Source organism: Syzygium oleosum, unplaced genomic scaffold, assembly GCF_021117445.2.
Source record: "Syzygium oleosum isolate NSW1041296 unplaced genomic scaffold, Sole_v2.1 Sole_v2.41, whole genome shotgun sequence".
NCBI lineage: Eukaryota > Viridiplantae > Streptophyta > Magnoliopsida > Myrtales > Myrtaceae > Syzygium > Syzygium oleosum.
In genome coordinates, this window is record NW_026607525.1 from 590,676 (window position 1) to 733,751 (window position 143,076).

Below are 143,076 nucleotides of genomic sequence, written 5' to 3' on the forward strand. Positions count from 1 at the left end.
ACAAAGTACAAAGCAAATCCAAAAGCACTAGCACCACTACTGATTACATGCCTTTTCAAATTACAACAATTTGAAGACCCAGTTACAACGATGGAGGCAACCACTCCCTGTGACAGAATCGAGCCTCACCGCCCACCCCTCCAGCTTACTCAACTCAAAAAGGAATGGAGGAATGCAAATGCAATAATAACTACTACTCGGCACGACAATTAATAAGCACAAATCCATCCTTGATACTCACTCTCCCTCAGCAAAATGTACATTCAAATTCAAAGTAAACCTGGAGAACAATTGGTCACCTCAATAAGCACAAAGCATCAGAAACCAAACACAAGAAGCTCTACCTGCTGACCAAATGGTGCACCACCATATGCAACAGCAACCTTCACAACAGTTTGATATGCAAACTTCTTCGCCTCCTCATATATCTGCACGGTCAAAAACCACACAACACCCCAAAGAGAACACAAACTCATCGTAAATTCCGGCATAATCATGGGCCGATACAATGTCAAGCAAACCATTCTTGTTCTGCATCATTCTCAAAGATATCTAACGTACAATAATTCAACCCGTCACAATGCCTACGCCATGCAACAGTAATACAACTCGTTCTTCTTCGTTTTTTCCCCCCACAAGGCACAACCAAAGCAAGAGATGGCTCTTACCTGACAAGCCAGCTCCCTCGTCGGAGACAGAACAAGGCCCGAGGGACACGCGCATCTTCTCGACGACGGGTGCCTCTCCCTCGTCACGCCGTCGCTCAAGACCCCAAAGACCATCGGCAAGCAATACGCGGCCGTCTTGCCGGACCCGGTCTGGGCGCACGCCATGAGGTCGCGCCCGGCGACGGCTATCGGGATCGCGTGGCGCTGTATCGGCGTCGGCTTCGCGTACTTGCAACGCCTGATGTTCAGGCTCAGAGCCTCCCCCAAATCGATCTCCTCGAACGTGCCCGCCGCCGGCGGCACCTCGGACCCGCTGGCTTCCACCGGCACGTTCTCGTACGCGTCGAAGTTGATGGCCTCGCCGCCGCCATCGCCGCTCTCCTCGGTAACCCCGAGGTCGCGGAACTCGGCAGCCGGTTCGGACGCGTCGTCGAAACGCCTCTCGGGGCTAGCGTCCCGGCGCACCTCGAACCGTCGTCCGGCGAAGCGACCTCCGCCGCCGCCGCCGCCGCCGCCCCAGTAGCCACGGCTCCGGCCACGGCCGCGGCCGCTGGCGGGCCTGGCGTCGTCGAAGGCGCCGAATCGGGGGCGATACCGAGCCGGAGCCGGCCCGGCGCCGGGGCCGAAGTACCCGTCGTCCCGCCTGACGTGGGGAGGGGCGTAGAAGGGCCGGCTGGGGCGGCCGGGCCGGTGGGGAGCCGAAGACTCGCCGAACGGCTCGTTCCACGCCATCTTCGCGAGGCTCTCTATCTCTCTCTCTCTCTAGCTTTTTCGCTTGCAGCGTAAGTTTCCCGCAGCAGGGAGGAAGGAACAGACCGGAGCGCAAAGAAGGGAAGCGAAAAACCCTAAGAGAACGAAACAGAACCTCCGACGATGCGGGCGCGAAATGGCGCTTGGCTCGTCCGACGCCGCCGCAAGAAATGTAGAGAGAGGGAGGGGGGGGGAGGGCAATGCGGGTGTGTATATAGAGGGAGGAAATGGGAGGGAGACGATTGGTGGGTCTCCCTCTCGCGTACGTGATCTCCTCGAGATCGAGAGAGAGGGAGAGAGAGAGAGAGGGAGGATCAATGGCGGAGTGCTACGTCGCGCGACGTCGAGCTTTGCAGCTAAGAAAACCTTCTCAGAGAAATCACACAGTAGAGATAGAGAGAGAGAGAGAGAGTGTGTATGACGGAGACATGCGCTTTTTCGCGCACTCTCTGTTTCGTCAGGAGAAAATGTCACAGACAGTCTTCAAACTTTAATTTAATATATAATTTAATTTCTAAACTTTTAATTTATTTAATATAATTTTTAAATTTTAATTTAATATTTAATATGATTCTTAAATTTTCAATTTATTCAATGTGATTCTTGAACATTTAGTACATATTCAATTTAGTTCCTAAACTTTATAAAAATATTCAAGGACTACACTGAACATTTTATAAAATTTAGAAACTAAATTGAATATGTATCAAAAGTTTAGGGACCATATTGAGAAAGACTATATTAAACAAATTAAAAATTTAGAAATTAAATTATATTTTTAATCAAAGTTCAAAAATTATTTCTGTCGTTATTCTTCAAACTTTAATTCAATATGTAATTTAATTTCTGAACTTTTAATTTATTCAATATAATTTTTAAATTTTAATTTAATATTTAATATGATTCCTAAATTTTCAATTTATTCAATATGATTCTTAAACATTTAGTACATATTCAATTTAGTTCCTAAACTTTATAAAAATATTCAAAAATTACACTGAATATTTTATAAAATTCAGAAACTAAATTAAATATATACAAAAAATTTAGGGACCATATTGAAAAAGACTATATTAAATAAATTAAAATTTTAAAAATTAAATTATATATTTAATCAAAGTTCGAAAATTATTTCTGTCGTTATCTCTTTTATTTAATGCGGGGCAGGGATGCGGGACGTGGAGCCACAACGACCTTCTTCCGCACCGAATTGACCGAATTACCCCTCCTCCTCTTCCTCTTCCTCTTCCTCCTCATTTGTCAATGCTAAAGCGCCGGGGATCCTCGTACATGAATAATTACACCGACGTACGAAACTCCCTAAAGTTTTAATTTTCATTTTTTTTTTTTCAGTTTATGACGTTTTTTTTAAAGCCGGAACATAATTTTTTTTATTTTTTATTACACTTCGATGTCCGTCAAAAGTTAAGGCCCCGAAAAGATAAAGTTTTTGTCGTAACTCCCCTCCTCCTCCGAAACTTTGATGCCCCCCCGCCCCCGCCTTCTTTAGTCCCCCTTGACGCCTTGCTTTGCACGCAAGGAACATCGCGGTACGAGGTTACGCTCCTATAAATGATTCGGAAAAGTATTTTTTTATATAAATAATTATTTACATCGCTTAGAAAAATGAATTAATAGAAAATTATAATGTCATCATTTACGTAAATATGTTGTTGAGTCATAAATTGTTGCTGATGACGAAAACATTTTTCATTAACTGATTATTTTGTAAGCGGTACAAGCGATCAGTTTTAGGAAGCGATGGATGATTTGGAAAACAGTGTTCCTGAAAATAGTCGCGTGCACCGCTTATGAAATAAATGAACGGGAAATATTTCTCTCATTCACGTAAATGTTTAGACGTAGATTATTGCCAATAATGAAATCATTTTTCATCGACTAATTATTTCAAGAGATGCAAGAGTATCTTTTTAAGGAAAATGTTCTCCGAATCGTTCGTTTTCCATCAAAACAAACGGAGCTCAAGAGGCGACTAATCTTATAAAACACAGCTCTTCCTCAAAGGCTACGTGTAGTACGAAAAGGGAAACGAAGAAAGCGTTTGATACTTTTCTTATGTTTGGTTTGCCACATTCGAAAGGCATGGAATTTATTCCTTTTGCGTTCGGAAAGAAATTGCACATTTGACAGTAATCGGAACTCACATCGAACTCGAATTCACTCCCCCGACGAGCCATCCCGTCACCGCCGTCCCCGTTCCGAAAAAAAGCTTCTTTGTTTTTTTTTGGGTTGCTCTTACAAGACAAGGTCTACTTTCCAAAAAATTTCATTTATTTGGGAGTCTCTTGTTTGATTACTATTGATAAAGATTGGATGCTGGTAAAGCCCAAGAAACATGAATCGAAAGAGATTCTCAGGCCTACAAAGCCACGACACTAGTGGGCCTCATGAAGGGCTAGTGATATCGGACACGGCCCGTTCGAGCGACGCGAGGTAAAACATCAACGGCGGAGAGAAATTTCGAGTATGACATGACACGCCCGATTTTTTATATGTTGACGTGAATGGACACGTTTTCATCTCAGTTCAATTATTTGGCAAGTAGAGTCATAATTAAGATGCTCCGAATAGATAGGAATTGCCAATCGATTATGGCACGAGAACACGAATCGCTAGCCTTCCAAGACAATTGGTGGGTCTAAGTACCTTTTCCACCCTCTGATTGTTAATTGGTGGTCTTCCGAATGGACTGCAGTGGCCCAATTTAGAAAGTTATAGACTTGGCAATAAAAGTTAGGGTTAATACCACGAAAAATCTTAAACTGTTACACTTGTGACACATTTACCTCAAACTATTTTTTTGACCATAAAAAATCCCAAACTGGTACACCTGTGACAATTTTACCCCGAACATACCACAAAAAACCCAAAACTTGTACACATGTGACAATTTTAGCCCAACTAATTTTTAATATTATTTTTATATTTTTTTGAATTTTTTCTTTTTTCTTTTCTTTTTTTTTTCTTCACTTCAACCTCTAGCCAGGTCGCCTGACCAGCGACCGGCCTGTAAGCTGAAGCCTAAGAAGGGCCGCCTCGGCACCGCCGGGCGAGGGCCGCCCCTGCTCGACTCGGCAGGTGGTGACCCTCGCCGGATCTAGCGAGGGCGGCCTCGCCCGACCTCGAGGCAAGGGCCGTCCTCGCCCGCCTGTGCCAGCTAGGGTCGCTCGCCCGACGCCGGCGAGTGGCGCCGCCCGACGCAGCGAGGGTCGCCTCGCCCGACGCAGCGAGGGTCGCTCGCCCGACGCAGCGAGGGTCGCTCTTGCCCGGGCGGCGAGGACGCCCCTCGCCCTCGCCAAATCCGGCGAGGCGCCCTCGCCCGAGCCGGGCGAGGATTGCCCTTGCCCGGGCGGGTGAGACCCGCCTCGCTCGACGCCGGCGAGGGCGGCCCTCGCCCGACGCAGCGAGGGTCGCCTCACGGATCTCGGGCGAGGACGGCCTCGCCGACGCCGGCGAGGGCGGCCCTCGCCGGCTTCCGCCTCTGGCCAGTCGCCGGCGGTCCGGGGTTGAAGATAAAGAAAAAATAAATAAAAGGAAAAAAAATAAATAAAATAAATAAAAATTCGAAAAAAATAATATTAAATTTTTAATTCAGGGTAAAATTGTCACATATGTACGGTTTGGGGTTTTTTGTGGTAAATTCGAGTAAAATTGTCACATGATGTACCGGTTTGGGGTTTTTGATGGTCAAAAAATAGTTCAGGTAAAATTGTCACAGTGTCGCATTTGGGGTTTTTATGGTCAAAAAAAAATAGTTTGGGGTAAATGTGTCACAAGTATACCAGTTTAGGATTTTTCGTGGTATTAACCCTAAAAGCTACTAATGTCGAATCATGGATGCAATTTAAGGTTTGTATGGATTGCCTTTTTTGCTTTTTACATTTTTATTTAATCAAAATCTTAAGGTCTATGCATTTTCGTGCTTTTCTTTTAATATAAGAAATACTTGAAAGTCACTAAACGCAAATGTTCACACATAAATTTAAATATAAATCTTTTCATAATTTTTTGAAATAAGAGTAACATTTTACTATGACCTTATTGATAATTATCATGTCGGGTCACGAGCCCGTATAAATTCTTTAGATTGTTTGAGCAATTAAGCGTTTGATTTGGATGTATCGTGTGTCCATATCACATTGTCTTTCGGGGGGCACGCTTGCCACTTTATAGGTGGAAACCTCATATGATGTACGCAAAAAGGAGGCAGTTTATGCGTATTCATGAGGTTTAGTCGAGTTGAAAGATTCAGGTGTTTTATACTAGAAAGAAGAAAAAGAAACTAGTAGCCGCTCATATTGTCGGCTTTTGCTTCCTCTTCCATAAACATTTCAAAATATGTAGTGTTTAGGAAGTAGAGACCGGGAGATGTGTCCCAATATATTTTGCTCAGTTCATTTCAATAGTTCTATTCGTGTCTTGTAATATATACGGAATCGTCAGACGGCTAACAAGACATCGATAACCCACCCATGCTCACTCGGGAAATCAGGCTCGCTCCGCACGGATCTGGACATTCGGTCAGAAAGTCTAATCCGACCCGATCAAACACGAACCAAGACCCACCCATTCCAAAAACTACTAATGTCCATGATCAGACCCGAGAAATGAAGTTACCCCCAAACCCGAGGTCCCAACACAACACCGTCCCGGTTCTGTCCGCGATCGAATCTAGTTTCTCCATATCTCCTCATCTACGAGGGAATTTTTTCCGTTTTTACCTTCCACCTGAACCTCGTTACTTGTCGGGCTTCACACGTTAATCTCAAAGGTCAAACTCATGTAGCATCGTGGCCAAAATTTGACTTCTCTGAAGGAGCAATTTGAGAGGAGATGATGAAGAGCATTATCTTGTTGACCGAGTCAAAGTGCACGTCCTTTTCATTACCAAAGTATAGTATTTATTTCCCCATCGTTAGGTGACGATCGTATCAGGAAGCGGGGACAGGAAAGCAGGAGAAAAAATACTAAAAGAATGGATGGCGATCTTGGCGTGGGTCCCCGGATTCGTCCATCGTTGTTTTGGTAGGTGTAATAGATTTGCGGCTACGTTTGGTTCCGACACGGGGAACAAAAGGCATTCCAATCGTTATTCATTAAAAAGGGTTAGGCCCGTTTGCCAAGTTGCCAAATAATAATAATTTATATTTTTTTGTTCTCAAAATCAATTTTAGAATACAAATTCGTTTGATTAATTTTTTGTTCCCGGAAATAAATTTGCCAAAATTTATTTTCAAAATCAGTTTTGGAACAGAATCAAGAAACAGAAAAAAGTAGCTTCTTGTTTTCAGAATTAGTTTTGGAACAAAATCAAGAATCAAGAAATTTTTATTTTTATTTTTCTTCTTCTTCTTCTTCTTGGCCTGTGGCCGGCGAGGACTGGACCCTCCCCGCCTGGGCGAGGGCGGCTCACGGTCTGGGCGAGGGCTGCCCTCGCCCACGCCCTCGCCGACCTTGGCCTATGGCCAGTCGTCGGCACCGGCGACCAGCCATGGTCAAGGAAAGGGAAGGGGAAGAAAAAAAAAGAAAAAAAAGAAAGAAATATTAAAAAATTCAAAATATTATAAAAATATTATTAATAAAAAGAAATTTTGTGCAATTATCAAATGCATTTCTATTCTTTTTCTATTTCAAGAATAGAAATTTTGGGCACTTACCAAACACCTTCAAATACTTAGAAATTATTTCCGAGCACGGAATAAAAAAGAATTATTTCTGAGCAGAATCAGCTTTCGGGAATATAATGATTGCCAAACGGACCCTGATACTGCCACAAAAAATCCAAATTGGTACGCCTGTATCACACTTACTTATGTCATAAAATCCTGAAATCAATATATTAGTATCACATTAACCCCAAACTAGTTTTTGTATAATAAAAAATCCAAAATTGGTATACTTGTGCTACATTTATCCCAAACCGGTGCACCATAAGATTTTTAACCACAAAAATTACTTTGGAATAAATGTGGCAAATAATTACTTTTGGATTTATGTAGCATGGGGTACCTCAATGTGACATGAATATACCAGCTTGTGAGTTTTTATGATATAAAGATTAGTTTATGGTAAATACGGTATATGTGTACCGGTTTGAGATTTTTTGTGGTATTAACCCTTCATAGGATCGGTACCGATTTCAGATGTATTACGAACTGTTGATCTCATCTTTTTTTGTCTCCCTCCCTCTTGCTTCCGCAACAAGGGCCCATTCGGATAGATTTTTCTCTCGTCTAAATTTCATGGCGGATGCACTTTAACTTTTTTTATTTATAATTCGAAACATTCAATATATAAATATCGACAAGTAAATTCACGCATAACTCGTTCATTGTTTTTTAGAAATTTGAATAGTATTTTATTTTGTAAAAATACAAACAGACACGTATCAAATTGTAATCTCAATGCTAGAAAGAAATTATACACAAACAAGTCAGTCGTAAATGTACTTTGGATCGATAAAAATGATATTTTTAAAATTAGAAATAAGAGTCAAAATCATCGATACATACGATCGAATATACATTAGCAAGGAGACTAAACGAAGTCATCTCCGACAAAAAAAAAAAAAAACAACAACGCACGAAGGTTTCGTCTTAAACGACGAGGGGCGGGCAAACAAACGAAGTAGTCACTCAATTCCACATTCTATCTTTATGATCGATGATGCTCACTAGGACCCATGCCATATATCTTATGCTTTAAAGAGCATAAGAATCTTCGGATGGCCTCCTTAATTACGAATCAACAAAGGTCATGTGCGACGAAGTTATGATATATAGTTTTTTTCAATGCGGTCCATGAACTTTAACTCAATATACAATACCATCCTCGAACTTTTGATTTATTCGATGCGGTCCTTGAATTTTCAGTACATATTCAAATTCGCCTTTGGACCATATGGAAATGTTCATTGTTGTTTATGAACTCAAATTAGTGGAATGATAACATTGGTTATGTCTGAGGATTAGTCTGAACATTTACTAAAAATTTAGGGATCATATTAAATAAATTAAAAATTTAGGAACGATATTGCACATTGAGATAAAGTGCGTGAATCATATTGAACAAATTGAAAATTTAAGAACCGAAATGTAAAGCAAGAAGAGAGTATTCCCACCGCTTGTGGAAGACAAAGATAAGAGGGAATTGGAAGTGCCGGACGTGCCGGGTATCGACACGTTAAAACGAGGAACACATCCGTGATCCCCGTTTCATGAAATCGGGAATCGCCCGTTGGGTCCCCGGAATCAGTCCCCGTACTCAATCATTTCGCTGCAGCGAACGTACGAACCACGCGCCTGCCTGCCTGCCTGCCTGTCGTCTTCCCTTTCCCCCATTTTTTCAACCATTTTGACCTTTCAAAATCCCCCCCTCGGAAATCCCAAAGCCGAACATCGAAGCCACGAGCTCGAAGGATCTCCAGAGCACGAGCAAGCAGCAGCAGCAGCGATCGCCGATGGGAGCCGCCCACATCTGGAACGCCACGGAGGTCGCCGGGGAAGCCGGCGGTGGCGGCGGCGGCGGCGCTATTCCCTCCTCGCCGCTCGCCGTCGACACCTCCCTCTCCCTCCCCGAGATGTCCCCTCGCGTCGTGTGCGTCCTCCGCTCGGCTTCCTCGCATTTCCGTCGCTCGTCGCGATTTCGTTAGCCTCTTGGGGTCTGGTCTCGGAGGAATCGGAGGCTTTCTCCCTTCCGATCCTCCGACTCCGATTGCGTGCGGTTTTGCTTCTTCGCCGTTTCGGCCGAGCTGATGTCTTTGTCGCGCGAGATTCGGTTCTCTCGGGACTTGGACGCGCGTTTCTGCTCGTTTGTTTCTCTGTTTTTCTTTTTTTCGCGAGCTTGAGGTTGCGTTGATTTGCTTTTTGAGCAGGGAGCTGTGCAAGGATTTGTTCGCGGAGTGGTCGAAGCTCGACGATTCTCGTTTCGCCGTGGAGACCGTGTCCGGCGGCATCACGAATCTATGTGAGTTTCTAAACATCAGCTGTGGTGTGGTAATGAGTCGTGTGCATCGATGATTCCCTGTTAGTGTGTATGTTGCGATCATCGGCGAGGTTTGCTGGTAGGGATGGATGATTAGCCGTGACTGGTTTTTGAGTTTATCCTAGTCGGGGTCCTTATTGAGGATTTGGTGCAGTGTTGAAGGTGTCGGTGAAAGAGGAAAGCGGAAATGTGGAATCTGTTACTGTCAGATTATACGGGCCTAACACCGAGGATGTCATTGATCGCGCAAGAGAACTCCACGTGAGTCTTTATTCCGAATAACTATGTAGTATGTTAACAATTTGTGGGTCGATCATTTCCTTCTTCCTTGCGTTCTAGTCGACTGGACTTGTTTCCCTGAGTGCTTTAATAGAGAATTCTGTAATCTTTCCTTTAGTTAAGTTTTTTCCTTCTTGATCTCTTTGGGATTCATAAGGTTCTTAGCTGACATAAATGGAAAATGTTGAAGTTGGCATCTGTTACAGCAATACATCTTTAAAGTTTTCCAAGGGAGACAGTTGGATGCACCTCTCCCGAATCCAGACACATTGTAATCGTGCAAATGCAAGCCGATAGAATCTAGAGCCGAAACTAGTCGGGATAGTGTCAAAAGGACTTATATGGTTTGAGGGATCCATTTCGTTATTTCTATTGTGGTTACAATAACTAGTCTAAGAAATGTGATGATTATGATGCTAACCTGTGAGAGCAATGTAGATGAATGGATCACATACAATTCCTTGAATTACTCACACACGTAATTATTGCTAGACAAACTCAGAACTCCTTCCACAGTGATTTGGCACATTCGTTACCATTTTGTCTGTAGGACTGCTATGACGAACGCCCCAGTTTCTTCAACAGACTTGGAAAAAGTAAAATGCTTCTAATACTTATGGTGCTCAGTTACTTCTGTGTGTAATGACGGCCTTCAATGCTGTACTCTGCTTAATAATTGCTTAACGGATTTGTTTTAGGCTATCAAGTACCTTTCGGCTGCAGGATTTGGTGCGAAGTTGCTTGCAGTTTTTGGGAATGGCATGGTTCAGTCATTTATAAATGCTCGTACACTCACTCCAGAAGGTATGAATTTATCATTCAGCATACTAGAGAATTCCAGATGATGTTGTGGATTTCAGAGAGTTGCTCTAGAAAGTAACGGTCCATATGAAATGGTCACAGTTCCACAGGTCTAAAGTGGTTTCAAAATCCCACTGACCATCTTTCGAAATAAGGCCTTTGGAAGGGGATAGTGATCTTGGATATATACCTGTCAGTGTCAGCTCTTCAGACTAACATGAGAAAGTTTGTTGTTTTCTGGTCCAGTCTTTCAAATTTGTTTGTTCGCCTAATTTTCTTCTTTTCCTGAGTTGGGGTCTTTGTTGTAGCCACTATGAAAACTAATTCAATTGTTAAATCTGTTTGACTTTGGATATCACAACTTTATGTGAGTTTTTGTGCCGATTCTTTTGAACTTGTAGTTATAGGATCGTTTTCTTAAAATAGACTTTTCAAAACCTGTATATCCTGGCAATAATATATGAGCTCCCATGAAGTCTGATAACATATTAATAATGAGTTCCCATGACTTATGACTTGTTGCTCGACATCATGTTCAATTGTTTATTTTCCACCTCATGCAACAGATATGAGAAAACCAAAGCTGGCAGCTGAAATTGCTAAGCAGCTGCACAAATTCCATCAAGTGGAAATTCCAGGTTGTAAAGAACCTCAACTGTGGAATGATATATTCAAGTTTTTCGAGAAAGGTTATTCCTCTTTAGCAGATCACTTTCTCTTTTCTTCATCACTTCATGGAAAAGTTATTTCACTGTTGCACTCCGTCAAATGTTTCTTTTTAACAAGATGCTTTTAACTTATTGTTTCTTTTGAGTCATGTTTGTGCCACCTTTTCTGATGTAGCATGTGATCTCAAGTTTGATGATAATGAAAAGCAAAGGAAGTACGAAACAATATCTTTTAAGGAAATTCATGATGAACTTCTTGAGCTAAAGGTAAATTCCTCTCTTAAGGAGTTTTTCTAAATATCCCAACTCTTACATGATATATGCTGTGGGATAACTACTACATCAATAACGTCTGAAACATATATTTTCATTCAAGCTCTTTTCAAATTGTCCATTTGGTACGCCAAAAAGTATGCCTGAAATTATTAACTGCTTAATACTGCAATGAGTATATGATGTACGACTTGCTGAGAGGTCTTAGCATGTCATGTCATGAGTTTCTCACTGGCTTTCACATAATATCATGCAGTTTGTGCTAGGATGTGAGGTACTCTAATGCTCCAGAATCGTCTCCTGAGTTACTAACAATTTCTTGTCTTTTTTATGCTTTTAGGGAAGGTTGCCTTTAAGAGCAAAAATTAGTATTCCCTGGTGTTCATAAGTGTTAAATCAATTTTATCCTCAATGATCAGTACATTATATATATATATAAAACAGACTCTTGTGCTCTTATGTGATGAAATCTGCTGCTTGATGGTGGAAACAGGAATTAACCGGCCTTCTTAATGCTCCTGTGGTATTTGCTCACAATGACTTGCTCTGTGGCAATTTAATGCTCAATGATGAGGAAGGTACACATTGTTGCTTGGGGTGATAAATTCTATTTTTCATTCTTTCATCTCTGTTCTTGACTGGCATGAACCGAACAGTTGTTGTCAGAAACATTTAGTTTTTCCTCCTCCTATTCCAATATATCTTTTGTTTGCGTCATGTTCTCTTGATCTAACTCGGACTCCATGAGCAATGAGCATGCCCAAGTAGACTGGTCACATTGAGACACGCGCATGACATTCTCGCTGGTGGCTTTTACTTTCTTACACTTAATTTTTCTTTCTTTTCATACATTGTATTAACTTTTCTGGTTATTTCTGCTCACTTTTCAGGGAAACTCCACTTCATTGATTTTGAGTATGGGTCATATAATTACAGAGGGTATGACATAGGAAATCACTTCAATGAATATGCAGGCTATGAATGCAACTACAGTTTGTATGTTCCTCAACTTATGCCTTTCCATGTCATAACAATTGTATGAGTTGATGTTATGTGACTTATGTTCTTGGTAATCAAACTTTGACATTTTGCAGGTACCCAAGTAAAGATGAACAGTATCATTTCTTTGGGCACTATCTGATGCCAGACAAACCGCAGGAGGTATCTCAGGATGAACTCATGCATTTCATTTTTTACCATTTCCAGTAACCACAATCATGCTTATGATTTGTAGAGGGACTGGTGTGACAATCTCGAATTATGTTGATTATCTTCATTTGGAAGTAACTACTTTCCAGTTGTGGGCGTAATCCCATGTTAGAACCAGAAAAATAAAATAAATGAAATGCCGGGGGGAGCTTGTGTACTCGGTCATCTGGCTGATGGTGTTGTATACATGTCATGTTGCCGATGCTTCATATCCAATTACTCTCTAATGTGCTTTAAGTCAACTCTCAATTTGATGATCTATGTTACCCTTTATTGCCATACTGTTTCTCTATGGTGCAGCGTCTGTCTCCTGTTATTGACGCAGATTCTTCTGGGTACATATGTATTTTCATGAGATGGAGCCTATAGCATACGGCATTTTATTGCTTACTTATTCAAATACTCAATTTGTCATAGCGTCATAGTAGGTTTTCATTTATTCACTGTTCCTGCTCGATTGTTCCGTAGTCTAATGCCGCTGCTATAGAATTTGAAATCGGCTGTTTACTTTACCTGTCAGATCCTCATTCCACTATCACAATCTCAAAGTTGAAATACTGCGCTTCTTTCTTGATAGGTGTCTGATAAAGATCTCGAAGCTCTGTACATCGAGACCAACACATACATGTTGGCAGCACACCTATTTTGGGCATTATGGGGATTAATCCAGGTACTACCGACTATTCTCATGTACTGAAATCATCATCGACGTTGTGCATCGCCTCTCAAGTATGCTCACATAAGAGCTGATGATCCTACAGGCAAAGACGTCGCCCATCGATTTTGATTACATGGAATATTACTTTCTGCGGTATAACGAATTCAAGAGGCAGAAGCAGAGTTCCATCTCATTGGCCAGAAGCTACCTTATGGGATCTTGAGCCGTGGGGGTGTTTGTTTGTACACCCACACCTAGCCGTCTGTAGAAGCTTTTGGATAGATTTTTCCACATTTAGGACTCGTACCGTAATGCTGGAAAACTAGAGATACACACTCTGGAAGAAATTGCTAGAAATCTTGGGACGCGGTGTCGTGCATAGTTGTAGCCTTGTTGTTGTGCCTTATTCGTTCCCTATTCTTTTTTCGCTTATAAAGATGTCAGATGTTCAAACTCAACACCTTGAAGCATAAATAGCGATTTACTCTCTTTTGTTCCCCTTTCTTTTGAATTGCCTCGTCGTTAAATGTTTCTGCAAGCTGCAATTGAAAACGTTTTGCTATGGACTTCTGATGAATTTAAAAGAACATGATAAAACCCCGGCAAAAGCAGTTTGTGGAGGAGTGTTACTGCATTAAACTTAGAACCAGCAAACCTCGCTTCGGGAACTACGGAATAAATACATCAAGCAGCATCAAGCAGAAACAATCTTCTCAAATGTATCACGAAGTACGGATCTGGGGAACCATGCCGGATTAAAAGTCTTGTATTGCCAATCGAAAAACAAATAAACATGGAAGGCACTCCAAAAGATTGAACAGCCGAGACAGGATCTCTCGGGACATCGCGATAATCACCTAGAAGTATTGGCAAAGATCAAAAGTCACTTGATTCGACGAATCGGTTACTGGCTATTTTTACTCAGGTAACCTGACACCTGGGTTTCCTGTATATCACAAATGCAGGAAGACGACGAGGACAAGGCAGTCCACAAGCCACGGAGGCCAAGAGAGCAAGCAGGTGCAAATTCTGTTCCTAGACTTTTTAAGGCTCTGTTTGCTTATTCAACGGATAAGAGAGAGGGTAGACGTCTCCAGAATGCCCTTCATGAACCATATCGGACTTACTTTTGACGATCAGGTCAAACCAGTTCACAGCATATTTAATATAACCAGTGTTGAATAGGGAACATAAACAAGGTCTACAAAAGCAAAACCCGAAAGTCAAACAAGCTAACTACAGATGAGCTTTTCATCACTTGATCCCCGTCCTCTACCCAAAGCCAGCCATGTATCTTCCAAAATTTCTTTTCCAAGCCCCGAAAGGTAAAACATCCACGTATATATATAGCGACTCTAAAGTGGGACATTTGAGCTTCAATTTGGAGTGCACATCCATTTAACATCGTCAAATCCGATTTTGACAAGCTTTTGGCCTCATCTGGACGCAGTTCCATATAGCCAAGGCAAGAAATTTCCGAAAATACATAACCATGGAACTGAGTTTAGCGTACAGTTTCTAGGCTTGAAGAACCTGGCAGTGAACAATGTGACTCTTCAGGCGGTTCCTCCCCGCGAGGTTAGACCAGAGATTCGTGACCATGGTCCTTAATTGGCTTTTTCCTGCTATAGTTTCCCACAAATGTTCAGCAGTTGCACCCCTGCCACCGTCAGATTTTGAAACATCAACGACAGAAATGCTCATGTTGTTTCTGATGACGCACAGTTTCCCATTGAGAGGAACGAGTGCAGCCGCCTCTAGAGCCTGGGAATTTCCCAAATGCATCTTACTGTCAATGTGCTTACTCCAAGAATCTGTCACTTCATCGTAAACCCTCAATTTGCATCCGTCCTTGCAATCCAAAGCATAGAGGTGCCCATTAAAGGAGACACTGGGGTTTCTCCAGCCGGCGACCATTCCATCGTACACTGGGAACCAGCTATCCGTATCTGGTTGGTAGACCTCGCTAAGAACCTGCCGGTGTGACCCGAGCCCCTTCAGATACCACTTTCCCTCGTAAACGACGCCAATGAAGGGCACCATGGCCGTGCTCATCTCTGAAATGAAGGACCAACGGTTTCTGTTGGGATCATATACCTCTGCAGACCTCATTGTACGGTGAACACCCTCGTTCTCACCACCAGCTACGTACAAGCAGTTGTTTATGACACATGAACCAAAGAAATGCCGTCTCCGAAGCATGTCGGGGGCACGGTGCCATTTATTTGTCCTCGCACTATAAAAAACCACTCGTCTCATTGAGCCTTTCAGTGGGTCTTTGCCACCGAATAAGTAAAGGTGGCACCCACTTAGGACGGCACATCCGAAACCTAGGGCTTCCGAGTATTCCTTCGGCACTGGAGGGAGAGGCTGCCAGAGCTGATATATGGGATCAAAAGCATGCCAAGAGATCTTCCCATCTCGGTCTCTCTTGATTACGTATACCCATTCTTCTGCGATTCCGAGGCTCTTACGCAAGGAGTAAAAGAAGTTACCCGAAAGAAGCTTGTACCATTTTTTGCAGACTAGGCGGAGCTTACAGTGTTCCACTCGTGGCACCCTAATGAGACACGCGATGGCAAGGTCATCGGGTAGGCCTGGAAGTAGAGGGGATTGATTCCGGCTTCTATCTCCTCGTGCGGGCTTGTTCCTTGTTGGATGAATGGATGGTTTGATGTCGGGCTGGAGACAGAGCTTTGTTCCAGGTACGTACTTTTTGGCCCCAGCAACAGTTTTGAGGCTCGTATCAACTCTACATAGACACGCTGTCGAATCAACCTGAAGACATGCAGGTGAATAGTCATTAACATTTTTCAGCCACTCTTAAGTTATAGGACAGAAGTTCTAGATCATTTGTCTATATGCATTATTAAATGTACACAACACCCAAAACCAATATGCATAATCTACTATATCAAATTAAGATCGAGTTATTGGAAAAGATGATAGACATGACATTCCCACAGTTTCTCGAGAGAAGAACCAGAAGCAACTCTTCTGGAATAACCCTTTCCAAATTCTTGTAAAACTGTTAAATGACCGTCCAACATATGCAATATATTACCATGTAACCTAACTTTATTCTGTCACCAACATTTATCAGGAAGCAGTAGCATAGTAATAGTCACCCTCTGAAGGGAGAAAATTGGGCATCTTTCAAAGAGAAGAAAGACTAGAGCTCCTAAAAGATGATGCCAGAGCCCCGCAAAAATGTGACTCCTTTCTAAATTGTGGTGACGAAGAATATCAGGATCAGATTTAGGAACTATCTCCAAGACAACTTGAAGTTGCTAGATTTACATGAAAATTAATGAACTTCCATTTCGACATAAGTTTCCATCAACAACCAAACTAGGCAAGAAAACAGCATAATCTCCAAGACAAGTTGGACAACATAGAAGCCCTTCACCAAGTCAACAATTTCGATTTAGTTTTCCAAGGACATTCCAGTCAACAGCAGCAGACTGCACCCTCTACACATGAGAATCACATTACAATAATTGCATTGAAATTCACAATCCAACATCTTGAACAACTCCAAGGGCTCAAGTAGCTTCACTCGTTGAACTGCTGAAGCAACAAGAGACAGAGAGCTTGCAATGAAGCTCCCACAAAAATGAGAAAGGGGAGTTGCTACATCTTGCAAAACAGCCCCAAAATGCATCAAACTGTTTGAAGTATGCATGAATTTGTGTTGATACAATTAACAAAGAAACGATTATGCTTAAAGCGTGACCAAAATATAGCAGAGAGAACAATGAAAATAAGAACAAAAGACTTACCAAAGGAGGTTGGATCACCCTATCCATATCTCTTCTCATGATTTAAAACCCCCTACACCAGAAACTCTCACAATCTTCCTCCAATCTCAAACTCCTTCTTCACAGTCTATATTCAAACAGAGAGCACAAGGGCAATTGCGTTGAAATCAGGTAACCAAGAAACTGACCTTCCACCATTCCCCCAATTCCACATTTGTCTCCAAGTAAAATAAAAGAAGATCAAGACCTTTGAGATCGACGTCGTTGACCTTCTAGACCACCAAAAAGGCTCCTAATTTTTCCAACACCAACCCTGTAAACATGAAGACCAAGAAACCAACCAAAAGCTCTCACGGAATCCACGCTCCCTGCAGACGCGGAACACGCCAACCGCCGGTCACCAAAAGCCGAGTAAAGAGACAGCGACTAAACCCACCTCCAAGACCGCGAGCCCAGAAGGAAATGCTCCACAATGGTTCAAGCGGAAACCACCAAACCGACGAAACCCACAAATCTTATCTTCACAAGAGAAGGGAAAAGAGGAGAAAGAAAGAAAACCCAGAAACCGGAATTGGGAGACAGCAAGAAAATGGGGGGGTGCAAAGAGAAAAGCAGAGAAAGTGAGGGAAAGAGACCCCTTTCACCATTAAAATCCCCTCTCTAGTGGAGTTGAGGGCCCATCACACACATCCCCCCTCAAACGGCACAACCTACCAAGCAGAAGAGGGCAAATTTCTTTTCAAGAAAACGGAGGAAAAAAGAGACGAGGGGAGCAAACCTAAACCACTACACACAGAGATAGAAAGAGAGAGAGAGAAAGAGGGAAGGAGAAAGGGAAGGGACACTTGGGTTGGTGGTTCATTGGACAAATGATGAGGAGCAGATCGCAGGTGTGGATGGCAAGATTAGCTTTGGTTGTGTTTGAGGGGGGGAAGGAAGTGGAGGAAACTCGAAAAACAAAAGTGGAAAAAAGAGACGAAGTCAAACGTCAAAACTGCAGCAGATTCCACTTTCTCCGTCTTCCTTCTTTTCATATTAATTTGTGATGTAGAAAAGAGCGAAAAAAGAGTGAATAAGGGTATGTTTAGTAACGTTTCTGTTTCTTTGTTTTTCGTTTTTTTGTTCCTCGGAACAGAAAAAGAATAAATCCGTTTAGTAAAAAAATCTATTTTTTTGTTTAAAACAAAAAGTGTTTTGAAATAGATTTGGAGCAACGAAAAGCAAAAAATATGCTTCTTGTTTCTGGAACAAGAAAAAAGAAACGATTTTTTTTCTAGAATTCTCAAAAAATAAGAAACAATCCATCGGCCGCAACCCGCCCACCGCTACCTCTCGCCGTCCTTCGCCGCCACCTACCGCCCGCCTTCCGCCGCCCGGGCTACACGGCAGCTGCCGCGGCCGCCTCCCGCTTGCCATTGGCCGCCTCTTGTCGTCGACCACTATTCTCCGCGCTCGACGCTTGTCGCCACCCGCCACGGCCGCGTCCTCCACCGTGCCGCCGTGCTCCATCGCCCGACACCGCCGCCACACTGCGGGCCGGCGCCTCCCGCCAACCACCCGACGCCGGCGATCACCCACCACCGGTCGCCGTCCTCCACCACCGCCGGCCACCCACCACCGGACGCCATCCTCCGCCGCCGGCTATTGTGCTCCATCGCCCGACGCCGGCCACCACCCGGCGCTGGCTGCCCTCGGCCGCTAGCCACCTCCCGCCTCTGGCCACCCGAGGCCGGCGGTCACCCACCATCGGCCGCCATCCTTCACCACCGACCGCCGTGCTTCATCGACCGACGATGGCCACCCTCCGCCACCAGCCACCTCCCGCCGTCGCCCCTCGCTGCCGTCACCGCCGCCCGACACCACCGTGCTCCGCCGCTGAACGCCGTGCTCCACTGCCTCCCACCGCCAGCCGCCATCCTCTGCTACCGCCGACCACCGTCCTCCGCCCCCCACCGCCACCCGCCGTCCTCCGCCGGTAGCCCAGAAGGGAGAAACTCGTTCATGGAATATAAATGGATCATTCGCGCTCTAAACGCGTTTCTATTCTTTTTCTATTCCAGGAATAGAAATTTTATGCAATTACTAAACGCTATTTTTTGCTCAGAAACTGTTCCAAGAAATAGAAATAGAAAAAACTATTTCTGATCAAAAATTGTTTCTGGGAACAGAAACGTTGCTATGCAGACCCTAAAGCTCCGGTTCAACTGCGGTGAATTCCCAATTTTGCCACTCCTAGTTGTCCTTTGCTTCGCTTTTACCCTCCCTGAAGATTGCTTTTCATCTCAATTTACACCCTTCTAGTTCCTATACGGAGATCACGGTGATCCATGAATTTTAATTCAATGTATAATGTGATCCATGAATTTTTATTACATATTCAATTTATTTCTTGGACTAAATGAAAATATTCAATATTGTCCCTGATCTTGAATGAATAGAAGGACTATATTAAACTTTTTCATATAGTTCGGGGAGTACATTGAATAAATTACAAGTTCATGGACCACATTGAATATTAAGCTAAAGTTCAAGGACCATGTTGAACAAATAAAAAATTTAAAGACTACATTATACATTTGGCCAAAGTTCAAGAACCATTTGTGTCATTATCCCTTTTATAGACGTGTGGATTGCTGAGCCCTTCAAGTCGTCGGCCAAAGGGAGTTTTTGAGAAAGAAATTAATCAGGTGAACAATTAAATAGTAGGGGAAAATATGGTAAAAACCAAACCTCTCTAACTAGAGGCATATGTCATGTTTAAGTTTGAAAAGACAAGAAGTGAAAAGTAATCAATTTAAGGTTTTCGAGATATCGATTTAAGATTGAATTGAACTCTCTTTCGCGAGCTACCGTTGCACCTCGTGTTGATTGGAGCCATCATTCATATCAATTAAGGGTGCGAGTATAACCCCGAGTTAATGCCTGGTGTAGTAAGCTCCGATGCTCTATTTAGCCAAATTAAAAGAGCTTTTTTGTTCGCATCGAAACGAGTGAATTTTTATCATTCTCAAAGGTAGATTTTACTCCAATTTTCTGCTTTTACTCACTCTTGTTTTCCTTTTTGCCTCGTTTTACCTTCGGAGCAATTCCTGTTCCTTCGATTTTACACCATTGAGTTGTCATTTCAGCATATTAAGCAGTTTGCATAGACCCTTCACATATTCGAAAGTTGCAACACCTCGAAACCAGGCGAGACAGCTTCCTAGAAATCTACTATCGACTATTGCAATGGTGGAGATATTGCGGATGTAAGGTGTCTACTAAATACCTTTATAGAAAGCCAGAATGCTCGTTTTTCACGGTTCCGTTATAAAATTATACCAAATAGGCTCTAGGACTTGACTCGGGTTATCGAGCATCCTTAATTGTAATTTTACTGCTCAAAACTCCTCCAACATATATTAGTGAGTAAAATAGCTGGTCTAACCTACATTTCACTAACCAAGAAGAGTCTTTCGACTATGTCTTCAAGCAACTGTCAATCAAGTTAGGTCTGACTGGTCAAATTAAAAATGATGGGCAATTCAACTCAAGGTTATTTAATTTGAAATGAACACATCAATGGGCACTCGAAGCATTCGAGAGAACCCAATTTCGTGAATTTAGATTAATAAATTTTTTTTTTAAATCAGGAGATAATGCGAGGCAGTATTGGACTATCTAATTTATTCCTATCTCTTTCTAATATGTCTTGACCCACGACCGCATGAAAAGTAAGACATTACTTCTGTTCAATCCCATAAAAAAAAACACAAGGGTTATTTTCGTAATTTTGCCAGTCACTGTTTGATCATCGCTAATCTGGGATTAGTGGGGGAGCTCTGTGGGACTTCTTTGTGAAATCAATTGCAGTGATTGGACTATGATAACCACCTGCCCATCCCATCAATTGCTTTCTCCCTTTTCTTCTTTGTTCCTCGAATATTTATTGATTTAATCATCACATCAAAGTTCATTTGAATATTATCCTATTGTAGTAGTGTTGTTGCCATATTCTTATTTTATTATATAGTACAAGGAATATCAGCTCATGACGCAACGTTTTGTCTAGGGAAGTTGGGTAAAACCCATCACGAGCTTGTATCATTTCGGTAGACAAAAGGGTTGACCTCAACCACCTATTAGGTTTGCAACTTCGATGAAAAATTTAGAGTGTGAATGATAACCATTCTGTTTTTGTATTTTTCTGTTCCTGGGTACAGGTTTAGAACAGAAATCCGTATGACAACGTAATTTCATTTTTCTATTTCTGAGACAAATTTTTAGCTCAGTAATAAATTTGGAACAAAAATGAGAGGTAAAAATTTTATACCTTTCTCTTTGTGGAATAGAAACAAAAATAACAATTATTCTTAGAATAGAAATTTTGTGTCGTTATCAAACGCTACTTTCTGCTTAGAAATTCATCTAGGAAATAGAAAATAGAAAAATCTATTTCTGGCAAGAGATTGTTCCCGAGAACAGAATGGTTATCTTTTGCGTCCTTAATTGTCCGAGCGAAGTAACATATGTAGGTTGATCTCGGAATTGAATAATGTTACGCTAATAAATGAATAGAACCGATGAGAATTTAATTTTCACGAAAATCTTTATATTATGAAGGTTAGTAATATGAAATTATGTGGATGGATAGGATGGCTCGAACTAGAATGTACATAGTTATGTGTTTTTTTATTGACATGGAATAGATGTTGGCAAATGAGGATGGGGGGTAAATCTCTAATTGGACCATGAATTAGTCATGTAATTTGGCACCTCCGGTGAGCATCAAACCTTTAAGTAGGGTGATGTATGATTTTTTGAAAAATTCATTTGTTTATTATGTCCATGGTTATTTACAAGCATAGACACCGTAATATACAAGAGTAATTCTTGTTTGTCCAGCATCGACACCACCATCGACATTGATGGTGGCACAAGTGTTGTGTTCGCTACTCTCGTACCACCACTACCTACTGATTGCGTGATTATCGCAATGTCTCAATCTCTTCAAGTGACCACCACCACAGTGGCAACACTTCTCGCTTGTTTCTTGCCCTCTCTACCATCAACCATTATGACCATGGCGGTGGTGGTCATTGTTGTCAATGATAGCAATATGTGACGACGGTGGCTACAATATTTAGAAACGGCTTTTTTTTTCTTTTACAGTAACTTATTTGAATTTTTTCTTTCTTTTCTTTCACTCCTAACCTAAGTAATTGAACATTTAATTGATTGGATATAACCGCATCTTGTCGTTATATACAGTATTTTCTCGAAAACAAGATAGAATATAAGCAATTAGGAGGAGTTCTTATCCTCCTCCATCAAATCCTACCCTAACCCCTCTCTTAACATAAGAGATGGAAACCCAAAAATAAATTAGTGGGTCATTAACTTTTTTTAAGTATAAGGTGGAAATTGGCAAGCCACTCAAGTCTCCATCTTCGTGATGGTGAAGTTCCCTGGTATGAAGTCAATGGAGAAAAGTATAAGCTAGATTTCTAATGCACGTGTGTCATACTTTGAGACCAAGAAAATAGAAGAAAATTGCTTTGTTTTACAACAAAATGGTGAAGAAGCACAATTCTACTCTCAATTTATTCATTCAATGATTTATTTATTACAATTTCGGCTCCAATCAAGCGAAATTCAAGCAGAAATTACGTGAGATATTATTGCAAATTAGGGTTTCTTTGCATGCATTGGCTTGTCTGCATGTCCAATGTGAGATTTTTTCTTTCTTTTGTCCCGCAAAATAAGTCGCCCGCGGTGTACGGTGCTCGAGCGGTGACCTCCTGTCTATATTCTTTTGGATTCTTCTGATTTTCCTTCGAGTCATTGCTCGTTCTACTTCTATAATTGCAAAATAATTGCAAATGAGGCCAATTTATATGAGGTAATCCGAAATTGACCCGACAACAACTATTCTTGACTGCAATTTTAGGGCTGACCATACAAACAAATAAATGTGGCAAGTAAATTATATTCAAGATTGCCGTTATTAGAGACAGATTGTTCATGATAATTAACAACGAAAAGGGATGTTTAAATATTTTTCTATCACGTATGCGTAATTCGGGTATTAGATACCTCACTTATGTGATTAAAGACGCTTAATTTCCATCTGTACACAAGTTTTACGAAGGAAAACAAATAATATTAAGAAGGGCAAGATCAATCCATTTGGCTAATTGTTGTTCTATTCTCTAGCAATTTTGCTTAACTCCGTAGGTTTACTCAGCTAAACAAACGCATGTGAGGAGCCATGTCAATTGAGAGCACCCATGAAAATGCCATTTATCCTCTCCAAAGCAACTTGCATTTATAGTTGGGAAATTATTACATAAACTTGAAACTTGATTTTCGGGATCAAGTTAAACCTGATGAAATTATAGTGAGATCCGCATAATTACAATAAGACACATGATATGGTTGTGTTCCTCGCGGAGCTTTATTCTTTCTTTTTTTTTTTATGCTAGAAATGACAATGGAAAGGAAGACAAATTCCAAGGTTTAACCAAATATTAATTAAATATATTTATCAAACTATATAGAAAAAGACATAGATGTACCATGCATGATCTCTTGCTTAACAAATTTGGTCAATCTCCCACATATGTTGTAAGTTTTTTTTGTACTTAGTTCAGTCTCTGTCATCAAAGCGGCCGAATAAAATGGTTTTTCTAAGGGTGTGCTTGTTCATCGAATGTATTTTTTCGGGAACTGATTTGATTGGTTATTGGTGTTTGGAATACGAAAAATGAATGGTAATTACGAAAGCATTTTCCATCGATGAAATCTTGTTGGTATAAAAGCCAGAAAATGATTTGGCATGCTTAAAAAAGAGGAAAGTGTTTTTCGAGCAATAAGAACTGAGACTAGTGTTAATCTAAATCATTTTCCTCTATTCATAAGTTTTTTGCCGAATAAACACACTCTGAATCAAAGGAAATTAAATTAGCTTACAAGGTGACTTAAGCTTCATTTCTTTGGCCCTCTCTTCACCATTCCTCTCGTATTGTAGTTTTCACCTGTAGAGATCAAAAAGACTAAAGAGCCTCGAGTCCTTTGATTTTGTTCTTGACGTGTTTGTGGGTTCTAAATGAGTAATTTTCTGAATCGGTAAATTCTAATCCATAAAAAACCTAAAAAAAGGAAAAAAAATCTAAAAAAGAAGAAGAAAGAAAATAGGCCAAAGTGGATGCCGCTCTGCAATTACTCTTGACATGGAGATCTCAGGAAATTGAATTGGTCAGCCGTGATTCATTCCACTGTTGATGCCGACTCAAACGAGATTTTTATATATATATATATATATATATATATTTCTATGCATATATTTAATCACTTATTTATATTTGCTATGGGACAGAGATCGTACTACTTTCTTGAACTTTCTCCTTTTTTTTTTTTTCTATCTTATCCTTAAAATACATGTGTAAGGATGTAGAGTCTAGTAATATACAAGAGATCCTTGTTTGTCTAGGATTGACACTACCGTCGACATTGATGTTGGCACCAGTGTTGCGGTTGCCGCTCTCATTCAACCATTACGTAGTGTAGTATATAGTTGCGTGATTATCACGATGTCTTGATCTCCTCGAGTGACCATCACCACAGTAGTAATACTTCTCGCTTGTCTCTCACCCTCTCTACCATCGACGATCGTGACCAAAGTGGTGGTGCTTGCTATCGTCAATGATAGGAATAGGTGGCGACAGTGGCTACAATTTATAGAAATAATTTTTTTGCAGTAACTTATTTGATTTTTTTTTTTCACTCATAACCTAGGTGCATCGAACATTCAATGAATTGGATATGACCATATCTCTCCTCGTTATATCCAATATTTTCCTAAAAACAATATAGAATACAAGCAACTAGAAGGAGAGTTCTTATCCTATTTCATCGTACCCTACCCTAATCCTTCTCTTAACATATGAGGTGAAAACACAAAAATAAGTTTGTGGGTCATTAATTTTTTTTAAGTATAAGGTGGAAATTGGCAAGCCATTTAAATCTCCATATTCGTGATTGTGAAGTTCCTTGGCATGAAGTCAATGGAGAAAAGTATAAGCTAGATTTCTAATGCGCGTGGGTCAGACTCAGAGACCAAGAAAATAGAAATGGAAAAAACAATTCTTTTTTTATCTCACAACAAAATTGCAGAGAAGCACAATTCAACTTTCAGTTTATTTATTCATTGATTTATTTATTACAGTTTTAGCTCCAATCAAGCGAAATTCAAGCAGAAATTCGTGAGATATTATGACAAATTAGGGTTTCTTTGCATGCATTGGCTTGTCTGCATGTCCAATGTGAGATTTTTCCTTTCTTTTGTCCCCCAAAATAAGTCGCCCCCCGTGTACGGTGCTCGAGCGGTGACCTCCTGTCTCCATTCTTTTGGATTCTTCTAATTTTCCTTCGAGTCATCACTGGTTCTACTTCTATAATTGTAAAATAATTGCAAATGAGGCCAATTTATATGAGGTAATCCGAAATTGACCCGACAACAACTATTCTTGACTGCAATTTTAGGGCTGACCATACAAACAAATAAATGTGGCAAGTAAATTATATTCCAGATTGCCGTTATTAGAGACAAATTGTTCATGATAATTAACGATGAAAAGGGATGTTTAAATATTTTTCTATCATGGATACGTAATTCGGGTATAAGATACCTCATTTATGTGATTAAATACGCTTAATTTCCATATGTATACAAGTTTTTAGAAGGCAAACAAGTAAAATTAAGAAGGGCAAGATCAATTTAATTGGCTAATAGTTGTTCTATTCTCTAGCAATTTTGCTTAACTCCATCGGTTTACTCAGCTAAACAAACGCATGTGAGGAGCCATGTCAATCGAGAGCACCCATGACAATGCTATTTATCCTCTCCAAAGCAGCTCCTATTTATTGATCGGTAAATTATTTTTCAAACTTGAAACTCAATTTTTACGATCAAGTTAAACCTAATTAAATTATATTGATATCTACATAATTACAAGAAAACGCTTGTCTTGGGTGGGGCTCATTTCACAAAATTGTTTTGGCTAAAACATGCCGATTTTAAGTTGATTGAACAATTTTAACCAATTCGCATAATTTTTTATAAAAAAAAGAATGTGAAAATAATCCCACTCTTTAATGATTTTGGGCAAAAATTGAAATAAAATCATTTCAGACAGAGGTTTTGTTTGTTTCGCGAAAAATAAATGATATTCTCTAAGTTCAAAGTAATTAGAAGACCATTGATGAAAGTAGTTAATTAGCTTACAAGATAAGTCATGTTCGGTTTGTTTCACAAAAAATGAATGATTTGAAAAATATTTTCTTAAAAATGTTTGTTTGTATTGCTTGAAATAATTAATTAATGAACATATTTTCATTGTCGATAATAATTTATGTTTAAATATTTTCATGTACGATGAAAATATTTTTCATTTATTAATTTTTGTAAGCAATATAAGTAATTATTTTTAAATTATTTATTTTTTGCGAAATAACGCACCTTAAATTTTATATTTTTTGCTCACTTCACCATTCCTCTTACGTTGTAGTTTTCACCAGTACAAATCGAAGGCCGAAGGGACCTGAGTGCTTTGACCTTGTCCTCGACGTGTTAGTGGGTTTTGAATGAATAATTTTCTGAATCAGTCACTTCTAATCCACAAAAAACCAAAAATATGAAAAAAAAAAAAAATAAAAACAGAAAGATATAGGACAAAGTTGATGCCGCTCTGCATTTACTCTTGAAATGGATAGCAGGAAATTGAATTGGTCAGCTGTGATTCATTACACTGTTGATGCCGACTCAAACAAGATTTCCTGACACACATATATGTATGTACATTTATATTTATTTATATAGCAGGCCGGCATCCTTGTCAGAAATTGCCAGCTAGAATTAGTCAGAAGAACTACATCGTCAAAATGCTTAGTACTAAATTAGCTAAATTGAAAAGTTTATGTCTAAATTGGTATTCGTATAATAGGTTTAGGACTTTTTCGATAACTATCCCGAGTGTAATATAAGCAGGGAGGTAACGAAATTAATTGCGAAATGAATGAAGGGGCGGAACAAATTTTAAAAAGCCAATTTATGAGTCCGGTAAATGCCGGTTTTTGCGGCAGAAAATATTTCCTCAGATGCATAATTTTTTGCTGGGTTGCATCTATGTGGCGGCTATTTTCGTGGAGAAAGTACCAAAACCTTTTCTTGCAATGTCGAGAAGACCATTCTTGCAATTAGAGACAAAAAACTTTTAGGAGACAATGTTATAATGTATTTCGATGGATATGTCTGGCAATTAGCATGCCAAGGAAAAATCATTGTGACTCTATGAGCAACCTCTAGCAATTAATGAACTTGCATTTTATAGATGTCTGCATATAAATAGAATGCATTAAATACTTGTCACGATAAAGTTTGCTATCGGCACCAACTATTTTTTTCCTTTAAAGTCAATCACATGACCGACCAAAAAAAAAAAAAGAGAAAAAGTCAATCACATGCAGTAGATGAAAATGTAGATTTAATGTAGGAAGCGGGAAAATGACCTCCTTGATCTGTTATATCTATTTTTTGTGTTCCTGCTTGAATGTACTCATTTTCCAAAACGAGAAAATAACACAAATGGTTCATGAATTTTGACTCAAGTGTAATATGATCCATGAATTTTTAATTTGTTTAATGTGATCCATTGACATTTATTGCATATTCAATTTAGTCACTGAAAATGTTCAAAGTTGTCGCTGAACTTGAATTAATTGAATGACAAAATTGAATATTTTATATAGTTTAGGGACTAAATTGAATATGTACCAAAAGTTGAGGGTCTACATTAAACAAACTAAAAGCTCATGGAGTACATTACACAATAGGTTAAAGTTCAGGGATCACATCGCACATTGGATGAAGGTTGAAGAACCATTTATGTCATTATCCCTTACGAAATTAATAAAGAACATTGTCCAAAAAGTTTTAAATCTATTCTAATTCAGTCCTAAACCTTTAAATTGTTACTAATTGAGTTCTAAATATTTTGACAATATGTCAATTGAATCAATCCAGCCAATTTTGATCGGAAATTGCTGACATGGACGTTGAGCTGTCCTACATGGTACGGTCGACGACGGCCAAAGTTGACATGGACATTTTTTAATAATATACATTGATTTTTTTCTATTTTTTTTTTTTGGAGTTGCCGACCACAATGAGGGCGTCACGAGTCGTCACCCTTGCCCAGACCTGGCGAGGGCCACGACGGCCTGGGAGAGGGTCGCAATGCCCTCGCCTGCCAAATCGAGAATTGAATTGGCACAATTAAAAGGTTTATGATTCAATTGGCATGATTAAAATGTTTAGAAATTGAATTGACAAAAGTGCAATATGTTTAGGACTTTCTAGATAATTTTCCCAAAATTGATACTGATGTTTGGAAATATTGATTTGTCTCACTAATGATCCTCAAATTTTATTTTAGAAAGTAATATGTCGTAGTGCTTGGGAGAAAAATGAGAAATTGATCCTTTTTAAGGTCTACCAAGAGCGTCCTTCTAGAAAAGGATATTCACTATTAAGTCGGCAACATATTCAATTAGAGAAGGATGTTCACAGCATGATTCACGGCCCGCATGAGGATTGACCCTTGAATCCAATGCCGCCGGCGCTGCACTACCATTCGCCGCTAGGATTACCCTGCCAGAACCACACATTAGAAAGATCGGGCAAATTCAGAGACCAAACGTTTGTAATTTCCCTTTACCCCTTCAGTCTTCAGTCCCCGAAATCTCAATTGCATGCAGCGTTATGAAAACTGGAATAATTAATCGGGTGTCGGTCTTGTCTCTGCTCCATTTTTCTAGCCCTTTTTTTAACCCCCCCCCCCTTTCAACCTCGTTCCATTAAGCAATCTAATGACGCTCGTTTTTTAAAAAGGGTTAATACCACGAAAAACCCTAAACTAATACACTTGTGATAGATTTACCCAAATTATTTTTTTGACCACAAAAAACTCCAAACTGGTACATCTGTGACAATTTTACCCCGAACTATTTTTTTGGCCATAAAAAATCCCAAACTGGTACACCTGTGATAATTTTACCCCGAACTAATATTTTAATAATATTTTTTTAATTTTTTTTTGTTTTTCTTTCTTTTCTCTTTCCTTTCCTTTTCTTTTTTTTTTCTTCATCTACTTTATTTTCAACCTCTGGCTGGTTGCCGGTCCGTCGATCGGCCAGAGGCGGGGGCCGACGAGGTCGGCCTTGCCCCACCCCGGGCGAGGTTCGACCTCGCCAGTTGCCGGCGAGGGGTCGTCCTCGCTATTGCTGGCATGGCGAGGCTCGACCCCACAGGCAATTGGCGAGGTTAGCCTCGCCCAGAAGCAGCGAGGTTGAGCCTCGCCAGCGACGGCAAGGACAACCCCTCGCCAGGGGTGGGGCAAGGTCGACCTCGCCAGTTGCCGGTGAGGGGTCGTCCTCGCCATCGCTGGCGAGGCTCAACCTCGCCGCTTCTGGCCGAGGCCAACCTCGCCAGTTGTCGGCGGGGCCGAGCCTCGCCAGCGACGGCGAGGACGACCCCTCGCCGACAACTAGCGAGGTCGAACCTCACCCAGGGTGGGGCGAGGCCGACGTTGCCGGCCAGAGGTTGAAGATAAAGAAAATGAAGAAAACAAAAAGAAAAGGAAAGGAAAAAGAAAAGAAAAGAAAAACTAAAAAAATAAAAAAAAATTTGAAAAAATAATATTAAAAATTTAATTCGGGGTAAAATTGTCACAGGTGTACCAGTTTGGGGTTTTTGGTGGTCAAAAAAATAGTTCGAGATAAAATTGTCACGGATGTACCAGTTTGGGATTTTTTGTGGTCAAAAAAATAGTTTGGGCTAAATCTGTCACCAGTGTACCAGTTTAGGGTTTTTCGTGGTATTAACCCTTTTTAAAACCACTAATCAAGTATCACAATTGTCTTTGGTTATTCTTTCGGTTGAAGAACCCGATGGCTTTCTACCGCGCGACATTCACGATTGTACTATCGTAACGTTTTTTTAAACTAGAAGTGATCCCGGCGAGACGACTCGTTGGGCTCACCTGGGCCCGGTCAATTCGAAGGTGAGAATGAGTAGGCCTGGACAAGTAATGACCTTCTTCAACCTGGCTAGCCAAGGCCAGATCAATCTTTCTATTCAAAACTTCGTAGTTTCGTTTTTTTTCCCATCCATTAGGTCTCCCATAAAAGATGGACAAGGATAAAAACGTGCAAAACACACAAGCTTAGGGACTCAGCTTGATGTCAGACTTTCTATCCATCCATTATTTTGGAGAAAATTACAAGCACTGTCAAACTTTGACGACGACTTCCATCTTTCCCAATTTCTTAAAGGACAGGCGCCTCCTAGGAGTGCATGGAAATCACCCTAACTCTAGATTTTCTATTATAGGAGGGGGACCAACGCGCCACGAAAAAGAGGGATGAACCTAGAAAAGAAGAAAGATCAGCAATTGATTACCATCGATCGAAATGGGATCGGTGCTTTTTGACCAGCTATAAACGTGTTCTCTTTTGGGAACTTTTCGAGAGAGACGGCAAATCACGACCAAGAGGCCACAGCGTTGCTTGCATGCCTTCTTTGTGCAATGATAAATGTTCTCCAGTTGGTGTAGCTCTTGCTGTATTCCCAAGACTTCCATGTTTTTCAGCCTTGAATTCCTCTTTTTAGGAAGAATCTGCATCATGCAACTCATTGCCAGTCTAACGTGATGCGCAGTACATGAGAAACCATACATTCTTTTCGGGACTCATTCTACTAGACAGGAACGAAACCCTCGTATCAAGAAGGGATAATGACACAAATGGTCTCTGAACTTTATTCTATTGCACAACGTGGTCCTTGAATTTTTAATTTATTCAATATGTTCCATGAATTTTAATCCAATGTGCAATATGGTCCTTAAACTTTTAATTTGTTCAATGTGGTCCTTGAACTTTTGGTATATGTTCAATGTAGTCCCTGAACTATATGAAAATGTTCAATGTTGTCCTTTCATTAATTCAAAATCAGGGACATAATTGAATATTTTCATATAGTTCAGGACTACATTGAACATGTACCATAAGTTTAGGGATAATATTAAACAAATTAAAGGTTTAAGGATCACATTGCGCACTAGGTTAAAAATCAAGGACCTTATTGAACAAATTAAAAGTTCGGGGATCACATTGCACATTTGGCCAAAGTTCAGGGATCACTCGTGTTATTTTTCCTATCAAGAAATAATGAAATATACGCCAAGTCTCGCGCAAAACCAATTGTTCCCATAGGAAGACGGCGAGGTCTACGTCGTATTTGATATGAAATATGATTCCGAGAAGTTATTCTGTAGACTTCCATTAGAATTAAACTAGTCTCATACGAAAGAAGGTGGGAAACGAATCGGGTCGCGCAAAAGAGAAAAAATAACACAAGGTTTCGCGTATTTTTCGTAGCAGAACGAGCATCTTCAAGGGTACGATGTACGTAGATGCGCATGCATGCACGTCAGTGAATAATTAAGAACCTGCCTGTGAAGCATATCGGTCTCTCCCTGTTATCTGCTGGTGTGCAATATAGCTGTGACCGTGATTCATTTGTCAGTAACAATGCTGATTGAGTGATTTTGAAGCAACGTATTTCGTGTCCGCAACACAATCATTTTACTACCAAGTTGTCCCCCCCAAAGCCCGTCAATGAAAATCCGCCAACGTGGAACCAACGTGGTATGGATAATATCACTCGTGGTTGTTGTGTTGCCCGCGTACACCTTTTCTCTTCTCTGTTTTTGCATCTCCAGGTCCATATATATACCCTCCAACCATGGCCTAAACTCTAATATGTTCTCTCTAGCTTACAATCTCTCTCCACATTCCTAAATTCATCGCAAAATTTAAGCTGTTGAAGCTTTTTCGCGTTTCAGGTTTTCGAGTTCTTGAAGTTTTTAGTTTGCATTGTCGTCCCAGAGAAGGGGGAAGGAGAGATGTTTAAGGAAAGGATCATTGAGAAGAACCCTCTGCATTTGAAGTGCTTGAATCACATATCGATGCAGTGCCGATCGGTGGAAGAGTCCATCGACTTCTATTGTAACGTCCTCGGTTTTGCTCCCATCCAAAGGCCCGGTTGCTTCGACTTCGACGGCGCTTGGTACGTATGGTGATATCGATGTAATAAGAAAGTAGTTGCATTGTCTTTGAAACAAGGGATGAATGAGAAGTGAAGAGAGCAAGTATCTTCCTTGTGATAACATTGTTGCCTTGATAGGGTTTAGGATGTGGTCACTGATATTTTCTTTTCTCCTGTTCAACTTGTAAAATGCAGGCTATTCAATTACGGAATCGGCATTCATCTGATCAAATCTGAGGACCCAGATGGAATGCCGAAAGTCGAACAAATCAATCCCAAAGACAGGCACATCTCTTTCCAGGTCGTCTACCTTTTTATCCTTTGAATTTGGAGTATCGCAGACATTGCTAGTTATCTAGCTTGTTCAAATCATGGATAATCAACTAACCTGTGAAAATGTACATTTCATGACCAACAACGGGAAGGCATTTGCGATATCATTATCTTTACATCCAAAGTTTTCAGCAACTAAAAATGAAACGGTAATGTCGATATATCGAAATTCTTACTAGTGTTTTTCATTAGCAGTGCGAAAGCATGGAAACGGTGGAGAAGAAGCTGAGGGAGATGAAGATAGGGTACGTGAACGGCCGAGTGGTGGAAGGCGGCGTCGCCGTCGATCAACTCTTCTTCCACGACCCCAACGGTTCTATGATCGAGGTCTGTAACTGCGAGAACATCCCGGTGGTCGTGCTCGACAATGGCGGAGACGCCATTCGAGGGTCCTCGATAGCGAACAGCAATAACGGGGTGGAGCGAGACCGACAGTACAAGTTTGTCAAGCAGCGTCAGCCGCAGATACATCGAACCGTGTGCGACACCATATGAAATGAATTGGGCTAACGATTTTCATGCATGACAGTGAAGAAGAAGAAGAAGAAGAAGCAAGATGGAGAGATTCAGAATTTGTTGTTTTGTCGAGCATTCGTTCAATCATTTTTGTATGTGTATGCTTTTGGTTTTTGAACTTTTGTTGCTTTCGGACTCGAGTTCGATGTGCATCCAAATTTCATTTTTTGATCAATAATATGCATCAAATTCTCTAAGAAGAAAAAGCGCTTCTCATTCCGCCAAAGTTTGTTCGAGATCTCAAATGCAATATCATAACCCAAGGGCTTCTCGAAAGTTGGTGAAAAGATTAAGAGTATTACACACTTCAGGAAGTTGAATTCTCAAGTTCAAAACCTACTCGGCGCAATCACTTGGGTTGGGATGAGGATAAAAATAAATAAATAAATAAATCGTAAGGATGATGTTACCGTTCCGTACGTTACAAAAGAATAATTTTTTTTCGGTATCTGTAAATTTCTGAAAGTGTTAGTAAATGTTAGAATCTAGTTGGTAAAAAATTGACGATCACCTGATTTCCTATGACTTGTTGATAACATATTGACAGCTTTATGAAATTACAAACTTCTTTTTTATCTTTTAAAAACTTTCATTTGTCTTTCTTATCAATGCCTTATATTTGCCAACTCTTATATAAATTTATTAATTTTTATTTGAGCGACTTACCGACTTTTTTCTAATTAAATGTACATTCAATTGTTGAAGCCCATCATATACATGACATATTATGATGACTCTATCTAAGGTAGATGATTAAGGGGAACCGATTAGCGGGTGACCTGCACCATATTCGCGACATATATGACATGCTTTGGCCTAAACATTTCAATGAATCCCGAATAGTCCGATCTCAATGGATGGTTGAAAACCTTTTAACTGTTTGTTGTTACGACACTTTTTGTTCAAGAATTACGATGGAATGTGTTCATCCACCGCACGTTACGGCGGTGCATCGGTTCTCTCGATGGATCCTAGAAACCCCCCGCTCTGTTGCGATCTTGTTCATTAATAAACCTTTAAGTAAGCAAAGCATTGAAGAGTAGGACGAACAATTTGGACGACAACTTGGACGGTAAGACAATCAACCAAGTACAGCAGGAGCTATCAAACAGCTGATGAATTAGATTGATACAAACCATGGGCTGAGGTTGATGTCACGAAAACGACTCGTACTTAAAAGAGAGACACCAATGATTACATAGACGACGACAACACCAGATGCTTTGTTTTTGGACCTTTCTCGGGTTCTGGTCGATTGTTTAGGTTGGTAGCATCGCCTCCCGCTTTCTTGTTGATTAATTAAAAATTGGTATGTTTAATGACCATATTGCTAAGTTACCATTTGGTTGGGTTTTGAATCGAATGTCGTCAACTCTTTGGAAAAAATTATCTAAAAAGTCTTAAATTTATTGTATTTTTACCAATTCAGTTTTAAACTTTTCAATAGTACAAATTAAGTTTTAAACTTTTTAAAAATTTATCAATGTAGTCCATTTAGCTAATTTTGACTGAAAATCGTTGACATGGACACCAGCTATCTTACGTGATATTGATCGGTGCCGACGTTGATATATTTTAAATATTTTTTGAATTTTGAATTTATTTTTTCTTTTCTTTCCTCCTTCCTTCGCTGGTCGCCTAGTCTCATTAATGACCGGCGATCGGCCAAAGGCTACGATTGGAGAGGGTTGCTCTTGTCGGCCTCAAGTGAGGTCACCCTTGTCGGGATTTGGTGAGGGACGATCTCGTCGGCTCGCCTTCGCCAAATCCAGCGAGGTTGAGCCTCGTCAGAAGCTAGCAAGGGTCGCCCTCGTTGAACGCCAGCGAGGGTGAGCGCAACCTTGCTTAAGGCCGACGAGGGTCGCCCTCGCTGGTCGTAGCCTTTGGCCGATAACTAGCTATCGCTGAGGCTGGGTGACTGATCTAGGACGAAGGAGAAAAAAAAAGAAAAAGAATAAATATAAATAAAAATTCAAAAAATATTAAAATTAATGAAATTTGTTCACGTTAGCGTCGACCAATGCCACATAGGATGGCCAGCATTCACGTCAGTGATTTCTAGCTAAAATTGGCCAGATAGATTACATTTGTAAATTTTTAAAATGTTTATGATTGAAATGGCAAAAGTGCTAGAGGTTTAAAATTTTTTTGAACAATTTTCCCCGACTCTTTGTCATCGATGGGAGCGCCAGAATTCTCTCTTGACTAAATCTTGATTTCTCCGACATAATGATGGTAAATTATTTTCATTTCTTCCTATGCATGGACTAACAAGAATTATGGATTTCTGCAGGACATGAAACAGAATATTTTCCCTTTTCAAACTAAACTTAAACTGATTCTGGAGCTTGATTCAAGTATTCATGCTTGTCCATAAGTACCAATAAATTGCAGAAAATTAACAACAAATATCGAAAAATCATCCTCAAATTCTCAAATTACTTGCCGATTATAAGAGAGACCGAGAACTAATATGTCATGCAAAAAGACTGCTCTAGCAACCATGATGGCTGCTATTTTGCATGACGATATTCTTTAAGTTCGATTATATCGCGATTTTTTGAATTCTTTTCCTGAAAAGCGTACTCCTTTAGACGGTTCGACAAGATTTGTTAAGATCATTATAGGAATGAAAAACGTTAGGAAGATTTCACCAGCGAATGCGATAGACAGACGAAGAACACCTGCAACTCGTGGAACTCAAGATGGTTGTTGAAGTGCAATGAAAAACATCAATATAGACAAATATTCAGCTGGTCCGAGAGCTAAACCTAGACATCTCTCATGTCTTTGCGTGTCACAAAGCCTTAATGCTTTCCTCTAGATGCCTCAAGCTTATGTCCTAAGGAACTCAAGCACACTCTTAGCAAGAACTACTGATGTGGAGATTCAAGAAATGCTTACCTATATCTGGTTCAGAACCTTTGCATAGTAATTCTACGATTTGCGCTTCTTGTTTCTCGAGTTCGACTGATGGGCAGTGCCCGGCTTGCCAAAGATGCCACAGAGTCCGCAGCGGGAGACTCTCGGGGACGGCGGGTCCGGCGGTGATGGCGACTCGACCTTGATGGCATGGCAGGGCTGTCCGCTGTCGGATTGGCTCCGGTGCACCGTGTCGATCGATCCGGTGCTCTGGGATGGCCGTAGCTCCCTGTGGCGGTCAGCTTTCCGGTTGGCTTGCTGTTGGTTAGACCTCGTTTGGTTCGAGGGATCTCCTGACAAGAACTTGTCATCCCACACCAGGCCCGACGATCCTTGTCTCCTGAATGATTTTGCAGACCTTTGCAAACCAACCATCCCTGCGTTCGTGTGTACGGATGTGTGAGGTTCAGAGCAATATTTAGGGAGAGGATTTGGGGTCAAACTATGGTGGTTTTGTATTTTTCTTGTAACGCATGCACATAGATGATATAAACAAAGTGACAAATGAAGAACACGGGGGATGATGATAAACTTGGAATAGACCTGCGAGACTTTGAACGCGTTAAACTAATCCCTGTGTTTGATGATGGTCACTCACCCCATTTGACAATACATTAATAGCAAAATGCTTATATGATGTTTAAGATTGCGCAATCAAAACCCTGTCTTTTCTTTTATTGGGCGGGTAAGATCTTTTCCATGTCTCCGGCGGTGAGATGATATCATAGATCATCATTCGTTTTGCGAAATTAAATGATTATTTAGAAAAGAGGATTTTCCCCCTCTTATCTGACTTTTGGCATGTTATATAATACGATTAATCTTATGAGAGGCCTCGCCAAATCAAATAATTCTTTTACATAGATGAAGATATGAAATCACGATTGATATAAAAAAGGTTTGAAATCATTGAAAGTTTCATAAAATTGCACAACCGATCCATTGACTTAAGACCCAATTTGTATAAAATCTTTAAAAATAACACACTTATCTATAATGACTGGCTAGTTGGAGATGGAGTGAGTCTCAAGTGCTGCCTACATATGAATTCCGTCATCCGATAGCAAAATTTGTGACATGCGACATGATTTGTACCTCAAATTGTTTCTAACTCAAAATTACAAGTCCTGACATGAAGGACCCGGACCACATAATTTTTTTCCGTTTTTTTTTTTTTTTTACTTCTATAAATAACCTAATATCACTAGCTCCTCTTGGGGGTTTCGATCACCTAAGATTTTCTCGGATCTCTATCTCTCTTTTCTATTTCAATTTCTTAAATGATCTATGTGCACTAGATAGGCTCTGTTTTATTAAGTCTTAAGAAAGCTAAGAACAAGAACTAAAGAGCTTTTGTCAGGCATTTGTTGCCAGTCACATCACTGGCTGAGATCACAATGGTAATATTCCGCAGATTCTCTACTAGGCAGTTCGTATCCGGACAAAACAATTGAATGGTTCTTTAGCCTTTTCTCTTTCCTGGAATGTGGACTGCATGTTCTGACTTGAGCAAAGCACACGAGCAAAATCTACCAATGGGAAATAGCTTTTGACATTCCCAGCTCTGACCCGATCAATTCGATCAAGAATTTAGCACCAGTGACGTCTGGAGATAGACAGAAACCATCGGTCTCGCATCGATCTATTGAAGATATACTACTCTAAAAATAAGGTTTTGGTGTAATTTTCTCTCTTTTTCTCGAACGGCCTTCAGATACTCATATAGATTATATAAGTTGGACGATTCCCTGAACAATCCCCTCACAGTGAAATTCTTATTTGAACTTAGCACACTTACACTGGCAAAGCAATATAGCCAGCAAAGGAAGTCGGACATCGATATATGTCCTGTCAATATGAGTAAGCTCAATAGGTGTATGTAACCTAGAGGCAAATTCTATACGGAGACGAGACAATTCATAGCACATAAGCAATTCCAGGTAAGCGCTGCATGCAAGATCCGGTAAATAACCGAGTTGAGCTGCTGAATGCTTCACCTAAAGACCATTTTCCCAACTTCACCTACCAAAAAAAAGTAAAAGGGTTCTCATTCATCTTCCACGGCAACCTCGGAATCACAGGAATGCACAGAACATCTAGTACAACCAACGCAATACCGTCAATGTTCTAATTCCTGTTTCTTATGAAAGAGAACCATTCAAAAGACAGAAAGAATAGTAGGGATCATGCTCGGCATGCAAAAAGACACCTCAAGATTTTCATCTTGTTCCATCAAGCGATTGTAATTTTTTCTTTTATTCTTTTTCAAAATGACCATTATTTCTATGTTACATCTCTGAATTGACATTTCCTTTGTCCTTAAGAAGTTCACTCAGAGGTTTAGGCCCCTGGAAATCTGCTGCCAACTTTTTACCAGAACACCCACCTGACCGAAACCAAACCTCTTTAGCTCTCCTCTTATCTTCTTTGATCTGTGCAAGAGTCTTGGGACCGGTAAAAGAAGCAGCGTCCACAGCAGATTGCCGCCACCCTGAAAGTGGTTTTCTTGAAGCTTTGGTTGTATGAGACCTCCATTTAGGCAGCCTTTTCTCCTTATAGTGAGCCCTAAACTTATCCATTTCTCGGTGCCTGAGCCAACCATGCCTTTTAAAGCCATCAAGAAACTTTTCTTTGTCTCGAAATGATTCGACGGCATTCTTCCCCACTAATGCTAATCTTCCATGCATCCTCCGACCCAGCACAAGCCTTTCCTGTCTATGAACACCCAGATGAAATGAGCCATGCCTTCTCGGTAAACGGGAAAATGAATCAATTGTATTGTTTTTCCTTAAGGGGCTCCAGAGATCCAAATCATGGTGGTCATCATGTCTGAGTTCCATATGCGGCATCTCTCTTTCACGTAAGAACACAACATCTGAGGCAGTCTCCCTAAACCGAACAGATAAACTTTGGGCATCATTAGAACTACGGTCAATATGCGAGTCATTGTCAGAATCATACGTTTCATATTCACATGAATTTTCTGCATCAGGGTACATGGGCTCATGCTCAGCTGAAACATCCGAATCATAGTCAGAGACATGGCCATCGAAATGCCTATACTGTGGATCAAGTTCCAGGAAACACTTTTGATTACCCTGGATGGCCAAGCTCTTGGATCCACCATTCACTAGGACAGGCGATTCCCAATATCCCTCTCTCACAACATGGTCTTCCACTTGTTCCTCTGAACCATGACCAGGGTCCCTATGCGACCTACTTTGAGTAAGACCTTCTGCAGTAAGCATATATTCAGACCCAGTTTCAGCATCTTCTTCACAATCAGACATGGAAACCTGAGGAGAGTCATTCAGCTGTACACCATCTTGAATCAATACATTTTGTTTATCTTCCTTATATAGACAACTCAAATTCCCTGCCGTTGGCGAAGATCCGGACAAGTTGGGATGTTCCTCCAGCGGTGCTGATGCAAAATCATCGCCATCAGTAATCTTCCATTCTGACGGTGTTAATTTTGTCATTTTAGATTCTTTATGTGAAGATAAATCGGTATCATGTCCATCCCCAGTAAATGCCTTCCTGTCTAAGGACAGAGCGTTGATTACTTCCAATGTTTCTTTTGAAGATACCGCAGCACATCTACCAGAGCCAGATCCATGAGAATAGGTACAACTGTCACCTTTGTTGCAGAACCCATTATAATAAAAGTAACAAGGAGTGCTGATCTTATTTGCAGGTGCCATATGTAACTCAGATGATACTTCATCATGTGTATCCAGTGGCTGCAAAAGCATCGACAACCAACAAGATAAGTGACAGTACTAAGTCAAGTACTACAAGCAGGTTAGGAAAACTTCCTTTAAGTCAACATCAAAACATAATACAAGTTTACGACAGAACTGCAAGGAAAAAGGAAAGAAAGCCATTCATATGTTTAAGATAGCATATAATTAGTGGAGTTAACATATGATACTGAAGCACATGATTTATTATGGATTTCTAATTCTCAAATATTACAGAAGCAGCAGCCAAAAATACAACATTAGGTACGATACTACTCCCCAATGTTCAATTGAGCCAATACCTAAAGAACTCCTTTACTTTCTTCCACAAGTAACATAAGAATTTGGGAAACATATAATTTGCCATCTCAATTTGAATTCTGTATCAGTTTGGTCCGTGTAGTTATCGTGGATCATTTCCTCTGTTATGGTTTTATAACCAAATCTAACGATTTGGATTTGGCCTGACCATTTACCTGAGTTTGATAAGGCCATATAGGGTATGGTTGACAGATACGAACACGTAAATGTGTTAACCAGTCTAACTCTCTGTTGTTACCTAAAGAAGATAAAATGACAGAAAAGATAGCACGACTACCCTAGAGTTCTGAAAAGCATCTGTTCACCTGTGATCGCCCACTTATGACAAACTCTTTCTAATGAATCATAGCATCCATCAGAAGGCGGACCTCAGAATGTATTTATCGCAAGTACCTCCCCCTTCACTTCCACAATAGTATAGCAGATGACAAAACGATATCACAAATTTCATAGAGCTAAACTCAAGTTATAAAATTGCGCAAAATCGTATTGTTAACTAGGAATTGCCAAGAATTTTCCAGCATAATAACTTAGAAAGGGACGACGACCGTTCCTTAGAAGAAATAAACCGAAAGAAAAACGAGCTTACAGGATGCCTGAATCCACAAGTGGGGTTAAGACAGTTTCCAGCTAACCAATACCAGCAATCCGTTGGGTTCAGCCTCGCGATTTCATTATGACGGTACTCGCAATCAAGCCCCTGAAAAACGGAAAGCAACATTACGTTACTACCGGAAACCGACTCACAGAAAACAAAGCCAATCTCTCAGGCAGCAAACGTGAAGAAGGTGACAACCACACCACTCGAAACCGGAGTCCGATCTTCTAATGACTACGGCACGATAACAACACCGACTCGCTGAGAAGACGAGCGACTCGGCAAGAAGCACTACCACACAAAACACGACGGCGCCATCCACTCCGACTCCAACATCAACCACTCAATTCACGCAAAAGAAACCTCCAGAAGCAAGCGCATCGACAGCGCAGGCTCTCGCCGGCATAGCAACGGCATCCGAAGCAAGGAAAAGACGAAGGCCAAAAGCCTCGCGTCGATCGGGAGGTAGGGCGGGAGAACCGCGAGCACACGGCGCCACACAATGCGATCGACGCGGGAAATGGCGGCGGGGGGGGGGGGGCGATCGGCTCGCGCCGGACTAACCTTCTTGCAGGTAAGAGGCGAGGCCAGGAAGAAGACGCAGTCGGTGCTCCGCTTCTGCGCCTCGTCGCTCATTCTGGAAAGGAGGAGGAAGAAAAGAAACCGGGAATCGGCCGAGAGCCGGCCGGCCGGCGACTGCGCCGGCGGACGTCGACGGAACCTCGACGGCGGTGGCGGTGTTACCTTCTGATCAGAGAACTTCCATGGAGGAATGGGTGGCGGTGACGACGATGACGGGAGAAGAGAGAGGGAGGGAGGGCGGCAGTTCGGTCGCGCTGATCATCGAACGAACTGAATGGACGTTTTCGCTTTCTCTCGGTTTTTATTATTGGTTTTCTTTTTATTTTTTTTGTAGCAATGGGGGCATTTTTGTAATTTCGGTTTTGTGTTTTCATTTTTCGTTTTTTGGTTATATTTTCTCTTTCCAGGTCCAACATTGCAAATTTGCAAATGAACGAAGGTTTATCATTTTCTCAATCTTATGATCAATGGTCTAAATTGGTCGGTGTGCATGGTTATTGTTGACATCAAAAAGTGACCGAATCTTTGTAATCGATATATGGCGCTGATCTAGATGAGTATAAAGCTCGATGTCAAGTACGATTTAGCTATCTATGAGTTATCGATAATGGAAATACTGATGATTTATCGATGATCGCCGTATAAAGTTGTCGACATGCGATGATGATTGGTCAGCGATTATCACTCGAGAAATCCGACTAAGTGATGGACACGAGAAATGAAGAAAGAGAACAAATTTTAGATACGGTTTAACGGTTATGTTCAATGGCACTTAAGAAGTCGCCACCGCCTGTGGATAAGGTCAACGATCATGGGTCCTAATGTTATGAAAATGTTGTCGTAACTGTCAATTAGAATACGTGCTTTGTAGTAGACTAAATAAAAGTAAGGGTGCGTATTGAAGAGAGGCAAGATCATCAACAAAAAAATTATGTATTTTCTCAATTTTAGTTTGTCAATATATATATCGGTTCCTAGTCTCAATACTATAAAAATTTAGTTGTTCTCGATCCTTGTTACGCAATTCAAATCCCGTTCGCATCGCTAAATGTACGTGATTTAACTAAATGTAGTTTTAAAGCGCCGCATGAAATAAATTATCATTATTAAGATTACCGATCATTAAGTAACTCATCTTGAAAAGATTTTGTATTTAGAGAAAGGCGAAGAACGCCTCTCCTTTTTCCTTTGGTCATTAATCAACAAATAAAGCACTTTTTGAAGTTCCTTTTGAACCGGTCGTCACCACATCATTAGATACGAATTGCAGCATAGTAAGAGTTATCATACATTTGACACACGCCAGACCAATGCCACGGACAGATCAAGACCTTGTGAAATCGACCAACGATTCGGGAATTCGAAATCGGGACCGAGAGGGCTTCCATCAGAAAATTACGCAATTCGGCTTCTTCTCCGGATTGCCTAAAAAAGAGGAAGGCATACACATAACATGATCCAGTGTCCATGCTGCCTTAATGAATTATGGCTGGGATGCTCAGTGTAGCTGTCAATGCAAAAGGAGCAGCAACATAGCAAATATGGGCAAAAAGAAGGAAGGAAAAACCAACGAACGTCATGTTTTGGACCACATACAACCCTGAACACTGCGGAGAAGCGGAAAGACCGAACAAAAAGCAACTATTATCCTTCGAATTTCATCATAAGGAATTAACCTACGAAACCCCTGAATGTACTTGAGAAATTCAAGAAACATTAAAAAAAACCTAGTCACCTTTATGCTCCTTAACCTTCATAAAAGATATTAATTTGAGCAGCAAGAACGAATGAGAATTCTAAACGACAAGAGCAACTAAGGACAAAAGGAACGGAGACTGTTTCGCATAAGAGACATGATTATCTAGACCCAGTTCGATATTACAACCACTCAGATCATAGAAAAGTTGAGGCATGCTAAACTCCTCATAAAAGATGGAAGAGTCATGTATCTTCCATAGGCATGATATGACTGATTCTACTACCTAAGCACCAAGCAGTATATACCGAAAGCTTCTGTCCTTATTTAAGCATGCATCATATCATTACCACATTTGCACCCAAAAACTGAAGTCGACTAAAAATTTCGTCAATATCTTTACATGGATTGAAATGCATCATGTACCTCTGTCAGAAAAATTTACACTCCGGAAGCACAGTCAAAGTGTGTGCTTCATTTTATTTCATCAGTTGCCATAAATGTGCATTTTTGTGAAGGGAAACCCTGCTTCCTAAAATCAGCAGAAGCTGTCACCATGAGACATTTAGTATTTCCCGTGCAGATGATATCCAATCTCATGTTCAGTCTATACTAGGGGGATTTATTAATTGCGCATTATCTTCTTGCACATAGAGCTTGATTGAGATGCAAAATTGTGACGAGCACTAGAACTTGTACACCATCTGCTCAGTATAACCAAGTTCCTTCAGTATCCCGGTGAGCTGAAAACAGAAAACATTAGCAGAAAAATTATGAATGGAAGTAAATAAAAATCCTATAACATGAGGAAATGGGAGATAGTGCTGTTACCTCGCCTTGTGAACGGTCTTTGGCCTTATCTCCAGAAATATGTTTCATCATTCCAGGAGGACCACAGACCTGATATAGTACAATCAGATCAGTAAAAAACTAAACTCTCTCTACCCATCTTATCAGCAGATAATGACAAAATCAGGACAAATTGGCTAGACTATTTATCTACTGAATGTACAGATAACCCATTTCCTAGCTAGAGGTCAATCTATAGAGAAATTTACATGTGGCAACCCTAGGTGAACAAAACATGTAAAGGATAGGTAAGTAGCTGCCTAAGTACTTGAATTAAGACAGATGTTCCCATAATCAGAGAGTCCAAGAACAGAAAAGCATTAGATAGCCAATCTAATCCATATCTAAGCTCACATACACAACACTCCCATCAACTCATGCAGAAAAAAAAATGGAGAGAATACTTTGATGGCATGAGTATGAGACTGGTTTTAGCAAACTCAGGTCAAACATATGATCTTGTTTCAATTCCATTCACACTTGATCTTAACAATTGTCATGGTGCAATGTTGAAGACAAAGTGTATCCAGCTGATTGCCTAATGCTGTTAAATGAAAATTTCACAAACAGCAGGTCCTAATAAAAACAACCAAGTAAATTTCAAACTACGCCACATTCAAACACTTGGCTAGTATGTCATTAGCAATTCAAACACTGGTATGGTAATCCAAAGATCATCATATTTGTTGTGGGTGCATGTGTGTGTTGTGTCGCTAGGTGCCTCAAATAATTAAAATTCTATGTGGAGAGCTGCAGTTGGGCACATGTTTGGCTTTGTAAAAAGTTGGACTTGAGATGGTAAACTGAACACTTACAAGTATAAGACCGTCCTCACTTGGAGCTGGCAAGCCCTTGAGGACCATATCCTTTGATATGTAGCCTTTACCTCCCTTCCAATTCTTTGAAGGATTATCCACCGTATAGAATATCTAAAATTAGTCACAAGAGGAAAGAGACAACTTATGAGTGGTTAAAAAGGAGTTGCAGAATAAAGTAGCAATGACAGCATCACACTAAAATAAGTTGAGATCAAACACCTTTAGATTTGGGTGGCTGGCTGCAAGTATGTCAAGTTTCTGTTTCAGCAATATGTCATCTGGAGAGACATTAGCATATAGCAGCGACACCTATTGCAATAAAGAGGCTGGATAAGTTGGAATTTGCACATGTTCCACATGAGGATAATATACAAAAGAAATAAAATGAAACTGTCTAATATGCAGGGGCGCAAACATCTCATTCATACGACACTTCAAAAGGAGAACATGCAACCTAAGCCACTCAAATGTCCCATATATAAGTTACAAGGGAAAATGTTCATAGGATATGCAGGTGCATGGAGCATTATTCGGTGAATAGCAAAAGTATTTCGACAGGTAAGGGACTTATTTACTTTTGAGGAATAAAATTATCTTATCTGCATATTGCAAAAGCTTACAAGAATAAGTTTTTACACGAAGCACCAATCGAAGGATCTTGAACAATTATACAAATCACAGCCCGCATAGTGACACACAAACAGCAATATTCTTGCTGCTTGGCCATCTCATATACGAAGAAAATGCTCGAATTATGTAATCGTTAGCAGCATCAAGAGAATAATCAGATATCAAACACAATAAGAACAGAGACATGCAACAAAAAAGAACAATCCTCACCTGAGTATTGTCGTCAGGGTTCTTCAGTACGGCATCAATTACCTGAAGCATCGGTGTTATGCCAGTGCCTCCTGCAATCTAATAGGTAAGGAGCATCAGACAATGATCTTTTACTGCCCAAAAACTAAATAAATAATGATCCTTCGGATGCATTAATTGCCCAATGCTGCTTCATGCAAGTTCTAAGCTACGAAATGCACATGGGTATATTCATATTTATGATCCCAACTACAAGGACAAAAGGGTGCACCTAACCATATCTTACCATTCCAATGTGTTTCTTCATGTTGGGGGTATATTTAAACTTTTCAATGGGCCTGCAGCAAACAGAATCTAGTGATGAATATGATATCAAATTATTGTTAGAAACTTTTAAAGCAGTCTTTACCCTTTAACTTCAACTGCATCACCAGGCTTTAATATAGCAAAATGCTGGCTCATTTTACCTTCTGGATACACCTGAAACAGTTTATTGCACACATTATACTAGGATATAGGGGAAATAGAAACCAAGGAAGCAAAGATAGATAAAAAGGTTGAGAGACAAAAAGTTAACAGTACCTTAATCAATAAGTCAAAGTACCCTTTAGCATCAGGATCTGATATAGGCGTATACCTACGCATAAGCAAATTTAAATACGTATACAAAGTTAATACGGGAATACAGAGGAAGTGACGAGGCCACAGGATTATTGTCACTATGGGAAAAAAAATTGCAGTTCTTGCTTATTTCTGTCAATCATAAAAAAAGGTTTCTTCTAGAGAAGCGGGGTTTGCTTAGCAAGAAGAAACAGAAGCCATTCACTCTAAGGCACAAGGAGTATAAATATATATGACTAGCCGCGGACTTGACCATGCATCTCAGCCAATTGAATCATACAAATGAATACAGTTTATTGAACATGAATGGAAAAAATAGCAAAAAACAAAGATCTGAGTCCACCAGAAGATTGATCTAAAGTTCTATTTTGCTCCCAAACCACCTTCAAATTTGAAATGGGCGGCATCTTGAGTAGATGTATATTCCTATCGAGCAACTAATGGACCACAAACTCTGAAAACCGGGGAGTTCTATCATAGGCTATGATGAAAGTTTTCAAAGAGTCCCCTCTCATATGTATTAAAAAGAACCACAGGATCTCCAATAAAATATTTAGACATACCAGCATAAATTACAAGATTAGTCAAAGTTGACAGTTCCGAGAAGATAGTGTATAAATACATAAATTCGTCTGTTCTTCGAAAAATGGGTTGCTCATGCACAAAAGAAAATAAAACCAAACATAATCATTGTTCAACACGTGTTTACATATCAGTAACGAAACCAGCTGAGAGAGTACTACTATTTTACTATGAAGTCAACCGTAATATGAGCAAAAAGGTATTCAACAATATGTAAAATTTTGAGCACTTTGATTTGAGCATAAAATCAATCCAAATTAGTGATAGGAAGTACATTGTACATCTCGTTCTTTGTAGGATGGAATTGGCCATCTAGAACATTACTTGATTGAAAGCATGTGCATAATTTTTAGCAAGGAGATATCGGCCATTCATATGCAAAGGGTAAAAGAAAGATTGATGAAAAGAAGCATCCTGAGGACTTTTTAATCCAAGAAGATACTCACGGGCGAACAACATATTTTGTCTTCCCTTCAGTATCTTGTCCTATTGGAGCTCTGCAATCATGAAAACACCATCAAGATGATGAATGAGACGTACTATGTGGAGGAAGCTATCTTTCAACTTTGAAGAGCAACCTCCTGAAAAAAGTTCATAGTTCATGGATACAAGATCACTTCTTATGGACATCACAAGTACCTTGTCAAGATGCATGAAGCAACATGTAAACCTAACTTGGCATTCGGATCAAATGTAAACCTGCATCATGAAAACAAACTGTATTAGCTATCTCCAGTAAATATTGGAAACATTACAGTGAGACATCACAGGCCAACATAGTGGTCCATGGGAGCATCTAACAAAACAATCAGGATACAGGTGTATTATGTCCATATGCACTGAGATGCATATTTTTCCTAAAGCAAAGTCATGGAATTACCAACTTAAATAGAAAAAATTTCCATGCAAGAAGGTCGGTTCTTATGGTAGAATAAAATCCATGTTTCTTCAACTAATGACAGACAGAAAGAAAAACTGAAGTGCAAGTACCTGAATAGCTGAGTGTTGTGGCTAACCCTCGCTGTGTCTTGCAATTTAAATTCAATCCATTTATCCGGATTTAGAGCTGAGATAAATTGGAAAGAAGTCCCAGTAAGCGCAAAATGATTAAGTATATCTAAGAAAGTTAGCTTCTTGAACGTCTGAACTTCAAAACCGCCAAAGTAAAAACGGAAATTCAGGATGAACGAGACTGACTTAACCAAGATAGTCTAATTTAGCATCTTAGTCATAGTTCAGCCAGAAAGTCAGGTCAGAAATCATACACACGAACGATACTAATGATTTTTAAGAGAGGGTCAGATGGACTCACCAATTTTTGAGCCCGTGTCTTCATTTATTTGGTCTAGATGAGCCTGCGACAGAGAGAAACATAAAATACCAAGCAACCAGGGAAAGGAAGTACATAAAGAACATAAATGACCACAATGGAGAACTGAGTGGTCAAGACTTCAAGGAAAAAGGTTCAAACATTTTACACCCAATGATTCGTACCATCAATGCAATGTAGCATGCCTAAGCCCCAGAACGATCTTATATGCAGCATCTCTGATAAAATGGCGAATGCTAGTGATTGGAATAAGATACCGGTAACCAAAGGATGCATGACCCTACACTAGCTGCTACTGCAGGGAAAAAATTAAGCCGAATTGCCTAAAACAACATGGGCATCCATGAAATACTAGACCAACTCGATATCCACCTCACAAAATCTCACATCCTGGACTCAATTGTCAGCAATTCAAACTAGTCCGCCCCAACCAAATGCAGAACCAAAAACACTGATGCAGCTCCACATCGCGTTGGCAACATCTCTAGTCCTTCTCCTAATCCCTCAAGCTAGCAATAGGTACAATCTCCCACCTCACAAACTCGCAAGTGCGCACACATTATCGCGGCGACTGATTAGCGTGAAAAGCAAACCCGCCAAGATATTCGGCGGGAGGGGAGGGAGGGATGAAATACCACGTTCGGAGACGAGGCGAAGTAGAAGCAGGACAAGCCCCCGGAGACGGCAGCGATCGCCCCGGCGACGGGGATGCGGAAGCCGCCGGAGCTCGACCTCGAGCGGCGGCGGTACGAGTCGGCGACGGCGATCGGCGCGGACCGGGCGAGTTTCCTGAGAAAAGTCGAAGCCATTTTTTTGCCCCTTCTTCGAAGTGCGGAACCGGACTGGAAGCTCTGCCCGAGTCAGGGTTTTGGAATTTTCCGAAGGGGTCGAGCTTCCGCCACGTGGAGGTGATCCATTGGGTGTGCTTTGTGGGCCCAATCATGCCGGGAAGAAATTAGGTGTGAGCAAGATGGACCGCCCAAATCGGGACCGGATCGAACCAACCGGTTCGGTCCGGTTCCCGGTTCCTAAAAGTGGAATCGGTTTTCGAACAGTCCGGTTCCCTGTTCTAGGGTGGGAATCGGATTGGACCAGATCGATCGGACCGGACCGATAAATATATATTTTTCTAATTTTTTCATATATATTTATTTACTTTTTAAAATTTTTGAAAAAAAAAAAGAAAATATTTGCTTTTAAATCCTCAGGTTGTCATCACGAAATACTATCACCTATTCTGTAATGACACCTGCATCCAAAACATAACAGAAACTCGTCCTCGCAAATGCCCATCCTGTGGAGCTAGTTTCGGGCCTAACGACGTCAAGCCTGTTTATTTCTGACGCAGCATTGGGAGACTTGTGCCGCAAAGACTTCTGTAGTGAATGATCTGAAAACCGCTTGAATACCCAAGAAGGGGATATTAGAAATTTACTTGTCACTTGTCTTGTTCTTTAGGCAAGTTCTTGTAGATATCTTTCTAACTGCTTATTGTTGATTCTTGCTGAGCACCATTGCTTCTTTTGCTTCCTTGAGCACATTCACTTTTTATAATGGGGGATTAAATTCCCTCTTGTCTTTACCAATAAGTGATTGGTCCCATTGGAACCGGACCATCGGTTCGATCCGGTTCACGGTCCCAAGACTAGCCGGTCCAGTCCTCGATCCTAGAAACTGGGAACCGGTTTGGTTCCCGGTTCTTGGGTTGGACCGGACCGGACCGAAAACCACTCACCCCTAGAAGAAATGGGGAAAAGTGTCAAAAAAGTCTTAAACCTTTTGCATTTGTGCCAATTAAATCATAAACCTTTTTTTGGTGCAAAGTTAGCAAAATCCGGCTAAAATTGACCGGAAGAACTGAATTGGCACAAATGCGAAAGATTTATGACTGAATTGGCACCAAAAAAAAGGTTTATGACTAAATTGGCACTAATGCAAAATGTTTAGGACTGAATTATCACCAAAAAAAGTTTAGGACTAAATTGGCATAAATGCCAAAGGTTTAGGACCTTTTTGACACTTTTCCCGGAAGAAATGAGGTTCGGGGAAATTTCTGGTTTGGGCTTGATCCAACTGGATTTGGGCCGGTCAGCCCAATTGAAGGCCCATCGAAGAGTCCCGCGTGGGCAAGTCCCAAAAGAGCCGATGAATTTGGGCTGCAGGGATTATTTCCACAATTTATCAATTTTTTTTTTCCCCTTTTTACTACAAGACTACGTTTTTCCGAATCCGTGAGACTACACTGCTTCTCGTTAGAAAACCGTAGCGTTTAACTCGAGGAGTAACCGGCGTCAATGGATTGCGACATCGAGTTTGTAAAGAGACGGAGTCGAGAGTGAGAATCCAATATCCCGAAAACCTAAGGGAGCTCCTCCACAAGATTCTTCCGTGGCGGGGAGCGGCCTCAACGAGATTTTCGATCGATTTTGCATTATGTAAATTATAAGATCGTATGCGGTTTTTTCTCAAGCAAACAACTAGATGAAAGACGGTTCGCGTGTGTCTAACAGGGTCAATAATCCCTGTTACGTCCTATCATTACAAATTTTATGCATTGATGTTGAATATGATGAAGAGAGATGTATTTCGAGTAAGCAGTAGTCCGTATCATTTCGGAGTTTTTCGATAGTTACCTCCACGAGTGTATTAATTCATATTAGAAATCGTCACTGGTATCACTCATTGCCATGCTGGTCAAGTCAATTTCTATGTTGTCTAGGCCAAAAAATTCTGATTTAGGGCCTGTTTTGTAACCATCTTGTTTTTCTATTTTTCTGTTCTTTTATTCCTCGGAATAGAAAAAGAATAGAAATTCATTTGGTAACGTCAACTAATTCTTCTATTCCCCAAAGTAGAAAAGTGGCCAGGGAATATATTTGGAACATAAATAAGAAGTAAATAACACCTACTTCTTTATTCTCAGGAATAATTTCTAAAACAAGTCATTTTTTCGTTTCTTTTTTTCCTTCCTTCTTCTTCCTCTTCTAGCCGGTCATGGGCCTCAGCCTTGCCTAGCCATCGGCGAGGCTCGACCTCGCCCAACTACCATGAGGTTGGCTTTGACCGGCCATCGTTGAGGCCCGGCGATAGGCTAGACGAGGAAAAAGAAGGGAGGAAAAAAACAAGGAAAAAATTCAAAAAATTAGATTAATCTCAGAAAAAAATTTATTTAAAACTAAAAAAAATCACGTCGCAAAATTTTTTTTAGGGCCGTACCAAATGTTTTTATGTTTTTTTCTATTATGAGAATATACATTTTGTGCAGTTACCAAATGCGTTCTTCTGCTCAGAAATTTGTCCACGAATACAACTAAAAAAATATTATTTCTGAAAAAAAAATTTGTTTTCGAGAACAGAAATATTACTAAACGCGCACCCTTAGATGCCTTCTTTGTTGCTTAATGTGGCGCATCGTGAGCAGCGAAGTAACTTGGCTGCCGGCTTCTATTGGAACAACTGAGCGACTCCTCCAAACATCAAATTACAAATGGAAAAAAGTTCCATTGGGAGGCTGTAGAAGCGACAAGGTACTGTTTTCTTTCATTGTGGAATTCGAGATTGTGGAATTCGAGATTGTGGTCCGGGCAAATATTCCCAAAGACCCGTCCAAGATGGACCGCGTCGGTACAATTATTGACCTTATAGATCCTAAAAATTCAGACAGTTGTGATGACATGTAAATCAGGAAACATGATTCACACACGTGAGATTTTCAGTACTTGGTGGTGTCAATTTAGTGAGTAAAAGTAGTAGAGGATGTGGTCACAAAAACGACCGACCACCCTCGCCGTATAATTAGTGGATTTGTCGGGAAGTCACTCATTCACTGAATCCTTTTTTAGTAATTAATAAAGGACGCCCTCAAGGCTTCAAAGCTAAATGCAAACATGGTACCTCACACTTCTCGAAATGTAAACCTCAATAGACCCTTTGTTTAGGAGGAGAAGAAAATGCCAAAACTTTTGTTTATGAGGATCTTGAACTTATGAAGGAGTCGGAGGTGAATAAAGATTTTCATTATCCCCTTTAATCAAGAAAATGAAGGGTTGCCCTGAATGTCAACTTCAAGCATGTTAGCATCGGTGGGGTGGACCACTACACCCATAGTGCCAATTATATCACAGGTGGAAACAAAGAAGCTGATTTGGAGCCTAGTGACCAAACAATTTTGTCTCGAAGTTAATCTTGAGATGTTGAATGGAATACCTGTGGGCCTCTGTCTCATTGGCTTGCGTTCCTATCTGTCTTTGAAGATGGAAGCAGATCCCCAATAATTTTAGTACGAACCAATGGCATGGATTGTAGAACAGAGTAGAGACCCACCACTTTTCGCGTATTGATTTGCCGGCTGCCCGCGTTTGTCTGGTCTATTTGTGGTAATAGCGATGAATTCACTTGGATCAGGCAGCATCAACGTCAGTCAGGGAGAGGAAAAACACCAGAACACAGCAACAGTTGTTTCGAGATAGTACAGTCACCATATGAAAAAGCAAGAAATGAGGTGTCATTGGCAAATTCTTGCTCAGATTGGGTCCAACCGAACAAATGAATCACAGCCGTTGATTTTATGAAGCTCACGCGCGATCATAAAATCAACGGTTTATTATCGACCTCGTCTCTTGGTAAGAAAATCTCCGTGTTTTTTTCTTCCCAGATTTTGAACCCTGGTGGTGTCCGAGGTGCGTGGCAACTGATTAGATAAAATCCACCATTTCTTGGCAACACGCTGAGTAGGTAACTGGTGATTTCTAATACAAGTGTAGTGTAAAAGAGCTAAAACAGTCCTGTTGTTTGTTCTTTTGTAGCTTGTGGACCATAGCCAAGTTCTTGCTTTGTTTCTGATATTTTGGGGGCTTATAGACCTCAAAATCTCATCCTTCTATTCTCAGTTCTTGTCTACTTCCTATCTTCAGCTTTAGAGAAGTCCCTACCAACATGTTAGACAAGGACATGACGATTCAGGCCAAAATCATAGACATTATTTGTCTTCATGTATGATCAAAACTATCAACGGTCATTAACGATGCTCTGGCGAAATCTTAGAGATTGCTGCCGGTCCCGCCAATGTTCACGTCACCTGAACATTTCAAAGATCAGACATACACCTTGGACAGCAAATATATTGATTCTTCGCCGCCTTTCTCCAACATAATTGCTCAATAACAGATTTTTCATTCTGGATTTGTCAGAGTTCTTTGCATCTAGTCATTCTTATGTTAAGTGAATGAAACCGTTAAAGCGGAGCAGAGAGCGCTAGCTATATTGCCTTTGGAGCAGGTACCACGCATTGGGATTTTGGAGATCTTTTTGAGCATTGCAAAAGTTCTTTCAACCCCACAAGCGTTCGATGACAAAGCTTTCTAGATGGATAGTTTGGAGCTCAGAGAGATTTTAGCTTATTCAGGTTGGTAATTTGGATTCTGAATGGAGAGCCACTGACCAAGAAGTTGATCGACTTTATGTGGTCATTGGAGATGCTGAAAGGAAGCCTAGGAATGTCCTTCCATAGCGCAAATAGTTGGCCAATCTGTAAGGACGATGTGAACAAGGTTAGGACTTGGTGCAGAACGAGGCCTAATCAGTCTGAAGGTCAAAAATTGTCACCGGATCTGGCACCATCAGATGCCGGTGGAAATCCACCCGAAGCAAGAAATTTTTCAGGGTCTAGTTCAGCTCCACGAAGTCACCCTCTCCCAAATCCTCTGCTTGGCCATGGAAATACTGTCGGCATAATTGGAGGACCATATGTGCTATCTACGTTAGTTTTCTTGGAGAAGCTTGTCTTATGGAGCTCCAAGGGCGGTGAAGAAAGCGTCCCTTTTGTGGTCTGCAGCGACCCGGCTTTAAACAAAGACCTTTCCCTCTGTAGCCCATTCCGCTCGTCACGCAGAAGAAATGTTCGATTGGAGTTAAATGAAGATGCAATCATCGAAAACTTGCGGAGAAAGAGAGCATTTCTCGAGGATGCAGGAGCAGGGTGTGTAGTCATGCCGTGTCACTTGTGTCATGTGTGGCACGAGGAGGTATCCAGAGGGTGTGCCTTGCCATTCCTTCACATGGGCGAATGCGTCGCGAGGGAGCTCAAGAGGGCCAAGTTGAAGCCGCTTGAAGCTGGAAGTGATGCACGAATCGGGCTGCTTGGGATGGACGCTGTTTTGACGAGTGGCTTTTATCAGGAGCAGCTCCAGAGGCAGGTATAAACACACTCTTTACTCACCTCTGGTACTGAATGTGTTGGAAAATGGCTCAAGGAGAAAATTCTCTTTTGAGTGGCATTCAAAGAGGAGTGTCTTAGCGTAAATGACTGTCATAGAATGCAAATGGTTCTAGACATAAAAAGCTGTACTCGATCTTTTTCTGCATCATCTCTTTCGAGATACAACTATGGTGAACGGTCATATCTAGGCTTATAGCTTCCTCATAGGCACAGCTAATTTTCTCGTTAGTCATTGATATCCTGTCTTAGTCCTAGGACTCAAACACTTACAATTGAATTCTACTGATCTGGATTATGGTTCATGTTGAGTTCTGAAGCTGAAGATGTTCAGATGGTGAATATATCACCTACTCTCTGAATCATATTTTCTTTTCCCTATCTGATCATGAATACATCTCTATTCCTATGCTCAAGGGCTTCGAAGTCATGCTGCCCGACAAAGCAACCATGGACCACATTTACATTCCCGCAGTCGAGGCATTGCACAGGAAGGACATCGAAGGGGCGCGAATCCTCTTAAGAATAGCGATCCAAGTCCTCCTAATCAGGGCTGCAAACACCGTAGTCCTCGCTTCCGACGAAATGCAGAGTCTTCTGCCTCATGATGATCCTCTTCTGAAGAAGTTCACCGACCCCATGGATGCGCTGGCAAGGTCGGCGATAGAATGGGCCAAATCTAAAAGGCAAAAACCTGCATAAGCAGGGTGAAGCTTAATCTTTTTAGGAAAACATATGAAGCCATAGCTCTCGGTCAAAAAAATTGTGCAATGGTAGAGGAATTCCGCTCTTGGAATAAGCAAGCTCAATGTCATCCACAAATATGCTAAGCAAAGATAGCGATTAGACACATAAACTGGACAGATGATCAAGCTTTTGATGTATATTCAGTGATGGTTTTGATATATCCATCATTTCTTCCATCGACATAGAGAACAAACATATATTCAGCATTTGGAAACTATATCGTTAGAGAAATCTTCCTATATCTCCGACATATATTCTGGATCAATGGAACGAAAATTCGTACTCAAGGCGCCGATAGAATTTTAAAGATAATTTCACGATGTAGAAGCCAGTTAAACGCAGTAATAAAAAATAATCTCGCAGGCTGATTGATTGGTATTTCGACGGATGGCGACGGCAAGAACTTGACAAGAAAAAATCTCCATTAAGTGTGAGTCCCTAGAGATGGCATAACTTTGGCTTGCTCTCAGAATCACATTATGAGCATTCCCATTTGTGTAATTAGGCAACTATACAGCTTTGAGATTACTGTATGCTGATAAATTCGAATTAAATCATTGAGATAATTCCATGCACTAATTAATATGCAGAACTCTTAGAGCAAAACAAGGCCAAAAATGCACCATTCAATGATTATGACAGCGACAAGAAAAGATCATGATGACAGCCACAAGAAAAGATCATGATGACATGCAATCAAATGCTTGAATAGCTAGAGCTGGAGTGAAGAGCAAGAGACTGCATATCTTATCCTCTTACGAATCTCCTCTTCATGAGTAAATCGCTGACTTTTTCTGTGCTTCCGTGTCTAATAACTTTCTGACTGGAGATGGATCTGGAGGAAACACTTTGGTACGGGACAACACCCAACTATCATATAAAGTTGAACATATTTTCCTGTGGATGAGCCAATTTTTGATTAGTTGTTTGAACAATAATCTACGACACTTGAGTGATGATAATAAAAGCTTTTGCAGAATACTAAACAATCAACACTCAGGATAGTATCTTAAACAGAACAACGTGTGTGATAATGATAAGCTGATCATAGTGAATCAAGACAATCACACTGCGATTTATGGTGATTTGGCATTTATATCCAAGCCTACGTCCACTCTCGGACTAACAACCTTAATAGCGGCTAGATTCCACTAATGATGAATAGAACAAGTTACAACCGGCTGGTGTTGTTCCTTATAATTGATAGATCACACTATTAGGATATACACACTGCTCTTACACTTGTACATTCGACTATTAGTTGTTCTAGTGCTAAACTAAATACAGAGAGCAATACAAAGCAAGATCAACTATAGTTTATGTTTGTGATAATGATCGCAGTATTCAATATTGTCACATCCCGATTTTTGAGCCTAGGAAGCCGCAGGTAAAATGTAATATCCTCAATTTCGGTCCCTGGGAATTGGTTATGGTTTAAGTTTGGTGGTTTTCCAATCGGAACTAATATTTTTACTCTTGTTTTGGGAAACCCAGTTTCGGACCCTTTGTACCCCCTAGTTTTGTTATTTTTGGGGAGACTTTTGTGGTCCGAATTTCCAAATACTTTCTTCTTGAAAGTTGTTCCAAGCATCATGAAGTTTTACATACTTTAATTTCAGAATTTTTGGAGTTGATATGAATGGTACGATGGCCTGATTTTCGGACCGTGTAAAATTACCCAGAATGGGTATTTCGGTGATGTTTACACTGTATTTATTTTCTACAAGATTTTCTGGGTCGATTTTGGAAAAGTTTCCTTCACGAAATTTGTTGAAAACTTCCTTTTTTATAACGTGTATAAATTTGGGAATTTTCCGAGATGATTTGGATTCTGGACAGAGCATAATTTGAGAAACACGAATTCTGTTCCAGTGAACTGTTTTTAGTCTGTATTTGAGCTACTAAAAATGGTGTTTACAGAGAGATTCCGATTTTGTCTTCTTACGAGAAATGTTTTTTAAGGCCTTGTTTATGACATATTCAAATTTGAGAATTTTTGAAGTCCATTTACTATGTTTTCAAGTCCGATTTCGTGAACAGTGCAAAGCTGTCGGGTTTTGTCGGATTTTAAAGAATCAGCATTTTCTATATGAGAACGTTGGAATTTGGACTTGGTGTCTTCTGGTGATTTAAAGTACACATTCTGAGCTTTCAAATGAGATATTTTATGCTTTTTTGGAGGTTGGCCCAGGGGGAAACCAAGAGAGAGAAGCAAGCTTGGAATTGGATGATTCTAGAAAAATCAAAACTTGAAGCCCGAGTTGGAAATGAATGAGGTTTGTTCAAGAAGCCTAATTAAATGATCTTGACTTTGGAGTCCCTATCATGATGGCATGCCTTAATGGCCTTGAGTGATGACCAAGTTTGGAGTATGATAAATAGGGAGCCGTGAGAAAGGCCATTCGGCCAAGGAGAGAGAGAGAAGAGAGAGAGCCGAGAGAGAAAGAGGGAGAGAGAGAGAGAGAGAGACAATGAGGCGAAGATAATGTTAGACTCTTCATCATTTTAGTCCATTAATAGCTTTTAATGGCATTAAATGCATGCTATGATGACACTTGACTTAGAAGCCCTCCATTAATGCTTATTCTAGGGTTTTCTAAGAGTTCCCTAAAAAGCAAGACATCCCCTTCTCTCTCTTCTCACATCATCATCTCACGCCAACACCATCCACCATCTTCCTCTCCTTTTGTTTCTAGTTTTCTCACTTTTGATCGAGAAGCTCACGCCCAAACAAGTCCCGAACCGGCTAGCCCGTGTCTCTCTTGTGGTTTGATTGAGTGACGAAGCCACATCCAAGGCCGTGTGTTCGTGTTTAAGCCCGAGAACCACCAAGAATCGTCCGAGAATCGCCGAGACTCGCGTGTCCTTCACACGCCTCGTTTTCTCTAGTTCTTGTTTAATTGATGTGCAAGTGAATTCCCTAATACCGGGAAAGGATGTTGAGATGCGTTGTGACGTGGTTTGCTTGGACCGTTTCTCGATTGTTTGGTTGGTCGTAGTTGGTTCATTTCTCGATTTAACCATGTTTCATGTTTGATGTTGTTTTGAGATAGAACCGAGCCTTGATTTGTAAAGTGTGCACGATGTGGCCATGCGTGATGTTCTCTTGTTTGAACTTTGCTATTGATCTGCCATCGATGCGGGTGCGGTAAGGGCCGACTTATGTTAACGACGATTGATATATCCTCGCTTGACATTAGTGTTTTTATTTGCTGAGTCTCCCCGACTCATCCCCCGTTTTTCCCTCTCAGGTCCATAGGATGGTCGAACGGATGGCGGCGACAGGGGAAGTTTGAGCCATGTTAGAGTTCGGGGAAAGTTAGGAGCTGTGAATCCGAAGTAGTAAGCTTAGGACACCCAAGCCACTTGTTATTGTTGTGTAAATGACTAAAATCGGCTAAGTTGGCTTGTAAAATATGTTTGTGTGTCCTATAAATACAAGGTTTGCTCATGATGCTGTTTGTTTGAATCCCGCTGTTTGTTTAAAATGTGATTGTCCCGAGATATGCTTCCGCTTGTGTTTAAAGAAAAAAAATAATGAACGGGACGTCACGTTAATGACCCCGAGGTCGGGGCGTTACAAATATGGCCAACCTCTTCACAATATCACTGCTCCTTATGTACTGGAGTTCTCAAGGTGTCCGTTGGAGATCGACTAGCCGTTGAGGGTCGTTGGAGGAGAACTATGACGGAATCGACTATGCTCCTGCAGTCGCTTCCTCTGCGAGTTTTAGGTTTCCTTAAGTAGGCCTGCTGCATCTGTCAGAGATTCAGAACTATTAACTATCAGCTGCTTTTCAGATTGTTTTCCCGATTTTTTTGCTACGGAGTCCAATCTTGTAATGGCTACATTCTGAACTATCAATGGTCATCTTTCCAGAGCGTATCTCACTATCATCACACCTACTGCATCACTATCACTATCATACGCACACTATCACCGATGCAAATTGTGAGTGACCTGGCTGACTATCTTCAATAATGATACCAACTGAATGACACGAGATGTTGAGATCAATGATTCTCCAATTCTTATTAGTACCAAAGACTATCAAGAACACTATCATGACTGGTCCATAAACTCAGACTATTAGTTTCTCATCTTTGCTAATAAGCTGGATCATTGATAATGTATAACCAATTTCACTATCTGCATTCGTCATTGTAACTGTTATAACTCAGAGATTGTTTGGTAATCATCAAAATATCATAGGGATGTTTTCCAACAAAAATTTCCTCAGGAACGCCCTATGATACGTGGATTTGCCGAGAGGTCACCAAATATTTATTTGGTTATAAAGAACTCCTTCAAACTAAAGGTAAAAATGAGATCCCACACTTCTTGAGACGTAAAGTCTCAACAAACACTTCGTTAATGTTTAGGATGAGAAATAATGTTACTTCTTCTAACTATTATTTATGAGGATCTCGACCCTATGAAGTAGTCAGAGACACAAAAAGATTTCTCTTTATATTCCGTTTCATCAAGAAAATGAAGGGTTGTGCTAAAATGCTAATTTAAAGTATTTTAGCATAGGTGAGGTTGGCAATCACACTCACAGTGCCAATGATATCGCAAGTACCAAAAACAGGAGCTGATTTGGGGCATAGTGTTAGCTAACTGACCGAGTAATGGGTCTTAAAACTAATCTTTGAGATGTTGAATGGAATGCCCGTGTGCCGCTGTCTCATTGGCTTGTGTTCCCATCTGTTTTTGAAGATGGAAGCAGATCCCCAATAATTTTAGTATGAACTAATGGCTTAAGTTGTAGAACACACTAGAGACGTGTCACTTGTTGGTAGACCCGTCAAATGGGTGAGTCGGATAGAAAATAATCTGATAAAAAATGTCTATTTAACCCGTTTTAATCCATTTCCATTCAATGCAAATCTAGTGATCCATATCCAACCCGTGCTCAATCTGACTCATATTGCTAAAGCACTTCTATGTTTAACTCAATCTAGAAAAACTCACACCGAAACTAAGGAGAGAGTGTGAAGTGAGTGAGTGAGGATGAGAGAAAATGAAGAGGAGAGTCGTAGAGGTGAGTTGAGATTAAGTAATCAATAAACCCATATATGACCCGTTCATGACCCATTTAATACCCATATTATGTTTAAATCTGTTTATGACCCATTTACTGAATATAACTTGCTTATATAACAACTTAGTTCATCATATATAGGTTAAGAAATGAATCTATGACTCATTTTGACAGATCTACTTGTCACATATCAATTTGGCAGCTGCCCACATTTGTTTGGTCTAGCTGTGGTCATAACGATGAAATTCACGTGGATCAGATAGCATCAACTTCGGTCAGAAAGAGGAAACAACACCAAAACACATCAACAATTTTTTTTGAGATATTACAATTACCATATGGAAAAAGTAAGAAATGATGTCTTGTTGGCAAATTCTTGTTCTTGCTCAAGTTGGGATCCACTGGAACGAATGCATCACAGCCGTTGATCTTGTAAGACTCAAGTGATACCCATAAAATCAACGGTTGCTTATCTACCTGGTCCTCATATGACCCTGGTCCTGGAATGAAAATTTCCATGTTCTGCTTTTCCCAGATTTTGAATTATGGTGGTGTCCGAGATGCGTGGCATCTGGTTAGACTGAATCCATCATCTGTTGGCAATATGCTAAGTTGTTAACTGATGATTTCTAATGCAAGAGTAGTGTAAAAGAATTTTAAAAAGTCCCTGTTATTTGATCTTTTATAGCTTGGGGATCATTGCAAGTTCTTGCTTTGTTTGTTATTTTTTGGAGTCCTATCGACCAGGAAAGTTTGCCCTTCTATTCTCAGTTCTTGTCTACTTCCTATCTCCTGCTTCAGAGAAGTCCATGTCAACATGTTAGACAAGGATTTAATAATTCAGGCCGAGGTCATAGACATCTCATGTCTGTAAGAGCAAAACTATCAATGGTGGTTAATGATGCTCTGGCGAAATCTTATAGGGTGCTGCTTCTTCGTTCATCACCTTACCAACGGACCGACCACCTTTTCCCTTGACCATGCCAGGAGTATTACTTCGTCCACACCTTTCCTAAGGGCGACCATTGCTGTCAGGGCAAAAAATTAGCAGTCACCGTCGGTGACTTACATCGGCCCAACCTCCAGTCCAGCGGGATCCTCATCACTACCAGCCCCAACCACGGGCACCACTGCATCTCTACCACCACCTGGAAGTGATGCTTCATCTCTGTGTGTGACATTGCTAGTCCTGTTCATGTCCATTGCCATAAGCTTATTATGTTAGTTCATAATACATGACGATGACTATTCTACTAGATATAGGTGGACTACCGATAGATTATGAGGTGTTGCTACTAGTCATAAAGTGAATGAACTCGTTAAAAGGCTTCTCCTCAGAATTCCAGCATGATGCATACAGATAAAATCGATCAAACTTGTAATAGTTCATCAGTTCTTTTGGAACAGATATATAGTTCTCCGAAATTCTGAAATTTGGCTCTATTTGCAGTTCCTATAACATGAAGACCAAGATTTTTGAAAAAATTAGAAAGCAGCTGTAGACAAAAACTTGCATACTGGAAAGTCAAAACAGAGCATCACTAGAACAAAATCCTCATTGGCATGGTGAAAAAATCCGATCATTTGAATGACGAATGAGGAGAGTAAATGCATGGTAACAGGATAAACGGTGTGAATCTTGTTAGGATCAAGCTCAACACATAAACAGTTCATCCAGAATTTACAATGACAGTGAAACTACTAACTCACTCTTGCAGACTTGCAGCATGTCAAATTCACACCCTATGAAATTAGCTTGAAAGAACCCGACAAATTCTGGGGATTGAGTGCCATAAATCCTGCAGTATGATCTCTCTCCTTTGCCGAGGTGTTTTTGTAATTTGCCTCCAGAAGCTTCCTTAATAGTCCACACATTAATCATTAAATTACTTTGAGCAGTCGTATGACAACTGACAAAAGAGAGAATTGCAGTTGACAAACAGCGGAACAATAAAAACCAATTCAAAGGGATTTACTTAAAGAGCTGCTTGTTCTTTCAACATCTTGTAATTTCCACCGTATCAACATCGCGTATAAACCAGTATGCCTGGCATTAGAAGAATCAAACCGAACATACAAGTTTAACTTGCTGTGTAAACAAAAAAACACGTTATAGATGACCTTCAAGTAAGCAAAACAACCTTTGAATACAGAACTTGGAAAAAGATAATCAATCTAAAAGTCTGGTTCTTGGTATCATGTCAAGGATGAAGAATCATAGTGGATGACAAATTGCAAATGACAAATTATATTTTCAAAAGGCACTTTATGATCTAGTTCTCCAACAAGGCCTGCAGTTACATTCCTACCGTGATCGAAACAAAGATTTCATTCCAACTAAGAAATATGATTCACTTGGTACTGTACAAAGAAGGATCACTCACAGATGATTTACCAGAACTGCCAGTTTCCCGCCATTATCAAGACTAAGATTTTGCCTTGTCAGGGGACATGACGTAACCAGAATGTGATCTCATGAGCAACCTGACGTAACAACTGCTCATAATTCTGTCTGAGGAAGCTCTTGAGAATTCGGGTATTGTTTTTGGCGACCTGCATCTGGAAATGTCTAAAGCTCGTAGAAGCTCCAAGTCTCCAAGCCCTTTAGGCTTGGCTAGTTTGTCGCACTCTCGTGTGAACAAATATGGCAAGTTCTTATGCCCTGACAAATCTGATAAGTCTCAATTGATGAGCATCATGAAATTTTTATACTTTCTAGGTATCTTGATCCTTTGATCCGTTGGATGTCTGAAAGTTCCCAACAATCTATCACTATGAAGTTCCTTAAATCATAGAATATGAACACATCTGGAAATATTGCTGACAACTTGCATCCTTGGATACACAAACATCTGCAGAATGAGAAATTCTCTAGCCTTTGAATGTCAAGCAGCTTCTCACAATGGTTGATGTTCAACTGCCTCAGGGTTTTTAAGCACGATAGATCTGGTAATATTCCTAGGGCCATGCAACCACAGATAGCTAATATTACCAATAATTCCAGCCCGTCAAGGCCATGAATTTCAACCAGACTCTTGCAGTTTGCAGCATGAAATGCCCTCAAATTCTTTAAGCTATAAAGGTCTGGTATCCGTTTGATAGATGTGCACCCAGAGATATCCAATCTTACCAATAACCAACCTGTCAAGGCCATGTGTTTCGGCTAGATTCCGGCAATTTGCAGCATTGAATTCCCTCAGATGTTTTGAACTTGAAAGGTCTGGTAATCTTTCAATGGACATGCATCCAGAGATAGTAACCTTTCCAAAGATACGGCCTCAAACTTCAACTAGATTCTTGCAGTCTCCAGCATGAAATTCCCTCGAATTCTTTAAACTGGAAAGTCCGGTAATCTTTTGATAGATGTGCACCTAGAGATATTCAATATTGCATATAAATCCAACCTATAATGACCATGGATTTCAGCTAGATCCGGCAATGGGCAGCATGCAATCTTTCAATGGATTTGCATTCAGAGATATTGAACCTTTCTAGAGATGCTTACTGGTCCATGCCTCGAACTTCAACTAGATTAACGCAGTCTGCAACATCTAATTCTTTCACTCTTTAAACTTGAAAGGTCAAGTGATTGAATGGGTGTTCAACCAGAGATAGAAACAGCTTACCAGATTCTTGCAATTTGCAACACAAAATAGACTCAGATGTTTTGAACTTGAAAGGTTCGGTGATTGTGCAACGGACATGTGTCTGGAGATGTTCAAATTTTCTAAGGATTCTAACCGGTCAAGGCCTTGAATTTCAACCAGATTCTCGCAATTTGCAGCATAGAATTCCCTCAGACTCGTTAAAGTTGAAAGTTGGAGTGATTGTTGAATGGACGTGCACCCAAAGATTACCACCAGACTAACCAACTCCAACCCGTCAAGACCATGAACTGCAATTAGATTCTTGCAATTTACAGCCCACAAAGACGTTTCAAAATCAAAAGGTCCAGTGATTGTGCAAAAGAACGTGCACCCAAAGATATCCAACCCTGTCAATGATTCGAAGACATCAAGGCCTAGAATTTCAACAAGATTCTCACAATTTGCAGCTTGGAATATCCTCAGCTTCTTTAAACTTCATAGATCCAGTGATTATTCGATGGATGTGCAACCGAAAATATTCAAATCCTCAAAGATTCTAACCATCAAAGCCTCGAATTTCAAGTAGGTTCTCACAGTTTGCAATCAATTTCAGCATTTGCAATGATGTTGAGTTCACATGTGCAACGAGTTTAAGAAGTTCCGATGCAGTTATGAAATCCCAGATAGCTTAGGGCATTCATATACTTCAATGCATAGAGATTTCAAACCTTCCAGGCCGGCGACTTCTGTTAGCTCACAGCAATGTAAGAGAATTAGTTTAGATAAGTGCTTCGAGTTTGACAATGTCAACTTTGTCAATTTTCCACAATCTTGAATCCAAAGCGTCGATAATCCAACTGGAAGCTCTGGGCGACATTCGATCCAATTGCAATGATAAATACCAAGTATCTTGAGAAGGGTTAGTTGGGAAAGATGTGGCAATTGCGGACTCTGGCAGGTGATACCTAGAATTGTTACTTTAAAGGGCAGATCTGGAAGTTCTCGAAGATTAGGGCCATATCCAACGTCGAGTTTACGGAGAGAAGAGAGCTTACAAATGCTTTCTGGCAAGCTCGAAATGTGACATTTCGAATTTTGGCCCATTTTTGGGATTTATAAAACGTGTAATTCGTCAGTGCGTTTATAATAGAATCTCACTCGGGAACTGATCACTCTCGGGTTCTTGTTTTAAAAATAGAGATTTTGCTAGAATCGCATTCGATCGAAGTTGGCCGTTATTTAGACCCCGAACTTGGCAACCGATTTTCGGGAGTTTCAGGACGAAATAAATTGGACGGTGTCGATATTATTGTGGCCATAGATCGCTATTGCCAGGAACATGTGAAAAGTGAATTTTTAACCGGGTGCGGATTTGGACTAGTAGACATCCCTCGTAGTGTGTTTTGAGTTATTTTCTTTTGGCCCTTTTTCCTATATTATTAATTAGGATTATTATGGACCGTTAGATCGTTTTGGGTTTGAACCGTGGACCGCGGATCGCAATAATTACCTTTGACTTTTTCTCTCTTTCTCTCTCCTCCCCTTTTTCCCGCTCGCGCCCCCTGTCCCGTCTAGTCTCTCTCTCTCTCTCTCTCTCTCTCTCTCTCTTCCCTCTGCCGCGTCTGTCCTTTCCCCCCTGCCATGCGCACGTTTCCCCCTCCTTCCCCATGCAACCACTCCCTCTCTCTCTCCTTCTTTTCCTCTTTTTCTTTCTTTTTCTCTTTCTTCTTTCTTCTTCTTCCTTTCTTCCTCCTTGGCCCCGACTGGTTCTGCTTCGTTTCTGTCCTGCTCGCCGACCGCCGATCAAGCTCGCCTCCAGCCCCGTCGCCGTCACCGCCGTCGCCCCGACCGAGCCGCGCCGTCGTCTGTCGCCGCGACCGCCCGTCGCCAGCCTGCCCGCGAGGCCCGCGAGCAGCAGCTCGTTGCTGCGACCGCCGCGACCCGGCGCTGCCCAGCCGCCCGGTGGCCTATCCTCCGTCGCCTGGCCACCCGTGAAGCCGCCGTGCCGCCTCCGGCTGCCGCGAGACCAGTTCCCCCTGTCTCTCTCCTCCCCGGCCTCTCCCCTGTTTCGGTTCCGACGAGCCCAGCCATCCCCGTCGTTGCTGCCCACCGGCCAGCTCGCCCGTCGCCGGCTCGTCCGGCCAGCCGCCGCCGGTCCGCACCCCCTCAGCCTCCATCTCCCTCTCCCTCTCGCCGTATCTCTCTCTCCCGCTCCCCCTTTCCTTCTCGGCCGCTCAAGGGCCTCGCCGGAGCCGCCGCTCGCCGTTACTGTTCCGACGCGGATCCGCCGCTGTCCAGCCGTCCTCGTCACTTGCTCAGCCCTATTTAGAGCCTAGGAATTCAAGTGAGTACAAGCCTAAACCCTAATTAGGTTAATTTACATTTCTAGATGAGTTTTAGGGATTAATTAGGGTAATTTAGGGGGTAGCGTGTGGAGGCTGTTAGGGACTGATTTTGCGGCGCAATTAGTGATCGAGAGTGATGATTTAATCGAGTTGTAGTGGTCTATAGAGTGCTGTGATGTGGCGAAGCATAAACACCTTAATTTGGGCGAAATTGTGAACTTGGCGGATGAATTTGTAGACCGCATGGTGGCTGTTTTTGTGGCTATTTCGCGGCTTAGTGTGATAATTTTAATTGAGGTTTAGAGGCTTAGAATGGGCTGTGCGATGGCTGGACATATTGGATTGAATCGGCCCAAGTTTGGAGCAAGTTCGGCTTCAATTGTGGATTGTAGTGCGCGCCTAGTGTGGTCCTCGAGGTGGCTGGTTTGGGTGATGTTTTGGGGAGCCAAATAGAGTCTTTTGAGGATATTTATTGGCCTAGAATGCCTTGCTTGGTGGCTGTCCATACCAGGATTGAATTGGACAAGGCGCGATCAATTTGGGGGCTTAGTTGCGTGATTACCGGGAATGGTTGAATTAACTTATGGACTGGTTGGATTGTCCTTGATTGTGATCAATTTGCTATGCCATGTTGAGTACTTATGTGGCGAAGAAAGGATAGGCTTGGTGGACCTTAGACCTGTGCAAGTTTAATGGCTTAATTGCGTGATTTCCGTGTGCCGATGACGTACCATGGCTGATTTGAATTGATTGACTGATTGGGCATATTGATTCATTAAATTGAATATGTGTGGTGTAAGTTGAGCATATTACGTTGTGAATTGAACAAGTGGTGTTGTGCAATTGAATGCTCATTGTGAACTTCTTGAATGCCCAAGTGTGAACGTTATGACCATGAGTGTGCATCTCAAGCATTGGCACGGCATGTGCATATATGAGTGTGCACGATTGACATGAGCATGTGATCACCTAAAATGCCCTGATGCGTTTTACGCGGGGTTCAGATAATAATTGGTGAATGTGAATGTGTGATCACATAAAACCCTAACGCGTTTTACGCGGGGTATTGAACCCGTCCTGAGGCGTGTTATGCGGGACGATGCCCGGACTACCGGAAGATGGCCAAGCCTGATGCGTTTTACGCGGGTGTTGTGCCATAAGCCTGATGCGTTTTACGCGGGCTAGAGATCGATCTCGAAGTGATGGACCTGATGCGTTTTACGCGGGTCGGAGGAGAATTAATAATTGCAAGTGTGCTGGAGTGCAAGCGTGCGAAAATGCATTAATGAGGCGTGAGCACGCGTATGAGCACGAGCATAAGCATGACATGCGTTGTGACCAAGTGATGTGTGCATGTGCTGTGATTGGGTCCTATGTTTTATTCTTGAATTGTAAGTGCCTAACTTGCAGGGCAAGGTGAGTATTGGATTTGAGCCCGGGGGCCTAAGTCAATTATAGTTTGATTGGTGTGTTGATTAGTGCTCGTCAGGAGGTGCATGTTAGCCTAGCTTAGGTTTAGGGAACCTACTCGCTGAGATTCATTCTCACTGTTGTTGAAAACCAATTTTTCAGACCCCCAGCCTTGAGGATGGCAGGCGTATCGATACGTTTTGGGAGGAGCCCTGGCTAGATATAGTGCTTGACCGCCGAGCCATGCACCCCCCTTTTGATGTTGGTGACTGTTGACCCGTTTTAGCTTTTATATGTTTATTCTGTTGTAATAGACATTGTAAATCCCCGTTATTAGTACAAGTTGTATTTATGGTATTACTGCTATCCTTGGTCATGTGGTTTTAATTTGTACGGGTGTTTGTTTGCTTTCGCTTGTGCATTGTTCTCTGTTTTGGGTTTCGGGTCGGCGACGCGTCCTGGGACGTCGCACTGAATCGACCTCGGTAGGGTTGTCGCGTGCCATAGGGTTCGGGGCGTGATACGAAATGCTTGAACGTTCTAAATCAAGCTCGTTTAATGAAACCAATTCGCCTATACTACTAGGTAGTTTTTCCAGATTTTTGCAAAAGCTAGCATTCAAGTATTGGAGTTTCGCCAACATTCCTATGGCACTAGGCAATTCTCTTATGCAACTTTGAGCAATGTCCAAGATCCTCAAATTTTGCAGATTCCCTATGGTTTCAGGTAATCCTTCAATCACCGAAGCAAATAAACATAGATGAATTAACGACACAAGAGAGCCTATGGATTATGGAAGTTGAACAAGTTTTGGGCAATTACTTAAGTCAAGGAAAGACAGAGATGCTAGATGGCCTATGGAGCTGGGTATGCGGGCTATCGAACATGAAGAGACATCAAGAGTCTCAAGCTCCTTTGGTGAAGGAATGAATTCCGGTAATTCTTTAATCCCTAACGACAAAAAGGAGCCCATGTATTCTCGAAGCTGAGCAAGTTGACTACAACCTTGGGCATGTAGAGTCTCCAGCTCCACCAAACAACCTCTCGACATAGGAATTTCTTGTATAGCAGTTTCATCTAAGAGAAGCTCCTTCAATTCTTCCATTCTACCTACTCCTATCGGTAGCTCTTCTAGTCTCTTACATCTCGTGACATTCAAGGAGACAAGGGTCTTGATATCCCCGAGAGAAGGATGAATTTCTTCTAGATTCTCACAATCTTCAAGAATTAAAATCTCCAAGCTTAGGAAAGCGGACAAGTCCGGAGTTCTTCTTAAAGAAAGACAACCCGTGAGGTCGAGAACTTTGAGCTCGGTTGCCATCTGAAAGAAAGAGAGGATGCCTCAAGTGAGATTGGACCGTTGCATAGTGATTTTCCACTACTCCTTTTATTTTTATGCATTTTAAAATCCAAAATACCAATGCATCCCTACTCCTTCATAGTTGTCTTATTTATTATGTTCATGTTTGGCTACCCCAACAAAGAAATGTTTTTAAGCATATCCATTACAAAAAGAATGTTAGAGCTATACCAGTGCTAACAACATCTATTTTCGGATGACATTTCAAAGAAAGAATATATTTAGTGTCTAAAAGTTATGGCAAAGTGTTCTATGTTGATTAGACATTTTGGCAACATCCTCATATTTTGAATTTGGAAATTGTTAAAGTACTTTGAATAAGTCAAAATTTCACACTTTCGAAAAAGAAAATTCGTGTGCAGAATGATTAGCAAATTGGATCATTCAATCCTGCAATTTAAATGTCATTCCAACATCATATAGGCCACCAATAAGTTTAATTCCCCCGTTGATAGGAGATCGGTCTAATTTAAGCTTTGTTAGGCATGCATTAATGTAATATTCGGGCTTTGCCTCTTTTCTTACCAGAGAGAGAGAGAGAAACGGCTAGTTTAATTATGAAAAAAACAATTTTTTAATGTTACATGTACGAGATATAAAATGACATTGAATTAACATAATAATATTACTAATGTTTAATTGTGTTATATGGGGACTTCAATACTCAACAACTATAATGAATAAATGTCACGTCCCGAATCCCAACGGGCTCGCGACACCCCTTCCACGGTCGTATTGATTGCGACGTCCCAGGACGCGTCGCCGACCCAAACGAAACACCCAATGACAAAGGCAAGCGGAAGCGAAATAGAAACAACCCAGACAATAAACAATGACGACAGGATAGCACTTACATAAATCAAATAATTGCTTACAACATTCATAAACATAGCATTAAATCACATTCATCAAAAGGGGCAGTGGTTGGGTAGCCTATTTCACTATACAAAAAGGGGACATCCACAAAAGGGATAAAGCATCAATATCCAACACCACTCCCGGTCTCCGACTCGCACATGACGACCGTTCGTCACTCCAAACCTGAAAATATTTAACAACGGGGGATGAGATAAATCTCAATAAGTAGACAACCTATACCCCACCTAGGCCAATGCGTACCCAGACGAGTCTAACGTGTAATTCACTAGCCAACGCAATCAATTTTTCACACAACAAACTTACCTCACCACGATTCCCATGCCAGCTCTGTACATTAGTCAAATCACATGAATATCAAAATAACTTATGAACACATCGCCATCATTCGGGCGCCAAATACACACGTATATTCACTCAATTCAATCACACTCAATTCGCATGCGTGGCCGAGCAACTTTCCATGACCTGGGTCAACACCCCACCGGTCAGCCCTCCAATCAAGCCGGGCTCCGTCCCTCACTAGACCTTTCACACTTTCTCACGACCCGCGTCATCACGCCTCAGGTCAGCCCTCAGATCAAGCCGGGCTCCGTCCCTCACTGGACATTTCACACTTTCACACGACCCGCGTCAACACGCCTCAGGTCAGCCCTTCGATCAATCCGGGCTCCGTCCCTCACTGGACATTTCGCATGCACATACACCACATCACAATTCGCCATTCTCACACGTATATTCAATCAATTCAATCACACTTAATTCGCATGCGTGGCCGAGCAATTCTCCGTCCCTCACTGGACATTTCACACTTTCACATGACCCGCGTCGACACGCCGCAGGTCAGCCCTCAGATCAAGCCGGGCTCCGTCCCTCACTGGACATTTCACACTTTCACACGACCCGCGTCAACACGCCTCAGGTCAGCCCTCAGATCAAGCCGGGCTCCGTCCCTCACTGGACATTTTGTATGCACATACACCACATCACAATTCGCCATTCTCACACGTAGTACAAATCCAATTCCAATCACAAACTCATCACACTAGTCCACCAATTCAACACTCAAGTCGGCCCAATCACACGTCAATTTCACCCATAAACGCCACAACAATCCAATCATCACACCCACATAAATCAACCACAATTTAAGCCTCGCAATCATCACAATTTAATCTAACAATTACGCACATACAAATATTGCCCACAATCCACGTTTAGCCCCTAAACCGGTACTAATCACACCCTAAACAAGTCTAAAAATACCCATTATACTAAGTAGGGTTTAGGAAGTCACTTACCTAAGTTTGGCCCGGGAAAAATCCACACAAGCTCAAAATGGCCCGGGTGAATAGTGACGACTCGGTGCGGGCGAGGGCACGGGGCTCGACCACGACTTGGCACACGGCCCGGCGACTCGGCCACGGGCAAGGGCAGCGGCCTAGTGCTCGGCCACGGCCGGGCCAACGACGGACACGGCTCGGGACGCTCGGACAACGGGCTCGGCCACAGCCGGCTGTTTAAGCCGTAGCTGGGCGCGGGCGAGTGGTGGGCGGGTCGGTCGGCCACGGCCTAGGCGGCCGAGGCTGAGGGCGACGGCGGCTGGGCGGCGGAGGCTCGGCCATGGTCGGGATATTCCGGCTAAGGCTGAGCTGGGTCGGTGATGGGTGGACCAGGCGGGCACGGCGGCTGCAGGTGGCTGGGCAGGGTGGGTGAGATCTGGGTGGTGGCAGGCGGAGTAGCGACGGCCGGGCCAGCAGCACGCGGCGGCTAGGCGAGCGACGGGGCCGGGGTGAACCGAAACAGGGGAGGGCATCGGGGGAGAAGAATAACAGGGGAAAGGAGGTGGTGGCGGCCAAGGGGGGGCAGAAGGGCGGCGTAGGTGGCTGAGGAGAGAGGCTGGGTGGCGGAGGTGGAGCAGCAGCGGCTGGAAAGGTGGCACACGGCGGCGGCGAAGCCAGGGAGCCGAAACAGGGGAAGGCGCCAGGGAAGAGAGAAACAGGGGGAGGGGAGGTCGCGCAGCGGCCGGAGGCGGTACAGCGGCGTCGCAGGCGGCGGGGCGAGGCCGGACAAGCTGGCCGGTGGCTCGGTGGAGCTTGGCCGAGGCGGACGCGGCGGTGAGCTGCAGTTGTGCGCGAACAGCGTCCGGTGGCTGTGCGTGCGACTGCGTGAGGCGGACCGCCGGCTGGCGGCGGGACGGATGTGTTGACACCTAAATTTTGCCTAGTCATTTAGGGTTTAATTGCATAAAAAATTATGGATTAATTTTTAACCCCTAAATCAAAAATATTTTCTTGGCATATAGGCATTAGGTGCATTTACATTAATAGGGCATGCTAGAACATATTTTCCTCGTTTATTTTCAAAAAAAAAAAAAAGGAAGAAAGCATGTGAAGGGCCTTTCCTCTTTGACCGTTCAACCCATTCACCAAAAGGGGCTCTGCCTCCTTCACTTACGCAAAAGAAGGAAAAGCCAAGGAGAAAAAAAAATAAAAGAAGAAGAAGAAGAAGAAGCAGCTTTTCTTCTGGCTTAGGGGACCGCGCAGTCCATTCACCAAAAGGGGGACGTTCTACGCATCCAAAAAGAGGCCAGAGGAAGCACACAAGAGGGGGGCATAGGAGATTGAGAAGGAAAAGGAAGAACAGTGGAAGTTACCGAGAAGAAAAAATAGAGGCACGGAGGGAGAGAGTTCCGAGGGAGAGCTCGAGAGAGCTAAAGGGGAGAAAAAACAGAATCGAGGAAGAGAGGAACCGGGAGTGGAACGAGAGAAAATAGAGAGAAAGAGGAGGTTTTTGGGTGGCTGGAACAGAGGGATCTTTTGGGGTGAGTCTTAAAAACTGAGAGTTCTCGAGGAGAAAGCGAGACGGAGAGCGCGAGAGAACTGGAGAGAACATCGGAGAGAACTTGAGGGCGAGATCAGAGACTGAGAGCTTCGCCCGCTCGCCGGAGCGCGGCCCGAGCAGCCGCCGAACCCTCCAGCCGTCGCGCCTCGCTTCGGTCAGCCCCGAACCAGGTGGGTTCTCATCCTTGTCTTCCCCTGTTTTCGCCCCACTTCCCCTGCCTCTCGGGTGCCGGGCACACCGAGCCTATTCGGTGGTCGCCCGGCTCCGTCCATGGAGGCTTACACTTGTTTCATGCTCGAATAAGTCGATTTAAACATTATAGGTCGAAAGTAAGCCCTGAGCTCTCTCAAAATCGAACCTGTAGTTCCGTTTCTCAGTCGCCTCCCACGTTCGATAAAATACCTCACCGAAACCTTATGAGCTTACAATGTAAAATCTGGTCGTGTTGATTTTTAGAGTTTCTTTGTAAACTGTAATGGATTTGTGGTGTAGTGAGGTTGTTTATAGTTTTACTCATCACATCTGAGCCAAAAATCACATTCAAGACCAATCTTAAGTCTCTGCTCGACCTCGCCTACCGCCTGTTTGACAAAAGGCTCGAGAGAGCTCCGAGTTTGTTTTTGCAAAACCGGCACCCCAAAGCTTTGTTATATGCTGGATTGGTTTTAATATGGTTACTGATATCAAGTTTTTTTGCGATTTTCATGTGTTTTACGGCACTCACGTGAGTCAGCCATGGTTGGTAGTGTCGCCGGAGGTGCTACCCCCTTTTACCGGAGCGATGCCCACGGTTGAGGCCTCGACCTTTAACCCTCTATCCCCATTTCGTGTGCGTTTATGCTTATTTGTTCAATTGTAAGTTCTGTTGTTGGGGTCGGGAGTTCGAGGGCCGGAAAATAGGGTTTTTGTTCGTCGGTGTCGTTTCTGTGGCCGGAATTGGTCGCCGGGACGTTGGTCGACGGCAGCTGCGTAAGGCCACCGTCCGCCGGCGGCGCTGGCGGCCCAAGCCGACGGTCGGCGGTGGGGCGCTCTCGGCGAAGTCACGGTGATGGCATGAAGAGTTCTCGGTGAAGGGCCATGGAAGAAGATCACGTGCATGGGCAAAAGGCACGTAGGGGAGGAGTTCTGGGAAAGACATGAAGAAGGAGATGAAGACCAAAAAAGACAAAATGGAAAAGAGAAAAAGAAACCCAAAAAAAGAAGAAAAAAAAGAAAAGAAAAGGAATTAAAAAAAAATCAGAAAAGAAATAGGAAAAATGGGGATCCCAGGCGAAACTGAGTGTCGGGTCAGGTAGTCAGGCGGATCGGGTCAGGGGATCCGGTCCGAAATTTTTATTTTATTAATAAAAATATTAAAAAAATTAATTAAAAAAATCCAAAAAACACGAAAATGTTTAAAAACTTAAAAAAATTAATTAAAAAATCTGAAAAAATAAAAAATTTCAGAAAATTCAAAAAAAATTAAAAAAAATAGAAAAATTCGAAAGAATTCCAAAAAAATCCAGAAAAATTAGGAAATGTTCAGAAATCATTTTTGGTTTAATTTCACTAGATTTTAGGTTAAAAAGAACTCAAAAAAAAGAAAAATGAGAAAAACCCTTTAAAAAATTCCCAAAAATCGGATAAACCATTAGGGCTTTACCTTAGTGCTTTTGATTGCCTTTTCCTCTCTAGAGACGATGCTAGGTCGCTGATTGTTTATTTTCTTTATGATTATCCAGTTACGCACTTTTAATACATTGATTATCATTTTCTATTTTTAGAACGGTTAGGTGGAATATTAGCTTTTTCGATAGGCTGCCCGGTACGTTAGTTTGCGAGCATTCAAGTTTAGGTACCGAAAGGGCACTAGTTAGATCGCTAGTGTAATCAAGTCCCCGAATTTTGGAATCTCTGGTTTCCGCATATATCGAGACGACACTCCTGCGTCTTGATTCAGGTTTCTAGCCAACTCTCGAATATGGCTAGTGGCGACTCCAATCGAATGCTTAATTTAGACAATTCTTGTCGCATGAGGTATGAGGCTTGGGAGTGCCTCGTCCCTTGATTAATGAACCATTTGGTTTGTCTTTCAAACGAATCAATTAACGTTCACATCCTTCGATTAATACCTCTTGGCCTAACTTAATCGGGACGGGTAGGTCGCGACAGGACGGCACGGCGGCTGGCGGGGCGGCGACGCCAGGCAGACGGCGAGTGGTGGTCGGCGGTCGAGCGAGCAGAAGAAAGCAGAAGTAGAAGCAATGGCGAAGGAAAGAGGAAGAGAGAAGAAGAAGAAAGAAGGAAAAAGGAAGAGGAAGAAGGAGAGAGAGAGAGTGAAGAAAGGGTTTGCATAGGGAAGGGGGGGTTTGACATGCAGGGGGAGAACGTGGGTGAGGGGACGTGTGCATGGGGGGGATGTGCGCGGGCAGGTGGGGGGAGAGACAGAGAGAGAGAGAGAGAGAGAGAAGAGAGAGAGAGGACAGGCGCAGGGGAGACATGCGCGCAGTGTGGGCGCGACAGAGGAGAGAGAGAGGACAAAAGTCAATTTTTGTCCTCGAGTGCGATCCAACGGTCACGATTCAAATCTGAAAACGATCTAACGGTCCACAAAAATCCTAATTAATAATTAGGAAAAAAGGCCAAAAGAGATCAAATAAAACACACTACGAGGGAAGTCTATTAGTCCAAATCCGCACCCGGTCAAAATTTCACTTTTCACCTATTCCGGGCAATATCGAGGCTGACCACAATAATATTGACACCGTCCAATTAAATTCGTCCTGGAACTCCGAGAAATTTGACACCAAAGTTTGGGCTCTAAATAACGGTAAAATTCGATTGAGTGCGTTTTAGCGAAATCTCTAGTTTAAAAATAATAACCCAAGAGTGATCAGTTCCGGGCGAGATTTTGTTATAAGCGCACTGACGAAATACACGTTTTATAAATCCCAAAAATGGGTCGAAATTCGGAATGTCACAAATTTTCCCCCCTTACAAAAATTTCGTCCTCGAAATTTACAACCCAACTCAATTAATCGAGCAAATGGGGGTATTGGTGTCGCATCAATTCTTCGCTTTCCCACGTAGCACCTTGGGTTCCATGGTGCTCCCAAATTACTTTGACCATCGGAATTGTCTTGTTCCGTAGCACTCGTTCCATTCTGTCCTCGATCCTTACTGGCCTTTCCATGCATGACACTCTGTCGTCCACGTCTATTTTTTCATAATTCAGCACGTGGGTCGGATCCGGCTCGTACTTTCTTAACATAGACACGTGGAACACATTGTGTACTTGAGATAAATTCGGCGGTAGCGCGAGACGATAAGCCAAGGTACCGATTCTTTCTAAGACTTCGAATGGACCCACATACCTCGGGCTCAACTTCCCTTTCTTACCAAACCGTGACAATCCTCTCATCGGCGACACTTTGAGGAAAACGTGGTCCCCCACTTGAAATTCCAAAGGCCTACGTCTCCGGTCCGCATAATTCTTTTGGCGGCTCTGAGCGGTCTTAAGCCTATCCCGAATCACCTTGACCGTTTCGACTGACAGCTGAACCAACTCGGGACCCATGATGCTCCTCTCACCAACTTCGTCCCAACAAACCGGTGTTGTGCAAGCTCTGCCATATAGCGCTTCAAATGGTGCCATTTTGATACTCTTCTGGTAGCTATTGTTGTAGGCAAATTCAACCAAATGCAACTGTTCCTCCCAACTACCTTTAAAATCCAATACACCTGCCCGCAACATATCTTTCAAAGTCTGAATTGTCCTCTCAGACTGGCCATCCGTTTGGGGGTGATAGGCCGTGCTAAATTATAACTTCGTTCCTAATGCCGTATGAAGACTTTTCCAAAAAGCGGCAGTAAATTTAGGATCACGGTCTGAGGTGATCGTAACTAGCACTCCGTGTAGACGAACTATTTGTCACACGTATATCTCAGCATATCTTTCTAGGGCGAAGTTCTTTCGCACTGGCGGAAAATGTGCTGACTTTGTCAATCGGTCGACGACCACCCAAATCGAATCATGACCCCTCTGACTCCTTGGTAATCCCATTACAAAGTCCATCATGATGTGTTCCCACTTCCACTCGAGGATTTCCAATGGCTGCATCATTCCACCCGGCTTGCAATGTTGTGCCTTCACTTGCTGACATGTTTAAACACTTGGCCACGTGCTTGGCTGCATCCACTTTCATGCCGTTCCTCTAATAATGTTGTCGCAAGTTCTGATACATCTTCGTACTACCCGGGTGAATACTATAATTACTACGGTGTGCTTCAGACAAAATCTCCTCCTTCAATTCTGCATCATCGGGCACACACAACCGTCCGCGGAACTTCAAAATCCCACCCTCGGATACTTGAAAGTCCGATTTCCTTTTTGTGACATCCATTCCCAGAATCTTCTGAATCTCCGGGTTCGTCGACTGTAAAGCCTTAATCTTAGTCTGAGTCTCTAGCTCAATCCTTAATGCTGCAAGAAGACTTGAGACATGACTCACTTCAAACTTAAATTCCGAATCCCGAACTCCCTCCAACAGAGTCCATTCCTTAACCATCATATGCGCGATGCTCGATTTTCGGCTCAGCGCATCCTCTACTTTGTTAGCTTTTCCGGTATGATACATAATCTCGCAGTCATAGTCCTTAAGGAGTTCCATCCAACGGCGCTGTCTCATGTTCAATTCCTTTTGGGAGAATAAGTACCTTAAACTTTGAGGGTCCGCATAAATATGAAATTTCTCCCCGCATAGGTAGTATCTCCAAATCTTAAGAGCGAAAATAATCACGGCCAATTCCAAGTCGTGCGTTGGGTAATTCTGCTCGTGCGGTCTCAATTGTCGCGATGTGTATGCCACCACTCTTCCGTGTTGCATTAGCACGCACCCCAGTCCTCTCAGCAACGCATCACTGTAGATTTCATATCCCCCGGGACCTGACGGTATTGTCAACACTGGTGCGGTCGTCAACCTCTGTTTTAACTCTTGGAAGCTCCTTTCGCACTTATCCGTCCATTCAAATCTCGTTTCTTTCTTTAATAACCGTTTCAACGGTGTCGCTAATGCCGAAAACCTCTCCACGAAGCGTCTGTAATAACCCGCTAGACCCAAGAAGCTCCGAATCTCGGTCACTGTTGTTGGCCTCGGCCAATTCGTGACGGCCTCAATCTTTGTCGGGTCCACTGCGATTCCTTCTCCAAATATCACATGTCCTAAAAACGCCACTCAATGGAGCCAGAATTCGCACTTGCTGAACTTAGTGTAGAGTGCGTGTTCCCTTAGGGTCCGTAGAACTTTTTCTAAATGTAACTCGTGCTCGGCGGAACTCTTCGAATACACTAGGATATCGTCTATGAACACGATTACAAATTGATCCAGAAATTCTTTGAATACCCTATTCATCAAATCCATAAAGGCAGCAGGGGCATTAGTCAATCCGAACAGCATTACTGTAAACTCATAGTGTCCATATCTTGTCCTGAATGCCGTTTTTGGTATATCCTCCTTCTTAATCCTCAATTGATGGTACCCCGTCCTCAAGTCGATCTTAGAAAATATCGATACTCCTTGCAACTGATCAAACAGGTCGTCTATCCTTGGTAGTGGGTACTTGTTCTTAATGGTCACTTGATTCAACTGTCTGTAGTCAATGCACAACCTTAACGATCCGTCCTTCTTCCTCAGGAATAAAATCGGCGCTCCCCATAGAGACGCACTTAGACGAATGAAGCCTTTATCCAATAACTCCTGCATTTGGACCTTCAATTCTTGCAATTCTGACAGTGACATCCTAAAGGGCACTTTCGAGATCGGTTCTATCCCTGGGGCTAATTCAACCACAAACTCCACTTCCCTCTCAGGTGGCAATCCCGGCAATTCCCGAGGAAAGACATCGGGAAGATTACATACCTCGGCTATGTCCTTTAGCCTTGGTTCCTCAACCAACTAGTCAGCCACAAAATGATTATCTTTCTATACCTCAAAGACAAAGCTCAATCCATCCAATTTCAATCCAACAGTCTCCCAAAACAAATCACCCCAGTTCTTTACAAAATCCGAAATTTCCAAGCAACATTCATCCTTCCAAACCCGTCCAAGAATATCATCAGTAATTCAAAAATCCTTAAACCGATTGCGCCTATTCACCATAAGTGATTATAAGTCTTACAAGACCACTCAAGCGATAACTTCAAAATCATCTCCTATTGCATCTAATATCATTACATAACGCATCTAGACTTTCAAGGCACATCCTCCGCTTCCTTCCCAGCCACAACATATACATTTCCTTACGTCCGTAGCTGATTCTGATTATTCTGCGGGGCAGCTTCCGCTTAATGTCCTACCTGCGGTCACTGCGATTGCATCAGTGGTATAATCTGTCGGTTCAGCAATTTCTCACTTGGTGACCTTGCTGTCCACATCCACAACATGCTCCACTTCTACCTTGGCAATGGCCATTCCTATGCCTCTTTCCACAAGACCGACATGCGGCGTTGGAGCAGTGGTTCGGCTTTCCAAAGTTTTTCCTTACCGGAGGGACAAGTCTCATATTTTCTGTCATAGACTCCTTCCCAAGTTCCTATTGTCCTTAATCGGCGTGTACCGCGATCCAGAAGCAGCAGCCCTTTCACTCATATCCATTTCAACCATCGAGCCCTTTCATATAGCTCATTGTAATCCCTTACGACTCAAGAGTACTAACTGACTACGGAGTTCCGGTTTCAATCCATCCCGGAACCTCCTTGTCCTATCCACATGGTCCTTGACCATCCTTGGTGCGTACTTAAACAACCTTACAAACTTGACCTCGTAATGATCGATTGACATCCGATTTTAGCGAAGCCGAAGAAACTCTTTTTTTTTTTTGGTTCTCGCGCACTCTCCAAAAGTACTTCCCATTGAAAGCCTCGACCACAGCACCCCAATACTTCAAAGCCTTTTTCCAACTCTTATATCCAAAGTGATGCAGCCTCAGGGTCACTTTTCCCATCGAACTTCGAAGGTTTCAATTTCAAAAATCGCTCAACCAGTTATTGCATCTGTCGACTGCATTAACTTACCCTTAACCTTGGTTCCCATCATTCCCATTAAAATTCCAACTTCTTCGAGTGCCCTCAGAATTCCATCCACTTTGGAATCCTCTGCAACTCCAACTTGCGGACCTACACGACCTTGACCTCGATTGCTCAAACTCACAGGGTTCACACCACTCACTTACCTGCTATAATTCCCCTTAGGAATTAAAGACCTAGGCCAACTACACCAGTCTAAAGCCCTAGGCAGTGAATCACAACAACAATTCGCTAAGCAGGCAGCCAATCACAAACAACACTCAATCACAACCAACAGAGTTTGTGCACTTACCTCAAGTCCTGACGCACCTGCACCTCACATGTTATTGTATAAAATCACTCAGCAATCACAATCAAACAGTTTGGGGTACGCATGGCACACAAGTCTCCTTAACTGTCTACCCCAAAGTCATCACTCCTTATCACTCCAGGCTTCGACCAACTTGGATCAAGCTGACCTTGCTCTGATACCAAATCAACCGGGATGTCACGCCCCGAACCCCAACGGGCTCGCGACACCCCTTCCACGGTCGTATTGATCGCGATGTCCCAAGACGCGTCGCCGACTCAAACGAAACACCCAATGATAAAGGCAAGCGGAAGCGAAATAGAAACAACCCAGACAATAAACAATGACGACAGGATAGCACTTACATAAATCAAACAATTGCTTACAACATTCATAAACATAGCATTAAATCACATTCATCAAAAGGGGCAGTGGTTGGGTAGCCTACTTCACTATACAAAAAGGGGACATCCACAAAAGGGATAAAGTATCAATATCCAACATCACTCCCGGTCTCCGACTCGCACGTGACGACTGTTCGTCACTCCAAACCTGAAAATATTTAACAACGGGGATGAGATAAATCTCAATAAGTAGACAACCTAAACCCCACCTAGGCTAATGCGTACCCAGACGAGTCTAACGTGTAATTCACTAGCCAACGCAATCCATTTTTCACACAACAAACTTACCTCGCCACGATTCCCATGCCAGCTCTGCACATTAGTCAAATCACATGAATATCAAAATAACTTATGAACACATCGCCATCATTCGGGCGCCAAATACACACGTACATTCACTCAATTCAATCACACTCAATTCGCATGCGTGGCCGAGCAACTTTCCACGACCTGGGTCAACATCCCACCGGTCAGCCCTCCAATCAAGCCGGGCTCCGTCCCTCACTGGACCTTTCACACTTTCTCACAACCCGCGTCATCACTCCTCAGGTCAGCCCTCAGATCAAGCCGGGCTCCGTCCCTCACTGGACATTTCACACTTTCACACAACCCACGTCAACACGTCTCGGGTCAGCTCTCCAATCAATCCGGGCTCCATCCCTCACTGGACATTTCGCATGCACATACACCACATCACAATTCGCCATTCTCACACGTATATTCAATCAATTCAATCAAACTCAATTTGCATGCGTGGCCGAGCAATTCTCCGTCCCTCATTGGACATTTCACACTTTCACACGACCCGCGTCGACACGCCTCAAGTCAGCCCTCGATCGCCGGCCCGTCGTCACTGGACATTTCACACTTTCACACGACCCGCCAACACGCCCGTCGCCTCGACTGCTCGGCCCGTCCTCACCGGATATTTCACACTTTCACACGACCCGCCAACACGCCTCAGCCGCCTTTAGATCAAGCCGGGCTCCGTCCCTCACTGGATATTTCACACTTTCACACGACCCGCGTCAACACGCCTCAGGTCAGCCTTTAGATCAAGCCGGGCTCCGTCCCTCATTGGACATTTCGCATGCACATACACCACATCACAATTCGTCATTCTCACACGTAGTACAAATCCAATTCCAATCACAAACTCATCACACTAGCCCACCAATTTAACACTCAAGTCGGCCCAATCACACATCAATTTCACCCATAAACGCCACAACAATCCGATCATCACACCCACATAAATCAACCACAATTTAAGCCTCGCAATCATCACAATTTAATCTAACAATTACGCACATACAAATATTGCCCACAATCCACGTTTAGCCCCTAAACCGGCACTAATCACACCCTAAACAAGTCTAAAAATACCCATTATACTAAGTATAGTTTAGGAAGTCACTTACCTAAGTTTGGCCCGGGAAAAATCCACACAGGCTCAAAATGGCTCGGGTGAACAGTGACGACTCGGCGCGGGCGAGGGCACGACGGGCGCGGGGCTCGGCCATGGCTTGGTACACGGCCCGGCGACTAGGCGCGGCGCTCGGCCACAACTGGGCACACGGCCCTGCGACTCGGCCATGGACAAAGGCAGCGGCCTAGTGCTCGGCCACGGCCGGGCCAACGACGGGCACGGCCGGGACGCTCGGGCAACGGGCTTGGCCACGGTGGGGCGAGCGGCTGGGGCACGGGCGAGTGGCTGGGCAGCTCGGCCACGGCTTGGGCAGCAGCAAGGAGAGAGCGACGGCGACGGCGGCTGGGCGGCGGAGGCTCGGCCATGGTCGGGATAGTCCGGCGGAGAAGGTTCCATGGATGCGCTAATTATAGAGAAGACTTCAATTGTGGATATTTCAAGTGCGTTGACGCTAAATTTTCGAATCAAGCGACGTCGGTGATCTTGGAACTACTTCAAGGAAGACATGAAGCTCGGCCTGTATTGATAGACGAGTTGGACGATGCTGACTCAATGCAAGCAGAAATCAAGGGTCTGGAATCTTTGGTGAAGCATTTGAAGAAGGAAGTATCAAGGATGAAAATTCAAAGAGATATTTATCGAGTTTTGCTTGTGTTGTTCTTGTCGGGTTTGGTCTGGTTTTTGGTCATATGTAACGTTGGTAATGAGAAGAAGCTTATGAGTCTACCATAGTTGAAGAATTGTATTGTGATAATTGGAGCAATAAATATTAGGCTTTGGAATGTGTTTATGCTTGAATAGTTATGGTAATTTTTGTGTATCTAAGTTAATGATCTATTTGTGATTGCTTGACTGGGCTGAATAGCTACATATGGTTGATTTGGTGGAAATGGTATTTTATGATGCAATTTGTGCATTATTGTTGATTGCGTCGAATGACCATATTTGGTCGATTTGATAAATGGTGTTTTAGGATGCAATTGGTCCATTATTGTGGGTTTATAAAGAGTAAGATGATTTGCAATTTCTGCTGCAGTTTTTGCAGCAAGCTGTAATGAACCTGGATTTTGTGGTTGGTGTTGGCTATCTTGCGTATGGTGTTAAGGACAGTAGAAGTTCCAAATAATTTTACGAATGATCGTTTGAGTGCCACAAATTAGTTAAAGTGAACACTTAAGTTCACTAATTTTTAAAAAGTTATAACCTAGGTTCCTCAACTTTTTAAAAGTGAGCACTTAGGTTCATAAACAAAAAAATTTGTAAGCTGTTGGTTTCACTTTCTTAAAGCAAAGATTCTTAGACATCGTTATCCTGTAACATGCACTATAAGTAACAAGTTGCCATCAACCTAGCCTGGTTTGACACCAAATGGCAATTTCATTCATCAAACATGATAACATAATCCTTACACCTCAAAATGGTGTTATCTTACGTCAACATCAAAACATAAATCTGAATAACATTGCTGCTAAAATGAAGTTATCACCAGCCAAAATGCAGCAACATAAACACCTCACAACATTGCTACCAAACACATCACCAGCCAAAATACAACAATGACATTAAACACCTAACAAAATCCCCCTAAACACACATAAATAGACAGCCTTTTCCATCATCCCATTAGTCAATGTCAACAACTTGATTACTTCCTTTGTTCGACGGACAACTCTTCATATTGTTCATGATCCTCGCACTCTTTCGAACTGGAACTCTAGGCACATCCATCGATCATGTTTCTTTTTCAGCTGGCTTAGCTTTTGGAGGAGACATTCTTTTGCTTGGTCCTTGATGTTTGTTGGTGTTGTCTCCTGCTGAACTTCTTGTGATTGGTGCCACTGTGGTAGCAGGTTGTTCAGACTGATGAGTAGTGACATTTCCAGGATCATTTGATTTGGACGCAAGCACTGTTGTGACATTTTTGGGTGCCTGCTTTCGAGCTGGCCTTTGCACCTTCTGATTTGGTAGTGCCATTAATTGCTTCCTCTTGGATTGTGCTCGAGTTACCATTGATTGGTTTAGCAGTGCTTGCCCTTGACTTCTTGTTATTCTTGGTGGTGCAGCCGATTCTTGACTTGGTCCTCCTTGACATATCAGCACATCTGAAGGTCTCCCAGGCTGCAATCATATAACCATTAGTTACCATGTCAATCATATGACATGTGTTAAATGCATAACAACTAAAAAACTTACATTCAAAATTGTCATGCCGGTATTCATGTCTGTAAACAACCCATAGCCATATTCCCTAAGCCTTTTCCCAAGTGCACCACGTGTATGTTGTGGTGCAGAACTGTCAGTGGAAACACCTCCACTTGGTCTTTTTCTAACCTGCAAAATAACATAACAGAATGAGGTTAATTCACAAACAACTACATGCACGTGGAATATCCTTAACAAAGAGCTTACTTGAATTTTGCTCCTCGGCTGTACAATGTTGGACTGAGTTGGCCCACTTGATTCCCCATCATTACTTTGTGTGGCTCCCTGAGGTACCCCTGTATCATTGGCCTGTGTTGTCTGCTCTTGTCGCTGTTGCTGCTTTTTATTTGGACAACCAACCTTATTGTACCCTTCCCGATGGCATAGTGAGCACCGTATGATTCCACTAGCCCTACTCATTCTGTTACTACTAATCTCTATTTCGTGCAACCTCCTTTTCTTCTTGGGCCTGCCAAGCAGCTTCTTCAGTGGTAGAGGTTCTGGGGGTGGATGATTTGTTTTATCCCAGAACTTGCTACTTCTCAAAGGCTGCATCATGAATTGGTATGCAGCAAGATACTTAGGTTTCTTGTAATAGTCATCTACATAATCCTTTGGATTGGCTTGCTTGAGCAGGATGACACAAATGGCATGACAACAAGGTATCCCAGTCAACAGCCATGCTCGACAGGAACAATTTTTCCTCTCCAAGTGAACAACATACTTGTCACCATTATGCATAATCTCGTATCCATCGTCTTCATTCCAAATTGGATGACAAAACCTACTAGCAGCAATGTTGTCATCCAATTTTTTCGCAATTCTAGGCCCACACTGTGTAGGCCAATTGGCACATTCATCTCTCTGTTTTTGCAGTCTCGTCATTACCAAAATCCTAATGTCCTCAAGCATACTTATGATGGATTTACACCTAGCTCCTATGATCCTGCCATTGAATGCCTCGCAAAGATTGTTGTCCACGGCATCACACTTGAATTCTTCACTAAAAAAGGCTTTGCACCAATGTTTTGCTTCAGTTTGGAACAATGCATCAAAAGCTTCAGCTGATAAGGCATGTAGAGCTTTTTTGTGAATTCTGAATTCTGTCGTATTTGTGCTCTTTGCAATCAGCCAGAATTGCCTTTGCAGTTGATCACCTTTGTACTTCTTTACCCAATTTGCATATATATGCCGAGCACACATTCTGTGCTCAGCATATTGCATCAACTCAGCAATTGCCGGGACAAGTCCCTACAAAATCAACAAACATATGTAAGCAACAATATGTAAATGATATTAAAAATACAATAGTTTAGTGACATTACCTTATGTTGGTCACTTATGAATGCCCAACCTCTTCCATCATTTATGCCAAGGTCAGCCATTAGATTCTTCAAAAACCAGGACCAAGTGTCCTTGTTTTCTATCTTCACAACAGCCCATGCTAATGGAAACATTTGGTTGTTTCCATCTCTCCCAATGACAGCCAATAGCTCTCCCTTGCATAACCCCTTCAAAAAACAACCATCTAACCATATCACTCTTCTGCAGCCAGCTAAAAACCCTTTTTTACATGCATCAAAGCATACGTACATTCTACCAAATTGTGTCCCATGATCAGGCAATGGCTTCTCCACAATCTTTACATGAATTCTACTGAGTGGATTCTGAAGCCTACATTCCCTACCATACTCCCAAATCTGAGCGTATTCTTCTTTGTATGTACCCATCAATGTTCTCACGACGTTAGACTTAGCCCTCTTGCATTGATTCTTTGACACATTCACACCTACTTGCTCTTTCACTAGCTGTTTCAATTGAGAAGTCCTGATTTCTGGCATGGTCTTAATGGTGTTAAAGAACTGCTTAGCCAACCACGCACTAGTCACTCTTTTGTTATCAAATACAATGCCACAGTTATGCTCCTCCTGAAGTGACATAATTTGGAATGACCCAGTCTTCTTACTCAATGCACCATATACCTTCCATGGACAATTAGGTTGTGCACATATTGCTCTAACATAATCCTTGGTATTTCTAGTGAATTTGATATTCCTTTGATGAGTGATTGAGTCCCTCACAATAGCATCTCTAAATTGTTTGGCATCATCAAAACTCATCGATAAGCAAAGCATAGGACTTGTATCGGTTGAATTATAAGAAGGATACCTTCTTCTCATTGTACGCTGAGCTGCAACATCTTCGTTATCACGATCCTCTGAGCTACTGCCGTTGTCACCACTTTACTCATATTCCGTATCATCACGATCTGCCGTTGGAGCTCCACCATCCTGGTTTACTGAAGTGCCCTCATCCACTACCCCAATTGATGCTTTCCTTCCTTGCTGATATGCCCTCACTTCTTCCCTTGCAACTGCAATGTCTTCATCATCAACATCACTCGCGTAAATTGTATGCAGTAATGTTTCCTCATCTTCATCATTGGACAGTGCAACATCCCAAGAACCCAAATTAATTCTACTCGATGATTCAGGCAGTGTCTCCTCTTCATCATCACCTAAGCCACCACTTTTCTCAAGTTGCTCACATATCTCTAGCACACGAGCTGTGAGGGAAGCCTCGGTGTCCTCAGATATCCGATATTGTTCTAAAACAGATCTATCACCAACCTCAGATTCAATACCAGCTTCTAACACTATTTCCTCATATTCAGCACCAACAGGTTCAACATACACATAAACCTCATGATGATGAAGAAAATGGTAAACTAGATCTCTCACACCACCATCATCGTACAGATATCTCAATCCATCTTTCAAACTCTTACCAGGTATTTGATAGTGCAATTTTCCTACTTTGCATCGCAACTGTTTCGATATATCTTTCTCAAGGTCTTCATATGATAGATTACTGATGCTGACCCTAACAACAGCAACATTTCCTCCAACATATTTCCACACTTCTCCAGTAACAAGCTTCCCACCATAGCACACAGTAATGGGCACAGTGCTATCATCCATTTTAACACTACAGTCAAGACAAAAAAAAATTATTCTATTGTCCGGGACCACAACTCATACAGATGACAAGTTGTACGATTTGTCCCCACTTTCAATAAATAATACATAGACACAAGAGGACAAGTTGAGCAATCGATTTGATCCCCACTTTCAACCCAATTTTAAGTAAACAATAGACAGAGACAAGACAAGTTTGCGATCGGTCCCCACGTTCAATAAACGATAATTCTGGCCATTGTTCAATGGATACAAGACGACAAAATATAACGACGAACAAAATAAAGCATCCACCTTTACACTTTCGCACCAAACGCTAATCTGGGGCGTCGGTCAATGGTCGTTCAACGTGCTTTTACAATCTGTCAACAGCACCAAGAATTCAAAGACGACAAAGGATAAAGCGAAGCTCATTTGGTCGGCCAGTGGACACAAAAAAATCACTCGCTAACCTTTACTCACTGTCGACCAACACTCGGCGTACGACAGACCCAATTTCCTTCCGAAATTGACAGACGAACAAGATATGAGCGAGGGATAGTTCGATTTGCTCCTTCGTCGAAGTGTTGACAAAGATCGAAGCCCTAATTCGCGACTACATGGGACGATCAATGAGGGATATAGATCGATCGATTTGAGAGAGAGATAGAGAGATGCCTTAATTTTGCCCTAATCGATCGTTGTATACAAGCCGCTCATGCGTTGGAGAGGAAAGAAACGACGACGTTTCTTTCTTTATAAGAAACGATGACGTTTCTTTCACTCAAAGAGATCCGACGAACGACGTCATTTCTCTCCACGTGGAATATCCTTTTTCCACGTTGGATGTCCGTTTATTTTTCTAATTTCCACGTATGAAAAAAAATTAAGTCAGAAATCCACGTAACACATTTGGCCGGAAGTGGCACTCAAGTGTTCTATTTTTACTCCGATGTGGCACTTAAGTGAGCCAAAAAAAAGTTATGGCACTTAAGTGTCCTCCGTATAAAAGTTATGGCACTTGTAGTGTACTTACCCCGAAAAAGGAAGAGGAAGAATGAGAGAGAGAGAGAGAGAGAGAGAGAGAGAGAGAGGGTTTGCATGGGGAAGGGGGCGGGGGTCTGACATGCAGGGGGAGAACGTGGGTGAGGGGACGTGTGCATGGGGGGGATGTGCGCGGGCAGGTGGGGGGGGGGGGAGAGAGAGAGAGAGAGAGAGAGAGAGAGAGAGAGAGAGAGAGAGAGAGAGAGAGAGAGAGAGAGAGAGAGAGGACAGGTGCAGGGGAGACGTGCGCGCAGTGTGGGCGCGGCAGAGGAGAGAGAGAGGGGGGACAAAAGTCAATTTTTGTCCTCGAGTGTGATCCAACAGCCATGATTCGAATCCGAAAACGATCGAACGGTCCACGAAAATCCTAATTAATAATTAGGAATAAGGGCCAAAAGAGATCAAATAAAACACACTACGAGGGAGGTCTACTAGTCCAAATTCGCACCCGGTCAAAATTTCATTTTTCACCTATCCTGGGCAATATCGAGGCTGGCCACAATAATATCGACACCGTCCAATTAAATTCGTCCCGGAACTTCGAGAAATTCGACACCAAAGTTTGGGCTCTAAATAACGGCCAAATTTGATCGAGTGCGATTCTAGCGAAATCTCTAGTTTAAAAATAATAACCCAAGAGTGATCAGTTCCGGGCGAGATTTTGTTATAAGCGTACTGACGAAATACACGTTTTATAAATCCCCAAAATGGGTCGAAATTCGGAATGTCACAATAAATGTTGGGTGCAACAAGTCAACGCAATTTATAAATTATTTCCATTACTATAAGATAAAAATGAAATTGGAATTTTAATATGTATGTAGAGCACACGTCACTGTGATGGAGTTTCTGTTTCATGAAAAGAAGATTGATACAAACATAAAACAAGAATCACTAAAAAGACATACTTTTGCACGGGGAGAAATAAATATAGTAGCCATAAGTCATTTAGATTAAAAAAAATCAAGATAGGCACAATATTTGTAATATTGTTAATAGATGTTAATTAATATAGTTAAAAATGATTTTTTTTGGTATATCTAATGTTAAGCATGACTGGTTGTGAAGACATTATCAATTTAAGCTATTAAGGGCAAAGGTTTCAGGCATATTTAGGCGCCTATAAATTCCTTTCATATTTAAAGGAAAGTCCTTCATCCAAGGAAGGATACTAGACCTTTCCAAAAGAAAGAAATGTGAACTTGGTGTAATTGGACCTTTGACAACACGTGATTATTCACAAGCGATATGCATTCTCTATATCTTACCTTGAGTGGAGCCCATCCTTCCCAATCCTCTGAAATCTTTCCATATGATAGATTGAGCACAACTAATTTCTTTGGATGAAAGTTGACTACCGCAAAATCTGAGGGACAATGCTTCCACTCAAGCCATCTTAATTGAGAAAGCAAGTTATGGAAATTTCCAGTGAAATTCGCACCATTCGCTTTAAGATACCTCAAGTTGGTCAGTTCTCTAAATTGTTCAGCTGTGTAGCTTCTCCTTTAGCCAGGAAGACAAATGGCCTCAATCTTTTTAGTACCCTGAATTAGGAAACATTGTGTACAGTAAGTTTTGAAGGATGAGATGATTGATATTGTATTGACTTCAAAAGTTGCTGTCATATTATTATGGTGTAGGCTTTTCACTTTCAACTTTGTGAAATGACAAGATGTGGTTGTATATTATTTATATAATCTATGTAAAAATGTGAAGCTCAAGAGTTTGTTCCTGAACTTTCCACTTCCAATTATTATGCCCTTCACAATTTTCAACTTTTGAATTCTCAAAAATTGCATCCTTTGAAATTAAAAGAGATGCCCTACCTTCATGCAGCACACTACTTCTAATATATCCATCAAAATTCATGCTTTTGATATGTGAAATAACTCTACCTTTACTCATATCCTTTTATATGTGAAACAACACGATTCATACAATCCAAATACATCTATCAAAGTTGCCATCAAAACATGTATCAAAATTAAAGAATTCCAATTGTAGTATCCCCTCTTTCTCTGATGTACCTTATTTGCAATTCTCAGCAGCCAAATGAAAACGAGAGTGTCATCCTGAAGAGTGAGCACGTGTTCTGCATTCTTTTTTTTTTTTATGATGTTTTATTCAATAAGTATTTTTCATTGTCCATGAAAGAAACAACTATATATATGTTGGGAAACTTATCCAAAAAGTCTTAAACCTATTGTACGACGGCTAATTCAGTTCTAAACTTTTAAGTTTTGTTAATTTAGTCCTAAACCTTTTGATGATTTGCCAATATAGTACTTGATGCTAATTTTGGTTGGAGATCGCTGGCGAGAACACTGACAGTGTCATGTAGGACGGTCGGCCGGCGTTCACGTCATTGATTTCCAGCTGGCTGAAAGCACCACATTGACAAATCGTTGAAGGTTTAGAACAAATGAACAGAATTGAAAAGTTTAGCACTAAATTGGTTATTGTTCAATAGGTTTGGGACTTTTTTGACAATTATCTTCATATATGTTATATAAATGATTTTTACTTCTCTTTTTATTACACATGCTTTAGATCTTTTCACTGTGGATAGATTAGTGAGATCTTGCCTACAGACAAATTTAGACATAAAGATTGATTAAATTGGATACTTAAGAAACTAAGCGTTTGCCATTTTTTACCTTGTAACCAAATATTTTAGGAATTCAAATTCGTTTTTCGTTTTAGGTGATAAACTGCACATTGAGCACAAATAAGGATTTGTTTGATGATTTCAATTTTTCCTTTAAACTTTGAATCTTTTGGATGAGACACTACTTACCGTTCCTTCAAGAGTTTCTTGGATATTTATAGTATTTTTGTCAATAATTTCATAGATACCCTTTTTTTCATTTCTAAGTCATGTCCTATCAGTTGATTACATTTTCATTGGTGCAAAAGTATGCTCGCTGAAAAGCATCGGTAGCATGTTTTCCAATAATCTTTTTATCTCGTTCTATTTTGCATCTCAATGTTTATCTTTACTACTTGTTAGTTAAAGATACTCGTAACATTTGCACTTGCTTATTTGATGCTTGTACAAATCATCCCTATGTTATAATTGCTTTCAATTGCATGTCTTTTAACTTTCATGCTAATACTGAAAACTAATCATCACACAAAATTCAAAACCATATTTATTTACATGACAACAAAAATAAAACTTGAAAGTATTGAAATGAACCATTGGTTTGAATTTACCCACTTTTAACTATATTACGTATTTTAACCTATTTAATAAAATTTGATCAGTCACTTTTCCACCCAAAAATATTCCTTCGCAAAATTTATGCGACGATGGATAACCTTCACATTTAGATCTAACAATAATAAAAACTATTTTGAATTAAATTTAACTAATACAAATTGATAAGAGCTGATTGTGCATTTAATCATATTAGAATATAAGGATGTTATTAACTATTATTATTTGAATACATGGTTCTAAACTCATGCGATGATCATTTTATAAAAAATAGAATCAAAATTTTTTCTCATCCGCAATATGATATTGGATTAAAATTAATATTGAGATATATTATGTTAATATTGCTTCTATGTAAGCATATGGTTGTGACCTTGTTTTTAGTTTCATTACTGATTATCTTTCTTCCATAAAATTTCTGAAATTATTGTAAATGCAAGGTTATTTTAACACTATAATTTAAGCTTTGATGATTCTCTATAAGAAAAACTAAGTCATATATATATTGTCAATACATTTAAGTTCCAAGATTTATAAATGTATAAAATTTTTAGTTTTGATAATTCTGCGATATTAAAAAGTTCATAATTATGTGAGAAGATGTACTTTTGTGAATATATGTTTTGTTGAAAACATGGTTCTCAAATAAAATTATAAAAATATTGTCGAAAACATATCATTGCTATATATGTTCTTATATTGTTAATACATGGTTCATCGAAAATCTTTGACGTGGCGTGTGCCACGAGGACGGCCAGCGATGACTGGTTCGTCACGTTAGCGATTTTGACAAAATTGACCAGAAGGCTATGTTGAAATTTTGCGCAAAGATTTATGATTAAATTGGAAAATTTGAAAAGTTTAGGGCTGAATTGGTATCCATATAATAGGTTTATGATTAATTGGGTAATTTTTTCTTTTTACGTAAATCGAGACCTAGGAATTAATTTTCAGAATTATCTATATATGCATAGATATCATAATAACTATTCTTCCATAATTTTTTTTGATTATGAATATTATTGGGAAATTTTCATTGTTCTTCTAAAGCGAAGTCATTTAATTTTGAGGTCTATGTTCTTGATCACACATTATTCTTTTAATGTTAAAAATTGGATCTTCTAGATAAAGTTATTTACTCCATCAAAAACTTATCAATAATGGTTGATTATCAAATTGATAATTATAATATTCCCTCTAATTCTGATTGTAGAGTTATTTGGATAATTCTGAGGCTATTCATCCCTTATTAAAAATGTCATTCATGAAACCAAACAATGTAATAACTATTATACTACTTAAACCAAAGAACGTATTATTACAGGTTTATTATATCAATTGTAATAACTATTACATTACAGACTTACTTTATTACTGTAATCAAACGGATTGTTAGTGTAAGTGGTTGATCAACCCTCTAGCTTTTGTGGATTCATGAATTTGATAACAATTGGGACGATCGAAATCTTTAGATTAGAGTACACACTAAGACTTGAAGATGTAGAAATATCTTATACAACATGGTAGTCAATATTTGATTGATAAAAAATCGATCAAAAGTTATATCACATGACAGCCCATATTTAACAAATGATGATACAAATATTAACTAACACTACAAAAAAACATGAATTTTGCGACGGAAATTTTTCGTCGCTAATTTGCGACAAACTTTGCGACGGATTTCTAATTCCGTCGCAAATTAGCGACAAAAAATTTCCGTCGCAAATTTGCGACGAATTTTGCGACGGATTATTTTCCAACGCAAAATTCGTCGCAAATTTGCGACGGAAAATTTTCGTCGCTAATTCGGTCGCAAATTAGCGACGACTAATTTTCCGTCGCAAATTTGCGACGAATTTTGCGACGGATTTATTTTCCGTCGCTAATTTGTGCAACGAAATTTACCATTTTGCGACGAAAGTAGAGACGAATTGGATGATTGTCACAAGTTCAAATTCAAAAGAGATTGGACGATTTGCTACACGTCCAATTCTAAGAGAGATTAGATATTACAAATTCAAATTAGATAAGAATATCTATTATAAACTCAAGATATTAGATAATCTCTTAAAATGTTCTCGTCCCAAATAAGCTTTTTTAGATTCGATAGGTGCAAATCTTATCTTCTTTTTTTTCAAGACTTAGATATAGATAACACAGATATCTATTTAGTTGAATATGCGGTTTCCTCCGCATGTAGCTCTTATGTATGTGTAAATATATGGGTAAATAAATTATAGCAATTTTCAAATAGATCGGAATCGGGTGGATGTATAAAATGTAAAGTCAATGTATCTATATGGGGATATCTATAGGAGATCATATAAAAGAGATATTCTTATTTAGACCTAACCAATTTGATCTAACCAATTAGATGAATTATTCCTAAAGGGTTACATCCGAATGATGAGTGAATAGAGGGCATGCATTCTATTAGAGAAATATTTAGAAGATTCTCCTTTAATTGATTGTAATTGATATTTTCCCTTTTAGATAGTCATCCTATAAAATCGATAAATAGGTTCGTGTACTCTTCATTTGACATGATATATATATATATATATATATATATATATATATTGCTCTTAATTTTTTTTTATAACATTCTTGACTTGGTATCAGAGCCCTATTGTTATTTGAGAAAGCGTCAATCGAGTCTGTTTGTAACAACGAGATCCACATCAGTTATGTTTCTCCACAGTGTTCGTAATGCTAGTCACATCGGCCCATTTCGCAACAACCTCTCGTAGTTGTTTGACATTCCTCCGCTGCTCTAATGAAAAAAAAAAAAACATCACCAGACTTGCCGCCATTAGACGAATTAGATCATGACATTTACTATGTGACATTCCGAATTTTGGCCCATTTTTGGGATTTATAAAACGGGTATTTCGTCAGTGCGCTTATAGTAAAAATCTCGCCCGGGAACTGATCACTCCCGGTTATTATTTTTAAACCTTGAGATTTCGCTAGAATCGCATTCGATCGAATTTGGCCGTTATTTAGACCCCGACCTTGGCGCCGATTTTCGAGAGCTTCGGGACGAAATAAATTGGACGGTGTCGATATTATTGTGGCCGCCGTCGAGGTGATTAGGAATAGTGAGAAAGTGGATTTTTGGACCGGGTGCGAATTTGGACCGGTAGACCTCCCTCGTAGTGTGTTTCGAGTTATTTTATTTTGGCCCGTTGTCTTATATTATTGTTTGGGATTTTTCGGGACAGCTTAGATCTTTTTCCGGTTTGAATCGCGACAGCTAGAATAATATTTAGTTTGAACCGTGTCCGTTGGTTCGCGCCGAGGATAAATATTAGCTTTTTCTTCTCTCTCCTTTCTCCTCTCGCGCCGCGCCACCCACCCCCGTGCAACGTCCCTCTCGCGCACGTCTCTCTCTCTCTCTCTCTCTCTCTCTCTCTCTCTCTCTCCTCTCCGCGCCGTCCGCCCCTCTTGCGTGCACGTCCCTCCCCATTAAGCCATGCACCCATCCCTCTCTTTTCTCTCTCCTCCTTTTTCCTTTTCTTTCTTTCTTCTCTTCTTCTTCTTCGTTGTTCCTCGCGGCGCCTGTTCCGCTCCGCCGTGCCCCGCTCGCCGACCGCCGCTCGACCGCCGTTCGCCTCCGTCCAACGCCACCCCACTGCCCGCCGATGCCGCCGTCCTCCCCGCGCCGTCGCCGCGCGCCGTGTCGCCTGCAGCCTCGCCCGACCCTCGCTTCTCCTCCTCCCGAACGCGTGAGCTCGGCTCGCGCCACCGCCTGTCTGCCCGGCGCTGCCGCCTGGCCGCCTTGCTCCGCCTCTCGCTGTCCAGCCTCGCCGCCGCGGAGCTCGCCGTCGCTCGCCGCCGTTTGTTCGTGCACTGGGAGCTCGCCGACCCGAGCTCGACCGTCCCGTCCCGCCCCTGAGCCGATTTTCTCCGGGCCAAAACCAAGTAAGTGACTTTCTAAATCCTACCTAGTACTTTGGGTATTTTTAGACTTGTTTAGGGTGAAATTTAGTACCGGCTTAGGAATTTAATTAGGCGTGGGCTAATTAGATTGAGTGTGCTTAATTGGTGAATTATTGTGGCGGTAATTGTGTGACTAATTTAGTGATTTACTGAGATAAATATGCCTGACTGAATGGTTGTGGCGCTTGTGGGTGAATTGAATTAATTGAATGTGCCGACATGAATGTCGGGTCGGTGGACCGATGGGGAGCATGAATTGAGTTGACCGATGTGGCGTGCTAGATTGACATTGGTGAAAGGGTGGTGATTGAAATTGATTTATATGACTAAGAGCATGGTGAATTTTGTATTGTGGTGCATGTGCATGAGAAAAGCCCGGCTTGATCTCGAGGGCGACCCGAGGCGCAGATGCGGGTCGTGGGAAAGTGTGAAATGTCCAAAGGAGGGACGAAGCCCGCTTGATTCGAGGCGCCAACCCGAGGCGTGGTTACGCGGGTGTGGCTAGAAAGGCAAGTAAGGACCCGAGGCGTGGTTACGCGGGTCGAGAGAAATGTCCCCGAGGCGTGGTTACGCGGACCGAGCCCGGCTTGATCTCGAGTGGCCGCCAACCCGAGGCGTGGTTACGCGGTGTGGCTAGAAAGGCAAGTAAGGACCCGAGGCGTGGTTACGCGGGTCGAGAGAAATGTCCCGAGGCGTGGTTACGCGGACCGAGCCCGGCTTGATCTCGAGGGCGGCCCGAGGCGTGTTGACGCGGGCCGTGTGAAAGGACCCGGGAGGTCGTGAGAAAGTTGCCTCGGCCACGCATGCGAATTGAGTGTGATTGAATTGATCGGTTGAATTAGTTGGAGTGATTGAGTGAAAGCGTGGTTGGTGTTTGAGCGACTTGTGATGTGTTATTTAATTAATATTATTGCCTTATCACGTGACGACTAACGTGTAGAGTTGGCATGGACTTGATGACGAGGTAAGTACAATTATGCGAATTTTATATGTTATGGGGTAGATTGCATGTATGACTTGTCCGGGTACGCATTGGCCTACGCGGGGTTTAGGGGTTGCTTATTGAGACTCGTTCTCACGGTTATTATATAACCATTTCAGATCCGCGATCGTAATCGATTCGGAGACGCCGCCGCAGCACCACAGTGGATTGAAGAATAGATCATTTACCCCGTCTTTTGAGTACCTTTTGTAGAGGAGATAAGTTTGTCAACCACCGCCCCTTTGAAAACCGTGGTTCTAAATTGGTAGCCCGAGTTATCGTTTTGTATAGTGACTATTTTATGATGGTATGCAATTATTGTTTCGCACTATCCCTTTGTCGTTGTTTATTGTCCGGGTTAATTAGTTTCGCTTCCGCTTGCTTTTATTGTTGGGTGTTTCATTTGGGTCGGCGACGCGTCCTGGGACGTCGCGTTCAATGATCGACCACCAAGGGATGACCGCGCGCTCGTAGGGTGCGGGGCGTGACATACTAATTCGTCAAATATGAGTAATGTATCATTGTAAGAAGCATATCTACTCAAAGTTCCGACGGAATTAGCGACGGATTCGAAAAATTGGTCAGTATAAACATTTCCGTCGCTAATTCCGTTGCAAATTAGCGACGGATTTGAAAAAATGGGCGCCATGTGCCACGAAGATCACTTCCGTCGCAAATTTGCGACTGATTTTGCGACGGATTCCAAAAATAAAGGGCATTTTCCAAATCCGTCGCAAATTTGCGACAGAAAAATAAGTCCATTGCAAATTTGCGACGGAAAAATTAGTCCGTCGCAAATTTGCGACGGAAAATAAGTCCGCCACAAATTTGCGAGGGGAAAAATTAGTCCGTCGCAAATTTGCGAGGGGAAAATAAGTCCGTCGCAAATTTGCAATCGGAAAATTAGTTCGTCGCAAATTTACGACGGAAAAAAAAATCCGTTGCAAATTTGCGACGGATTTTGTGACGAATTTGACCAAAAATATTCCCGCCCATTTGACAAAAAAAAAAAGAAAAATTCCCGCCTGGCCTTTGCCCCCCTCCTCTTCTTCTTCTTCTTCTTCTCTTCTTCCTCCTCGCGCGCACGTCCTCTGCTCCGACCTTCTCAGCTCCTTCTCCCTCTTCTTCCTCTTCCTCTTCCTCTTCTTCTCTCTCTCTCTCTCTTTCTTGATCTCTGCAGCCTGGCGATCTCTCCTCAGACCCAACGAGGAATTGCCGCGATCTATCCCCTTCTCCGCTGCTCCAGCTCAGGTAAGATCCTCGCATTCCCCCGTCTTCGCTCCATCATCGGCCATCAAGGTGCAGCTCCACGTGTCTCCCTTCGTTTCTTTTAGCTGTTGTTTGTCTTTGGGCTTCTGGAGGTTGCATTTTGACTTTCTGCTGTTTCGATGTCCGCGTGCTTTTGGAGTTCTGGGTTTGTTCGTTTGCTTCTTCTTGTTGTGAAATTTCGGAACTTGGGGAGGTTCGAGCTGATGGGCGTGTTGTTCTTTTCCCCTCCATCGACTGTCTCGTTCAGGTCCTGTCATGAGCTGATCGCGTCTCGCTATTGGGTCGTTCTTCCGGCGGAGAATTTTTGCGGGATCTCGAAGCGGAGTGAAGTAAAGTTGTTCCGAAGTTTAAGCTGAATCTTGTGCCTTTTTTGGGGGTCGATGAGGAATACCGCGGCAACCGGCGCCGGGGCGGCCCTGGTGTTTCTGTGCTTGTCCGCGTCGTTGGTGGCGGCGGCGGTTTTGGGGGCGAACTATGTGCCCACCGATAAGATCCTGCTGAATTGCGGGGCGGATCAGCAGACCACCGATACCGATGGCCGGGTGTGGACCTCGGACATTGGTTCCAAGTTCCCATCTTCCACCGCGAACTCGATCACGGCCGCGGCCGCCACGCAGGACCCCTCGGTGCCCCAAGTCCCATACATGACCGCGAGGATCTTCCCGTCTAATTTTACTTACAGTTTTCCCGTGGCATCCGGTCGGAAGTTTGTCCGGTTGTACTTTTATCCGTCTTCGTACAATTCGTATAAAGCGTCCAATGCTATATTCTCTGTTTCTACTGGGGATTATACTCTTATGAAGAACTTCAGTGTGGCCCAAACGATGGAGGCTTTGAAAGTACTCGGTCAATGTTGAGGGGCAGACGCTGGACCAGTTGGTCGCAAATTAATGACCAAAAAAAAAATTCATCAAAAATTAGCGATTGCCACGAATACATTTCGTCGCAATTTTTAGACCAAAAAAAAAAACATTTCGTTGCAATTTAGAGAACAAAAAAAAAATTTCGTGGCACATTAGAGACGAATTTTGCGATGAATACAGTTCATGGCTAATTTTGCGACGAATTTTGCCACGAATAATTAGCGACGAATTTTGCGACGGACAATTAGTGACGAATACAGTTCGTGGTTAATTTTCGACGAATTTTGCGACAAATTTTTTGCGACGAATAAAGTTCGTGGCTAATTTGCGACGAATTTTTTGCGATGAATTTTTTGCGACGAATTTTTTTTCGTCGCAAATTAGCGACGAAAATTGATATTTTCCGTCGCTAAATTTTGCGACGCCGAATTATCGACGGATTTTTTTCCGTCGCAAAATTTGTCGCAAATTCGTTTAGCGACAAATTTTGCGACGGACAATTAGCGACGAATTTTGCGACGAATACAGTTCGTGGCTAATTTGCGACGAATTTTGCGACTAAATTGCAACGAATTTTGTGACGAAATTTGCGACGGATAGTGCTCGTGGCTAATTTGCGACGAATTTTGCGACGGATAGTGTTCGTGGCTAATTTGCGACGAATTATTTGCGACGAATTTTGCGACGAATTTTTTTCCGTCGCAATTTTGCGACGGAAATTGAAATTTTCCGTCGCAAAAATTTGCGACGACCTATTAGCGACGGAATTTTTTCCGTCGCTAATTTTGTCGCAAATGCGATTTTCGACGGATTTTTCCTTTTTTTCCGTCGCAAAAATCGTCGCTAATCCGGCGTTTTTTTGTAGTGTAAATTGTTGCTAAATAAGATGCTCACTAAGAATTGAACAATGTAGAGATAATTTTATAACATCATAACCTATATTTGACAAATAAATGTTATCCAGGAATTAACACAAAGTGATCCATCGTTACAAAAGAAAACAAAAACTTGGATTAGCATATTCATTTGAAAAAATAAACCACTATCATGGAAAGTTTACGGAACATATATAGTATATGTTTACTTGGTTATATTACACAGTTGCGCATCATAAATGAATGTGAAAGCCATTAGCAAGTTGACGGTTTTAACTAACGGTGGACGATTAAGGACTTGATTGCCCAAGCTGTGAAAAATAAAGGACTACTTTGAGAAAAATAAAATCAGATATGGGACTAAATCACACAAACAATAATCCTTTACGGACTAAACTTATACTTAACCCAACTGGAAAATTATAGGAACCGGGATAACTAATTGTCACAAAATGAATGGAGGTCTCATTTGTCAGATCAAACAATTCATAAGAAGTCAACAATCAATAAAAGAGAAAAGAAAGAGAGGACCTCATAAGAAATTGGGATCATGACACAAATGATTTATGAACTTTGGCTCAATGTGTAATGTGGTCATTGAATTTTTAATTTGTTCAATGTGATCCCTAAACTTTAGTCCAATGTGCTATATGGTCCATGAACTTTCAATTTGTTCAATGCGATCCCTGAATTTTTAGTACCTGTTGAACATTTTCAATATAGTTCAGGGACTAAATTGCATTGAACATTTTTCATATAGTTCAGGGACTAAGTTGAATAGGTACCAGAAGTCCAAGGAGCGCATTGAATAATTTGAAGTTGAGGGACCACATTGTGCATTGAGCTCTAATTCAGGGACCACATTGAACAAATTAAAAGTTCATGGATCACATTACACATTAAGCCAAAGTTTAGGGATCATTTATGTCATTTTCCCTAAGAAATCAAAAGAAGAATCCAACATTAAATAGGTGAATTAAAGTTACCAAAGGAGAGGCTCCTAATACCAGGAGATAAAGATATATATATTAATCATCAATAACCAAGAAATTGCTCCTCAATTATGTGCTAGAATTAGGTAAGAACGACAATTAATCGAAAGAGCTCTTTTGCTGGTGGAAGAAGCAAATTTTGGGGACTAAGGATTGACAATAATTTTTATCTCAAACGAGAAAGAGAAGATGGACTCACATTCATTAATTAAGACAAATAGATAAAACTCTTACCTTGTTGCTATTAATCACATCCGTGGCATCCTCACAAATCCATAATCTGCTACGCTTTTGAAGCTTCTTTTTATTTTCTAGATGAACAATTTCCCTTCCGAGATCTCTTAGTTGATCATGCATCATTAGCTTGCCGTCTTCGTCAACTTTAATTAGGGACATAAGACTCAATACTTCGATTCCCTTCCTCGGAAAAAAACCACAAGCATCCTACATATAAGTTGGATTTTGTTTAGATGATCCAACAAATAAACATGCAATATCTAAAAAAATTTGTTGCTCCTCTTCATCTAATGCATCATAACTTATCCTTAACTTATTTTGTACTGTTGTATCTGGCACTTTCTTCAATTTCTTTAATGTATCTTTCCATACTTCTTTTGTCTTCCTCCATAAGAAGGAACCTATAATTTCAAGAGCTAAGGGAAGGCCCCCAATAGTGGACACGATATCACGAGAGATAACCTAATAATCGCTTTGAGGAGAATCCTTTCCAAATGCATGTCTACTAAATAAAATCAATGACTGATCTGAAGGCAACTCGTTGAGTCGGTACATGTAGTCTGCCTTAGTCTTGTCAAGAATACTCTTGTTTCTAGTTGTTATGATGACTATACTTCCAGCTTTAAACCAACTACTATATCCAGCCAAAGCATTGAAGTGAGTATAATCATCCATATCATCAAGAAGAACGAGAACTTTCTTACTTGTAAAATGAGACTTGATAACATCGATTCCCTCATAGACATTAGACACATCATCTGAATTTCTTAGTATATCACAAATGAGTTGCTTTTGTAGACATTCAATACCCTTGCGCAGAGATGTTTCTCGAATATTTGCCATGAAGCTAAGATATTTAAAATGACTAGATAGTTTCTTGTAGAGGACTCTTGCAAGAGTAGTCTTACCGATACTGCCCATTCCATAAATTCCGATAATCCTCGTACAATTGAATTTAGCATCTATCTGGCTTATAATCTGTTCCACAAGATCATCAATTCCCACCATTGAGCCCAAAAGGTCTTTTTAACTCGCTCATAACTCTTTCGACAACTGTTTTAACTAGCACTGCTTCATGCCTATCAAATGATAGTAGAAATTTCAATATATGATGGCAAAATTTATTTTCTTTTTCAAGTAAGATCTAGTTATAAGAAACTAAACAAGGTTATGTGTTGAATAATGTACCCGTTATCAATTTTCTCTGATTCTCATCCTTTCAATGAGCTTATTTATTTGAGCGCTTCTTCCCATTCTTTCACGACCATTTTGTCCAAATTCTTTTCACGTGCATTGATATTGCATGCCCATTTCCCTACAAGATGTCGCAACCGTGAGGGTTTCACTTTGTAAAATATCGCCAACACTATTTGCCCTCTGCTTCTCTTGCATTTCAACATATGCGCCAGCTCGCAAAGGCACCATTTGCTGTAAGCATAGTCCTCAGAGATGATCGGGATTGAGATCTTAGATTGAGTAATACTATAGAGAAGCTTCGAACCAATCTCCTCACCAACACATAGCTCATTGTCATCTCTGAACACGTGAATTCCTGCATCGACAAGGCGGGTATATAGATGATCGGTGAAGCCAGTACGAGAGTGTCTTTTCCTCTAAAGCTCAAGAACACTTCGTAATCATTCTCTTTTGGCCTTTTGGTTCTGCCTTCATAATTGCCCGTGTGTGGAGAGGTCGATGAGGAAGACCTCTTGTAATTCAGATCTTCTGAATGAATGAGTTCTTTTCTTTTCATCTCAGATCTGAGATTGCAGAAATGTCTCACAGAATTCAATTCGGAACCCATTAGAAGAAAATGGAGCAGTCAAAACACGAAACACAGAAGAGAAGAGCAAGGAGTCATCGATTACCTGAGGAGTGCTCAAACAACACAATCCTCCTACTGCTGTGATCTCCACCGTTTCTTTTGCTTCTACGTTGGATTACCACAGACAACAAATTTTACTGCGCGTGCTTTGATAAAGCTGAGTTCTTGCATCCAAGGGTCGAAGATTCTTCATGCTAATCAAATCGCTGCGATGCAAGCTGCACGAAAGTTGCACGCGTAGTTTCCGCAACATTATGCGGAAGGTGTGCGGAAGTGACGGATGTGCTTTTTGACTTGACTTGGTTTTTTGGTTATATGAAAAAAAAGAAAAACTAACGAGCAATGCTCACATGTTTTTTATTTTTGACTTGACTTGCTCTTTTTGTGGGGAGATTTATTTTGAGATCATCACGACTGGACTTGACTTGACTTTTAATGATAAAAAATAGAAAAGAAAATTGACGAGTCAATGACAAAAACATATCAATAGTCGGATCACATAGGATACTGGACACTTCATTAAGATATTGAAATCAAGAAAGTTTGTTATTTCAATTTAAAATTTGACTTGTTTTCTAAAAGACATTCCCATTGAAAAGCGACTCTCAAAATAAATCTCCCACCTCCAACCCCCCACCCCACCCCCAAAATTTTTTTTTTCTCAAATTTGATTTCGTCATTTCACATCATACCAAAAGATTATTTAGTTATAAACCCCATCAAGTCACTCTCAGAAATTAATTATTATTCATATTTTACATAAATATTATTCTTTTAATGTCATACTTAAAAATTCTTGACTAACAGGTTCTTCGCAATCGAATAAATATTCAGTAATACATTTTCCCTTTTTATTTCATTTTTGTTGAACTTTTTATTTCAAGTTGAGGTTCTCGGCCAACAGGTCGTCCACCAAAATATATTTTTTCTTAGCACAATATAGGAGGATTCACATATTAACTTATTTAACATTAGAAAAGCAATTTAAAAAAATAAAGCTATTAAATGAAGAGATTACATTTTACAAAAGGCAAACATGTGATTACTTTGACACCTAGTATATTATAGCTTTATAGTTTTCTTATTTTTGCTATTCTGATAAACGGGTTACCTTATAAAACCTCCTAAGGTAAGAGCATATACTCACTTCTTTACTTATAGCTACGAAGATTCTTCTATTGTTTGTAAGCTTCCTTAGAACCCGAAATGATGACAGGAGATAAAAAAGCTCAGCAACTTAGTACACAAGTGACTAACCACATCTCATTATTCTACGATAATAAAATTGACCAGTGTGTCTGTTGCGAAAACAATCGATCTAACAACAAAATAAATAGAAGAAAAAAATAAATCGAACACCAGATTTACATGATTTGGTCAGTTTGACCTACGTTCACGGAAAGAATAACAAATAATTCTATTGTAAATCAAACTATATAACGGAGATTACAACCATACTTGAGTAATTTATATACTTTCAATGTTTCCTAGCCCAATTATATCCAGTAATTCAAATAGTGTTTAGCCTCACAAATTCTTACGAAATAATTTCTCAATCTCATAAAGAAATTAATAAATTTTGCCATAAGACTTGATTGGCTTCAACACTAAACTTATTAATGCAATTCCACGAAGAAAATCCACACCACGCACTTGGTTGAAAAACGGCGTTTCAACAACTAGAAAAACCCTCGCAGAAATGCATATATATATATATATAATATTGGTTAATACCATGAAAAATCCAAAACTGGTAGACCCATGATAAATTTATCCAAAACTAATTTTTTAACCATTAAAAATCCCAAACTGGTACACCTGTGATAATTTTACCCTCTGTTAGTTTTCGCTAAATTTTACCATCAAATTTATGAGTTGGATGATACATGGTAGTTAACAGGTGTACCAATTGAGGGTTTTACCCTCCATTTGTCATATATGTACCAGTTTGTGATTTTTCGTGGTAATAATTCAATTTAATGGAGGTAAATTTGTCACAAACATATCAGTTTGGAGTTTTGGGTGGTCAAAAAATTAGTTTGGAGTAAATTTGTCACAGGTGTACTAGTTTAGGGTTTTTAGTGGTCAAAACATTAATTTGGGACAAATTTGTCACATATATATTAGTTTAGGATTTTCGTGGTATTAACCCTATATATAAAAGAAAAGGCAAGTTTGATCAAATCACGGTCCATGTTGTACTTTTCAATTTTAGTGGCCGAAGACTCCCACTAATATTAGGAAGTTAATCTCCAAAACTTAGGCTTAGATCCCTTTTTCTTTTACTTCCACGTGACCAATTAATTTTAAGCACTTCAAATTCCGGATGGGTTTTACTTGACGTACTTAAACTCAAGACATGTTTTAATGATATTACACGATCAAGTGATTTGAAAAGGAAATCTGGCATGCTCACTATTTAAAGAAAGCAAGAAGAAAAGACCCAATTAAGTTATACAATATACAAAGTGAAAAGTGATTTTGAGTTGAAAGTTTCAATACATGGGTCTTGTCGCTTAAAATCTCAATTGTATGATCACAATCACCTGTCCTACCACAAGGTCCAAATGAATCCCTTCGATTGGAGATGAACGGAATGAATGAAATGCATAGCCTTAGTTTAGGGTTATGATTGGATGGATAACTACTAGTATCAAATATAAACAAGACTTATACCAAATATTAGAGAAAAGTACTAAAAAAGTCTTAAACCTATTGCATTTGTACCAATTCAGTCCTAAACCTTTTAATTGGATTAATTTAGTGTTAAACCTTTTGGCCAATTTAGGCCAAAAATCGCTGATGTGGTGGCCAAACATCTGACATGACATAGCTAGCGGATGGCCAGTGCTGGTGTAGATATTTTTAATAATATTTTAAATTTTATAAATTTCTTTATAAAAAAATTCGCATTTTCATTTTTCCTTTTTCTTCCCTTCTCTTCCATTTGCCTATGGCTGGTACTCTACGATGGCCTGCAACCGGCCACAGGCAAGGGTTGCCCTCACCATACCCCACGGCCTTTGGCGAGGGCTGCCCTTGCCGGCTCTAGTAAGGGCCGCCCTTGCTGGATCTGACGAGGGCTCGAGCCTCACCTGTGGCCAGTCACCAGCCATGGCCAAGTACCGGCCATAGGCCAAAGGGAAGAGAAGAGAAAAAACAAATAAAGGAAAAAAAGAAAGAAAGAAAATAAAATATTATTAAAAAATTATGAAAAATGTCAACGTTAGCACTTGTTGTCCACCAGCCGTGCCATGTAGGACAGTCGGCGTCCACGTCAGCGATTTTCGGCTTAGATTAGCTGGATTGACTGAATTGGTACCAATTTGAAAATGTATAAGACTAAATTGGTCCAATTGAAAAGTTTATGACTAAACTTGTATCACTGCAATAGGTTTATGATTTTTTTGGTACTTTCAATTTGATTTCATTAGTTGAAGATCTTGTTTCAAATAGTACTTATTGATGTTATAAGAACTGCCCAGCCTGCCAACACTTATTAGATGCCCAACATCCTAATCTTGTTTATGATATTTTTGTATTAGGCAACTCGACCTAAGCTGTGTTGTACTGAATAAAATATTGTCAACTTAGCGGTTCACTCACACCTGCATAGCTTTAAATTGCGTCGTGTCGATTTGAGTTCGTGTGATACTTATTTTCCCTGAATAATATTTCAAACACATGCAATGTAAGATTACATAAATATTTAACACCTAACACTGACAAACATTATGAATTCCTAATTCTTTCCCTATTTTAATTTCATTTCCCAGAATATTTTTAAAAGGTGTGGAAATTTGAAAATATGTGGAAAAAGTAACTATGGGAAATGAGTCAGCGATCACTTAACGTCCATCTGTAGGTCTCGAGTTGTAATGAACAATTTAAAGTTTCTCCACAAGATCCAAATTAATGATTAATGAAAAACGTCATACGACGAAACTTATGCTACAAATATCTAAATTACTTTCGTCTGTTCAACCCAATTTTATTGTGTGAATGCCGTGATATTGTCTCCACCTTGGTCTTACTTACAAGTGTACTTTTCAAATGTACCAATCCTAACAACAAAACATAGAGAGTTACTTGTTGCTAGCAAATAGGATAATGAATGAGCTATCTTGAATTCGACTTGATTGGAAATTTACTACTCAGGACGTCTCTTCTATCACCTCAATTGTTAAAATTGAAAAATGTATTCAACACAACGTTCAAAATCAACTTATACAATTTGGGCACATTCTCTCCTATATTATTTGCGTTAATGTTAATTTTGGGCTGCCATATTCAACACGAGCTTTTTTTTTGTTTTTGTACATTTAACTTACAAAACATGAAAAGAAATGAAGAATCCAAAGCTCTAGACACCGAAAGTGATCAACTTTCAGAGTGAAGAGATGAGGACCTCTCACTCAAATTGCTTCTCATCCTTCCAAGAGGGCTTGCCATTAATCTAATACTCACTAGACTTAGAGATCTACATAAAAATGTAATAAAAACTTTAGGAGTAACAAAATTAAAGTTCAAGAACTCCTTGATGGCAGAGGAATTCCGCTCTTGTAATATGCAAGCTCAATGTCTTCCACAAATATGCTAAGCAACGTTAGCAGTTAGACATATCAACTGGACAGGTGATCAAGCTTTTGATGTGCATTCAGTGATGGTTTTGATATATCCACCATTTCTCCTGACATAGAGAACAAACATATATTCACTTATTCAGCATTTGCAAACTACGTACTCTGCCGCGACGGAACTATGTGGATGTTTGTGCTTCCTTCCCTATGCAATCCGTTAAAAGCAGTAATAAAAAAACAATCTCAGACATTCCGAGCAGTCAAATTTTACTAAATCATGCTAAGACCAGGTCTAATTGCTTTAGTGTTAGATTTCCATATGCAAATATAATTAAACAAAAGTATATCAACAGGTGTAGAGGAATCTGATATATCCGCGTGCCATGTGCAGAGGTGCACGCATGCTTTGCACGTTGGCCCACATTTCATAAAAGGCAATCATAAGCTTTTGAAAGATTGCCAGTGTCCCCCGCTATTGTCTCATCGGCCTTTGTCCCCAAAGCTAATAATGCACCGACGCTCCACTCTCTACGCTACACGTGCTTGACCCCCTCCCTGATTTCAAATTTGGCATCAGAGAATATTTTTATTATATAGTGGACGAGAGACAACTTTTATGGACCTAAAGGACTAAATCATCAAGCAAGAGAGAGTAATTGTAACGAAGGCATCGGCTCTTTTACGGGCTTCTGGATCTCTTACCAAAAGAGCATTAAATTGGCCTGAAGAATGCAGGAACGGCTGGCTCTTATACTAAAACAAATACCATCTTGTAGAGTGGATGAGTCGATGTTGCAAAGATTAGTGCTGATGAATTGTAACGAACGTGACACTTCATACCTTAAAGCTTTGAAACAAAGCGTATTACATCCATGTCCAATCTATATTGAATGGCCGGCACGAGATCGACCGTTTGAAAATATCAAAGTGTTTGGTCATTTAATTCCGCATTTTTCGGGGAATGGTATTTCATGTAGATAATGGCAGTATACTAAGACTTTTTATTTAAACGTGTTTATTAACTGATGAGTCAGATTTTGATTAAGTGTTTGAACAAATTGGACCCATACAATTCATGATCGAGATATTCATACAACCAAACAAAATGTGACACATCATATACTAGGCATACATTAGTAAGAAGTCTTAGTATCTCTAGCCTTGTTCGTTATCTATACCAACTGACATTATCCGTAAAGTTGATGTCGGATGTATAGTAGTTTAGTATTTGATAAATTTTCTTTTAGAGTATTTACATTTTCGATCCCTGTAGTTTTGGGAAATTTCACTTTTGATCCTTATACTTTATTCACTTATAATTCTATTGCTCGTACTATTCTCATGCAACAAGTGCTTCCATCAAATTTTTGATCAAAATATACCAGATATTATTGAGTCCGCACTTGACACCTGGCGCTTACATGTACAAGTCTCTAAGACAAATGCAACTTCTGAGTTTATACTGCGTTTCTAAAACAATACTAGTCCTCATATCATTGATTGATGAGATTTTAAGTACAATAATTGACATTTCCATTTAAAAAAAAATACTGAAATTACATTCTTTGTTATTCAATACACGATCTGTATGTGAATAAGTTTTTATAGTTAATATTGATGGATTTATTAGTAAAAATTGAAGAAACTCTTTTTAAAGCCATTAAATCTTAAATGTTTGATATTTTATCCGTAGAGTTAACATAATTTTGTCTGAAATATTTGCCTACTAGATGGGGAGCTAAAGTTGTGGTTAGAAGTTATTTACAATTTTTTCTAATAAGACTGTCAATCAATTTGTGCACACTTATATTAGAAGGAATCACCAAGTAATAGTTGGTATTGATGTAATATTTTCATAAGATTTCGGATAGAAATATGATGAACGTAATTATGTTTCCGTTGAAAAATAATACAGGGACTAGTTTTGTCACTAAACAAAGCGCGTGGACCAAAATTGATCATTTTTAATAGCATTGGGACCTAAAACTCAATTTGCTTTGGAAGGTTGTAGCCGGTGCCGACTCGACAACTTTCAATGAATTTTGACCGGAAATTTGCACGGAATGAGATATGTTGTCGCTGGAGAATAGTACAGAGAATAGAATTGTAACCGAACAAAGAATAAGGACTAAAAGTGGAATCTCCTTGAACTCCAGGAACCGAAAATTTAATTTCATCTTAGCAGCTGATGAAAAAATTCGCATTAAGCAGGTAAATCCCCTCAGCCCGTGACATATCCCAGAAAACTTTAACGAATAGGTCAGGCTAAAGCCAAAGCTTAGATTAGTAAGCCTAAACATAGAATTATCGGCACTAATTGACTATGTGTCGGGTACTTAACCCACCCAAACACGTTTGTTACTTAATCACTAAACAAGCCCAAGAGGATTTACATCACCTTTGATTTGCAGACTTGCGGTCATGACTTTTCTATTACAAGTCCCTTACAAATTATTACAATTTTTGCTTTCAATGATAGCTATTATAACGTAGGCTCCGTTTGTTTCGTGAAAACTAAATGATTTGGAAAACATCTCCTAAAAAATATCACCTATATCGCTTTAATAATAAGTCAATAGAAAAAGTTTTTTTTATCGATAAACAATTTATGTCTAAATATTTTTGTGGAATATGAAAATATTTTTTCGTTCATTCATTTTTGTGCACAATAAAATTTATCAGTTGAGGGAAATGTTTTCTAAATTATTCATTTTTCACAAAACAAATGGGGTCGTAATCTCTATTATAGGCAAAACAGTCATAGCTATAACATGATCCCGATGAGGGCCGCGAAGCCCTCATCGGCGGTGGACGAGGGTCGCGGCCCTCGCCTAGTGGTTGATTGGGCAAGGGTCATGACCCTCTCGCGCAACCGACGAGGGCTTCTCAGCCATCACCAGGTCTGGATGAGGGCTTCACGACCCTTGGTCACGACTGGCAAGGGCTTCACGGCCCTCTCCCAATGGCCGGCGACCCTCGCTTGGGGTTGACGAGGGTCAGTCGGCCCTCTCCTGTGATCGGCGACGGTTGGTTGGCGAACCTCATCGGGCTTAGAAGAAGAAAAAGGAAAAGAAGAAAGAAAAAGAAAATAAAAAAGAGAATAAATAAATAAAAATACAAAAAATTTAAAAATCTTTTAAAAATTTATAAAAATTGTCCACATTAACGTTGACCATGTCATGTAAGACCATCGGTGTGCACATTAGCGTTTCCTATTAAAATTGGCCAGAAGGATTAAATTAGTAAATCGTCAAAATATTTATAACTAAATTGGCCAAATTAAAAGGTTTTGGACTGAATTGATACGAGAGCAATAGTTTATGATTTTTTTTTCATAATTTCCCCGCCAATTATGCAAGTGCGAACAAAGAAGCTGATCTGGAGACCAGTCAAACTTAATCTTGAGAGATTGACAGGAATGCCTGTGCGCCTATATCTCATTGGCTTGTGTTCCTATCCGTTTTTGAAGATGAAGCTGATTCCCAATCATTTCAGTACGAATTCAATGGCTTTAAGATTAGAACATAGTAGTGACGCGCCACTTGTCGAGGATCAATTTGGCGGCTGCCCACGTTTGTCTGGTCTAGTTGTGGTGATAATAATTAGGGTTAATATCACGAAAAATTCAAGCTGGTACATTTGTGTCAAATTTACTCCAAATTATTTTTTTTATCACAAAAAACTTCAAACTAGTATACCTGTGATAATTTTATCCCGAACTATTATTTTGACTACAAAAAACCCTACACTGGTATACTTGTAATAATTTTATCCCCGAATTAATTTTTTGACCATAAAAAATCTCAAACTGATACACTTGTGACAAATTTACCCTCCGTTAGTTTCCGTTAAATTTTACTGTCAGATTGCTAAGTTTAATGACATGTGGTAATTGACAGATGTACTGGTTTTGGGTTTTACTCCTTTGTTTGTCACAAGTTTACCAATTTGTGATTTTTCGTGATATTAATCCAATTTAACGGATACTAACGGAGGGTAAATTTGTCATAAATGTACCAGTTTGAGGTTTTTGATGGTAAAAAAATTAGTTCGGGGTAAAATTGTCACAAGTGTACCAGTTTGGGATTTTTAGTGATCAAAAAAATAGTTCAGGGTAAATTTGTCACAAACGTACCAATTTTGGATTTTTTGTGGTCAAAAAAATAGTTCGAGATAAAATTATCATTTATGTACCAGTTTGAGATTTTTCGTGGTATTAATCCTAATAATTAATCCACTTGGATCAGACAGCATCAACGACTGTCAGAGAGAGGAAACTAACACCTATATTACAGTTGCGATATGACAAAGCAAGAAATCAGATCTCATTGGCAAATTATTGCTTGGATTGGGGTCCAACCGATCAAATGCGTCACAACCTTTGATATTGTGAGATTCACGTGTGAGGCTCATATGGAACTCATAAAATCACCGTTTTTTTATCCATCTCGGTCCACACAGTACCGGGGAAGAAAATTTTTCCATGTTTTGCTCTTGCAAGATTTTGAACCCCGGTGGTGTCTGAGGTGCCTGGTGTCTGATTAAACAAAATCCACCATCCCTTGGCAATATGCTAAGGTGGTAACTGGTGATTTCTAATGCAAGAGTAGTGTAAAACAGTTTTGAAAAATCCCTGTTATTTGATCTTTTATAGCTTGCGGGGACCATAGCGAGTTCTTGCTTTGTTTGTTATCTTTTGGAGGCCTACCGACCACAAAAGTCTACCCTTCTATTCTCAGTTCTTGCCCACTTCCTATCTCCTGCTTTAGAGAAGTCCCCATCAACATGTTAAGACAAGGATATAATAATTCAGACCGAGGTCATGGACATCTCATGTCTTCATGTATGAGCAAAACAATCAACGGTCGATAACGATGCTCTGGCGAGATCTTTTGAGATGCTTGCCGGTCCCATCGATGTTCGTGTCGCCTGAACATTTCAAAGATTGGACGGATACCTTGGACAGCAAATGTATCGGCTCTTTGCCGTCCTTCTCCAGTGTAATTGCTCCAATATAGATGCAAGATCAATACGAATCTTTTGATTCTGGTTCTGTGAGAGTATTTTGCATCTTGCGATACGTGTGTTAAGTGAATGAAACCGTTAAAGCAGTGCATAAAGTGTTAGAAATGCTGAAATTGTTTTTGGTTGAAGAAGAAACCATCTAAGTTAGCTTCTTTAAACCGCCAAAGAAGAGTTTGGGTCAAAGTAGGATTCTTTTAGCCACATCAAATAGATAAGGATGCCCACGTTTTTGACTTTAAAATGATAAGGGAAAGCCAAGTGGCTTGCCTCTCTATCAAGTTGAGAGAGCGTAGTAGAAACCCAATACTTTCACTAGGGAGATCATCAAGAGGGAACCCAAGTTCGAGCCGTCAACATATCCAGTTGAACTTATATTCATTCAAAAGTTTCAGCCAATGAGTTATGAACCAACTATGATATATTAACTGCTCCATACCACATCAATTCTTTGATGTGGGATTTCTCTGATACAACTCACATTTGCATCTAACATGTTCTCCATGTAAGGCCTACGCAAAAGGCATTTTGAATATTATTCTCTCTCCTTTGTATTTGTGTGCTCTTACTCCAAAGTTATCAAAAGTAACTATCCCTTTTGGTTCCAATACTTGGTATCAGAGATGGTAATGGCATCCACTAGTTCCATATTCAATTACAACTTCCAAAGTTGAATGGAGAAATTTCAATAATTGGCCCATCCATATGAACGTTCTTTTCAAATCGCAAGATTTGTGGAATCCGGTGGAGAATGGCTACACCGAAGTGGTGGCCGAGGATGAAGCATTTGATGCTTTGAAAAAGGAGGAAAAAGATTCGTTGGTGGAGTTTGAAAGAAAGATCAAAATGCATTGTATGCAATCTTTCAAGCCGTGGAAGAACCAATATTTGAAAAACTATCGAGTGCGAAGATCGCGAAAGTAGCGTGGGATATTTTGCAAAAATTACTTCAACAAGAAAGGTACACGTTGATGATTTTACCAAAAAAACATGGGTACATTTCTTAAAAGAAAAATGAGAAGCTTTTGGTAAATTTAAAGAATTTAAAGTCTATGTTGAGAAACATAGTGGCTTTAATCTAAAGACGTTGAGATCGGAAAGAGGTGGAGAATGTACTTCAAATGAATTTGACAAATACTGTAAAATTCATGGAGTGCAATGTTGGTTGACCGCTAGCTGTACTGCTCCGTAAAATGGTATAGCGGAAAGAAGGAAGAGGATAATTTTTGAAATAGCAAGAAGTATGCTAAAGACTAAAGATTTACAAAAGAAGTTTTGGGCAGAAGCCATTGCTTGTGCTGTAATTGGGCTAAACAGGTGTCCAATAAGGAGTGTTCTTGGAAGAACCCTAGAAGAGGCTTGGAGCGGTAACAACCCAATTGTTTCGTTCTTACGAATATTTAGGTGTGTGACATATCCCCATATACCAAAAGAACGGGGGAAAAAGTTGGATGACAAAAGCCAGAAGTGCACCTTCATCGGCTATAATGATGTGACTAATGGTTATAAGTTGTATAATCCAGTCATGGAGAAGGTAATTATTAGTAGGGATGTCCAATTTTTTGAAGATGAACCCTGAGACTGGAACCAAAAGGTTGACCAGAAAAGTATCCCTATTGACGATGATCCATTGGTGGGAGAGACAAAAAAATCTTCCATTGAAGATCCATCGTTTTTGCTTGGTAGTTCATCTTCTTCACCAACGGCAGTTTTAGACTCGCTAATTCATTGGTTGTAGCGATTGCGGCAGACATGAGTAAAATTTAAGATTTATGTGGTCACAAGAGATGATGATAGTGATAGTGAAGGAATCACCAATGAAACAATTGTAAATTTTTTGTTTATTTGCAGAATGTGACCCCGTATCTTATAATGATGCATATGTAGATAAGAAGTCGATCCAAGCAATATATGAAGAAATCCACTCCATTGAAAAGAATGACACATAGGTGCTAACTTCTTTACCACTTGGTAAGAAATCCATTGGTGTCAAGTGGGTGTACAAGATGAAGTATAAACCTGACAGTTAGACGTACCATCACAAAGATAGGTTGGTTGTAAAAGCAAAAGACAGTTATTGATTATTTTGAAGTAATTGCACCAATGGTTCGAATGGATATCATTCGGATGATCTTAGCACTCCTAGCTCAGAACCGTTGGAAGATCCATCAAATGGATGAGAAATCAACATTTCTCAATGGTTTTCTTGATGATTATATGTGGAGCAACCACAAGGTCATGAGCAGAAAGGTCATGAAAATGAAGTTTACAAACTAAAAAAAGTATTGTATGAGCTACAACAGACACCTCGAGCTTGGCACATGAGGATCGACACGTACCTATTTGAGCATGGTTTTCGAAAGTGCCCTCATGAGCATACACTGTATATCAAGTCAAATACTAAAGGTGATATCATAATTATATGCCTTTATGTTGATGACTTAATATTTACAGGAAGTTGTGAAAAGATGTTTACTGAATTCAAGGAGGCCATGACTAGCTAGTTCGTGACAATGGATTTGGGATTGATGTGCTATTTTCTAGGTTTGGAAATGAAGTAGACAAATGATGGCACATTTCTTTCATAGCAAAAATATGCTAATGATATTTTGAAGCGACTCAAGATGAGATTGCTCAAATCAATTCGGACACCCGTAGCAGAACAGTTGGAGCTGAAGAAAGAAGGAATTGGTGAACTAGTAAATCCCACTTATATAAAATGTATTGTTGACAGTTTATATTTTTGGCTTCTACTAGGCTAGATATATATATTGAAGTCGTTTGGACTTCAAGAGGCGGTGATGCATATATATATATATATATATATATATATATATATATATATATATATATATATATATACACACGCAAGAGTTTGTTTAACGAGTCAAGCATAGAGAGTGAGAGAGTTAAGCTTGTAAGGGTGTGGTGTGCTCTTTGTGTAAAGCCCACGCAAAAGACATTTTGAATATTATTCTCTCTTCCTTGTATTTGTTTGCTCTTCCTCCAAAGTTATCAAAAGTTTGTATCCCTTTTGGTTCCAACAGAAAGCGCTAGTTAAATTGCCTTTCGAGCAGGTATCTGGGATCTGGGATTTCGGAGATTGTTTTGAGCATTGTGGAAGTTCTTTTAACCCCACAAGCGTTTGATGACCAGAGCTTTCTGATGGATAGTTCGGAGCTCAGAGCGTGTTCAGATTGCAAATTTTGATTCTGAACAGAAAGCCGCCCAACAAGTAGTTGATCAACTTCATGTGGTCATTGGAGATGTTAGAAGGAAGCTTAGTAATGTCCTTCCACAGCACATATAGTTGGCCAATCTATACAGAAAATGTGAACAAGATTAGGAGTCGGGGCAGAACGAAGCTTAAGCAGTCTGAAGGTCAACTTTTGTTGTCAGTTCTGGCACCAACAGATGCTAAAGGAAATCCACCGGAAGCTCGAAATTTTTCAGGGTCTAATTCAGCTCCATGAAGACACCCTCTCCCAAATCCTCTGCTTGGCCGTCGAAATACTGTTGGCATAATTGGAGGACCATCTGCGCTATCTACACTAGTTTTCTTGGAGAAGCTTGACTTATGGAGCTCCAAGGGCGGGGAAGAAAGTGTCCCTTTCGTGGTCTGCAGCGACCCAGCATTAAACAAAGACCTTGCCCTTTATAGTCCATTCCACTCGCGTGGAAGAAATGTTCGGTCTGAGTTAAATGAAGATGCGGTTGTCGAAAACTTGCGGTGAAAGAGAGCATTTCTCGAGGATGCAGGAGCCGGGTGTGTGGTAATGCCATGTAACTTGTGTCATGTGTGGCACGAGGAGGTATCCAGAGGGTGTGCCTGGCCATTCCTTCACGTGGGCGAATGCATCGCGAGGGAGCTCAAGAGGGCAAATTTGAAGCCACTTGAACCTGGAAGTGATGTACGAATCGGGCTGCTTGCAACCGACGCTGTTTTGATGAGCAGCTTTTATCAGGAGCAGCTTCAGAGGCAGGTATGTCACATTCTTTACACGCCTCTGGTAAAGAATATGTTGGTAAATGGCTTTAAGTAAAAAATTATCTTTGAACAGCATTCAAGAGGAGTGTCTTAGTGTAAATGTAAATGAAAACCGTCACAGAATGCAAATGATTCTCGAAATAAAAAGCTGTACCAGTCCTTTGTCTGCATAATCTCATACGTGATATGATTATGGTAAACAGTCATATCATTAGGCTTATAGTTTCCTTATGGGCACAGCTAATTTTCGCATCAGTCACATATATCTTGTCTTAGTCCTAGGACTCGACACTTATAATTGCATTCTGCTGATCTGGATTCTGGTTCATGTTGAGCTCTGAAGTTGGAAATGTTCAGGTATATAACTGACGAAGGAAAATGTTCTCTCACTTGGGGATATAATTTTGGCTCTTCCGGGTGATTGAATTTCAACTGATTCTATGGAGATTCAAATGATGAATGTATCACCTACTCTTTTCCTATGCTTAATAAGGGCTTCGAAGTCGTGCTGCCCGACAAAGCAACCGTGGACCACATTTACATTCCCGCAATTGAGGCATTGCACGGAAAGGACATCGAAGGGGCGCGAAACCTCTTAAAAATAGCAATCCAACTCCTCCTCGTCAGGGCTGCAAACACCGTGGTCCTCGCTTCCGACGAAATGCAGGGTCTTCTGCCTTGTGATGATCCGCTTCTGAAGAAGTCTATCGACCCCATGGACGCGTTGGCAAGGTCGGCGATAGAATGGGCCACATCTAAATGGAACAAACCTTCATAAGCAAGGTGGAGCTTAATCTTTTGAGGAAACATGTGAAGCCATAGCCTCTCGGTTATAAAATTTGTGCAATGATAGAGGAGTTTCGCTCTTGTAATATGCAAGCTCAATGTCTTCCACAAAAATGTCAAGCAAAGTTAGCAATTAGACACATAAACTGGACAGATGATCAAGCTTTTGATGTATATTCAGTGATAGCTTTAATATATCCATCATTTCCACTGACATAGAGGACAAACATATATTCAGCCCTTGGAAACTATATTCTGCAGCAATAGAACGAAAATTCGTACATAGCGCACCGATAGAACTTTAAAGATAATTTCACGATGTAGCAGTCAGTTAAAAGCCGTAACAAAAAATAATCTCGCAGATTGATTGATTGATATTTCGATGAATGGCGACGGCAACAACTTGACAAGAAAAAATCTCCAGCAAGTGTGAGTCCCTTGAGATGGGAGAACTTTGGCTTGCTCTCAGTATCACATTATGAGCGTGCCCATTTGTGTAATTTAGCAACTATACAGGGTTGAGATTACTGTATGCTGATATATTCGAATTGAATCATTGAGATAATTATTCGTCATGATTTATTCCATGCACTAATTAATATGCAGAACTCTTAGAGCAAAACAAGGCCAAAAATGAACCATTCAACGATTATGACAGCCACAAGAAAAGATCACGATGACATGCAATCAAATGCTTGAATAGCTAGAGCTGATGTGAAGAGCAAGAGACTGCATATCTTATCCTCTTAGGAATCTCCTCTTCATAAGTAAATCGCTGACTTTTTCTGTGCTTCCGTGTCTAATAACTTTCTGACTGGAGATGGATCTGGAGGAAGCACTTTGGTACGGGACAACACCCAACTATCATATAAAGTTGAATATATTTTTCTGTGGATGAGCCAATTTTTGATTAGTTGTTTGAACAATAATCTACTACACTTGAGTGATGATAATAAAAGCTTTTGCAGAATACTAAACACTCAACACTCAGGATAGTATCTTAAACAGAACAAAGTGTGTGATAATGATAAGCTGATCATAGTGAATCAAGACAATCACACTACGATTTATAGTGGTTCGGCTTTTTATCCAAGCCTACGTCCACTCTCGGACTAACAACCTTAATAGCGGCTGGATTCCACTAATGATGAATAGAATAAGTTACAACCGGCTAGTGTTGTTCCTTATAATTGATAGATCACACTATTAGGATATACACACTGCTCTTACACTTGTACATTTGACTATTAGTTGTTCTAGTGCTAAACTAAATACAGAGAGCAATACAAAGCGTTGTTCTAGTGCTAAACTAAATACAGAGAGCAATACAAAGCAAGATCAACTATAGTTTCTATTTGTGATAATGATTGCAGTATTCAATATGGCCAACCTCTTCACAATATCACTGCTCCTTATGTACTGGAGTTCTCAAGGTGTCCATTGGAGATCAGCTAGCCGTTGAGAGTCGTTGGAGGAGAACTATGACGTAATCGACTATGCTCCTGCAGTCGCTTCCTCTGCGAGTTTTAGGTTTCCTTAAGTAGGCCTGCTGCATCTGTCAGAGATTCAGAACTATTAACTGTCAGCTGCATTTCAGATTGTTTTCCTGGTTTTTTTGCTACGGAGTCCAGTCCTGTAATGGCTACTTTCTGAACTATCAATGGTCATCTTTCCAGAGCGTATCTCACTATCATCACACCTACTGCATCACTATCACTATCATACGCACACTATCACCGGTGCTGATTGTTAGTGACCTGGCTGACTATCTTCAATAATGATACCAACTGAGTGACACGAGATGTTGAGATCAATGATTCTCCAATTCTTATCAGTACTAAAGACTATCAAGAACACTATCATGACTGGTCCATAAACTCAGACTATTAGTTTCTCATCTTTGCTAATAAGCTGGATCATTAATAATGTACAACCAATTTCACTATCTGCATTCGTCATGGTAACTGTGAGAACTCAGAGATAGTTTGGTAATCATCAAAATATCATAGGGATGTTTTCCAACAAAAATTTCCTCAGGAACGCCTATATACCAAGATAAGAACATGTGAAAGAGATAGAATTGTGTAATTTCTATATATATTTTTGTATTATGATGAAAAATATATGAGCCTATTTGTAGGCTTTATGAGATGACTATCTAAAGTAACAAGATATTATAATATCAATTATAATCAATTAGGGTTATGCACAATCAAGGGAGATATATGCACAATCTTGAGAGATATAATGAATCAAGAGAAATATCTTAATTATCTCTAACATCTCCCTACACTTAAACTCAATGTGACGTACAAAAAGGTGTCAATTAGAATTTGAAGAAAAGACTAAAAAACGTTGGGTGGATGTGCTTTAGTGAAGACATTAGATCAACCATTAGCAAAAAGCCAGTCTAGTAGGCTACGCAACAACAGGCTGATGTGGCTACTGTGTGTTGTCGTGGCTACATGTGGGCTACGCGACAACAAGCTAATGCCACTGCTGTGTATAGTCATAGCTGCCTTGTAAGCTACGTGACAAGAGGTTGCCATGGTTGCTATGCAAGCACTACGAAACTTGACTACCGAACGAGACGAACAATGTGGGGATCCACATTTAGAGCGATATTAGTAGTTATTGAAAACGAGAATGACACCAAATACAAGCTCAAAATTTCCTCAGATTGCCTAACTCTGATACCAAAATAGGAATATATGCGGATGTGAGAAATGTGTAATTTTTGTATTTTTCTGTGTATTATGAAGAAGAGTACATAAGCCGGGCTTTATGAGATGGCTATATAAGATAACAAGATATTATTATATTGGTTATAATTAATCAGGACATGCACAATTAAGGAAGATATAAACAATTTTGATAGATATGAAGAATTAAGGGAAATATCCTAATTATCTTTAACAGTGTGCATAGTAATTGCGAGTTATATATGATATGTGTTCACTCACATTTCATGCATATTGTTCATTGATAATACGTGTTTTTAGGTCATTAGCTAAAATGTCATTTCGAATATGTAAGAGAATGACTTCAATATCTTTCGATAGTTCATTGAATTCTTATTATAAGAGTGTACTAAGATTATAAAACACAAACACCATCGCTGCTGTATATATTTTTCCTTTTACATGTGAGAAGCGTCGGATTACCACTTGGTCATTATATATGTGCGCGTATAGACATATTAAATTGCTTGGGATATTCAAATACATTGCTTTGTCATTGGGTAAAATAGAAATGGTGCGGCTAAGGAGATCATTTAAATGCAACACCTGATTTTGCATTATAATGCTATATATGTGGCAGTAGAGCGGCAAGTTATACGATTGAAAAAAATTGACAAGAGAGAATGTATTATTCCGTGTTATTGGAGAAACGGTAAGAAAGGTAAGTGGCTATTATAGTATTATTCAACCGAGCTGATATAGAGAAATGCTAGAGCACAGAGAAGCTTGACTTGTGGTAGACTTCACCGGTACAAGAATGCCGGCGACAAGACCGATGAGGCTGCAAGAGACGATAACTCCCCCTGATGACAACATAGAGACCGATGATGACTCACCAGATAGAGCTGCTCTTAGAGTTAACCGGAGAAGATTTGAGACCACGACAAATAGATGATGATGGTGCTACTCTTAAAGACGACTGGTTGTGGTTGCTCTTGAGGATGAAGATCGGTGGACAAAAAGGACTTGGAACGACAAACAATGGTGGTCTAAGTATCAGGGTAGGAAAGATGATGGCAACGATTAGGTTTTTCTTGATGACTCGGATACCATGTAAATATTTTAAGATCTTTAAAAGAGAGGTAGAGAAAATCAATAGAAATTACATCTTGTTTTTTTGTAAAATAACTCGACCTTTTAATGTGTTACAATCAAGGGGTATTTCTATGCAAGCAATATTTATAGAAAATAAAGTGATTCAATCTAACAAGGAAATTAGCTATCTTAATCTAATAAAGAAACTAACTATCCCAATTAATAACAAAATAGAAAAAAATATGTCCTATATATATAATATCTCTAACAAGGTTCTATAATATCCATAAACATATTTCAACACATTTTTTAGTAATATACATCTTTATTATTATTTATGTGTTTTATCAATTGGGGGAGCAGTCCAGGGCTCTTTGAGCACCCGACTAAACCCTATTGACTATGATAATCCCTCAGTCCCACATACACTAAGTAATTATGGGAGAGACACAAGTCTGTGCTCTAGCGGTAATTTTATAATAAACTTGGGCTTTAAATTGAACTTTTGTGTAAAAGATGGTGGACTCAAATTAAGGTCTATATTTGAGAGAGAGAGAGAGAGAGAGAGAGAGAGAGAGAGAGAGAGAGAGAGAGAGAGAGAGAGAGAGAGAGAGAGAGAGAGAGAGAGAGAGAGAGAGAGAGAGAGAGAGAGAGAGAGAGAGAGAGAGAGAGAAGCAAAGCTTGTATTGCGTCTGGTGAAGCCAGCGATTCGCGATGAGAAAGAAGACACAAATTAAAGAAAATATTAGACATTGTGACTTGGGATTTAATTTTTTGTATATAATTTTAGATCATACCTTAGGAAGTTTGAAATATTGTCTTAGATTTTCCTTCTTTTAGTTATATCGTTTTGTAGCTTGATTATGACTTCTTTAGAGTTTCTTAGATAGTCTACATATTGGTTCTATTTCCATTTTAAAAATGGGTTATTTATTCTGGTGAATTAAAAATGAAAAACTTTTTCATGTTACGCTTCATGCCCGCACGTGTCTGTGTGTGTTGCGAGCGTTTGCTCCTGTATGCAAACTGCGATTCGCATCATCACCCGTTTCCACTTCGCCTTTTAACACATTTTCCCTTCATCTTGGTGTGCTAATTTTGCTTCATAAGCTCGAAAATTAGAACTAATTGGCAACGCTAATGCTGTAGGCTGGTAGCAGCTAATCCGAACTCATCTCAGATCGGGTTCCAATGAAAAAAAAAGGGGCGTGCCTCCACATACTTTTATACTTCCTTTTGTCCGCAACATCATTCAATATAGATCAGTATTTTTTTTTTTTTTGATAAGGTGATGAATCTTTGGCAATGGTGCAAAAGATGCCATGCAAATTTTCCGAGCAAAACTCATCAGGCTTATTGGCTAAAGGAGATGCAACAACGCACAGCATGTGAAGTTAATAAGCTTTGAGCATTTTGTATTGCTGTGATGTGCTACGAGACACGAATGGCTGCAAAAAATAAAAGCTGAGGTTTGACTCGACTCACACTTTGCATCTATATGCATACATCCATGCAAACCCTAAAGCAAAGAGAGCATCAGGTTCTTATCTGCATCATCGTCTCTCAGCTCATTTCTCTTTAGGATTTGATGCCTAAAGGTATCATAAAATTATTGCTGCAAAGGCAAGCCCCTCCCCTTTGAACTTTGAAGTGAACTAACCATAGAAATTCTGTGGATCTTTTTAATTTTTTATGGGTCCTTTCCTTTTCATAATTTTCCAGTTTATTGTATTGGCCAACTCTAAAGGTCTAATGGGGGTGGTCCAACTATATCAAGATTTTGTGTTGTATTTACATTTATTATCTTTTTTCTCCTCTTTGGCTCACCAACTTTGGTCTCTATAGTTATGCAGTCAGTGACCCATTTGAGAACAATTCCCTTGGACCACCCATTTCAATGGCCTCTTGACTTGTAGATGTTCCCCGCATCCACACAATGTGTGTTAGTGCGGACGCGCATATGTTGTGTCAGAGAGAGACTCTGAAAATGCATGCATTATGTAAATGAAGCTAACAAAAACCCTTGAGAGAGTAGATACCATTGATTTGTGCCAAAAGGGACATTAAATGACGACTAACACAAAGATACATTTATTTGTTTTCTTTCCTGGGAAAATTAAGGCAAAAATGTGGCTTTTTATGGAGAAATCAAAGGGGGTTCTTGAAGCTTTTCTCCCCTTAAATTGCAGCACCTGAAAAGGAAAGATAATCTGCATTATTGACCGACATTTAAAGGGCAAGTATACCTTATAATCTATAGCGAATTGATAGCCAAAAAAAGAAAAGAGGAACATAAGATGATAGATTCGATTAGCCTTACCTTAGTCCCTTGGTGTCTTGCATTTGTAGCATTCTGTCCTGCTGGCATAGTTGTGCACTCCACATCCATATCTGTGAAACCCAAATCACATTTCTTTAGATAATATTAACTATAGAAATGAATAAAACTTGGATATTAAATGGAAGAAGATCAGTAGAAGTTACATCACATTGTTGGGTAATAGAAAATTCTTGTCCTTCTAATAAATTTCTAAGGGAAGGATGGAATTAAATTCCAAAAATATTTTGCTATGGCTCATGAGCTACAGATGAAAATGAACTTAATTAACGCAACAGCGCTAGAGAGCGTTGGACTCACCTATTGCAAATCCAGTCGCCGGTTTTCCACCCTGGAGGAACGCCTGTCTCTGGTCTGTATCCTCCGCCACAACTTCCGACAAAATCATTCTTGGGCGCACCGCACCTATAACAATTCGATCGGCTTGCGTAGTTGTGAGATCCACAGTTCATTGCATTGCAATACCAGTCTCCGGCCAAGACTTCCGTTTGGTTGTACATGAGGTATGTTGAGACGTCGGGACCTCCGAACTTGGGATAACCGCATCGTTGGCACGCCTCCCGCTTCTTGAAGTTCTGGTGCTGGCAAGCGCCACACAACCAGTCTCCTCCGGACCAGCTCATTCTCTGTCTTCATTGCGAAACAGGAAACAAATTCAACTTCAGCAACTTGATTTTATGAGCTACAATAGAAACTAAGATAATGATGAAATGAACATTAATGTTTTTGGAGTTTTTTTGTCCTATTAATAAAAGCTAGGAATTAAGTGACTCAGACTATCTCCAATTTTATAAAATATGTTTACTGCTGATGAGAAAACATGCTGAAACTGCATTTTCTTGCAGACTAGCCTCTTTATTTCCTAGATAAGGTCATATTCCTGATCATCCTGATGTTCTTGTCTTCTATTCTATATGGGTAACTACTGTTTATTTCCAAACCCACAACAGTTGTTTCCTAACATGGAAGCTAAAGCTAGTATATGATGAGTTGTTTGTAATATATTCCTAAGGTCTAGAAATGACTCCGAAACTCAAACTTGAAACAATGTGGAACAAAAGTAATTGCAGGATAGTGAAGCTAACCTTGACGGAAATTGCAGAGTCTTGGAGCGAGGAACAACCAAAGAACAGCAAAATACTGCTTATGTTCTGCTGTGTCTGAGTATAAGTGATAGCCAAATATGGTTGGTGGTTTTGAAGTCTGGGTTTGAGGACCCAATATATACACTTTGCGATTGGCCTCAAGTGGGCCCCCCTGTATTTCTTTTTGGCCTTCCTTTTTTCCAATGTCTGGATTTCTTCTATGGTTCCCTAAAGATGATAGGATTCCAAAAGTAGCAAAAAAAAAAAGGAAAAACTTCTGCAGCATATAGATAAAACCTTCTCTTGACTCCTAATGTTCCTTTCATTGTTCTTGGGGAAGGTTGGTTTCATCTCTAAGCTAAGTTCATACATGATGCATGAAAAAATTCTTATCCCAACTGAAGTTCCATCCATGCCCTTTCTTTTTACATGATTCCCTCATGCATTAGGCAAAGAGTATGATCCTATAGAACATTGCACTTTACATACACCCTCTGTTAAAAATTGGACAATCGCATTCGCTCTTGACAAGACGCATCAAAGAAAATCCACCCTAGAGGCGATCGATGGTGGTGGTCGATGGAGGCGTGACATTGACACCCGTGCCGAGGCTCATGCCATAGGGTTAGCAGATAAAGAGAAATATGCGAGATTTTGTTCAATATGATCAATCATGAGGTCATTTGATAAGTGGCAAAATATAATTGGAACACAGATGGGCCAAAGCAGAATTGGGTGGTCCCAACTCTTTGCCCATGCATAAAATCAAGCTATTAGAGCGCATTTCGTCTTACTTGTCATGTTGCAATAAGTTTGAGAGAGCAAAACTTCGAAAGAAAATATCTCATCACTCAGGCATCTTTTACGGGCGATCTTGTTTTCTATTTTGCATAATTTTTCGAGAGGAACCTCCTGAGAGCATCAAGTGAAGACATTATTCCCTGCTTCCGTTATCCAGTTTCCAGCAAGGTGTTATGAGGGGACGATGTTATTTACCCAAGTTGGGCGGACAAAGAATATTGATTTGTTACTTTTCCCCCTCTTTTTTGCCTTTCGTTTCTGTTTTTTGCCTCTATTTATCTCTCATCGACATTAACATTGGGCCCAAGGTGTCGAAAGGACAAAGATGGATGTTCACATGCTTAGGTCTTACACAGAAATTCTTCCCATGTAACTTCATCATCATGAACGAGGGTGAATTCCATCCTCAAAGTTTTTGAGATCATGGCAAGTTACCCCCGACATTTCAATTTTTACGATTTGCCCCCTACCTTTTTGAAATTGGTGAACATGTTTCCGCTAGCGTTGACTCCAGCTGATTTTTGGTCACACATTTTACCAAGAGACTACATGTAATTAGCTATGAAAGGCAAATTGAGGAAATGTCTTCTGTATAATGTAGGGAATACTCAAAATTATATTTCAAAACTATTTGTCAATTGACATTTGGTGTCAAGTTCTCATCGGAACTTTAGTCAAATGCTCTCACATACAGTATATTTCTGAGTAATTCTTCTACTTTTTTATATGTACACACGTATATGACAAATTTATCCTCATTAATCATTCGTTTGTCACGTGGTCAAAGCTCCAAGAAATATTAGTTCAAAGTCAACACCAGGGTACACTTGGCAACCGATTTCTAAAATTTAGGGGGCGAATTGCAAAATTGAAACGTCTCGGTGCAGTCTACAAAAACCCTAGAAACTCGAGGGGCAACTTGTAATTTGCCCTCATCAAGAGCAACACATCAACTTGATGTGCAGATATACCTTCCCTGGGTGAGTTCTTGAGGGGGGCGTGTCTTCATTTTTGTGGTGGGTCAGGTTGAAAAGGTTTGAACAGGTGAAATTTCACACAACTTTGGGGAGGGAGGGGGGGAATAAATTCCTCATAATGCACATCCATTGCCAAATTCTTTTCGTCCATCTTTCAATAGCTTTTTCAGCAATAATTCAAATTCCATGCTCAGATTCATATCCAGGATGGGCAATATCTCCCTCTCTTTTTTTACTTGCCGTCATTGCAAACATTTGCATCTGCATATATGTGAGCATATTTATGATTATGAATATAATAAACTGCGATTATTAGGATTGGTGATGTGGACTGTCTTGGTCTCTGAAAGGCTGACAAGTGTAAAAATCTTTGGGGGGAAGTGGAGAGGTGCCACACCTTAAAATTCCCTAGGGGCCCACCAGCTTGTGCCACGTGTAGAAACAAGATTACGAGTGTCGTTTCATGGAGAGAAAAATCAAACAAAAGTCGAGGGTTTGACCAGCAAATCCAAAGTCCAATCTTTTCTTATTCTTTTCGAAAAAGAAAAGAAAAAGAAAAACTGTAAGAAGCGATTTTTTATGCTGAAAGAGAATGCGGCGAACTGACGCGGAGCATATGGCACTCATTGAAGCTAGCACCCAATCTGACTTTTGGAGTAACCATTGTTAGACCAATTTTGATATATTGTGAAGTAAAAGTTGAATTGACGCAAGTGATTATAGTTTATTATTAGCTAGGGGTGATAATCCTCTGATCAACTTGACCTGGCAAGATGCTAATTATGGGCTTGGAATGCTGCATGGCAAATTATCCACTGTGCGTCGAAACATGAATGGTTTTGGTAAGTAGCAATTGACAACCCAATGAATGCTGTATACTAAGATTACGACAATCGCCCATAAAGATAGACTAGATTAGATGAGTGAGGAGCGATCTCCTGTTTATATCGAGGTTATTATAAGGTGCCCCAATAAATTTCAAACCGTTTATTCCTATGAAGATTATATGCTGGGGTGTATCATGATGTCATGTACGGTAACTAGGGACCCATTAAATATAGTTACATAAAAGCAAAGTTGGTATATGTCATTTAGCGTTTGGCGTGCATTGAATATGTTGACCAAATCGACAAGATCCTCCTATTTTGATAGGAGAAGATTATAGGATATTCTCCTAATTTGGTGTTCTTTCCTTGTTCAATTGTTACTTTGCATATTCCCTGTAATTCTGGAAACAATTATGAACCTCTATCAATAAAAAGGCAGTTCCTTTCTCAAAGAATTCGTAACAAAACTTTGAGAGAGGATTTCCGAGGACGTAGGCTTACTTAGCCGAACCTCGTTAAATTGCGTTTGCGTTCTTTGTCTATAAATTTATCAGAATATGACTCATCACCTCCTTGTGAGAGTTGGATGACAAGTTGTAATTTTCTACTTTGATGGTGTCTTTGCAATGTTTTAATATAGATTTAATTAGGGTCCACGATTGCTGACGTGGCGAATTCAATCAAAGTCCACACAAGCGCATAGAAAGAGAAGATGCTGGGTGTTTTGACTAGGGTTTGATAAGGTGGAATCTCGTTGATCATTTTCATATTTTCCAGCCAAACATAGTGAATATTCCTCGTATAAAACCTCAGACACAAGCCCACCTTTATTCTCTACATGTGTGACCGTTCGCAAAAGAGATACAAGCTCTCCCACATCTCTCCTCAATTATACACCAAGAATCCACATCTCAAAAAACTTGAAGAAAATGACCATTGCTTTTGAATATTCCTCCTTTTACCCTTCGCGATCGCGAGAAATTTCATTTGAGCACCCGCCTAGGAACCTCAAATCATTCGCGATTTCTGCAGGCTTGATGTCTCAACAGGGATTGAAGGCGCCAGAAACCTTAAGTGTTGAGCGTGAGAACTTTTGTGACAAGAGCAATTCACGTTCTTATGAGTCCCACGATTTGATTATTCCGAAAGCTTTTGGTTTCCATTGGCAGCTGAGCTTTCATTTGGTGGCATATTCCCCCGGACATAGTTTCTTCTTTTCCTATGTGTATTTCTCTCATTAATGTGGAATACCCTCTTCACCTTGAAAGCAATAGAGGAATTAATTCTAAGTTCCATGCATCTGGCCAACTTCTTGTCCGTGGTTGAACTAAAATGTCAACCAATCAGCCAAAGCCCAAAAAGAAAAAAAAGGAGAGAGAGAGAGAGAGAGAGAGAGAGAGAGAGAGAGAGAGAGAGAGAGAGAGAGAGAGAGAGAGAGAGAGAGAGAGAGAGAGTTGGCCAACATAGTTGCTTTTAGTTTGTAATTTTTAATGTTAAGATGCAAACACAGGGCAACTTTGTGAGCTCTCTGGATGGTGGGTTTAGATATACCACCACAAGTTCGGAATTTTAGGAGCTCTTTCGACAATGGATGTTAGAAAACAGAACCTTTCCTTCTTCAAGATTTTTTATTCAAAAGAGTTTTGATCAACCGAGGATTGGCAAACAACAAATATTTCATAGGAAACCACAGAAACGTTATGGAGTTCTTTTGATCGAACTCCTAAAAAGAGTACCGACTTGTTACATAGCATTAATGTATCGTTCAGAACGTGTGTCAAGCTTACAACTGGGAAAATGTCAGCATTCTCTTACGACCAACCACACTCGATATCACCATCCCAAGTCATCGCTCTACTTAGACTTGGTAGCACCTGCATGGCACATGCTATGCAGTGAACAACAAAACGATTTGTACTCTGATTATCACCTGGTCAAGGTCTCTTAGAAGGAGCACTTCATTAAGTTCTGTCATTTGGAGGAGTGTCTCGGTTCTGGAACTTACAGAATTTTCGATATTTTATGTTGTTCCAGAGTTTCCTTATTCTTTTCGCAGTTGCTACCGTCTTCTATCGACACAGATGCATGACGATGCAATCCTTAAAAAGGACCTCGTAGTCGTGTCACTTCATTGGAGAGCGAATAATTAGTGTTTTGTGTGCGTGCGTGGGTGCTTGCTTACCTCATGTAGCATGAGTCACACTTGGGGGAGACACACTCACATTACATACAGTACAAAAACCAACATATATTATCCGTACGTCTACTAAAATATACAGATGGTCATACATACTCAAATATCACGAATATACACTGAAATGAGTAAGTTCAAATGTGTAGTTCATTACTTTTAATTTTCTCTCTTGGTTTTGATGACGAGGAACCAGGACGAAGCCTAGACTTTTTATCAGTGGGCTCAGTTAAATGGAGAAAAATTATCTTTAAATTGATGTGATTTTGTACCATAAGTGATAACATAACCTATATACACTACCGAGTAATGAGGAACATACTCATTCTTTTTGCATACCACATTCCATTATTTTCAGAGTAGTGTAGCGTGTGCTAAAATTTCACTTTGATATTGAGCGCTAGATTCTGTGCGTTAGGGCCCTTTGCATTTTTATCAAAAATTCAGAAAATGAACACAAAAGAAAAAACAAGCACGTTCATCAGTTGATTTTACATATTAATGTCATATTAGTATCATTTACTGAACACTCGCATACAATGTTGGACATGAAGTTGGATTCAGCAAAAAATACTGGTGCGATATTCAAGATTGAGAAACTTATGCCTCACGAAGCTATTTCGGAGGATTCTGTATTTGGAGGAAGCTACATGAATTCTTGAAGGGGATTGAGAAGGGAAAGTGTGCTGCTGTCCAAAATGTCCTAAACCAATTGTATGGTGGCCAATTAGGTCTTAAACCTTGCAATTGTGTCAATTTAGTCCTAAACTTTTTGACGAATTATCAATATAATCCTAAACTTTTTAATGGTATCAATTTAGTTTGAAGATTTGCCAATACAGATCTTTTGGAGATTTGTCAATTTAGTCCCAAAACCTATTTTTTGGATATTTGCCGTGAAAGACTGCATCAGCAAATCGTCAAAAGGTTTATGATTAAATTAGTCTCCATACAATAATTTTAGGACTTTTTAAACAATTTTCCCCTATATACGTTGGTGGCCAATGCATGTAATTAGTTAAATTTTTTTTATTATGAATTGATATTCCAATCATTGAATTGTTGCCGAATCTTGGCGTTTCTCACCCTTTCCTCCGCCTTTTATCTGATTTCCTTCCCTTTTTTGTTACCCCATTTTTTCTCCCCTTTCTGTGATTCTCAATCATGTTTTGCCGCCCGCTTCCGTCCTGCATCAGTTTGCTCCTTCTTGCTATCCTATTTTCCTACCCTTTCTACGATTCCAAACCTATCTCCTCCAACTATCGCCATACACTTTTCGCTCTGCATGGAAAATGATACTGTCCAGTCACGGGGCCCGAGATTTCGGCTAAGATTAGAATGTCCGATCTCAATTATGACCATAATTAATCAGCCTTTAGTCCTCAGCCAGTGATCTTTCAACTCGACATAGCAAAAACATAGTACTAGGAATCCGGTTCTCCACGAGCAGAATTCGCTTCAAACCTTCCCCAGTTATGATAAAATTCATCAGTGTTTCGTATGGGAGGATAAAAAAAGAACCCCAAAAAAGAATAAAAAGAACAGAAAAGAAATCGAGTTGGGTCCTACCAGATTTTCGTGACCAATGGAGTAAGGTCTGGAGAAACATTATTTTACTGGTCCTCTACCATATTGCACCAGATAGGACCTCCGTTGGATATGTATTCAAGGTCACGAAGAAGAGAGGAATAATAGGAAATTGACCCATAATTAATAAAACAACACATCAATGGTTGCTTTTGTAACATTCCAACATGTGGCTTGAAATTTAAAAGTGCGAGGGAAGCAGCCAGAATGAATCTTACACTTGATCTGTTCATGGGAATATAGTTTTGGGTTGAGGGAGTCGCGCTCTATGAAAAAGAAATGTTATGTTGTGACACCTTCGTTCCTATTGAAATTGATTTGTTTTCCATTGCTTTCACTATTAATATTGTTCTTAGCGTGCGGTTACGTCTACATCCTGAGTCTCCCATGTAAAGCGGGTTTACACTCTAGTAAAATTATGTGAAATAAGGGTGCTTAGTATAAAATTTAAGACCGTTTTAAAACGACATTTCTTTTTGGACAAACAATCGAATAGATGGGAGTATTATGAATATAGGAAATGAAGTCATGAATAAGAGTCAGATGAAATTTTAGACATTATAGCAAAGATGTACTGAGATGGTGATTATTATAAGGGAAGAAAATAAAAAAACATGTCTTACCTTTTACCCCATGATCCCTTACATGCCTCTAGATCAGCGGTGACAGTAGTCCCTGTCGCTTCTAGATCAATTATGGCAGAGTTACCGCACGAGTCTAGACAACTCCAGTCACCGCTGCTCACCTCGGCAGCTTCCAGCAGCCCTGTCATTCCCAGATTTCTCTTGTTGCCGTGTATGGTTCTTGCTTTGCAGGTTTTTCCCAACGTCAAGTAGCAACGCTGCAACATCCTTGTGACATCTGGAATTTTCTATATTTAGGATGATTTTTCAAGACCGTAGTCACACAGAGTGCAATGCTTTAAGATTAAAGCGATATATGTCGAAATGTACGATGATTCCATAGAGTGACAGAAATTGATTTACCATCATATTAGTTGCAGAAAGGGACCGATGCTCTGAATTACATATTTTATGATTTTTCAGTTTTAAATTTACTCATTTAAGATTTTCCTAGTGTTCGATATCTTTCAATGATAATTTGAGTTGGTTCAAAATATTTTTCTAATTCACTGATGTTTCGAACGGACACTGATTTCTTTATTTACATACTAATTTACTAGATATCTTGGTGACTTAACAAAATTTATACTTTGGAAACCATGTACTCGAGCCCATTTGTCACTCTTTAATTTGTGCCACCTCTCTTCTTTCTCCACCAATTATTTTAATACACATGTCCTTAGTGACATTGAACTTAGCTTAGCCTTGGTATGATGCATTACATCACCTATTTATAGCCAGTTAATGCTCTTGATGACTCAATCATTTTACTTGGCCAAGAAGCTCTCTCACAAAAAATTTCCAATTAGCTACTCTTATTAGGCCACTCGTATCTTTGAATTGAAACACCATTCCTCTCTTTACACATAATGATTTTAATTCAAAGTCATGATTACTTTTAACCTTGGTCTTCTAGGTTCATTCCCCTTGGCTGAATATTTGAATAGAACCATTTGATCATGCCACTTGCAACTTTCTAACTTGACCGCATCTCTTGCACTTTCACCCAGCATTTTTTTTAACTTCAAGTAACCATCTTTTTAACCTTGGCTAATTATTTCTCTCTCTTAATAACTTTTGAGTATTCTTCTAAGTTCATTTGCCTTGGCTGGCTATATAATCATATCTTTTTTAGGTCTTCAAGCTTCAAAGTGGGAGTTCCTATCTCACTAACTTTCAATTTCCAACTTTCTTCATCTACTTTCGTTTTCAAATCTTGCAAGTAAAAGTGAAGGTCACACCCACGTGTTATTAAAGCTTCTATCTCAATCTTTTAGGTGTTAACGAGGTGAATTTTTTATTTCTCTACCTTTTTATCAATGGGTTTTGTTGTTTTAAAGACAAGAATTGTTAATTATTTGTTTTGTTTATTTTACTTGAAGGTAACTAAAGCTTTGAGTTGCTCAAGTCTTTATTTATGGTAAGTGAAAACTCTAGGGGCTAAGTTAGATTGATATACTTAGTACTCTTGACTTGGTTGGTTGATGTTTGATAATTTAGTAAATTTGATGTTAAGTGTGAGTAAGCCTTTTTTTTTTTTGGTGTAAATGTAAGTAGTATGTATAAGATGACGTACAGAAGCTTAGGGGCATTCCCCAGCATTACAAATAGAACTAAGATTACAAAAAAATGGAGTGGGGGAGTCTCCATATAGTAGCCAAAGTTTCATTTGTTCGGGACGGTCTAAAAGATTTATAGTGCAAAGCTCGCCCTCTAACAAGTTTGCGAACTTTAGCTAAAATGATAAGGGCGTCATTTGACTTTTGTTGGAAGCGTCTACGATTACGCTCCATCCAAATGCAGTATATGATAGCTAGGAAAGATACCTTCAGAAGTCTCGCCGCCAAGTCCTTACCTTTTGTAGCATTGATCATCCATTTAAGTTCATCATTCCATCCTTCTACAGGGTGTCGAATTCCGTATTGTGCAAGAATAGTGCGCGCCGGTCCGTGTGCACTTTGGAAGAATGAGATGGTCTCTGCTTTCCAGACCAGACATACAAAAATTGCAATGAATAGCTACTTCAGGCTTCCAACGTGATATGATTTCTGCTGTTTGTAGTCTAAAGTGTGAGTAAGCCTTAATGATGATGTGTTGAGATATTGTGATGATTTGACTTGTTTTGAGAAGTTCTTACATACCTAAATAGTGTTTGATTGATTTTTGTGAGGTGTGGTAGCATGTGGAATGCAAAAATGTGAAAGTGACGAAACTGGACTTGAAAATGTTATTTTTGTAAATTTTGACACATTTGCCGTTGGTATTCACCGCTTATGCTCACCACTAATATCCACTTACGGAGTATAAACACTTACCGCTCATATCCACTTGCCAAGTATAATCATTTGCCGAGTATATCCACATGCTGAGTATAACCACATATCATAATCTACCTACTGAGTATAACCACACATCGCATATATCCACTTGCTGAGTATGACTATTGCCTGCTTATATCCACTTGCCGAGTATAATTACTTGCTAAGTATGTCCACTCACCGCTTATATCCAATTGTTCATTATAAAGATTTATAGTTTCTAACCCGATTGCTTGACCAAACCCTCTTATTACATTGATGATGGTATGATGAGAAGAAATGAAGGTTATGTATGTTGTGGTGCACGTAATTATTTATTTATCATTTCTTGCATGCGTAATGAAAAGATGTAAGCATGTCATTATTTTACCGCATATTTGATTATGTTTTTTGGTCAAATCATATTGTGATTATTGAAGGGGAAGGATAATTGTATTTCGAGTATGATTTGCATGAAAAGATGTGTACCAAAAGTTGACGTTGAAAATGAGTGTTGAATTCGTCATTGAAGTAAGGGAGATCACGTGATATTAATGTTGTTATGTGCATGCTATTATGTGACTAAATTTGGAAAGTAATATGTTATATAATTCTGTCGCCCATATATTAGTGGTGATGGTGCCTTGTGTGTCCAGATGCTCTGAGTGTATTCCCGATGCCTTAGAAGTCGAGATTACCCATAAGTTGAGATGCTCAGTGAGTGTTTAGGATGCCTCGGAGTTGAGATGCCTTGTGTGTCGGGATGTTCCGGGAGTGTTCGGAAGGAGAAATAATGAATATGATGCATGTTCATGTGTATGCATATATTCACACGTTGTCTAATTAATGGTAGATATGCATCATACTATGTTATCCCATCCGTTTGCTTTGGAATGAATAATTTTATGCAATGTTGTCAATGGGTTCCGTTGATATATCCTAATAACAAAGATAATACATTTACTCATGAACTCGCCATACATAGTTATTTTGTATTACTTTGAACTTACATTGTTTTACACCAGGTTGAGTGGTAAGGTGATCTCATATCTTAGACTTAGAGATTTCATTTACTGAGCTTCAACTCACCCTTTAATTTTTTAGATTTGTAGTATGGATCCACCTCCTGCGCCACGTTTTGGAGTACCCTTATATATAGAATGAGAATATCAGGATATACTTGTACCCGGATCCGAGATGGTGTATGTTAAATGTAGTTCCACCGTTTGGGTTGATGTATGATTACTTAAGCGTCTCCCCCATCGTTTCATTGTGTGGTATGTTGATGTAGATGTAGATGGTGAGATGCTTTGATTTTTTAGAGGGTTAGATGGTCCCCCTGGACATAATAAGGGAGGAGATGAGATGATGACAAAGGCCATCAACCCACGAGCCAGTATTATAATGTATGGCTTGCTTTTGGGCTAGTAAGGGTGTAGTGGTGCTAGTTAACCCAACTCTTTTATCAGGAATTATGTAATGTATTATATTTTTTTTATTACTATGTGCAAATGGTAACTAGTAGTGTTAATATAAAGAAGCATAGGTACATTAATTAAACTCGTGCAAATTATTGTATGGGATGGCATGAAAATTTTGTTATGCTTCCGCATGCTATTACTAATTAAAAGATATAATTAGAAAGGACACGTGTCACGTGTGATGCTTTGGGGCGTCACAAACCTCGCCAATTCCGGATTAGCACTGCACCAGTCGAGCATCTTTGACACTACCAGACCCGCCGTTGCTATCCTTAAAGCCCCGATGGTGTCTCTAACCATCCCGATGAGCTCCACAACATCCCGGTGTCTTTGTGAGCATCCCTACAAGTCCATAGCCTCGCTTGTCGCCAAGCCTCCTCCCTGTCGGTCTCATTTGAGTCAATAAATAATTTAGGCAATTTCCTAAAATGATTTGAATAATTGATTGCCTAAATTAGAATTATTTGATTCTAACTTGATTTGGTGTGAAGTTTTGGGCATTTCCCGAATAAGCACTTCCCTCATTTTGAGTCGTTACATATATATGTCTAATAATTTCAAATTTGATCTTTGAGACAAAAGATTGGACCCTCAATTAAATTGTTTCCTTATGCAGGCATGGTGATATTTAACGCAATCAATCATGTAGGATTTAGATATTACTTGTTATTTTTTTTTTGGTAAAGAGATATTACTTGTTATTAATTTGGGAAACATCCATAAAACAAAAATATATAAAAAAATGCATTGCACTTAAGTTTCCTAATTTAGATTATAACTTAATATAAATAATTTCCTAGTTTAAATTAGGTCATCATGTAAATTAGGTTGTTTCCTTTTTTAACTAAGCCAAAAAAAAATAATAAAAATATTGCATGCATATCTCATATAGAATAAATCAGTCAATATATATGTCACATATTATAACATATTTAGAAATCATGTCTAAGTCATACATCGCATCACTAGGTAATCATTCTTGAATTACGTCACTTAGGTCATGTTTAGGTGTCCTAAAGTTTGGTCTTTTATTTATTAAAAGAAAACTTAAGAAAAATAATCAACCTCTCACGTAGTTTAAATAATATAATTAGTTTATAATTGATCCTATTCATGTCATTAGAATTGCATATAGGTTGCATTCAATTTAATATAACATAGTTTGCATGTCATGTTAGATATTCTTTTGCCCGTCATTAGAATTAGATTATAAATAAATTGTATTCAAATAGTCCATGTCACATGTCATTAGTTTGATAGTTCATGAATGATAAGTTATAACTCATATAGTTATAAAATTTAAATTTAGCCATGTTTGTTTTAAAAAGAAGAATAAAAAAATTGTTAGAGTAGGAGTCATGTTAATAATTAGTTCATGCATCATGTTATTCACATTGTTAGTATGTTTATGGGAACCCCGTTTTAATGAGACTTTGATTTGGCATACTTAACCCATTGAGGTTTTATATTTTATTGCACCTTATTATTTGTATTTATGGCATGGTTACGTACCCGCATGATCATTCATCGCATGCTAGTGATTTAGCATTAAAATTGACCAATACCTGTTAATTTTTTTTTGAAATAAAGAGAAAAGATATCGAAAATGCGTTAGATTATCCAGCGTAATCAAATCCCTATATCCATGAAATTTCGAGTTAGCGGAAGTAAAATGTTCGCCCATATTTTGCTTGGGTTATAATCAACCCATAATAGATTAGTGACGTCTCTTAAATGAATTGAATTGCATGTTTAATTGATTAAATTAAAACCCTAAAAGTTGCGATTGGTATGGGTTTGGGAGAGTCCACGCTAAGTATTTGTTTAATTCATTAGCTTTTCATTGGTGGTTCACCTTTGGGAAGATCACAACAGCTTGGTGGCTCTACTAGGGAATTGAGTTAAAACTTGTGGTGGACTTAGGCCTTGAGCTTCTCTTTTCAAAAACATTTCTTTTGGCAGTGTGGCAACAAGGTACGCCACTAACATTAGGTGGTCAATGGTCATGCAGATTAGAGTTATAAGGGATAGAGTGTTTGCTAACCTTTGTTTTGCAAAGTGTGTTGAAAATGATTGTTTTAATTTGATATTGAAGTAGTGATTACATCATAAATTGCCTTGCATGTTTTTAAAGTTTTAGTACTACACTTCTACGCACACCCTTCGTAACCTTCTCACAAGCGAACCACTAGGGGAAGGCTAATCGATTACTAAGTATAGTACTTAGCACGGACTCTCTCAAGCCCTCCCAATTGTAACTTGTTACTCAATTCGACATGTAATTACTTTTACCTTTTGGAGTTGCCACTAGTCGGTTATGGATCGATTATACATTCAAGTAAAATGTGGGAGCGCATGTTACTTATGCGAATCAGAGATTTAATGGATTCGGGTACTTAGATATGCTATATTAACCTAACACCAATTCGGTATCTTTTTTTCATTATTTAAAAAATGTTTGCCACTAACATACGAGGGGGATCATGCAGGTGCACTATCATAAATAGACAGCAGAGAATTTTTAAAGAACTCGAATGTGCTAAGCAAGCAAAGTTAAGCAAATCGCTATCCATCATCATAAGGTTTCTAAAAACTATTAATTTGGAAGGTATGCAGACATAATGCACAAATGGTGTCCATGATTGTGCATGAGTTGATAACAAACTAATATGCAATCTATTCTAATTTTTTTTATTGTTCTATTAACATGCAGGACTTAGGAAAGTGCACGATTTTCTTTTTTATGGATATGGTGATGAATCTTTGTTAATGGTGCAAAAGATGCCATGCAAATTTTTCTAGCAAAAATCATCTGGCTTACTGGCCAAAGAAGGTGCCACCACACGTAGCATACGAAGTTAATAAGCTTTGGACATTTTTATTGCTGCGATGTGCTAAGAGACTTGAATGACTGCAAGAGATAAAAGCTGAGGTTTGACTCGGCTCGCACTTTGAACTTCTGTGGTGTGCATTGGGCATTGGATCTATTTGCATACATCCATGCAAACCCCAAAGCAAAGAGAACATCAGGTTCTGATCTGCATCGTCCTCTCTCAGCTCATTTCTCTTTAGAATTTGATGCCTAAAGGTATTATAAAATTATTACTGCAAAGGCAAGCCCCTCCCCTTGAACTTTGAAGTGAACTACCCAGAGAAATTCTGTGAATCGTTTTTATTTTTGTTGGATCGTTTCCTTTCAATAATTTTCCAGTTCCTTGTGTTGGCTTACTCTAAAGGTCTAATGGGGTGGTCCAACTATATCAAGATTTTGCGTTGTATTTGCATTTGTTATTTTCTTTTTCCTCTTTGGCTCACCAACTTTGCTCTCTATAGTTGTGCATTCTATGATCCATCTGAGAACGATTCCCTTGGACCACCCATTTCAATGGCCTCTTGACTTACAGATGTTCCCCTCATCCACACAATGTGTGTTAGTGCGGGCGCGCATATGTTGTGTCAGAGAGAGAGATTCTGAAAATGCATGCATTATGTAAATGAAGCTAAGAAAAACCCTTGAGGGAGTAGACAGCATTGATTTGTGCCAAAAGGGACATTAAATGACTACTAACACAACGATACATTTATTTGTTATCTTTCCGCAGAAAATTAAAGCAAAAATGTGGCATTTTGTGGAGAAGTCAAAGGGGGTTCTTGAAGCTTTTCTCCCCTTAAGTTGCACCACCTGAAAAGAAAAGATAATCTGCATTATTGAACAACATAAAAAGTGCAAGTATACTTTATAATCTATAGCTAATTGATAGCAACAGAAGAAAGGGTGAACATAAGATAATAGATTCGGTTGGCCTTACCATAGTACCTTGGTGTCTTGCATTTGAAGCATTCTGTCCTGCTGGCATAGTTGTGCACTCCACATCCATATCTGTGAAACCCAAATCACATTTCTTTAGATAGTATTAACTGTAGAAATGAATAAAACTTGGATATTAAGTGGAAGAAGATCAGTAGAAGTTACATCACATTGTTGGGTAATAGAAAATTCATGTCCTTCTAACAAATTTCTTAAGGAAGGATGGAATTAAATTCCTAAAATAATTTGCTACGGCTCATGAGCTACAGATGAGAATGAACTTAATTAACGCAACTGCACTAGAGAGCGTCGGACCCACCTATCGCAAATCCAGTCACCGGCTTTCCACCCCGGAGGAACGCCTGTCTCTGGTCTGTATCCTCCACTACAACTGCCGACGTAATCAGTCTTGAGCGCACCACACCTGTAACAATTCGATCGGCTCGCATAGTTGTGAGCTCCACAGCTCATTGCATTGCAATGCCAGTCTCCGGCCAAGACTTCTGTTCGATTGTACAGCAGGTACGTTGAGACGTCGGGGCCTCCGAACTTGGGATAACTACATCGTTGGCATGCCTCCCGCTTCTTGAAGTTCTGGTGCTGGCAAGCACCGCACAACCAGTCTCCTCCGGACCAGCTCATTCTCTGTCTTCATTGCGAAATAGGAAACAAATTCAGCTTCAGCAACTTGATTTTATGAGCTACAATAGAAACTAATAAGATATTGATGAAATGAACATTGATATTTGTGTGAGTTTTTTTGTCCTTTTCTATCAGTAAAGGCTAGGAATCAAGTGACTCAGACTATCTCCAATTTTATTAAATATGTATATTGCTGATGAGAAAACATGCTGAAACTGCATTTTGTTCCAGACTAGTGTCTTTGTTTTCTAGATAAGGTCATATTGTTGATCATCCTGATGTTCTTGTCTTCTATTCTATATGGGTAACTACTGTTTATTTCCAAACCCACAACGGCTGTTTCCTAACATGGAAGCTAAAGCTATTATATGATGAGTTGTTTGTAATATATTTCTAAGACCTAGAAATGACTCCAAAACTCAAACTTGAAACAATGTCGAAGAAAAGTAATAACAGTATAGTGGAGCTAACCTTGATGGAAATTGCAGAGTCTTGGAGCTAGAAACCAACAAAGAACAGCAATATACTGCTTATGTTCTGCTGTGTCTGAGTACAAGAGAGAGCCAAATGCGGTTGGTGGTTTTGAAGTCTGGGTTTGGGGACCCTATATATACACTTTGTGATTGGCCTCGTGTGGGTTCCCTGTGTTTCTTTTTGGCCTTTTTTTTTTCCAATGTCTGATTTCTTCTCAGATGATTCCCAAAGATGATAGATTTTCAAAAGTAGCAAAAAATAAAAAAAAAATTCTGAAACGTCTAGATAAAACGTTCTCTTAACTCCTAATGTTCCTTTCATTGTTCTTGGGGAAGGTTGGTTTCATCTCTAAGCTGAGTGCAGGCATGCATGCACGACACATTCTTTTTTTTTTGTTTGAAATGTAAGTATCATTTATAAGATGACATATAGGAGCTTAGGGGCATTTCCTGGCATTACAAAGATAAGTAAGAACGTGAGAAAATGGAGTGAGGAAGTCTTCATATAGTAGCCAATATTACATTTGTCTGGGAAGGTCTAGAATATTTATAATTCAAAGCTCGCCTTCTGACAAGTTTATGAACTTTAGCCACAATGATGGAGACATCATTTGACTTGTTTTGGAAACGTCTGTGATTACGTTCCATCCAAATGCAATATATAGTTGCTAAGAAAGATACCTTGAAAGCCTCACCACCTAGTCTTTGCCTTTGATTACCTTGATCATTCATTGAAGTTCATCATTCCATCCTCCTAAAGAACGATGGATTCCATACTGTGCGAGGATAATACGCCATATGCTTCCGGTTCACGTGCACTGAAAGAATAGATTATCTCGATTTTCCAAACCAGCCAAATAGAAATTACAATGTCTTGATACTGTAGGCATCCAACGTGATACGATCTCCGCTGTTGGTAGTCCATCTCTACAAACTAGCCTACCGATTAAATTGTGTTTGCTGATCCCGCCTATCCAAATCAGTTGATACCATTCAATAGCCTGCGTGACACATTCTTATCCCAAGTGAAATTCCACCCATGCCCTTTCATTGATTCCCTCATGCATTAGGCAGAGTTAGATGATCCTATAGAGCATTGCACTTTACATACACCCTCCATTAAAAATTGGACAAATCACATTCACTCATAACAAGATGCATCAAAGAAAATCCACCCTAGAGGCGATCGATGGAGGCGTGGCGTTGACACATGTGCCGAAGCTCACACCATAGGGCTAGCAAATAAAGAGAGATATGCGAGGTTTTGTTCAATATGATTAATCATAAATTAGTTTGATAGGTGGCAATATATAATTGGAACACAGATGGGGCCAATGCAGAATTAATTGGGTGGTCCCAACTCTCTGCCCATGCATTATATCAAGAGCAAAATTTCGGAAGAAAGTATCTCATTACTCAGGCATCTTTTACGGGAGATCCTATTTTTTATTTCGAATCATTTTTTGAAAGGAATCTCTAGAGAGCATCAAGGGCAAGAAATTATTCCCTCCTCCCATTGTCCAGTTCCAGCAAGGTGTTATGAGGGGACGATGTTATTTACCCAAGTTGGGCGGACAAAGAATATTAATTTCTTACTTTTCCCCCTTTTTTTGCCTTTTTTTTTCTGTTTTTTTTGCTTTTATTTATCTCTCATCGACATTAACATTGGGCCCAAGGTGTGGAACGGCAAAGATAGATGTCCACATGCTTAGGTCATACCCAGAAATTCTTCTCATGTAACTTTTGCATCATCATCAACGAGGGAAAAGTGGAGAGGTGCCTCCTTAAAATTCCCTAGGGGCCCCACCAGATGGTGCCACGTGTAGAAACAAGATTATGAGCGTCGTTTCGTGGAGAGAAAAATCAAACACAAGTTGAGGTTTTGACCGGCAAATCCAAAGTCCAATCTTTCCTTATTCTTTTCGAATGCGGCGAACTGACGCGGAGAATGCGGCACTCCTTTGAAGCTAGCAGCCAATCTTTCTTTTGGAGTAACCATCATTAGACCAGTTTTGATATATTGTCAATTAAAAGTTGAAAATTTGACGCAAGTGATTATAATTTATTATTTGGTAAGAGTGATGATCCTCACATCAACTTGACCTGGCAAGTTGGTAATTATGGGCTTGGAATGGTGCATGGCAAATTATCCACTGTGCGTCCAAACATGAAAGGTTTAGGCAAGTGGCGGCTGACAACCCAACGGGTGTTGTGTCCTAAGATTACCAAGATCGACCGTAAAGATAGATTAAGTTAGATAAGTGAAGATCGATATTATGTCTACATCGATGTTATTATAACATTTCCGGGAGATTCTAAAAACTTTCTCACTACTTTCAAACGTGACGTCGACCACACTCGTGCTGGACCCATAATTATGTGAGAGGATGGTATATGTGCGATCATTGTTGCCGAATCTTGGCATTTCTTACCCTTTCCTCTGCCTTTTATCTGATTTCCTTACCTTTTTCGTTAGCCCATTTTTCTCCCCTTTCTGTGATTCTCAATCATGTTTTGCCGCCCGCTTCCGTCCTGCATCAGTTTGCTCCTTCTTGCTATCCTATTTTCCAAACCTATCTCGACCATCTATCGCTATACACTTTTCGCTCTGCATGGAAAATGATCTTGTCCAGTCACGGAGTCTTAGATTTCGGCTAAGATTAGAATGTTCGATCTCAATTATGTCCATAATTAATCAGCCTTTAGTCCTCAGCCAGTGATCTTTCAACTCGACATAGCAAAAACATAGTACTAGGAATCCGGTTCTCCACGAGCAGAATTCGCTTCAAACCTTCCCCAGTTATGATAAAATTCATCGGTGTTTCGTATGGGAGGATAAAAAAAGAACCCCAAAAAAGAATAAAAAGAACAGAAAAGAAATCGAGTTGGGTCCTGCCAGATTTTCGTGACCAATGGAGTAAGGTCTGGAGAAACATTATTTTACTGGTCCTCTACCATATTGCACCAGATAGGACCTCCGTTGGATATGTATTCAAGGTCACGAAGAAGAGAGGAATAATAGGAAATTGACCCATAATTAATAAAACAACACATCAATGGTTGCTTTTGTAACATTCCAACACGTGGCTTGAATTATAGACGCGCTAGGGAAGCAGCCAGAATGAATCTTACACTTGATTTGTGCATTGGGAATATAGTTTTGGGTTGAGTAAGTCATGCGCTCCATGGAAAAATAAATGTTAGGTTGCAAGTCACCACTTGTGACACTTTCATTTCTATTGAAATTGATTTTTTTTCCATTGCTTTCACTATTGATATTGTTCTTAGTGTGCGGTTACGTCTACATCATGAGTCTCACACGCAAAGCCGGTTTACGCTCTAGTAAGATTATGAGAAATAACTGTGCTTAATATAAAATTTAAGATGGTTTTAAAAGGACATAATTCTTTTTGGACAAACAATCGAATAGATGGGAGTATTATGGATATAGGAAATGAAGTCATGAATAAGAGTCAGATGAAATTCTAGACATAGTAGCAAAGATGCACTTACATGCCTCTACTCTACCAAATGCACACTTGTGTTTTACCTTGAAAACCACTTTATACCTTCACATAAATTATCTTTGTCTCTTTATTTACGAAAATGTCATTTTCTTTCCAAAAATGTCCATCTTCAAATTCTAAATTCTCACACACACCAAAAATACTAAAATTAACTAAAAACCAAACCACCTAAACCTCAAGCATGATGCTAAAATGAACTAGTAAAGAGGAACGATTTGGTCTGGTGCTAATGGACTTAAGTAGGGATTTCCGAGCTTAATTAAATTTTTGGACTATGCTCATAAAATGGAAGGTCAA

At 40.3% G+C, this 143,076-nt stretch overlaps 11 protein-coding genes, 2 long non-coding RNA genes and 2 pseudogenes across 15 annotated transcripts in view; 5 read left to right on the forward strand and 10 right to left on the reverse strand.

Annotated features, from left to right (window-relative positions):
* The window catches only part of LOC130136022 (DEAD-box ATP-dependent RNA helicase 37-like), a 4,441-nt gene extending 2,837 nt beyond the window's left edge, over window positions 1-1,604 (reverse strand). The window contains exons 1-2 of the mRNA XM_056305997.1: window positions 669-1,604; window positions 345-428 (exon numbers count right to left, since the gene is read on the reverse strand). Of these exons, the coding sequence (XP_056161972.1) occupies window positions 345-428; window positions 669-1,400 (816 nt within the window). The 5' untranslated portion in view covers window positions 1,401-1,604. The remainder of the gene's footprint in view (window positions 1-344; window positions 429-668) is intronic.
* A 7,181-nt stretch (window positions 1,605-8,785) lies between these two features.
* LOC115663825 (probable ethanolamine kinase) lies at window positions 8,786-13,808 on the forward strand. Its single transcript, XM_030585794.2, has 11 exons — window positions 8,786-9,035; window positions 9,313-9,404; window positions 9,577-9,683; window positions 10,400-10,505; window positions 11,069-11,191; window positions 11,346-11,437; window positions 11,937-12,021; window positions 12,334-12,439; window positions 12,538-12,604; window positions 13,230-13,322; window positions 13,414-13,808. The coding sequence occupies exons 1-11, from the start codon at window positions 8,899-8,901 to the stop codon at window positions 13,531-13,533; spliced, it is 1,128 nt and encodes a 375-aa protein (XP_030441654.2). The 5' UTR covers window positions 8,786-8,898; the 3' UTR covers window positions 13,534-13,808.
* Window positions 13,809-14,409: 601 nt separating this feature from the next.
* On the reverse strand, window positions 14,410-17,877 carry LOC115663824 (F-box/kelch-repeat protein At1g55270-like). 2 transcript variants are annotated; one of them, XM_056306069.1, is made up of 3 exons: window positions 17,319-17,877; window positions 17,093-17,198; window positions 14,410-16,088 (listed from the first exon to the last, which is right to left on the reverse strand). In XM_056306069.1, exons 2-3 carry the CDS (start codon window positions 17,129-17,131, stop codon window positions 14,829-14,831), a joined length of 1,299 nt encoding a protein of 432 aa, XP_056162044.1. In that variant the 5' UTR covers window positions 17,132-17,198; window positions 17,319-17,877; the 3' UTR covers window positions 14,410-14,828. The 2 variants fall into 2 exon arrangements, 1 of the variants encoding a protein (XP_056162044.1); XR_008815126.1 differs by lacking the exon at window positions 14,410-16,088 and adding an exon at window positions 16,545-16,949 and having other exon boundaries at window positions 17,093-17,540.
* A 130-nt stretch (window positions 17,878-18,007) lies between these two features.
* LOC130136058 (uncharacterized) lies at window positions 18,008-19,302 on the forward strand. The gene is made up of 2 exons (XR_008815127.1): window positions 18,008-18,149; window positions 19,265-19,302. It is a non-coding gene; the product is annotated as an uncharacterized LOC130136058 (long non-coding RNA).
* Window positions 19,303-31,944: 12,642 nt separating this feature from the next.
* LOC115691535 (glyoxylase I 4-like) lies at window positions 31,945-33,230 on the forward strand. The gene is made up of 3 exons (XM_030618187.2): window positions 31,945-32,237; window positions 32,412-32,517; window positions 32,745-33,230. Exons 1-3 carry the CDS (start codon window positions 32,074-32,076, stop codon window positions 33,042-33,044), a joined length of 570 nt encoding a protein of 189 aa, XP_030474047.2. The 5' UTR covers window positions 31,945-32,073; the 3' UTR covers window positions 33,045-33,230.
* A 2,772-nt stretch (window positions 33,231-36,002) lies between these two features.
* On the reverse strand, window positions 36,003-36,362 carry LOC115691522 (uncharacterized protein At1g15400-like). The gene has a single exon (XM_030618168.2). The coding sequence runs from the start codon at window positions 36,360-36,362 to the stop codon at window positions 36,003-36,005; it is 360 nt and encodes a 119-aa protein (XP_030474028.1).
* Window positions 36,363-38,101: 1,739 nt separating this feature from the next.
* Window positions 38,102-41,450, reverse strand: LOC115691536 (zinc finger CCCH domain-containing protein 34-like). Its single transcript, XM_030618188.2, has 3 exons — window positions 41,214-41,450; window positions 40,641-40,751; window positions 38,102-39,730 (listed from the first exon to the last, which is right to left on the reverse strand). Exons 1-3 carry the CDS (start codon window positions 41,283-41,285, stop codon window positions 38,276-38,278), a joined length of 1,638 nt encoding a protein of 545 aa, XP_030474048.2. The 5' UTR covers window positions 41,286-41,450; the 3' UTR covers window positions 38,102-38,275.
* A 1,831-nt stretch (window positions 41,451-43,281) lies between these two features.
* Window positions 43,282-48,797, reverse strand: LOC115691545 (NADH-cytochrome b5 reductase-like protein). Its single transcript, XM_030618195.2, has 13 exons — window positions 48,582-48,797; window positions 47,929-47,971; window positions 47,607-47,682; window positions 47,256-47,315; window positions 47,063-47,113; window positions 45,996-46,050; window positions 45,823-45,893; window positions 45,700-45,751; window positions 45,435-45,512; window positions 44,814-44,903; window positions 44,592-44,705; window positions 43,759-43,827; window positions 43,282-43,670 (listed from the first exon to the last, which is right to left on the reverse strand). Exons 1-13 carry the CDS (start codon window positions 48,753-48,755, stop codon window positions 43,614-43,616), a joined length of 990 nt encoding a protein of 329 aa, XP_030474055.2. The 5' UTR covers window positions 48,756-48,797; the 3' UTR covers window positions 43,282-43,613.
* Window positions 48,798-53,012: 4,215 nt separating this feature from the next.
* Window positions 53,013-55,121, forward strand: LOC115691531 (uncharacterized). Its single transcript, XM_030618183.2, has 2 exons — window positions 53,013-54,140; window positions 54,578-55,121. Exons 1-2 carry the CDS (start codon window positions 53,406-53,408, stop codon window positions 54,860-54,862), a joined length of 1,020 nt encoding a protein of 339 aa, XP_030474043.1. The 5' UTR covers window positions 53,013-53,405; the 3' UTR covers window positions 54,863-55,121.
* A 5,064-nt stretch (window positions 55,122-60,185) lies between these two features.
* LOC115691533 (uncharacterized) lies at window positions 60,186-62,397 on the reverse strand. Its single transcript, XM_030618185.2, has 4 exons — window positions 62,337-62,397; window positions 61,929-61,999; window positions 61,663-61,806; window positions 60,186-61,141 (listed from the first exon to the last, which is right to left on the reverse strand). Exons 2-4 carry the CDS (start codon window positions 61,978-61,980, stop codon window positions 60,984-60,986), a joined length of 354 nt encoding a protein of 117 aa, XP_030474045.2. The 5' UTR covers window positions 61,981-61,999; window positions 62,337-62,397; the 3' UTR covers window positions 60,186-60,983.
* Window positions 62,398-62,417: 20 nt separating this feature from the next.
* LOC115667661 (disease resistance protein RPV1-like) lies at window positions 62,418-101,153 on the reverse strand (annotated as a pseudogene).
* LOC115691534 (uncharacterized) lies at window positions 101,151-102,209 on the reverse strand. The gene is made up of 3 exons (XR_008815137.1): window positions 102,014-102,209; window positions 101,334-101,905; window positions 101,151-101,224 (listed from the first exon to the last, which is right to left on the reverse strand). It is a non-coding gene; the product is annotated as an uncharacterized LOC115691534 (long non-coding RNA).
* Window positions 102,210-114,467: 12,258 nt separating this feature from the next.
* LOC115691532 (uncharacterized) lies at window positions 114,468-116,601 on the forward strand (annotated as a pseudogene).
* Window positions 116,602-122,133: 5,532 nt separating this feature from the next.
* LOC115691529 (uncharacterized) lies at window positions 122,134-123,673 on the reverse strand. Of its 2 annotated transcripts, none has more exons than XM_030618176.2 (4): window positions 123,546-123,673; window positions 122,761-123,090; window positions 122,443-122,513; window positions 122,134-122,314 (listed from the first exon to the last, which is right to left on the reverse strand). In XM_030618176.2, exons 2-3 carry the CDS (start codon window positions 123,081-123,083, stop codon window positions 122,444-122,446), a joined length of 393 nt encoding a protein of 130 aa, XP_030474036.1. In that variant the 5' UTR covers window positions 123,084-123,090; window positions 123,546-123,673; the 3' UTR covers window positions 122,134-122,314; window position 122,443. The 2 variants fall into 2 exon arrangements, with proteins under 2 accessions (XP_030474036.1, XP_030474037.1); XM_030618177.2 differs by having other exon boundaries at window positions 122,761-123,086; window positions 123,546-123,638.
* Window positions 123,674-137,842: 14,169 nt separating this feature from the next.
* LOC115691537 (uncharacterized) lies at window positions 137,843-139,346 on the reverse strand. The gene is made up of 4 exons (XM_030618189.2): window positions 139,251-139,346; window positions 138,457-138,786; window positions 138,139-138,209; window positions 137,843-138,011 (listed from the first exon to the last, which is right to left on the reverse strand). Exons 2-4 carry the CDS (start codon window positions 138,777-138,779, stop codon window positions 137,998-138,000), a joined length of 408 nt encoding a protein of 135 aa, XP_030474049.2. The 5' UTR covers window positions 138,780-138,786; window positions 139,251-139,346; the 3' UTR covers window positions 137,843-137,997.
* Window positions 139,347-143,076: the final 3,730 nt, after the last annotated feature.

Coding starts and splice junctions, on each gene's coding strand:
- LOC115663825 (XM_030585794.2), top strand. CDS start 8,899: ATGGGAGCCGCCCACATCTGGAACGCCACGGAGGTCGCCGGGGAAGCC. Junction 9,684..10,399: donor ATCGCGCAAGAGAACTCCAC/GTGAGTCTTTAT, acceptor GATTTGTTTTAG/GCTATCAAGTACCTTTCGGC. Junction 13,323..13,413: donor CATTATGGGGATTAATCCAG/GTACTACCGACT, acceptor ATGATCCTACAG/GCAAAGACGTCGCCCATCGA.
- LOC115663824 (XM_056306069.1), bottom strand. CDS start 17,131: ATGAGAAGAGATATGGATAGGGTGATCCAACCTCCTTTG. Junction 16,089..17,092: donor GGGTGATCCAACCTCCTTTG/GTAAGTCTTTTG, acceptor GCATGTCTTCAG/GTTGATTCGACAGCGTGTCT.
- LOC115691535 (XM_030618187.2), top strand. CDS start 32,074: ATGTTTAAGGAAAGGATCATTGAGAAGAACCCTCTGCATTTGAAGTGC. Junction 32,238..32,411: donor TTCGACTTCGACGGCGCTTG/GTACGTATGGTG, acceptor TGTAAAATGCAG/GCTATTCAATTACGGAATCG. Junction 32,518..32,744: donor ACAGGCACATCTCTTTCCAG/GTCGTCTACCTT, acceptor TTTCATTAGCAG/TGCGAAAGCATGGAAACGGT.
- LOC115691522 (XM_030618168.2), bottom strand. CDS start 36,362: ATGGTTGGTTTGCAAAGGTCTGCAAAATCATTCAGGAGACAAGGATCG.
- LOC115691536 (XM_030618188.2), bottom strand. CDS start 41,285: ATGAGCGACGAGGCGCAGAAGCGGAGCACCGACTGCGTCTTCTTCCTG. Junction 40,752..41,213: donor CGCCTCTTACCTGCAAGAAG/GTTAGTCCGGCG, acceptor TCCGTTTTTCAG/GGGCTTGATTGCGAGTACCG. Junction 39,731..40,640: donor CTTGTGGATTCAGGCATCCT/GTAAGCTCGTTT, acceptor ATGCTTTTGCAG/CCACTGGATACACATGATGA.
- LOC115691545 (XM_030618195.2), bottom strand. CDS start 48,755: ATGGCTTCGACTTTTCTCAGGAAACTCGCCCGGTCCGCGCCGATCGCC. Junction 47,683..47,928: donor AGACACGGGCTCAAAAATTG/GTGAGTCCATCT, acceptor AATTTATCTCAG/CTCTAAATCCGGATAAATGG. Junction 43,671..43,758: donor AAGACCGTTCACAAGGCGAG/GTAACAGCACTA, acceptor TTCTGTTTTCAG/CTCACCGGGATACTGAAGGA.
- LOC115691531 (XM_030618183.2), top strand. CDS start 53,406: ATGTGGTCATTGGAGATGCTGAAAGGAAGCCTAGGAATGTCCTTCCAT. Junction 54,141..54,577: donor AGGAGCAGCTCCAGAGGCAG/GTATAAACACAC, acceptor CCTATGCTCAAG/GGCTTCGAAGTCATGCTGCC.
- LOC115691533 (XM_030618185.2), bottom strand. CDS start 61,980: ATGTTGATACGGTGGAAATTACAAGATGTTGAAAGAACAAGCAGCTCT. Junction 61,807..61,928: donor AAGAACAAGCAGCTCTTTAA/GTAAATCCCTTT, acceptor CTATTAAGGAAG/CTTCTGGAGGCAAATTACAA. Junction 61,142..61,662: donor CATGCTGCAAGTCTGCAAGA/GTGAGTTAGTAG, acceptor GGACATGAACAG/GACTAGCAATGTCACACACA.
- LOC115691529 (XM_030618176.2), bottom strand. CDS start 123,083: ATGAGCTGGTCCGGAGGAGACTGGTTGTGTGGCGCTTGCCAGCACCAG. Junction 122,514..122,760: donor GGCGACTGGATTTGCAATAG/GTGAGTCCAACG, acceptor TGGGTTTCACAG/ATATGGATGTGGAGTGCACA.
- LOC115691537 (XM_030618189.2), bottom strand. CDS start 138,779: ATGAGCTGGTCCGGAGGAGACTGGTTGTGCGGTGCTTGCCAGCACCAG. Junction 138,210..138,456: donor GGTGACTGGATTTGCGATAG/GTGGGTCCGACG, acceptor TGGGTTTCACAG/ATATGGATGTGGAGTGCACA.